Genomic DNA, 121,896 nt, shown 5'->3' with positions numbered 1-121,896 from the left:
CTTATATGTCGCCTTACATCAGATATTCCAAGAGGCCTTGCCCGGCGAAGACAAAAACGTATCTTGAACAAAATGTATCTTAAACACAGCAAAGAAGAACCAGACATGAAGGACGCATGTACTTGGCCGTTTTCCCAGAAGCGCTGGAACAAGATATCAAGATGTTCAAATGTACATAATTTTCACTGTCTCAGGCCGAAAATCCGGACTTCCCATATATGGTTATGAGCCCATCACCCCCTTGGGGATGGGACAAAGGGTATAAGATCTCATGTAATCTGTAATAAAGCACGTCGGCACAGCCGAGAGCCATGTCCCGTGTGAGAAACTATACCAGACCTCTGTGTGTGTGGTGTTTCTTCTTATCGCCGGCAGCGGGCAAGTGGGGTGGGCCCGATTGGTGCTGTACTTAGAATTTTACCCTGATACTTCTTTTCTTACCACTTTCATATCCCAAATAGGCCATATGAACAGGGCATGCCCGCCTGGCATACAACTTTAATAAACAGTCACTTTTACCCACCTCCACAATAATATTACTGCTGTAATATTTCCAATTGATAAAAAAAAAAAAAGAAGTAAAGCTAGTGTATAATATCCCTTCCAGGTTGTGGAAACAATAACAGAATCAGCCGCTGTCAGGGTTTATTCACATTTATTTCAGGTAATATTACAGCTTTATAAAGCAACCACATTCCAAAAATATAAACCAATGTAACAAAAATATATTTTTTGCTTTTGCTTATAATCTGATAATGTATTGACTGTCCAAATTTCAATGCATCTTCTTCATGTACACTTTGTCACTTAAAAGAACATTGTAAGCCCAAAACACACAATAAAACTTGTTGTATAACCAGTTCCAGAATCAACTGTACAACATCTTGTTACCTCCACTTACAATTGAGGTTTCCTCCCCGCTTCCCTACGAAAGCCTTTTCAACATAGATTTTTTCAAAAAACCTATCCCACACCGTGTACATTTTTTATGCTACTCCATGTCAGACATCCGTGCCACACTTGCATATACGTTCAGCGGAACTCTGACAAAGTGTGACTATAGCCTTTGGCCTCTTTCACACTGTATTATTTTGGCCAGTATTTTGCATCAGCATTTATAGGCCAAAACCCGAAGTGGATCCAAAATACGGGAATGGCTTCAAATCTTTTCATTATAGTTATATCTGTGTAGGTTCCACTTCTAGATTTGGATTACAAATACTGTTGCAACGTACTGACCAGAATACTGCTGTATGAAAGTGGCCATACTTAGCTTTTGACTTAACTAATGCCGCTCTATATGTTGTTCCCTTCTCAGGTCTGTACTGCTACTATCATTTGTATAAGACTTACTGAAGTTCCTAACATAGTACTAAGTAGTTGGAACTTTAAAGAGTTTATCCAGGCAGAAAACATCAACAAAAGTAGGATTTTTTTTTAAAGTTTGATTGCGATATTCAACCAGCATACATCTCTTAGTAACCTGTTTTGTGTTAATTCATCTTTTTTTCTTCATATTATTATCATCAGAAAAAAAGTCAGTTGAATCTCGAATTTCACATTGTAATTACTCAATAGAAAGTTCTTCAGTATTACTATTCAGTATTTTCTTTATGTGTGGAAAAAGATCACTTGTGACCTTGCTAAAATTGTAAAAAATGACACGGCGATTTTACTGGAACTTGCACCAGGTGCCATTGAGCCCTGGCCTGATTATAATATGCACATTTAATAGGATTGAGGCATCAGGAAACTCTAGCAAAGCTGTTCCTTAAAGGGGTTTTCCCACGACTTAAAATTGCTTCACAAACACTCTGTCCTTCCCGATTGCTACTGACCAGGACATGTGAATGCTACATTCAATCACTGGCTGTAGAAGGTCACTGCTGTGGCCAATGATTGTTCTTCCTGGTTGCAGCTGAGCAAGACATGTGATTGCTGCAGCCAGAGTGGTTGCAAAGGAATTTCAAATCCTGGAAATAACCCATTAATATAGCTGGTGTCATCTGAACAATACTAAATGATGACATTATACAACTGTACATCACAGGTTTATGCCAATGTTTCCCAACTCCAGTCCTCAAGGCACTCCAACAGGTCATGTTTTCAGGATATCCTGTAGTAACACCACCTGTGGCAATATCTGAGGCAGAATGAATTACATCACCTGTGTAATACTGAGGAAATCCTGAAAATCATGACCTGTTGGAGTACCCTGTTGGAGTTGGGAAACATTGGTTTACACAGTAACCCAATTTTGCATATAATAATACTGACATCCAGTGCTCCTTGTTCAGTGTCAAAACTATCTAGTGGATCACTACTCTAGAGGGTGCTCAAGAGATCGAGACTGTATAAATAACAAAGTAAAATCAATACCACAATTTTGTGTCGCTACAAAGTCGCACGTGGTGCTACAAAGTTGCCCTACCCCGAAAATAAGCCCTAGCTGCAGTAAAAAAAACAAACCATCACCTAACAGGCACTGTCATCTCTGGCACGTATTCTCCTCTGAAACTCGCCGGCACTGATCTTCAGTTTTCTACCAGCCCTTCCTGGCTGGAGAATCAAAATCGCTGCCTCCAGGAAGGGCTGGTTGTTATTGCTTAAAGGGGTTGTCCCGCGCCGAAACGGGTTTTTTTTTTTTTTAAACCCCCCCCCCGTTCGGCGCGAGACAACCCCGATGCAGGGGTTAAAAAAACAACCCCCACAGCGCTTACCTGAATCCCGGCGGTCCGGCGTCTTCATACTCACCTGCTGAAGATGGCCGCCGGGATCCTCTGTCTCCATGGACCGCAGGGCTTCTGTGCGGTCCATTGCCGATTCCAGCCTCCTGATTGGCTGGAATCGGCACGTGACGGGGCGGAGCTACACGGAGCTACACGGAGCCCCATAGAGAAGAGGAGAAGACCCGGACTGCGCAAGCGCGGCTAATTTGGCCATCGGAGGGCGAAAATTAGTCGGCACCATGGAGACGAGGACGCCAGCAACGGAGCAGGTAAGTATAAAACTTTTTATAACTTCTGTATGGCTCATAATTAATGCACAATGTACATTACAAAGTGCATTATTATGGCCATGCAGAAGTGTATAGACCCACTTGCTGCCTCGGGACAACCCCTTTAATAAGCGCCGTGGCTCAGCCAATCAAAGCTGGCGCTTTGATGAACCAATCACAGCCATTAAGGGATTCATTGAATGGCTGTAATTGGTTCCTCAAGTGCTAGCTGAGGGCTGAGCAGCATGATTGGGAACTAATCAGAGGCAGAGCTTTCTGGAGGTGGGGATTTTCAAAGTCCCGACCAGGAAGCTCTGCAGGAGAACTTTGAGCAACTGCCGAGGAGCTGACAGCGCCTGAGAGGTGATGAATTCCTTTTTTTAAATTTTTTTTTATACAGCGAGAGCTTAGTTTAGGATTTTCTACTGTAAGAGTTCCATTGCATTGCACGAACACCACGTTTTCTTGCGATGCGATGCAACACATTGGAAGGCTCCATAGGGAAACATGGGCTACAAAAAAAAAAGCGCAAATTGCGTCTGTATAGAGCATGCTGCAATTTCGTAATCTCGCAATGTCGCAGGCTACAAAACATCACTTGCGTAGAAGAATCCATAGGAAAGCATGGGCTCTACATACATGCGATTTGTAGCACTGTTGTATTGCGACAACATCGCACAAGAAAATCGCCCAAGCAAAGAATAAATGGCCCTCCTCCATACATGACTAGTTTAAGAGACTTATATTGCAGGCATAACATGATTAGCAGCCGTAGCCTTATGTGCTGCTGTGCCATCTTACTCAATCATTCTGTCTTTCAGGACAATAAACATTACATTTATACTGAATATGTCTTAAAACGCCCCCCAAGACATTGCTGGAAACTCTACAGTAATATATTGTCTTGGGGGTTTAAAGTAGTATGAGCTTCATATAAGCCTGCAGGGAAATGGCCATGATAGGTTATTGCAGAACTCTGACTGTCATTTCTAACCGGTATAGAATCTGATAGAAAAGAGTATATACTTGTCTTCTACAGTCCCACTGCAAGAGGCTTCAGTCCAAAATCTTGTTTCATAACATTTGACTTGTGCTTCAGAGATAGAAAGTAATTATTGTCATCACAAGAGTCAAAATCAAAGTGTTTCCAGTTCCCAAAATGCTATTGACTGAATTTCCCGATTCTGGTGCTGGCAAGAAAAAAGCTGCCCTTGCCAAATTAGACGGGTCTGACGTTTGATTTACCTTGTCTATAGCAACCAAGACAAAATAAAGAACTGTGCCATTTTTAATAGTAATGTCCCGAAGAGTAAACCGGAATACTTCAGTTGATCCAGATGGGGAGGGTGTAAGGCTGGAAATATTGATAGCTGTGCCATTTTCAAAGTTGTCCACAAGCTCACTGCTGAGACTCATTCGTAGATCATATCTAGTAGCTAAACATTGAGAAAGACAAACCATCAAAATCTACAATGTATCTACCACATACCAATCTATACGCCATATGTTTTATGCTGCTGACTATACAAAAGAGGTTTTCCAGGATTATTTTTTTTCTTACTTATCTTCAGGAAAGCTCGTGAATAAAAGATTGTCGGGGAGTGCAACATCCGGCACCCCAGTGATCAATCATTGGACTGTTAGGTTCTGCTGAATGGAACCTGTAGTACTATGGTTTCTAGCAGCACAAGCCCACAGGTGTTGAATGATTGAGCTGGCTGGGTGTGATGATCTTCTCCTAGCCAATCCCCTGGGTCTTTGCTCACATATATACCCAGCTCCTGTCAGTGTCTGTTTGATGTCCAGGTTGAGCAGTCCTGTTATTTCTGTGTTGCAGCTTGTGGTGTGACTTGTGTCCTGTTATCTGTGCTATTGCTGCTTGCTGTGTGAACTGTGTCTGGTGCTGCTGGATCATGTATTTTCTGTCAGTTTTGTGTCAGTTTGTTCTGCTGAGTTTGTTTGCCATTTCTGGGCTAGGGTGGAACTTAAGATCCTCTAGTGGATGTGTCTTGCTAGTGTAGGGACTGCAAGACATGAGGAGCCTTGTTGTGGCTTTGCGGCTTAAGTTCATTGGCCAATGTATGAATCAATACCTCGTACTTTTATATACAAGTATGCAAAGTGAGTGTTTTGGTCATTTTTCAGTCCTTATGTTATGTCTGTCCGTCCAGTCCGCAGTATGCAGTTCTCTGTCCAGTTGGCGTTTCCATCAGTATGGCCCCTATTTTGTGTTTTATAACCAGCCTGTTTTGGGCACATTCATGTGGGCCCTGTGCTTATTTGCCCACACGAACGTAACATGGACCCGCTGCATACCAGAAGTAGCACAGCCCCATACATCGTGCAGTGTAGGAATGGTATTGCAGGCTCTCTCCTATGGAATTGGCTTTGGCAAAGAGCTGACCAGCGAAGGAGGATAGGTCATCAGTATAAAAAAAATCCAGTAAAGACCTTTTATCAGGCAGTTTACATTATAAATTAACCCTTGGTTTTCCTTTACCTCAGCCCAGTATATTGATCAAAGGCAAGTGAGAGTCAGAGAGCTAAAAATTCTCTTAAATATCACACAGAGGTATATCTGGAAACCGAATTGTCCGAATACAAAATTGTTAACATGATGCCCTCCACCTACCATGTACTTGTCATATTACTGGTGTCATCTCGTGTGTCAGAGGGGCTTCTGACTCACTCAGGCACAAGAAATAAATCTGCGTATCATATGATACACTGTCTATAGTAGAGATGAGCGAGCGTACTCGGAAAAGCACTACTCGCTCGAGTAATTTGCTTTATCCGAGTATCGCTGTGCTCGTCCCTGAAGATTCGGGTGCCGGCACGGAGCGGGGAGCTGCAGGGGAGAGCGGGGAGGAACGGAGGGGAGATCTTTCTCTCCCTCTCTCCTGCCCGCTCTCCCCTGCTCCCCGCTGCGACTCACCTGAGCAAATTACTCGAGCGAGTAGTGCTTTTCTGAGTACGCTCGCTCATCTCTAGTCTATATGCAATATATTGCATATGGAAGTGTTTCCATATGCATCCCCGCTCTAAACACAGAGGGGAATTAAAAAGAAAATAAAATTACACTGCTCATGTCTGAGCACGTCATTCACGGGCATACGCAGCCCATATGTGGTCTCTGCAGGCTCTCTGTTGGCAGAGTGTATGGGCTGTAATGTGTATAACGCTGCAGGAGACTCGCAGTGTTTTACGCATACAACCATGAGAAGAAGCCCTTATGGCTCTCACAGCTCCTGTGCTATAACCAGAGAGAGAGACCGCTATGGGAGGAGCATCTCTCTGGAGCTGTGAGAGCCATGAGTGAGATTGTGGGCAAGGAGAACCGTGCTACACAGCGGCTATAAAGAGGTGATGGGCTGACCTGGGGGTGCCTACTATGACAGGTGTGAGATATACTGTGTGTGGGGTAGGGAATATAACAGCTCAGTGATGATGCAGTTGGCCATTTCAGGTCCTCTTGATTCATCACCGAGCAGCCTCTAACCCAGATTACCCATAGATGCTCCGGGTCACAAGCAATAGCTGCCGAAGAAACCCACTACAAATCCCTCCCTTCGGGACCCTTTAGCTTTTCTTTACAAGTAACAATCAGAAGGGCTGGGGTTTCTTTGCCCAAGGCTGACATTCTCCAGTAGACTTTATCTCAGGGCCTTTTTACACTGGCCTTTGTACTTCTGCCAAGAGCGAGTACTGATTGACATTTCTGTAAGTTGATTGGCACTCATTCATTCTCATTTACCTGGTGCAAGCATGTACCCCAATCATCATTAATGCGATCGTTTGGGCACATAGAGTTCCATTATTGTTGGCAGCACATTGCTGCTTATGTAAGGTGATGTGCTGCTGACAGCAGATATTTTTGGTGCCACCTAAAGGATGTGACACCTGACAAAGTAGTGTTTGCTCAGTTATTGGCTGATCACCTGCACCTTCACATGAGGTAACGATCAGGTGAATGACTTGTTCTAAATTATCGTCCGATGTAAAAGTCCCTTAAAGCCACCTCTTCCGCCCTGAAATAAAATTCTGCATCTGCCCCGAGGCTTATCTGCTAGTCTCTGCTTTCCTTGTGGTTCCTTACTAGAGATGAGCGAGCATACTCGCTAAGGGCAAATACTTGAGCGGTATTGTCCTTAGCGACTACCTGCCCGCTCGTGAGAATAGATTCGGGCGCCGGCGGTGGTGAGCGGTGTGTTGCGGTAGTGAGCAGGAGGGAGGGGGGGGGGGGAGATCCCCCCCCCTCTTTCCCCCACCGTTCCCCGCTTTCCCCTGCCGGCACCCGAATCTTTTCTCACAAGCGGGCAGGTACTCGCTAAGGAAAATACTCGCTCGAGTATTTGCCCTCAGCGAGTATGCTCACTCATCCCTATTCCTTACCTGTCTTGTTCTGTTCCCATTTCATTTAGCAGGTCTTTGATTGACTGTATAAATGGGGCATGGTAGGTTTGTGGTCCCATTACAGATTTTGCACTGGTAACCAGGAATTTCAATTACACCTCTGGTTGCCTTCTTAAATCCTGATACCAATTCAACCATATCACCGATGGGACTATTGAAAAAGGTCACAGCGCACACAACTCCGCAGGTCTTATCTATCATCGGTGTTGGTCAGTGTAATTGAGAATGTAAAAAAAATCAGATGCTATTAGAAGCCACTTGAGTTTAGAATATCCTCTAAGTGGAAAGGCTTCCAATAGCGTCATATTTTTTTCAAATATAACATTGCACTACGTAGCAAATATATCTAGTAAAATATCCACAACACAGTCAAGATGAAAATAATCCTTATACATGTATATCATGACTATAAGAACCTACCATTTCCTTCATCTGCATCATCACCGGTCGCTGTCCATGTCAACACAACTAGTGAGCTCTCAAAGACTGCAGACAAATCAGTGATTTTACTAGGCTTAAAGACATCTGGTAAGGGACCTGATGGCACGCCGGACACTATAAAAGCACCTCCTGAAGCTGTACGGCTAAAATTTCCCAAATTTAGATCCTCAATAGTAGGCTTTGGCTTTGGTGGGTTGGCGAACAATGTGCCTGTATAAAGAAAGAAATCTGTTAAAGATGGCAATAAAGTATCAACATCATACAACATGGTGACAGCTGGGTAGATAGAAGGACATAGTGAATTATGTGTCATGTAAGTCCTTAATGTTCACCAGCTAGAATATTGTGTATTTTATGGGAGTCATTTGACTTCATTACTTTTGAAAAGGTTTTCGTAAAAATATTTTTTCTTGTTCGAATTAGTGCAAACCAAAGCAAAACTTTATTAACAGAAATTGATGTATAAGACTAGTAGTGGTCCTGTGGCTCAGCAGTTAACGTTGTTGCTCTATGTTGGGGCAACAATGGGGGTCTAGGTTCAAATCTGACCAAGGACAACATTGACATGGAATTCATATGTTTACCCTGTGTTTCACAATAATCAACTTTCTTTATATACCACATACATATTATGCAGCACTTTATGGCCGCCTGCAGACAGGCAGAAATTCCGCGGCGGGATTTCCCGCGGAATTTCCGCCCTTGAAAGCTGCCATAGGATTGCGTTAGCGAACGCAACCCTAGGCAGACGGCAGCGGTTTGTCTGCACGAAATCTCACCGGCAAACAAACCACGGCATGTTCTATTTCTCTGCGGGGCTCGCAGAGCCCTGCACAGAAACGTCACTGCCCGGCCGCCGGCTCCGGTCTGCGCATGCACCGGCTGCCCTGCAGGCCGGCACATCAAACAGCCGGAGCCGTGGGTGAGTACGCGCTGCTCTCTGCAGGCGCTCGGGTCCCGCGGCGAGAATCCTCGCAGCCGGATCCGACCCGCCCGTCTGCAGGCGGCCTTAATCACTTGATATTTTCTGAGTCCATTAGGACAGAAAATCTATATTTACCTATTAATATGTTTTTGGAGTGTGGGAGGAAACCTTCGCAAACATGGAGAACATACAAACTCCATGCAGATGTTGTTCTTTGTCAGATTTGAATTTAAGACCTCAGCACTGTTAGGCAACACTGCTAACCACTGAGCCACCATGCTTCTCCTTCCTCCTGAGCAGTTATATAAGTCAAGCACTGCATGATGTAAAAGATTCATCAGAGCAGGCCACCTTTACAATGTTGTTTTCAGTGGCATAATGATTGTGGTCACAGGGGGTTCAACCAGACCTGGAGTAGAAGGGGGCTCAACTGGATTCTAGGAAGTGCACCACTTTTGAAAGAATCTGTGTGCTCGGGACATGGATCCAGTTGAAAATTATGGCGGACCAGAGATCCATTGGCTTCTGCAACACCTACCTCTGGTAAGCCAAAGACTGCTTTTGGTCTACTAGACCAGAGCTCTAGACCACACAAGACATCAGGTGGCATTATGACTTTACTGAGCCAGCTTTTGGACCCAAACATTGAGGCCCCTGTATCCAAACAACATGGTGGTGGGGGGCCAGCTGTAAAATTTTCCCTGAGGCCCACAAGATGCTACTTGTTATTGTTATGTATAATTCATACTCCAATTTTATGTTCTCACTTCGGGTCTCAACTACTGCACCATGGAAGTTAACAGTGCCAAAAAATAATGCATTTCACTGCATAAATAAGCAAATCCCATAATTATTCATATTTACATAATGATAATCTTACCATTCTTAATAACACCAGGGAGGTATAATGCTCCACTTTTCGGTCCAGTGGCTTTGCTTTCTTTCTCTTGACTTTCAACGCGTACTTTTAAGTTGTACCTGCCGTTTCCTTTGTAACTAGTGAAGTATCTGGAATATATGCCATCATTCTTGATAATATCGGCACCTTCAAGGAAAGCATAGTTAATTTAACAAATATATAAATCTACAACTTAAAACTTTTAAATTGTTGAGTTATATACAATGTGATTCACTCACTAGGAAACCCAAACACCCTGTAGTTGTAGCGCTCCAACTACAGGGTCTCCCAAAGAAGTAGCTAAAGAATATTGATAAGTGGTTGAAAAAGTAAAGGAATAGGACTTGCCATGTGTGGGGTGCCCGTCAAGAGGCAGGAGTCCACACAGTCAGTCCAAAAGAGTCACGTATGGGTTAAAAGGAGCAAAAAATCCCTAATTTGTTAGTGAGATCATCAAGGGATGAGCCTGTAGGAACCTCAGTAGTAACCAGTAGGGAAAGGGGGAATAAAGAACATCTTCTGTGCTCATAGGATGGTGTGGAGAATGCAAGTGAAGTGAGGAGTGACACTTACTTAGTAGAGGAGCCCTATAGGTAGGGTGCAACGTGTTTCGGAGCAAAGACAAGCTCCTTTTTCAAGCACAGTTCTGGGGATAAGTTGCTGGCTGCTGAACTAGTTAGCTTCCAGCAACTAACCCTCAGACATAGGGGGAAAGTTATGAAACTGTCTAAAAGAAAAATTGTCCTTGTTGCCTGTAGCAACAGATTGCAGTGAAGCTTTCATGTCTAATAGTACTTTTGAAAAAATATCACCCTGTATAAATTGTACAAAAAGAACATATGGAATTGTACAGATGAAAAATAATAAAGACTGCAGTACCACTAATCACCAGCAGATGGACAACAGAGACTATTTTTTTCAAACTCTTCTATGCAATAAGATGTATTTTTCCTTTCCAGTATTGAAAAATACATTTTGCATTGGGGGTTCAGTTTTTCTATTTTGGGGAGCAGGAAAGGGGGCTCTGTCTTATAATGGAACCGAACAGCACTGAATGGACCCCATTAACTGTAGTGGGGTCTGTTCAATTTCTGCTCAGCAGGTTCTAGCACAAATATGAAAGCATCCTAATACAGTCACTTTGAAATTCTGCTATATCCTAGCTACTTCGATTTTCAGATGTCTAGGTTTTAGGGCAGCAATGATCTCTAATGTAATGTAATATCCCATGGCAGTAGATAATTGCTGCAGTATGGCACTAGCTAATCCGAGTGGGTGGGAACTGGAGCAGAATTCCAAAGTTTAGTAGTTTCAATATGAAAAGGGGGGTCTCCATTTATCTGCAAAACTCACTTATATATATAAATATATATATATATATCTTCTCAGCAGTGAGAGCTGCCGCCTGGAGCACAGGAGTTCCTGGGTTCGAGCCCTAACATCATCATAGATCTGATATTGATGACCTATCTTAAGAACAGATCATCAATATTTAAAGGGGTTGTCCCGCGCCGAAACGGGTTTTTATTTTTTTTCAATAGCCCCCCCGTTCGGCGCGAGACAAACCCGATGCAGGGGTTTAAAAAAAAAAACAAAACGGATAGTACTTACCCGAATCCCCGCGCTCCGGTGACTTCTTACTTACCTTGCGAAGATGGCCGCCGGGATCTTCACCCACGGTGGACCGCAGGTCTTCTCCCATGGTGCACCGTGGGCTCTGTGCGTTCCATTGCCGATTCCAGCCTCCTGATTGGCTGGAATCGGCACACGTGACGGGGCGGAGCTACGAGGAGCAGCTCTCCGGCACGAGCGGCCCCATTCAGAAGGGAGAAGACCGGACTGCGCAAGCGCGTCTAATCGGGCGATTAGACGCTGAAATTAGACGGCTCCATGGAGACGAGGACGCCAGCAACGGAACAGGTAAGTGAATAACTTCTGTATGGCTCATAATTAATGCACGATGTACATTACAAAGTGCATTAATATGGCCATACAGAAGTGCTGAACCCCACTTGCTTTCGCGGGACAACCCCTTTAAGTCCCGGAAAATCCCTTTGATGTATTAATTGCTTACCACATAAAATGATTTTTCTAACCAATTTCTTATATATGTGCATGACATAATATTGTATTAAAAGAACTAACCTGCACCGTTGTCCAAAAGTGGTAATGTTATCATTGTTCCATCCTGTGCCTCAATATAAGCGATAACTTTTGCACCCAAAACTGGAGAAAGTCCTTGAGTGACTGTTGCATATACAATTACTTGACTAGGGAAACGGGCTGTGTCAGCATTCATGTATGCTTCAGCAATGATTGGAGCCACATTCGGATTGGCTGCTCTGGAATTTACTATGAAACCAAGAACTTGCTCCCCTGATGGAGTATTACATAGACTGTATTGCCAATCTCCTTTCTAAAATGAGATACACAGTTTGTTAGATCTGGAGCTAAATACAAGGTAAACATTTTACAGACAGAGTTTAGATAAATCATTCAAGGAAACAGAAGCAACGTACATATATTGGCACCGTGGTGCCCATTAAAAGAGTTGTCCGAATTCTGTAAAGCCCTCTCACTGGGACCCCCATGATATAAAATAACATCAGCTGATACTCCCCTTTTCCCACTCGTCCCCCGCCACTGTCTCTGGTTGTCCTGGTGATGTCATTTTTATAGGCTGCAGTCTACCTAAACCGTCTACAAACCAGCTGCTGCAGCCAATGACAGCATTCGGCAATGACCAATGAGCACTGTCATTGGCCGCAAATGGTTTATGGAGCATCATAGGCTGTGTAAACAAACACAGCGCAGAACGAAGATAGCGGCGACTATAGGCTGATTTATTTTACAGCATGGGGGAGCCGAGGAGAGGCTTTACTCAACTCAGACAACCAAGTCCTTTAACCCCTTGAGTGGCGGGTTTCCTACCACCCTGTCGTGCCCACCAGGGCAGGTTTTTTAAAATGGTCTAATCATTGAATTTCAACTAATTTTGCAGTTGCGTCTCAAAAGCCATAACTTTTTCATTTTTTCCATTGACATGGCTATATAAGGGCTTGTTTTTTGCGGGACAAGTTGTGATTTTTTAAATAGGGGGGAGGAAAAAAGGAAATGGGGAAAAAAGAAAAAAATCGGGGCCATGTCATTAAGGGGTTAAATAATGTATTAACTTCCTTCTCTGGGTCATTGCGACGCATGGATACCACATGTGTGATTGTATTTTTGATTTTTTACAAAGTAAAGGGAGACAAGTGTTTTTATTAATTTTTTTTATTAATCTTTTTTTGTCCCTATAGGTGACTTCCACAGGGACCCATCAGGACCCCTGATCACATTCCGGGGGTCCGATGGTGACAGCCCTTTACATGCTGCAGTGACAGCCCTTTACATGCTGCAGTCACATAGACTGCAGCATGTAAAGGGTTAACACAGCAGAGATCGGAGGTTTTCTCTGATCTCTGCTGTAAGAGCTAGTACCTAGCTGTCCTCTGATAGCCAAGCACCAGCTCTCCCTGCCACAGAGACCATCGGCTTGCTTCTGACAAGCCGATGGTCTCTATGGCAACCTGTAAACAAAGCAGGAGATTGCCGGCATATCGACAATATCTTCTGCTTGTTTTTCAAAGCCCTTGCTTTGTTCTCTGTGGGTCTGTGCAGGCAGAGTACACTGCCACAGCTTGTGGCATTGTGCTCTGCAGCTCCCATAGTGATACATAGCCCGGAAATCTTCCGGGCTATGTCGCTATGAGCAGTGGAGCTCGTCCCGGAAAATTTCCGGGCGTGCCACTCAAGGAGTTAATGCGTTTTTTTGAGTATCTATTGTAGGTAAAGATACAATCACTTGAATTAACAGGCCCAAAGCGTTGTTCCGCAAAAAACGTGGCTTCCGTGGTGCTAACCGTGGAACAACGCAGCCATTGATTTCCTATAAGTCTTTGAGGGAAGCATGAATAAACTAAATTGCAAAGAAGTAAATAACCAACACATAAAATATATGTAAATTGAAGGCTGTTAACTCCATAGTGACCAAGCCCGTTTGCACCTTAATGACCTGGCCAAATTTAGGAAATCTGACATGTGTCAGTTTAACATAGAATTACTCTGTAAAGGTTTTCTGACATTGTTTTTTTGCCACATATTTGCACTTCATTTAGGTGGTAAAAATAGACCCATAAATTTTTGTGTATATTTATTAAAAGCGCCAAAATTGCGAACATTTTGAAAAAATGTTAATTTTTTTCATATTTTTAACCGTAATATGTCAAATATGTGCATCTATGCCATACACATTTTTGATAAGATATATATTTACATCTGTTTACTTTATTCTGGAAGCACATTTGATAAACTTTAGTTCTATTTTAACCATTTAGGAGACGTACAAATTTAACATTACTTATTCAACTTTGAGGAAGATTTTGTTTTCCTACACCAAGCCAAGATTACAAAGGCCCATACGTTTCAGAATGATAAATATCCCCAAAAATTACCCCATTTTAAAAAATACACCCCTTAATATATTTACTGAGGGGCGTCGTGAGCATTTTGACCGGACAGGTTTTTTTTACAAGTTAATGCAATTTAGAGGAGAAAAAATTAAATTCCACATTTTTACAAATATGTCATTTTAAAAGACAGTTTTTTTTTATAGTGCACATGAAAATGAGGATTCGGATCCCAAAATGGGTACCCCTATTTGTCCTGTGTTCAGAAATACACTATTGTGGCCCTAATCTTATGTCCATATGCACAACGGGGTCCAAACCGAAAGGAGCAGCTGGTGGCTTTCAGAACAGAAATTTAGCTTGAGAGGCCCCACAAATGACCCCATTTTGAAAACTAGACCCCTTAATGAATTCATTTAGGGGTGTACTGTGTATTTTGACTCCCTAGTTTTTAAATGAATCTAAACAAAGCAGAAAAATTACAATTTTAATTTTGGGGGAATTGTGTCATTTTAAAAATTGTTTATTTTCGTACAGCACATATATGTATGAAGACTTGCATCCCAAAATGGATACTCCTGTTTGTCCTGTGTTCAAAAACATACTCATTGTGGCCCCAATCTGCTTACAGGACACATGGCTCGGCCTGTAATGAAGGGAACATCCTTTGGTTTTCAGGGCACAAATGAATAAATTCCAGGTCTCATTGCTCACTTGTAGAGCCATCAAGCTGCCAAAACGATAGAACACCCCCACAAGTGACCCTATTTTGAAAACTAGACCACGTAGCCTATTTATCTAGGTGTGTACTGAGCATTCTGACCCCATGTTTCGAAAGAGGGGCAATTTCAGAGGCCTGGTTTGGTTGGACACATAGGGGAATAAAACCGGGTATCCCTCCTCCTCCCATGCTTGCTGCAGACCCAACACTTTTTTGGGGGGTATTTCTTGACCTGTGAGGCTTCATAAGCTTCCCGAGATGCGGCGTTCTCACACAGAAGGCGCTCAACAAGCTGCTCCTGGAACTGCAGGAAGGTGAGTGTTCCTGGGATCTTTCTGTAAATTCCATAGGCATTACAGGTAGCGATCAGAATAATGGCTGTATGCAGAATCTGCTTACAGAGGTCCGCAGCTGATCCCAGCTGTGAGCCCGGCCGTGGCCCTGCGTACGGCAGTATAATGTACTGCACATAACTGCATACTCACACAGGCGGTCATGTACAGTACACCTTTTTCTGTTTGTTTCTATTTCCCGCGCTGTCGCTTACCGATGACGCGGGGACCCGCATCCCATACACAATGTAATATACAGACTTTATGTCGCAAATATCCATGGTAAAATAGAACGCGCTGCTTTCTGTTTTCTGCGAGTGGATTACGTAATTCCGAACCGCTTATGTAAGCGGAATTGTGTAATCCAATGCATTTGATTGATTCCCGTATTACCGTTGATCAAACACGTGCAGAATCTGCAATTCACATCCGGTCATGTGAGGCTGGCCTAAGGTAGATCCTTACCTTTTTATACCATTGGGTAATTGTGATTATCGTGACTGGGAACCGCTCATCATGGCCCTCGGTCATTGCTCCAGCCTCTCGAGCAAGGAGATTTAAAATTTTCCGCAGCTCGGCAAAATGGCAGACGCAAGCGCAAAAGCCGGGGAAAAGGTCTGGATAATGATGCCATCGGGGGACAAATCCGAGGGCCTTTGATAAGTAATTTCGTCTCCTCTCACGGATACGATCCATGAGGGGAAATGAAACTAACTTTTTTTTAACTTTACATGATCGCCATTATCCATTGGATAACAGCAATCACATGAACGGGGACCACATACAGCGCCCCCTGTGATAGCTCCCTGCTCTCGGCTATCTTTGACAGCCAGTAGAAGGAAGATTTTAAAAAACAATATCCAATGTAAAATAATATCTAGAATATTGTTATATTGTATTAACTTATTACAGACATATTTTGTTGGCTAAGTAGGGAACAGCACGAATTCTGCTAGCTCCGCCCATGCTGCTACCTCCACCCTACGCTGCTAGCTCCGCCCATGCTGCTACCTCCACCCTATGCTGCTAGCTCCACCCATGCTACTATCTCCACCCATGCTGCTAGCTCCACCCCATGCTTCCTCAGACCCTAGAACCTTATCACTTTTTGTGTGTAAGGGTTACTGTTATAACACTGAAGAAACAGGATATGTGCACAGAATGAATCATATTCATGTAAAAGTATATGAAGTAGGAGAGGTGATTAAGCACAGTATGTGGTTACCTCTGCCGTGCCAGGGATTGTGAGACGAGCTGATTTTGAAGTTGCGTCACTGACAAATTGTCCATCCTTATATTCTTTCCATTTTGGATCTCTTAGTACAATGCCTGGAATCGCACTGGTCCATGTAACTAGAAAGAAAGTGTCATTGCCCACAGTATTATCGATGGTCACTTTACCAGTCAGACATTGATTTGGTGGGATTGTTGTTGCAGTACTCTCAATCTGTAATGGAAAGGAAATATAAAATACACATTAAATTGTGAGGGAACGCTGTACAATTGGCTCGTCATCTAAGTGCCTATATTTTGTGTAACTACAACCCTGACCTAGCGCTATCATTCTTCTGCATTAGTAGTAGAGTCATACTGGCCCATCAGACAATCCTCCGGTGGACCCAGTCTCTGAAACAATAAACCCCTAAGGTCCAGCAGAGGACAACATTTGGGGCCAATCACTTCCTGCAAAGATCCATTTCTTATAGGTTGATTTATAAATAATTTATTACAAGATGGGATGTCCTATATTTGAATGATCCCACAAAGATGATGATGAAATGAAACCTTTACATCTTCTGTATAAATAGAGGTTTGGCCTTTGAATTCATTTCCTCTGAAGAAGCTCCAGTGCAACACCGAATATTACAGAATTTCAGTCATGTGGTGGTGTTTTTTTGTTTAAAGTCATATTTCTTCCCAGAATCAGCTTGTGTGATGTGCTTAAAGGGGTTATCTAATCCTGCCAGGGGTTTAGCTAGGGGGAGTAACCGGGGTATATGCTCCAGGTACAAAAATGAGGGAAGACAGCGGGCTATCGGCTACTGCTGCACGTTGTTCTGCACCCCAACATGATCTCGGGACACAGAAGAGCGGTTTGCTTCTCGCTCTGCCACACACTAATCAGCTGATTAGTCAGTAGCAGTGGGTCCCAAGACTGACACAGAGGGTGCCCACTGTGAATGACTGAAGCTGATTGCTGGTGATCCTGAGTCAGAGCCTGAGAATGAGAGTGCCTCTGTCACATGTGGCTCAACGATCACTGTAGAAGCTGCTATAGGGCCTTAGCCGCCGGACAGCAAAACCATGCTCAGCTGACAAGCCACAAACAGGAGTGAAAACATTGCAAATTAGAATGAAGCCATTGAAAATCATTGGTTTCATAATCATGCGTTTTTACTCACTCTCGCATCGCAAGAAAATTGCACAATTTTTTTGCCAGTGTGAAGGCCGCCTTAGTCTGTGATACTTATAATGTACTAGCTGATATACCCGGCTTCGCCCAAGTTAATTTGGTACTGGTGTTTATCTGGTGTTCACAAGCAAAATCTTATGAAGTCGTGGTTACTTTAGAGATACCGGAAAAACATATGTTCACCATTTTGCATAGTTCTCTGCGTTACCCAGGAAACACCACGGGGAGGTAACCATGCGACGTTTCCTTTATATAAAATGACATTAGCAAGTGAGAGAATTAGATTTCATGCATAAAATTTGGACGCTAATTCTTTTGCACTTAGAATTGAATAATCGAGGTGGGACCCATTAACTTTTCCTAATTATGACCTAATCAATGCCCGTGCCAAATTTCAAGTTTCTATGACATTGGGAAGAGAGAGAATTAGATTTCGTACGTAAAATATGGACGCTAATTCTTTTGCGCTTAGAATTGAACAATCGAGGTGGGACCCATTAACTTTTCCTATTTATGACATAATCAATGCCCGTTCCTAATTTCATGTTTCTATGACACCAAGAAGTGAGAGAATTAGATTCCGTACGTAAAATTTGGACGCTTGTTCTTTTGCGCTAGAATTGAATAATCGAGTTGGGATCCATTAGCTTTTCCTATTTATGACATATTCAATGCTTATGGCAAATTTCATGTTTCTATGACATTGGGTAGTGAGAGATTTAGATTTTGTACGTAAAATTTGGACGCTAATTCTTTTGCGCTTAGAATTTAACAATCGAAGTGGGACCCATTAACTTTTCCTATTTATGACATAATCAATACCCGTTCCAAATTTCATGTTTCTATGACACCAAGAAGTGAGAGAATTAGATTCCATACGTAAAATTTTGACGCTAATTCTTTTGCGCTAGAATTGAACAATCGAGTTGGGACCCATTAACTTTTCCTATTTATGACATAATCAATGCTTGTGCCAAATTTCAAGTTTCTATGACATTGGGAAGCGAGAAAATTAGATTCCGTACGTAGAATTTGGACGCTAATTCTTTGGCGCTTAGAATTGAATAATGGAGTTGGGACCCATTAGCTTTTCCTATTTATGACATAATGCTCGTGCCAAATTTCACATTTCTATGACACGGGAAAGTGAGAAAATTACATTCCGTACGTAATATTTTTGACGCTAATTCTTTTGCGCTAGAATTGAATAATCGAGTTGGGACCCATTAGCTTTTCCTATTTATGACATAGTCAATGCTCTGCCAAATTTCATGTTTCTATGACACCGGAAAGTGAGAAAATTACATTCTGTACGTAAAATTTGGACGCTAATTCTTTTGCGCATAGAATTGAATAATCAAGTTGGGACCTATTAACTTTTCCTAATTATGACATATTCAATGCGCGTGCCAAATTTTAAGTTTCTATGACATTGGAAAGTGAGAGATTTAGATTATGTACGTAAAATTTCGACGCCAATTCTTTTGCGCTAGAATTGAATAATCGAGTTGGGACCCAATTACTTTTCCTATTTTGGAGATAATCTATGCTGGTGCCAAATTTCATGTTTCTGCAACATCGGGAAGTTGGAGAACTTTTGGCGAGTCAGTCAGTGAGTCAGTCAGTGAGTGAGTCAGTCAGTCAGTCAGTGAATCAGTGAGTGAGTCAGTGAGGGCTTTCGTCTTTATATATATAGATAAAACTAAGCCAGTGTTTCCTCTGAGACCTCTCATCACCCTCCCCATACAGTATTCCCATCTTGACTTTTCATAGTCAAGATAGGAAACTGCTTCGATAATTACAAACAGCCAAGTGCTTCAGCACAGCACTGAGCACTATGTGGCACTTTCCTGTTTCCGATAGATGACCGGAAACAGAGGGCCGGGTTTTCCCATCTTGGCCATGAAAATCCAAGATGGAAACACCCCTTTAACCTTCTTATTTTGTCTTCAATGTACAGTAATCAATCTCTAAAGGGTCTGTCTTCTGAACCATTTCCTGCTCAGTGTCATGCACATACAGAACAACCAGCAGGTCAATCCTGCTGTTATAGTAATAATATATGTATTCTATTATATATATACCTTGTCATGTGTTTCGTACATCCGCCTAGGCTAATATATACATATATAAAATCATATATCTACCTTCATAGGAAATAGGTAGCAGGAAAATGGTTAACTGGTTCAATATTGTACACTGGTGTGTGTATTGGATTCTTTTGTGGTATCTTCAACACACTCTTACACACCATTCCCAGGACTTAGCACTGTCTCAAGATGAGCTACTTCTCATTATAATTAATTTGGAGCAGACAGTGAACTCACCAGGAATATGATATTATTCCCATATGTACCCTAATATGGCACAAATAAAAACTACTGCTTGCCCCACAAAAAACGAGACACACACAGTTCCTTAAAGTTATAGTTTTGAAAATATGAAAAACACAGAGCAAACACCATGTCCCAGTAAGCTATTTTAAGTTATTTATATATTAAAATACATTTTATACCCATATATGTGATTTGTATGTTACATTAATAGGTGGGAGTAGGGGGCCCAGCAAGTGGACTTAAACTTCAAGTGAAGAGGGAAGGTGCGGTGGGGGCCCCAAGCTGAATATTTGCCCATGGTGCAGGAAAGCCTAGATACGCCTCACTATCCCTTTCCATATGCCCCATTATGATATATGGAAGGGCATGGGGAAGAGGACTTTGCGCTAGCTTAATAGCCTCAGCTTTCAATCTGGGAGAACCAATCTGTGCATATAGCATATGGATGATCATTAGAGATGAGCGAGCACCAAAATGCTCGGGTGCTCGTTACTCGGGACGAAATTATCGCGATGCTCGAGGGTTCGTTTCGAGTAACGAACCCCATTGAAGTCAATGGGCGACCCGAGCATTTTTGTATATTGTCGGTGCTCGCTAAGGTTTTCATTTGTGAAAATCTGGGCAATTCAAGAAAGTGATGGGAACGACACAGCAACGGATAGGGCAGGCGAGGGGCTACATGTTGCGCTGCATCTCAAGTTCCCAGGTCCCACTATTAAGCCACAATAGCGGCAAGAGTGGGCCCCCCCCCCCAACAACTTTTACTTCTGAAAAGCCCTCATTAGCAATGCATACCTTAGCTAAGCACCACACTACCTCCAACAAAGCACAATCACTGCCTGCTGACACTCCACTGCCACTTCTCCTGGGTTACATGCTGCCCAACCCCCCCCCCCCTGCACGACCCAGTGTCCACAGCGCACACCAAATTGTCCCTGCGCAGCCTTCAGCTGCACTCATGCCACGCCACCCTCATGTCTATTTATAAATGCGTCTGCCATGAGGAGGAACCGCAGGCACACACTGCAGAGGGTTGGCACGGCTAGGCAGCGATCCTCTTTAAAAGGGGCGGGGCGATAGCCCACAATGCTGTACAGAAGCAATGAGAAATCCAATCCTGTGCCACCGCAATCAGGAGCTGCACACTTGGGCATAGCAATGGGGAACCTATGTGCCACACACTATTCATTCTGTCAAGGTGTCTGCATGCCCCAGTCAGACCGCGTTTTTTTATAAATAGTCACAGGCAGGTACAACTCCGCAATGGGAATTCCGTGTGCACCCACCTGGAACCCACCGGCTGTACATTAATGTATCCCATTGCAGTGCCCATCACAGCTGAGGTAATGTCATGTTTAATGCAAGTGGGCTTTGGCCCACACTGCATGCCCCAGTCAGACTGCCGTTCTTTAGAAGTGGACACATGCAGTTACAACTTCGTGTGGACCCACGGCATGGGTGGCTCCCTGGAACCCACCGGCGGTACATAAATATATCCCATTGCAGTGCCCAACACAGCTGATGTAACATCAGCTGTAATGCAGGTGGGCTAAAAATTAATTGGATTACACTGTAGGCGAGGGCCCCTAAAAATTGGTGTACCAACAGTACTAATGTACCTGAGACAAATTGCCCATGCCCAACCAAGAGGGCAGGTGAAACCCATTAATCGCTTTGGTTAATGTGGCTTAATTGGTAACTAGGCCTGGAGGCAGCCCAGTTAACCCCTTAACGACCGCCCCATCGGGAAACTACGTCCTGCTGTTGCAGGACGTGTATGGAGGGAGGTAGCGCCGCTATCTCCCTCCATACAGTGCGGGCATCAGCTGTTTATTACAGCTGACACCCGCGGGCAATAGCTGCGCTCGGCCGTTCGGCCGATCGCGGCTATTAACCCTTTAAATGCCGCTGTCAATTCTGACAGCGGCATTTAAATCCCCCAAACGCTGTTCGGGGGTCCCGCACGGCCCCCCCGCGGTGAGATCGGGGGATCCGTGCAGGTGTCATGGCAGCCGGGGGCCTAATGAATGGCCCCAGGGCTGCCTTAGCAGACTGCCTATCAAGCCATCCACACAGGGTGGCTTCATAGACTGCCTGTAAAAAATCAGTATGATGTAATGCTATAGCATCAAAGCATCGCATGTTAAAGTCCCCCAGGGGGACTTCAAAGTAAAGTAAAAAAAAAGATCAATAAAGTTTTTTTAATTGTTAAAAAAAAAAAAGTTATAAAAGTTTAAATCACCCCCCTTTGCCATATCAATTATTAAAAAATCTAAATCATAAAATAAAAATATGTATTTGATATCGCCGCGTCCGTAAAAGTCCGATCTATCAAAGTAGTGCATTATTTTTCCTGCACGGTGAACGTCGTGTGAAAAAAAAAAAAGAACGCCAGAAATACACTTTTTTAGTTACTCTGTCTCTCAGAAAAAACGCAATAAAAAGTGATCAGAAAGTCGTATGTATTCCAAATTAATACTATCGGAAACTTCAGGACATCCCGCAAAAAATGAGCCCTTGCTCAACTATGTCGACGAAAAAATAAAAAAGGTATTGCACGCACAAAATGACCGCAGAAAATAATTGAAAAAAATTAAATATCTTAAAAAAAAATAAAAGTACTACAGCAAAAAAAATACTATACAAGTTTGGTATCGTAGTAATCGTACTGACGCATAGAATAAAAATATCAGGTCATTTTTGTTGCAATTTGTGTGCTGTAGAAACAGGACGCACCGAAAGATGGTGGAATGTCGTTTTTTTTTCCATTTCTCTCCGCTAAGAATTTTTAAAAAGTTTTTCAGTAAATTATATGGTACAATAAATAGTGCCATTGAAAAATACAACTCATCCCGCAAGAAACAAGCCCACATACAGCGACGTCGATGGATAAATAAAGGAGCTACGATTTTTTAAAAGGGAGTAGGAAAAAACAAAAATGGAAAAAAGCAAAAAAGCTCCGTCACTAAGGGGTTAAAATAAAAATTGGTTCAGGTGAAAGTTTCAACGCTTTAATGAGCATTGAAACGTATAAAAATTGTTTACAAAAATTATATGAATGAGCCTTGTGGGCCTAAGAAAAATTGCCCGTTCGGCGTGATTACGTCAGGTTTCAGGAGGAGGAGGATGAATATTATACACAGATTGATGAAGCAAAAATGTCCCCGTTTTTGATGGTGATAGAGAACGATGCTTCCATCCGCGGGTGCAGCCTACGTATTGCTTAGGTATCGCTGCTGTCCGCTGGTGAAGAAGAGAAGTCTGGGGAAATCCAGGCTTTGTTCATCTTGATGAGTATAAGCCTGTCGGCACTGTCGGTTGACAGGCGGGTACGCTTATCCGTGATGATTCCCCGAGCCGCACTAAACACCCTCTCTGATAAGACACTAGCCGCAGGACAAGCAAGCACCTCCAGGGCATACAGCGCGAGTTCAGGCCACGTGTCCAGCTTCGACACCCAGTAGTTGTAGGGGGCAGAGGCGTCACCGAGGACGGTCGTGTGATCGGCTACGTACTCCCTCACCATCCTTTTACAGTGCTCCCGCCAACTCAGCCTTGACTGGGGACCGGTGACACAGTCTTGCTGGGGAGCCAGAAAGCTGGCAAAGGCCTTGGATAATGGTCCCCTGCCTGCGCTGTACATGCTGCCTGATCTCTGCGCCTCCCCTGCTACCTGGCCCTCGGAACAGCGCCTTCGGCCACTAGCGCTGTCGGATGGGAAGTTTACCATCAGTTTGTCCACCAGCGCCCTGTGGTATAGCATCATTCTGGAACCCCTTTCCTCTTCGGGAATGAGAGTGGAAAGGTTCTCCTTATACCGTGGGTCGAGCATTGTGTACACCCAGTAATCCGTAGTGGCCAGAATGCATGTATCGCGAGGGTCACGAGAAAGGCATCCTAACATGAAGTCAGCCATGTGTGCCAGGGTACCTGTATGCAACACATGGCTGTCCTCACTAGGAAGATCACTTTCAGGATCCTCCTCCTCCTCCTCTGGCCATACACGCTGAAAGGATGACAGGCAAGCAGCATGTGTACCCTCAGCAGTGGGCCAAGCTGTCTCTTCCCCCTCCTCCTCATGCTCCTCTCCCTCCTCCTCCTCCTCAACGCGCTGAGATATAGACATGAGGGTGCTCTGACTATCCAGCGACATACTTTCTTCCCACGCCTCCGTTTCCGAGTGCAAAGCGTCTGCCTTTATGCTTTGCAGGGAACTTCTCAAGAGGCATAGCAGAGGAATGGTGACGCTAATGATTGCAGCATCCCCGCTCACCATCTGGGTAGACTCCTCAAAGTTTCCAAGGACCTGGCAGATGTCTGCCAACCAGGCCCATTCTTCTGTAAAGAATTGAGGAGGCTGACTCCCACTACGCCGCCCATGTTGGAGTTGGTATTCCACAATAGCTCTACGCTGCTCATAGAGCCTGGCCAACATGTGGAGCGTAGAGTTCCACCGTGTGGGCACGTCGCACAGCAATCGGTGCACTGGCAGATTAAACCGATGTTGCAGGGTCCGCAGGGTGGCAGCGTCCGTCTTGGAGTTGCGGAAATGTGCGCTGACCCGGCGCACCTTTCTGAGCAGGTATGACAAGTGTGGGTAGCTTTTCAGAAAGCGCTGAACCACCAAATTAAAGACATGGGCCAGGCATGGCACGTGCGTGAGGCTGCCGAGCTGCAGAGCCTCCACCAGATTACGGCCGTTGTCACACACGACCATGCCCGGTTGGAGGCTCAGCGGCGTAAGCCAGCAGTCGGTCTGCTCTGTCAGACCCTGCAGCAGTTCGTGGGCCGTGTGCCTCTTCTTTCCTAAGCTGAGTAGTTTCAGCACGGCCTGCTGACGCTTGCCCACCGCTGTGCTGCCACGCCGCGTGACACCGACTGCTGGCGACGTGCTGCTGTTGACACATCTTGATTGCGAGACAGAGGTTGCGTAGGAGGAGGAGGAGGAGGGTGGTTTAGTGGAGGAAGCATACACTGCCGCAGATACCAGCACCGAGCTGGGGCCCGCAATTCTGGGGGTGGGTAGGATGTGAGCGGTCCCAGGCTCTGACTCTGTCCCAGCCTCCACTAAATTCACCCAATGTGCCGTCAGGGAGATATAGTGGCCCTGCCCGCCTGTGCTTGTCCACGTGTCTGTTGTTAAGTGGACCTTGGCAGTAACCGAGTTGGTGAGGGCGCGTACAATGTTGCGGGAGATGTGGTCGTGCAGGGCTGGGACGGCACATCGGGAAAAGTAGTGGCAACTGGGAACCGAGTAGCGCGGGGCCGCCGCCGCCATCATGCTTTTGAACGCCTCCATTTCCACAAGCCTATACGGCAGCATCTCCAGGCTGATCAATTTGGCAATGTGCACGTTTAACGCTTGAGCGTGCGGGTGCGTGGCGGCGTACTTGCGCTTGCGCTCAAACAGTGGCGCTAGCGATGTCTGGACGCTGCGCTGAGAGACATTGCTGGATGGGGCCGAGGACAGCGGAGGTGAGGGTGTGGGTGCAGGCCAGGAGACGGTAGTGCCTGTGTCCTCAGAGGGGGGTTGGATCTCAGTGGCAGGTTGGGGCACAGGGGGAGAGGCAGTGGTGCAAACCGGAGGCGGTGAGCGGCCTTCATCCCACCCTGTGGGGTGCTTGGCCATCATATGCCTGCGCATGCTGGTGGTGGTGGCTCCCCAGCTGATCTTGGCGCGACAAAGGTTGCACACCACTGTTCGTCGGTCGTCAGGCGTCTCTGTGAAAAACTGCCACACCATAGAGCACCTTGACCTCTGCAGGGTGGCATGGCGCAAGGGGGCGCTTTGGGAAACAGTTGGTGGATTATTCGGTCTTGCCCTGCCTCTACCCCTGGCCACCGCACTGGCTCGGCCTGTGCCCACACCCTGACTTGGGCCTCCGCGTCCTCGCCCGCGTCCACGTACTCTAGGCCTACCCCTACCCCTCAGCATGGTGTATTACCAGTAGTGCAGAAACAGAACGCTGTAATTAAATGTGCCGCTTATTGGCCTATGGTTGGAGGCTGACTTCGCTTACGGAACGCCAGGAAATAATTTTGCGCAAGCCTGCTGTAACACTTAGCTGGCTGCATATGAATTAGGAGGACAACTACACCCAGCACAGACCCAGAACACTGAGGACAGTCACAGGCAGCCCAAATAGATTTTTTTCCCCAAATGTTTTTGCAAAGGCCCACTGCCTATATTCAATAAATATGTCTTCTGTCCCTGCGTCACCACTACTGGCCCTGGAGTATGTCAAAGAACTGCAGAGTGTTGCACTGTGGACTGGAATACAGCGGTGATTTAACAGCCAACACAGAGCCAGGTAATAATTTTGCGCAAGCCTGCTGTAACACTTAGCTGGCTGTGTATGAATTAGGAGGACAACTACACCCAGCACAGACCCAGTACACTGAGGACAGTCACAGGCAGCCCAAATAGATTTTTTTCCACAAATGTTTTTGGAAAGGCCCACTGCCTATATACACTGTATATGTCTTCTGTCCCTGCGTCACAACTACTGGCCCTGGAGTATGTAAAATAACTGCAGACTGTTGCACTGTGGACTGGAATACAGCGGTGATTTAACAGCCAACACAGAGCCAGGAAATAATTTTGCGCAAGCCTGCTGTAACACTTAGCTGGCTGCGTATGAATTAGGAGGACAACTACACCCAGCACAGACCCAGTACACTGAGGACAGTCACAGGCAGCCCAAATAGATTTTTTTTCCCAAATGTTTTTGGAAAGGCCCACTGCCTATATTCAATAAATATATGTCTTCTGTCCCTGCCTCACAATATATGTCTTCTGTCCCTGCCTCACAATATATGTCTTCTGTCCCTGCTTGAACGTCGCAGGGGGAAGTTGTAATGCCTTCCCTGTCTTTCTATTGGCCAGAAAAGCGCGCTAACGTCTCAGAGATGAAAGTGAAAGTAACCCGATCATCGCGTGGTATTCGTCACGAGTAACGAGCATCTCGAACACGCTAATACTCGAACGAGTATCAAGCTCGGACGAGTACGCTCGCTCATCTCTAATGATCATTCATTTCAATGGCTCTATGTAATCTTACATTTTTCCTGTGGTGGCCGCTGCAGAAGAAATGAACAGCCAATGACTACGTTCTCTAGCATAGTCATCCCTTTCCTGGTAGTCTCTCTGTGATGAGACAATGTCTAATGATTTCAAGTATTATATATCATATTGGCGTTTTGCATACCTGAACGGATTGCTGTATAGTATCTCCATTGCCAGATATGATCCTGCTGAAGGAGTCGATCAAACCATTTGCGTCCACTTTATCAGTTACAGAAAGTATTAAGCCCCCTGTGGACAGATCACATTCATTTTCATTAGGTATCATATTATTAAAAATGGTATTAAAAACCTAAACAACCTACAGTAAAACAGCATAGCGGATGTACGGGAAAGTGTAATGAACTGTGAAAACCGTGTAGAAAATGTGTTGTTTTAATAATAAATTGGAAATAAAAATCTCAAGGGACAATCACATGTTTTATAGCTATGTCACTCTATAGGCCGCATTCACAGAGGAGTATTCACTTTTGTTCTAAATGCACAGAATTTCATGAACTAAAACTCTGCGTATTCCTTGCATTTTGCAGTGTTTTTTTGCACACGTATACATTTGCATTTTCACGCGTGCAAAAAAAAAAAAGAAAAAAAGAAAAAAGGAAGAAGCCCCATTCTTTTCATACGTAAAACTTTGTATTATAGCTTACACCAGCTATACATATATAATTATACACAGGAGATACCCAGGTTATACCAGCATATCACTATATACAGTAAGATGTATAACTTATGGCAGCTGTAAATATATAATTACATACAGTAGATACCCAGGTTATATCAGCATGCTGTATATCACTATATACAGTAAGATGTATAATTTATAGCAGCTGTAAATATATATTTACATACAGTAGATACCCAAGTTATATCAGCATGCTGTATATCACTATATACAGTAAGATGTATAATTTATAGCAGCTGTAAATATATATTTACATACAGTAGATACCCAGGTTATATCAGCATGCTCTATATCACTATATACAGTAAGATGTATAACTTATAGCAGCTGTAAATATAGAATTACATACAGTAGATACCCAGGTTATACCAGCATGCTCTATATTACTATATACAGTAAGATGTATAACTTATAGCAGCTGTAAATATATAATTACATACAGTAGATACCCAGGTTATATCAGCAGGCTGTATATCACTATATACAGTAAGATGTATAATTTATAGCAGCTGTAAATATATATTTACATACAGTAGATACCCAGGTTATATCAGCATGCTGTATATCACTATATACAGTAAGATGTATAATTTATAGCAGCTGTAAATATATATTTACATACAGTAGATACCCAGGTTATATCAGCATGCTCTATATCACTATATACAGTAAGATGTATAACTTATAGCAGCTGTAAATATAGAATTACATACAGTAGATACCCAGGTTATACCAGCATGCTCTATATTACTATATACAGTAAGATGTATAACTTATAGCAGCTGTAAATATATAATTACATACAGTAGATACCCAGGTTATATCAGCAGGCTGTATATCACTATATACAGTAAGATGTATAACTTATAGCAGCTGTAAATATATAATTATATACAGTAGATACCCAGGCTATACCAGCACGCCCTATATCACTATATACAGTAAGATGTATAACTTATAGCAGCTGTAAATATATAATTACATACAGTAGATACCCAGGTTATATCAGCATGCTGTATATCACTATATACAGTAAGATGTATAACTTATAGCAGCTGTAAATATATAATTATATACAGTAGATACCCAGGCTATACCAGCACGCCCTATATCACTATATACAGTAAGATGTATAACTTATAGCAGCTGTAAATATATAATTACATACAGTAGATACCCAGGTTAGGGTGGTTTCACATCTGCATTGGGGATTCTGCTTTCCTGCTCTGCGCATCTTTGGATGGAACCGAACAGTGCCGGATAATCTGATCAAGTGAATACGCATAGGAAACCACTCCCACCTAATATCACTGTATGTCCTCTTTAGAAAACAGCACTAGTAGTCCTAAAAGAGTTTGGGCAAATCTACTACAAAATAAGCACTCAAAAATCCCAAATCCCACTGATAAATATTCCCAACACAGTTTTTTACTATTTGCAAAACCAACATACCTGGCGACAACCATAAGCACTTCACATAAAAAACTATATCAACACAACTTTAAACCCATACTAAAAATATTACAGGCAGAGTCCCAAATATTATCTAAATGTGAGATCTGGTGGATAGGCAAAATAGCTACCTTTAAAATGCATTTATTACCAAATTATACTTATTCCTTACACTTCCTATCGAACCGCCACTGGGCTTGTTCAAAGAAATAAAGAAGATCCTGTCCCACATTTTTGGTCATATCATAAACCATGAGTAACTAACCCAATACTCACCAACAATAGATGGATAGGAGGCTTAGGCCTTCCAGATAGCCAAGATTATTATTTAGCCACACTAATTGTTTAACTATCCCTTTGGTGGAAAGCAGAGACCCAGAAACACTGGGTTCATATAGAACAACTAGCCTTTCCTGTCTCAACCAAGATTCTGCTCATACTTCCCCTGTAGAATCTGCCCCTGCCTTCCCAACTTTTTTCGTTGACTCTTGCATACTCGTCCGAGCAAATGCGGGGGCGGGCGTGGGGGGTTAGCGGGGGGAAGAGAGAGATCTCTGTCACTCTCCCACCCGCTTCCCCCACCGCCCCCCACATTTGCACGGACGAGTATGCAGTTACTCGAGAAGAGCGATGCTCACTCGAGTAACTGCCCTAACTGAGTGTGCTCGCTCATCTCTATTTAAAACCTATATATACCCTGATGCATGGTCCAGCTTGCTTCCAAAAAACATATCCACTGAAAGAATGGGGAAACAACTGCGCTTTTTTTCCGCACGGAAATATGCGTAGATCTCCGTTTGTCTGACTGAGACCTTAGACAAGCTGGGGCCAGTATTTCAAAAACTGTGGATGCAAACAACTTGTCGGTGAAAGACATTTTAATTCTGGCCAACACACGGTGCATAGATAAGCAGATTGCAGCTGAGTACGATGCTGGTGCTCCAACTAAAGTGTCCGAATGCACAGCTCATCATCCTTAAGCATAGATCGGCTATAACAGCAGGTGACCACTTCAAGCTCCATTGGTGTCTAAGCTGCCTGTCCACGGGCGTTGAGGTATCCTGCCCAGGAGCCGGAAGACGGATCTCCGCTGTCATCCTATCTGTCAGATAGGATGACCGTGGAGAATCGTGGCAATTTGCGGCATTGCGAATTGCCGGCCACAAGTGGAGAATGGCAATGATTCTCCACTCGTGGCCGGAGGGGCTGCGCTTTCCATAGCAACGCTATGGAAAGCGTGCATTGCGTTCCCTGCGGCCGGATTATTGGCAGCCTAAGAGACACAGAAAAAGAAGAATCAAGTGGGAATGCAAAAATGGAATCATTGAGCAGTGGAAAAACTTCACCAGGTCAGATAAATCTAGATGGAATCTACATGGCTCAAAATATGCGGACATTAACCATTTAAGTTGAATGGATAAATCTGCATGCAAAAACACATATGGATTCACAGAGTAAATATCACAAATGTCTACCATGATTTTTCGGCAGACATCTGTAGCACAGGAGCGAAGCCTTACAGCCAAAAGGAAATTGCTCTAGTAACCAACCCAATGCTATCTGATAGAAAACAACAAAGCAAAGAAAAAGTCATTGCATGATACCTGTTATATTAGCTAATTGCTCCAGTCCGGGATCTGCTTTGTCTCCTAAAGCAATGGTATGAATGATGGCACCACTGGTCCTTACTTCTTCATGGCAACTTCTGATGCCAGTGTCCTCCCCATCAGTTAGCAACACTATTTCTGTACCGTAGGTGCTGCCATCATATCCTTTATTTACCTAAATCAGGGAGAAATACTGAATATTTAAGAGTTTCCAAGTGTGTTGGTGACCACAGCAAAGACAGCAAAATTCCCCTACAGCCCCAGTTAAACTTACTTTACTTACATTGACCACAAGGTGAAACGCCTGGATTTCACATCCAAGGAATCCCCTGCTTCAGCTGTCACAGCCACAGCAGGGGATTGCAGGCACCGCACTTTATATGTGCATAAACACAGCCAAGTGCGTTTATTCCAGCGCGGACTCACTTCGGTCATGCAAATTGTCACGCGTTTGCGTTTTGCGCAAAAGAATGCGCAGCAAACAAACGCCCATCTGACTCAGCCCTTAGCTCGCAGCAATTGCAGACATTAACAGTTTAGATACCACTGTCTAAGCAGCCAGCAAGAGGGGGTGGTAGCAGCTCCAGAGCCCCATCGGCCCCTAGTAAAGGTTCCCATGTATTGCAGTTCATTAAGTCCTGCCTGTGCAAGCTTATAAGTCTAACAATGAAATACACAATATACAGACGTTAGCAGTATATTATACAAGTCATTGCAAGTTCAAGTTCTCTTTGGGGACTAAAATAAAAATGTTTAAAATTATTCCAAATAGAAAATATTAAAAGTTCGAAAATCTCCATTTTCCCATCCCTCATAAAAAAATTAACAGATATAATTGGTATCATCATAGAAGTCCAAACTATTAACATATATCATTATTTATACCACACAGTGAATATCGTATGAAAAAAAATATAATATCAGAATTGCAGGATGGGGGTTAACATTTTTTTTTTAATTTGAATAAAAATCGTATGCACCCAAAAATGGCAAAAAAAAAATAATTGTACTGACCCGTAAAATACAGTTTTCCCACATCGTGAAAACTATGCTATTTTTTGCAAATCGCAGCATGTAAGTACCAGGACGGAGCCCTGCCTTCATTACACACTTGCCTACCAAATCAAAGTAAGACGTTTGATATGGTGGAATTTTTAAGAAATTTTTCATAGCCTTCTCTTAAGTTTGAAAAATTGCGTGTGATTAAAAACACCACTGAAAATAAAAAAGAATTTCATGCTGGAAAAAGTGCCAGTAAAATGACTATGCTGAAGAAAGCATCAGCGTGGTTTAACATCTGCGTCAAGGATTCTGCCTTCCTGCTCCATTCGGGGATCAGGAAAGGGGAATCCCCGCAGCCGAATGGCTCAGTCTCTGGACGGAACTAAACAGCACTGGATGGGACCCATTGACTATTATGGGGTCCACCTGCTTTCCACTCAGGTTTGCCAGGCTTTTAGACAGAAGAAAAAGCCAGATCTGCAACCCATATCTGTAAGGCCTCATGTCCACGGGCAAAAGAAGAATTAAAATCCGCAGCGGATTTTAACTCTTCTCCCGCCTGCGGATCCGCACCCCATAGGGATGCATTGACCACCCGCGGGTAGATAAATACCCGCGGATGGTCAATAAAAGTGATTTAAAAAAAAAATGGACCATGAAAAAATCTGGACCATGCTCCATTTTCGTGCAGGTCTCCCGCAGGCTTCTATTGAAGCCTATGGAAGCCGTCAGGATCCGCGGGAGACCAAAAATAAGAATATACTCACCTGCTCTGGATCTTCCCTTCGCCCCGGCTTCATCTTCTCTCCGTCGCGGCCGGATCTTTTTTCTTCGGGCTGGCGCATGCGCGCGGCACCCATCCGACGTGCCATGCACATCCGCCGGGCCGAGGAAAGAAGATCCGGCCGCGACGGAGAGAAGATGAAGCCGTGCCGAAGGGAAGATCCGGAGCGTGCGAGAGGTAAGTTTATTCTTATTTTTAGCGCTCATGTCCGCGGGGCAGGAGGGACCCGCTGCGGATTCTCCATGGAGAATCCGTAGCGGGCCTGATTTTCCCCGTGAACATGAGGCCTTAGTGTCATTAGGCTAGCCTCACACCACTGAGAAATGCGGGGAGGAAGGAATCCCCTGCCACAGCTGTGAAAGAAGTCCACGATGCTATCCCATCGGAAGAGGGGAGGGGGGGGGGGGGTAAGTGACAGTATCCATTGATTTCACATCCCAGGAATCCTCTACTGCAGCTGTCACAGTTGCAGCAGGGAATAGCGATACACTCCCATTGCTTTCAATGGGTCGGCAGTAGTGCTGGCCCTATTAAAAGCAATGGGATAGCATCACGCCCCTCTCCCCTCATCAATAAACGCTGTGACAGCACTGTAACAGTGTTCACTGATGATGGCACTCCCCGCAGGGATGAAGGAATCCCCTGCCACAGCGGTCACAGCCGTGGCAGGGAATTCCTTTAGTGAGATGCGATTTGCGAAACGTTGTCATATTTTTTACATGTGCGAATTCGATTGGACATGTGACCGTTTTCATTGGAAAGCATTGGTTCCAATAGATGCGAATCGAAAACGCAACTATACATGCTTTTAAAATGCACTGGTCTGACTGAGCCCTCAGAGACGACTTCCGAGTGCTAGAAAATACCACATAGGTTTGCAGATGTACAAGAGTGATAATTAGAGATGAGCGAGTATACTCGGTAAAGGCAATTGCTCGAGTGAGCATTGCCTTTTATCGAGTACCTGCCAGCTGGAGATGAAACGTTCGGGTGTCGGCATGGGGGAGAGGTGAATAGCGGCAGTCAGCAGGAGGGAGCGGGGGGAGAGAGGGAGAGATCTCCCCTCCGTTCCGCTCCGCTCTCCCCCGCAGCTCCCTGCCCACCGCCGGCACCCGAATGTTTCATCTCGAGCGGGCAGGTACTCGATAAAGGCAATGCTCGCTCGAGCAATTGCCTTTACCGTGTATACTTGCTCATCTCTAGTGATAATCACATATCATGTAATCTAATATTTACAAACATATTAATTGCACATTTGCTATGACAGTACTACATTCTCATTAGCGCAACTCCTGTTCTTGTCGCCTTTTTGAAAATTGAATACTGTACCTCAAATCCTCTGCGAACACCAGCACATATGTTTGTGCCACCATTAGCTACTTTTGGGAGAAGCTGCTTCAGTTTTTCACGCTGAAACGTGTCAACAATTTTAACCAGTGGAGATTGAACTGCTGCTACATTGGAGAACGTGACAATTCCGACATGGGATCCGGATTCAACAATTTGCATGATATAGACTTCAGAGGCTTGGTAGAGACGGCCAATGCGGTCAGACTGTGGTGTACAGAAAACAAGTAGAATATGAATTATTTATTGATGAGTGTTTCTACGGACTTCATTTTTAAAAGATTTTCCAAACGTTTTTACCAAATAGATGAAGCCACATTATATGATGACATCACAATATATACACGCTTGGTAAAAAATTTAAAAAAATCAAGGACCTAAAAGGAGTTTTTATTTGCTGCAAAACTCGGCATGCAGTTGTCAGTGACCACCAGTAGAGAGGATTGTCTAATTGTCCGACAAACACGAGCAGCTCCAACTGTTTTGTTGCCCGCCATACAGAGACAGGTAGCGCCATCGTTAGAGGCCCGTGTCTGTTGTAACAATTTTCAGGTGCTTGGCTAAAGATATTTGGTCTCACAAGACCCATTAAGTTTACTGTTTTTGATACCCACCTTCGCCTCCTTTTGAAGTGGTGTCATGAACGTCAAAACTAGACTGCTAGAAACCTAGGGGTGAGCGCCTCAATCTCGCCTTTGCTGTGAAGCGGCACACTGCCCCCATTGCTGGTGTGATGGTCTGGGGGACCATCACATACAACAGTCGGCCACCCCTAGAAGTGGTATGAGGGACAATGACAGCTCAGTGATATGTTCAGGACATCCTGCAGTCATATGTGTTCCTCTCATGGCGGCTTCCAAGATCCATTTTCCTGTGGTATAATGCTCAGCCGCATACAGCAAGGGTGTCACAGGAACGCCTCCACAACATTGCCACACTACCGTGGCTGCCCGCTGTAGTGACCCGGAGGCAGAGTTATAATAGGTCCCAGAGATCTCGCTACGAGCTCTTAGGGGGACATAGGAGACACCCTTCCAGGCAAAAGATTGTATTCCCTGAATATCGGGGTAAATATAATCTGCCTAGCAACAGCGTGTCTGTTGGTTGGCTACAAGTAGCCAATTATCTTATTGGCTTGCCGCTCCATTGATGTAGGTTTTAGCGGATTGGAGGAAACTGGCCGGAGAGTAGTCATCACAATCGTGAGTTCAATTTGTCCCTGTGAAGTCAGAAGTCAGTGGGGTTATTTGAGGTGGAATGGAGGGAATGGTGCAGTAAAGCCTGCACCTTTCCCTCCATTCCACCTCAAATAACCTCCCAGTACAACACCCATTAAACCAAATCTGCTAGCCTCATTCTTAAGGGGAGAACCCAAGTGTAAACGTGCTGCATAACTTGTGCTTTAGATGTCGTGGTAGAATTTATTGCTTGCAGAATAGAAGTGGAGCACCTTGTATTGTGATTCTTAAAGCTTCAGTAAACTGTGTGCCTTCGGTTTCACTAAAATTGTTTGGACTTTCCTCCTTATTTCACTATTGCAAGACCACGATCCCTCAAAAGTATTGGCATCACACCTAACTTACACTCATTACCAATTGCCAGAGCCAAGAATCCCATTAGCAATCAACCAGCTACACGAGCCGCCGTCTTAGGCAGACTAGCCACCACCGTAACTAGGCCAAAGTTAACGCACTCACTTGAGGCACTCCTGCCTACTCTTGCTCACTGCACCAGTCGTCAGATTTAAATCACCAATACAGGGTTATTACAAATGATCCTTCTGATTTGAAACACCCATAACTCATGTTTAATGACACTCAGATGCATAAATTTGATATCTATAGAAGCAAACTGAATGTTTTGTGGCACAACATCGAAAATGTTTTCCACATCAGAGGTGTCCAATGTGAGCTCCCTTTGTCACTCGACACACAACAAGCCTGTAGTCAAGTTCTTACCATGCACATTGCAGAGGATCATGACTGACTGATGCAATGGCTTCTGTGATGCGTATTCGTAGATCATGCATGGTGGGAGGTAAGTATACTTTATCTTTAACACTCCCCCAGAGAAAAGAAATAACTGTGTTCAAGGTGCCGAGAACCCCGAAGGCCAAGGAAAAAGTTCACTATCGTCACGACCTGCATGACCAATCCCTCTGTTTGGTGGTTGCCTATTGACAAAGACCGCAGCCAGCAGTCGCTGTATATGGGCGCAATAAAGGTTCATCTAAGGATGTGAGTAACGTTATACTTTTAATAAGTTCCCCTGGATGCTGCTCCTGCACTCATGGACTGCTTATGCTTTATGTAAGCATGTTGGTTTTCCATTCAATGAATGGCTGAGCGCTGACTGCGATTGGCTGAACGCTGTGACCAATCACAGGCAGCACTCAGCTGTCATTCAATGAATGGCTGAGTGCTGCCTGTGATTGACTGAGCGCTCAGACAATCAGACCAGCACCTTCTGGAACTATTGAATGATGCTGAGAGCTGCCTCTGATTGGTCCCTGCGCTCAGCCAATCAGAGGCAGCACTCACTCACCCATTCATGAATTCATGAATGGGTGAGTGAGAGCTGCCTCTGATTGGTGAGGGCTATGACCAATCAGAGGCAGCCCATTCAGCAGGCGGGGATTTTAAATCCCCGCCTGCTGAATATTACACAGAGCAGTTCAGGAGAACTGCCGGCCGGCCGCGGCTGAACTCCGTCTGCAGGGAAAAGGTGAGTATATATATATTTTTTTATTTTTACACATTTTAGGATGTTTTTCAGGGAAGGGCTTATATTTTTATGTGGCAGAGGATAGCGGGCAGTGTGGGGCGGTTTCACTGAAAACGCTGCTAGGTGCAGCTGGTCACGCATTACGCGTCATCACCTAGCGACAGCATGAGAAAAGCAGGGATTAAAAAAAATTGTACTGCACATGTTCGGCGGTGATCCATCCAGACCATCCGCAGTACAGAGAAAGAAAACTAGTGACAGGTACGTGTGAATGTGGCTTAAAGCCACTCTCACACCCTATCCACTAACCGTGGCACAATGCCACCATTGATTTCAGTGGGGCCTCACAGACGTGCTCAAGCACAGTCTGTTCTAGTTTTGAGTGTTTTAGCGCTTTTTAACGCACCTCATCACCCATCACAATGATGGGGTATGTTAAAAAGAGCTGTCAAACGCGATGACATGCGTTCATTAATGTAGCTCAAAATCGCTGTAATAATTCTGCAATTTTGAGCGGCGCTGTCTGAGCGCATGAGTTAGAGTATTCAACAGGATGCCAAAATAGCACAGCTATCATGTTAAATCTGCCGTGCAAACAAGGGCATACAGTCTTCTTAACAGAACCAGCTCATTGGCCCAACGGCTCATTCACACAGGCGTATTGTCACCACGTATTACGCATGCATATTTCTTGTGCGCAACACGGGGTGATTTGAGGCAATAAAGGACTATGGACTTTCATTCTCCTATGCACAAAGGCATGTGGACTCTGCGTATTGATATGTAGGAGAAATATATCGTAGCACGCTCTATTTCTCTACGTATCAAATGCAGACCTTGAATAGGCTGCGTTTGAAACACTGTCCATACGCAGGCAGGGGCAGCGTATCGATCCGCATTTCCGTTCTCAACAAAGGAATTTGAAAAAATAAAGAACACTGCACATGTTCATGACGTCAGATTCCCAGGCATGCGCAGTGCCAATCACAGCCCATACGCGATCTTTGATGGCTCTCTGATGGCAAACTGTATTGGCTGTAATGCGTACAATGCTGTGGGAAACTTGCAGCGTTGTACGCAAATGCCCATGTAAATGAGCCCTAAGGCATGACGTATGCGCATCCGCAAATCGCGTGACCGGGCCGACGATTCGCCGAAAAATCTGCAGCTAGCAGCGTTTTCGGCGAAACGGGCCCAATCAAAGGAGTGCTGTCCAACCCATTGAAATTCAATGGAGCTGGCAATACAGCCGGCTCCATTGAAAGCAATGGGCTGCCGGCGAGCGCGGCATGAATTTTCGGGAAGGGCTTAAAAATATAAGCCCTTCCCTGAAAAACATCCAAAAATGTGTAAAAATAAAAAAAATATACTCACCTTGTCCCTGCAGCCAGAGTTCATCCGCGGCCGGCCGGCAGTTCTCCTGAACTGCTCTGTGTAGTATTCAGTATTATTCAGCTGTCATTCAATAGCTGAGAGCTGCCTCTGATTGGTCCCTGCACTCAGCCAATCAGAGGCAGCACTCACTCACCCATTCATGAATTCATGAATGGGTGAGTTAGAGCTGCCTCTGATTGGTGAGGGCTCTGACCAATCAGAGGCAGCCCATTCAGCAGGTGGGGATTTTAAATCCCCGTCTGCTGAATACTACACAGAGCAGTTCAGGAGAACTGCCGGCCAGATGCGGCTGAACTCCGGCTGCTGGGAAAAGGTGAGTATACATTTTTTTTTTTTTACACATTTTTGGATGATTTTCAGGGAAGGGCTTATATTTTTAAGCCCTTCCCGAAAATTCATCCCGCGCTCGCCGGCAGCCCATTGCTTTCAATGGAGCCGGCTGTATTGCCGGCTCCATTGAATTCAGTGGGCGAACATCCTTCTTCTCTGCCACAGCTGTAACAGCTGTGGCAGAGGTGAATGATCTTTATAGTATATGTTCTCAATGGGGTCGGCGCTGCTGCCACCGGCCCCATTGAGCGCATATATAGAACACAAGGAATCGCAGAACGCAGATAGGCGCGATCTGCGATTCCTTGTATCCTATAATTTATCGGACATCCGCATAAAAAGCGGCCATGTGACCGATCACATTGCGAAGCAATGGTTCTATATATGCACAGATCGCATGTGCATCCGCAAATCGCGGCAAAAAACGGTCGTCTGACCGAGGCCTAAGGCTGAGCTCACACGACTGGGTTGGATTCCACTTGTGGGAGGCCCACAGTGGATTCCGGCTGTGAACCCGGCTGGGTACCCTACGTATGGCGTGTAATTGTATTGCGTATGACCGTGTACTTAAGAGAATAAGTACTTACACCACTCATACTTCCAGAAACATCAAGAACTAATGTGACCACTCTGTCCTGGGACTGCAGTAGAGAGAAAGTAGGGTCAGGAATGTTAGTGTTGGCTAGTGGAGCGCTTGTCTTCATGTCCGGAGAATTCATGATGACTTCCCATGTGCTCTTCCGGTTACATAATCTGTTTTGTTGATTTGGAGCTTCTTTATTATGAGAATTTTCTTTGCAGAATGCATGGACCTGAAATGTAGAATGATGGATGAGTGGATAGATGTCAAACGACTATGTAAAAAAACAGCATGAAGAAGTGCCCAACAGCTAACAGGATTGTGTAGCTTCAATTGTGTATTTGATTCTGAATGTATATTAAGCACATGAGATCATCTAGATCAAGTGACCCATGAAAAAATGAGATTTCATTACCCTGAGAATACATATCCTTTAAGGTACGTTCACTTAGAGCACTTTTACACGGCAGTTTTTGCCTTCAGTTTTTTTGTGAGCCAAAACCAGGAGTGCGTCAGCAGCGTCCTATAGGGTGACCCTGAACACATGACATACACTGAGGGGCTGGGAAGGCAAGATGCTGGGTTGTCACAGTGGCACTTACTACACTCCCTCCAGGAGGGACGCATGCAGCCAAGGCCAGGGCAGCGCTGGGCCTCTTCCAGACACTCCTAGGATAGGGATGCTCAATAGATGGTGGAACAGGGAAAGAGTTTGTCATGGGTGATGTCACTGTTCTGGTACACACAAGAATGAACTACAGTATACTTCAGTATTGCAGTATAGAGCGACTTTTAATGTTGCCTTTTAAGCCCTGCCCAAGGCAGAGTTTTATAGGCATGTATGCGAGACAGTCCTAGGAGTTTTCTGTGGTAGGAGTGCCAAGGGGTGTGGAAAGGGGTCCTCCCTTCCGCTGGCTATTTAGACACGTGGTCAGATTTTACCACAGTACCTAAACAATTAAATGCCACAATCAGAGCTAATGCTGATCATGGTAGTTACCGGAGACTGTCAGCTGTCAAAAATCCAAGCCCAGCCCATACATACTTCAGGAAGGTAGGACGTTTATAGTCGTTTGTTAGTCTTGAAGTGGTTAATGAGTGACGATAAAGCACCTTAGTTTGAACACTTACAGGTTCCAGCGCTTGTCCATACATAACAGATTCATGAACATCTTGCTCCACCTCAGGATAAAATGCACATTCGTCTTCAAAGACGCCAGTTTTTGGATCTATTTTGCAGTCTACTGTATCATACCTTGAGCCTAATAGAGTCAGAACTTTATTTTGTCCGCGCAACTTCAGGGGACATCTGCAATAAAATTTAAAAAAAAGAATAATCAACATGTTAGTCCTTGCAGACTGCAAGTTTAAGACATCCTTTCCCACATTTCGTCTGCTGTGTTGCATTGCCTTGCTCCAATCAGCTGCAAGACAGCGTATAAATGCCCAGACAACAGACAGTGGGTTGCAAAGGCGCTGGACAACAGAGAAGAGGCGGTGCTCATACAGAGAAGATCATGATCCTCTGCCACAGCTGTGGCCGAGGATTTCTTCATCTCCGCGGGGAGTCCACTCATCACTGAACACTGTGACAGCATTGTCACAGTGTTCAGTTGCAAGGAGACTCCCTGTGGGGATGAAGAATTCCCCTGCCACAGCTGTCACCAGCTGTGGCAGAGGGTCACAATGTTATCCCATTGAATTCAATGGACCCAGCGCTACAGCCTGCTCCATTAAAAGCAGTAAGATGTTGGCAGCCCCGCAGTGAAAATAAGCCCTAGGTAAAAAGAAAAAAATATAATACATCACATAGCAGCGCTGACCAGCATCCGACGCATCTTCTTTCTGTGAAGCCGGCACTGTACTGAAGCATTTTCTTCTGGCAGGGGATTTAGAAATCCCCGCCAGAAGAAAACTCTGCCTCTGATTGGCTGAGCACTGTGACCAATCAGAGGCAGTGCTTAGCAATTAAATGACAGCTGAGTGCTGCCTTTGATTGGTCCCTGTGCTCAGCCAATCAGAGGCAGCACTCAGCCATTCATTAAATTCAGCCATTCATTGAATTCAATGAATGGCTGAGTGCTGCCTCTGATTGGCTGAGCACAGGGACCAATCATAGTCAGCACTCAGCTGTCATTCAATAAATGGCTGTGCGCTGCCTGTGATTGGCTCAGCACTCAGTTAATCAGGCACAGCCCTTTCAGCAGGCGAGTATTTTAAATCCCAGTCTGCTTAAAGAACTTCAGAGCAGTGCAGGGGGACCAAGCAGCTAGATGCGCCTGAGCCTCGGCAGCGGCAGAGAGGTGAGTATATATTTTTTTACACATTCTAGGGATGATTTTCAGGGAAAGGCTTATATTTAAAGCCCGTCTCTGAAAATCACTGCAGGGGTTGCTGAAGCGCCGACACACATTGAAAGCAATAGAAGAACATTGCGCTTCTGTGTCAGAGCTGTGACAGGGGAATTCTTTTTCCCCTCGGGGAGTTCCCTTGTCACTGAACACTGTGAAAGTGATGAGGGGACTCCCCGTGGAGATTAGAAAATCCTTGGCCACAGCTGTCACAGCTGTGGCAGAGGATCACGATCTTCACTGTATGTTGTCAGTGGGGCTGTCGCTGGTAATAAGTGTAAAAAACAAAATAACAGAAAAGAAAAATAACAGTACACCATGGTACGGCACAAACAATATGGAAAATAAAAATACAAGTATTTAAGAAGATGAATAGGGTAAATAAATTGGAAATTGATCTTAATAAATACTAAATTTGAATAATCAAAAATGATCCAATATATCCTATTTTAAAAGCGCATAAGGAATATATATATATATATATATGGAGACAGACAAAATAAATTATTCATGAAAAACAAAAAAAAAACCATTTATATGTATATAAATATAAAAGTCAATAAATATATATGCAACATAAGGAACGTACATATATACAGGATGTAACATGCAAAAAGTGAATAGTGGGTTAGAATAAAGTGATGGCTCTATATCAGTACTGAACATTGTTTTTCCTAAAACCTTATTTAACTCATTAGGTACCAAACAATGAAATAAAAAACCCCAATACATTTCTCTTTGTTTTAAGCTGTCAAAGCTCCCATACTCCACTTATCCTACAGGGGTCACCCTTAAACCACTGATATTTTTGCTGTGGAAAAGAGAAAAAATTTTCAAGACACTGAGCTTTAAGTAACTGTTCTGGATATTTGACCGATGTTGATTCCTCCTTTCCCGCAGGTATCTAGTAGTTCTACCAATATACTGCAAATTGCATGGGAATTCAATTAGATATATAATGTATGTAGTATTGCAATCAAGAACTCTAAATTTCATAGTAGGGAAATCAAAAGGGATGAAAAATTTGTGTTAATAATCATTTTCGATTATTTCGTTTTTAATATTTATTAATATCCATTTCCTATTTATTTACCCTATTCACCTTCTTAACTACTTGTATTTTTATTTTTCATATTGTTAGTGCCGTACCATAGTGTACTGTTTTTGTCTTTTCCGTTATTTATTTTTTATACTTATTACCAGGTTGTTGTAAATATAATAGATTATGTACAATTAAATAATTACACTACTTAAAAGTCATATAGTTTCACATTGGCATTTACCACAATTTACATTTACAATTTTGTGTGTTGTCTGTTTCGCCTGCATTAATAAAGTTGGTTGAAGTCCAATGTGAATACTACGTGCAACCTGATGATGTCACTACACTTGAGAGCCTCCGAAAATATGGTGAACCACCTCGTGCATGCCACAATTGAAAAGCACGTCATGTAATACGCGACTTCCTGTTTTCAGTCTCTCCCGTCACCGAAAAGCGACACTTCATCACCATGAGAGCGCCAACCTAGCGGCTCATGGATTTGCTTGCTAGTGTGAGTACATATGTATAAATGTTTGATCTACAAGGTAGTCATGCTTGAAAATGCACTTGTATGTGGGCTGAAATGCATTGAACATTGTCATATATATATATATATATATATATATATATATATATATATATATATATATATATGTATATATATATTTTTTTTTCGTTATTTTGTTATTATGTAATTGAGTTTGTTTCTGTCAACTATTTAACATTAAATGCACCAATCATATTGGTTTTGCGGTAGACTGTCAAACTTTTTGGGATGCACATCTTCCAGCATTTGGACCGTACCATATAGTCTACATAGGGGAGTCTCTTGAGCATGAGAACTCCCTCAGTCCCTTCCAACTTTATCAATCTAGGATTCTATGGTCCTGGGTACACAACATTAACCCTTTGCAATCCAATTTTGGATTCAGGGTTTCCTAGCGGGCTTTCTCTGTGTGCTATTATACAAAGGCACCATCTGCTGGTTAGAGCCAGTACTGCGGTATGGGACATGCTGGAGAGGCCCCTGACAACAGAGCGGCCAGTAATATACAGTAAGAATACCCTGCTGGACGTCTTTCTACATCAGAGCTGTACAGGCTTCAATCAGAATGTCTTCAGACATCAGACAGTGGATTGGAAAGGGTTAAAGGTAGAAAATGTGAATGCCAAGGTATAAACAGATGAGCGCATGCACAAGTACGTTTGCCACTATGGAGGGATTTGCGCAAGACCTATCTTTTCTCAAGTGTAGTAATATTACGCGAGAAACACTAGTCAGAATGAAACCATTGAAATCAATGGTTTTGGTTGTGTCGTTTTGCAGGTGTGATTTTTACACCCTCGAAACAGGACTAAATCATGGACATTTGTTTAAGCTCTGATTCCCATGTTCTACTTCCAATGTTGGGTATCTGATTCAGTGCGCAAAATGACCTCTTTGTGGTTTCTGTGTTGGAAAAGCAGGACAAAAACTTAAAGCAAGATTGAGATCCCATTGCCGCACAATAAAAGAAAGAAAGATTCATTTACCTGTGGCCGAAGATTTGTGTACAAGGACACAACATGGCAAGGAATACACGAGGGATCTTAAATTAAAAGGCAACTTCAAATCCCAAACGGATAGAATGCAAATTTATTAAAAGGTTTGATGCTTTCAACACAGGACTAAATCTGACTAAGGCCGGCTGCACACGGCCGTGACAGGCTCCGCCGCGGAATTCCGCGGCGGAGCCCGTCACGGCACCCCCCAGAGACCCCCAAACTTACCTGCGGATCCGGCGTCCTCGCTCCCGCATGACGCGTCATGTGACATGTCGGCCACGTCACATGGCACGCCCACCGCGTCACATGATGCGGCCGGCCGTGTCATATGACGCGCCGGCGGTAGGCAGGGAAGCGGTTTCACGCTATCTTCCGCTGTGCTACAGCAGAAGATAGCGTGAACGGATGGCTTCCATTGACTGCAATGGAAGCCGTCCGCACGTACACCCGCGGCAAATAGAACATGCCGCGGGTGAGGACGGGTGAATTCACAGTGCGGAATTCCGCGGTGGAATTCCGCACCGTGAGCCCTGAGCTATTAGGTTCAATAGAACCTAATAGCTGCGGGCAACGCAACGGATTTCTGCCGCGAATTACGCGGCGGAAATCCGTCCATGGGAAGGAGGCCTAAGGCCTCCTGTCCACGAGCGTATTTTCATTGCGTTCCCCGTGGCGATAAAAGTTTGCTGTTGCAGCGATGTTGGGAGATAGAAATGTACCACGTTTTATTTTTGTGCTGGTCTCGCATGAGACGAGAACTTGCAATGTGCGCTCTCCCGCACATCAAACAGCACATGGACATGGTGTCCGTGTGCGATGCAAGTTGCGACTAAGAATCTTGGCAAATGTTGTGGCTTGGACAGCACCTCTATATAGCTTTACCTGATAGACCTATCATGCTTCACAGATGGTGATAGTTTGAAGCAGTCAGAGTGGTGAAAAAAGAGGAAACCCCGTCCCTATGCAGGAAATCAGATGAGAGCATGCATGGAATAAAGGCTGGGGAGCCAGGTGGGCACCCAGGACAAACAACATGGAAGTAGATGACTATGCAATGAGGTGAAAAGACTAGTCGGTGTTGACTTGAAGAGGTAGAGTTTTATTAAACAGGACAAAGTAGCATCACGTTTCGGAGCTCTCACGGCTCCTTTCTCAAGCACAATATGACCCGTCAGACGCTGCTCCTGTGACTAAGAATCTTGGACACAGCTCACTATCGGCTGTATATATATATATATATATATAGCCAAAGGGCTTATACACATAGGCGTGAAAATGGAGGCCGTATATCAGCCTCCATTTTCACGCCCGGCCAACATACACTACCATCTGAGCTGTCCTCCCCCTTACTGACTCTCTGTCTCTCTCCTCCCCTCCGGCTGTTTGCAATAGGAGGGGGTGGGGCAGAGCTAAGTTCCCGCCCCTTGTCTGCAGCCAGCAATGGGAGGAGTTTGGGTGGGTCCAGAGCTACGCTCCCGCCCATTGTCCGCAGCCAGCAATAGTAGGGCGGCGGGGTGGGTCCAGAGCTACGTTCACGCCCCTTGTCCGCAGCCAGCGAAGGGGCGGAGCTCAACCCTTCTTCACCCGCCTCCCACGTCCCGCCCCCTCCCACTGCAAGCAGCCGGAGAGGAGGAGAGAGGCAGAGAGCCGGTAAGGGGGAGGACAACTCTGATGGTAGTGTATATCGGCCGGCCGGCCGTGAAAATGGCAGCCAATATATGCTCCTGTGAATAAACCCTAAATCTGTCTAAGAGATTTATGGCGGATTTCAATATCTGAGAGTTCTGATCAATTTAGAGATAATAAACCTCTCTTATCTGCGGACTGATTAAAGATTTAGGCCTCTTTCACAGGGGCGATAGTGATATAGCCATAAGAAAATCGCTGTGATATCACAGCTGTGTTCAAATAAGTGTGGCAGAGCTACAGGAGGAGAAGTACGGCAGAGCGGACAGCGCCTGTTAGGTGATGTATTGTTTTTTTATTGCAGCTAGGACTTATTTTAGAGACAAACAGTAGGACTTCCTACTGTAAAAGTGTCAGCACACCGCACAAAAACCGCGATCACGATTTTGTGCAATACAACACAAAGGAAGGCTGCATAGGAAAACATGAGCTACAAAACATCGCTAAAGTGAAAGAACCCATTGGAAAGCACAGGCTTCACATACGTGTGATTTGTAGCACTGTCACATTGCAAGAAAATTGCCCGATTTTGTGGCCCGTGTGAAAGCGGCCTTGCTGAAACAGCTAAACAGAAAGCAACATGCAAGTCTGAAAAGGCCCTTAGGGTAGCTTCATAAGGGCGTATGCACAAATGTGCGTGGTTCAGCGCAACGTGTTTGTGCTATGAACGAGGTTGATTTGCGCACGTGCCTCTGCAGTGTACTGAACGTTTTTGCACACGAGGGGCATTTTCATACCCATGCCCTGATTTAAATAGCCGTGGAAGCGAATGAATTGCAGATGTGTTCTTTTTTTCCTCCATGGCGATCTTTGGCGCGCAAATGCACACAAAAATAGAACAGATTCATTTTTTTGCGCGTGCGTGTGATGCGCGTGCAAAAAAGGAAATGTGAATGAGCCCATTGAAATCAATGGTCTCTATTCTCTGCATATTGTCTGTGTGAAGCCGGCTTTAGTGCACATTAATGTAGTTTTTCCTTTTCTGCTCACATGCTTTATAACGATAACGTTCCATCTTATTACCTTGTTGCTTCCACCTTGCCCTGTCTACTAATATAGAAGGGAATGTCCTCATTGTACTCATCAAAGACACCCCATCGAAGGTGAGCCCATTCATGTACAAACACACGACCTGTGGAAAGAAAGAACACGTTTTAGAATGGCCTAAGGCCGCTCACACATGTGATTTTTACTGCGATTACTGTGGCATAACGCTCCCATCGATTTTAATGGGGCCTCACAGACATGAACTCGACTACAGTGCTGTGTAGTGCCGTGATTTTCGAGTGCTGTCTGTTTTGCTATGTTTTCGCCCTTGATGATGGGGTACATTCAAATCCGTTGTTGGATACAGTAACCTGCATCCAAAAATGGCAGTAAAATCGCAGCAAAATACCACGATTAAAATTGCAGTGTTTTGCTGATGCTGTGTGTGAGAGTGGCCAAAGAGGCTGTTTTTAAGCTACCCTGTTTCCCCAAAAATAAGACAGCGCCTTATATTAATTTTTGCTCCAAAAGATTTCATTTTTTAACATGTATAGCTGCCTGGACACTATTTAAATTGGCTTTTTTATTAACTGTAACAAGGGCTTATTTTTGGAGCAGGGCTTATATTTCAAGCATACTCAAAAAGCCTGAAAAATCATTCAGCATCCTTAAAAATCCTGAAAACTCGTGCCATGTCTTATTTTCGGGGTATGTCTTATTTTCAGGGAAACAGGGTATTTATTACAGGTCTTTTTCAAAACATCTCTTTATACATATTTATACAAGATCCACACTGAAAACATCACATGCATTTGGACCACAAATGAATTACAGTTTTATCTACTATCTACAATTTAAGGGCTCTTTCACACGGGCGTATTTTTCATCAGTATTTTGTGAGCCAAAACCAGGAGCAGAACTTACAGAAAGAAAGTAGAATGGAAAGATTTGCATTTCTTCCATATTTTAGACCCGCTCCTGATTTTGGCTCACAAAATAATGATGAAAAATACGCCCGTGTGAAAGAGCCCTTAAACATATGATTCCCATGTATGAAAAAATAAATGCACAGTTGTATACAAACCTGTACAGCAAAATCTGCCAACCACGGCGTGGGGTCTGAGGAAGCAGAGCTGGTAGACTTGCTCTATGATACCTGACTTTTAAGATTAAGGCCGCTTTCACACAGGCGACAAAATCATGTGCTTTTCTTGCGATGTGACACTGCTACAGATCGCATGTACAGTATGTGAAGTCCATGCGAGGTTTTGTAGGCTGCTACATTTCGTAGAAAAACAAATCGCGGTATGCTGAATATTGTCACAATTTGCGATGTTTTGTATGCCATGTTTCCCTATTAAACTTCCTTTCTGTTGCATCGCATGAAAATGCGTTTTCTGTGCGGTGCGATGCAACTTTTTCAGTAGGAAGTCCTACTGTTTGTCCCTAAAATAAGCCCTAGCTGCATAAAAAAAAAAAATGCATCACCTAACAGGCGCTGTCCGCCCACACTGCTCTGGCAGTTGTCTGTAGTCTTCAGCCAGTGATTCCTGGTGAAGGGTTTCAAAATTCCCGCCTCCAGGAACTGCTGGCTCTGATTGGTTCTCGAGCGCCGAGGCAAAGGCAATCACTGCAGCGCTCGATGAACCAACCATCGCATCCTGGAAATGGGATTTTTGAACCCCCTTACCAGAAAGCGCTGGCTGAAGACTACAGACAAGTACCGGAGCTTCGCGAGGAGAAGTGTGGCGGTGCGGACAGCACCTGTTAGGTAGTGTATTGTTTTTTTTTTTAATGTAGCAAGGGCTTATTTTAGCGCCACAAAATCATGACTTTGACATGAGAAAATGCAGCGATATCACACAGAACACAGCTGTGATTTCTCTGCGATTTTCTTGCTGTCACCCGTGTGAAAGATGCCTAAAAAGCTCAGCTGCTCACCCTCTCTATACTAGCCTTCCTTCAGATAGGAGGACATAACAGACCTAATATACTGACTTTAATTATATATTTCGCTCTTTACCTCTGGGTCCATATAGTTCCAGTACGTCGTCATTCAGTATGAAGTTTGGTGTAAGATGTATGTACTTTCCTCTCTCTCCGCAGCCACCATATTGCAAGGTGTAAGGAAAATCTCCATAAATAAAAGGATCGGCAATGATAATATCGGCCTTAAGAAAGAAGTGCAAGTACATATTAAAGATAAAGACTTGAAGCAATGCATATCATAGTTATACTCCAAAGCACAACTTGTCAGTTGGGTTATACTCAAGTCACCTAGAAAATAAAACATTATCCCCCTAGTGTCATAGAGTGTTAAGGCAGCAGTATGCAGTCCTAAGCTCTCACTCATGACCTGAAGGTTTCAGGTTCAATTCCCGCATGGTTCAGTTAGCTGCCTCAAGGTTGACTCAGCCTCCCATCCTTCCGAGGTCTGTAAATTTATTCATTATCCTCCCTTGCTTGGAGGGCAATAAATAAATTACCTGAAAGCATGGCGGAATAAGTTGGCGCTATGCAAATAACAAGTCCCTCTCACTCAGCAGCATTAACTTCTGCTTTGACATATCAGGAGATTACATATACTGTAGCTGCAAGGACTATATCTAAAGTTGCAATAAAGTGAAAGAAATCTGTTTTTTTTTAGACAGATTTGGCTTGCCCGTGGCTTTTAAAAAAATGATTTATCAGAATATCACATTGGGGTAGTCAGCGAGCTTTGACCTTTGTTGACTTTTAACTGAAGCACCTGCTTTTGGATATGTAGGGAGGTCCAAGCACACAATATTGTCAGCCTTCTCAGTATGCTGCAAAATCAGCGGTTTACTGGGGTCCCCTAGAGCGGGATTAGGGGCACATAACCTTTTCGGCACTGGTCCCATTCTCAGTATTCCGGGCAAAGAGCTGATTTTGCCAAGAGAAGTCGTGGCCAGCCAGGCATTTCTCCTACTATGGCCGAGGCAGGGAAGATGTAGTATTATAGGACAACCTGTAATACAAGTTTGCCAGAACGGGAGCAACTCTAAGAACTTTAAAGTAATACAGTAACCGAAACTGTAGGTGGTAGAATTGCAGGTGTGTCAGGTTCCAAAAAGTTTAACTATCTTTCATCACTTACAGTATTTGGGGCCAATTACATAAAATAAAAATGAATAAGTAGTGCATATTTATAAGCAAAATTAAAACATAACATCGATTTACAGTAGCTTAGGTCCTGAAATGAGTATCAGCCCTTACTGACAAATGGCCACAGCTACATTACTCCATACTGTAAGCCACATGTAAAATCTCAAGGTCTACAGCCATTCTCCCAATTTTACTGTTTTTAACTTTCTGATATAAACTTAGAGAGGCTCTAGATAGATCTGTATGAAAAGATAATAAAAGGTTAACATCTGAATTGAATTATGTATTATTTGAAATGCCATAAGTACAGTCATACCCTATCTAAACTTTGCCCTTAACTTGACATATCCCAAGCTGTGTGGCATAAGATGAATAAAAATGTATATTCTGACAGATGCCTGACTCTGGATCTGCCAGCTACGGTGGCCTATGAGGCTTCAGTATAGTAGTGTATTAGAAAAATGATAAAATATTGTGATATTCAAGTCCCCTAGTGGGACAAAAATAAAAAGTTCAAAAAGTATTTAAAAAAATAGTGAAATAAATAATAAAAATAAAAAAAGGTCGAAAACCCCACCTTTCACCCGTTAGTATGTAAAAATTAAAAAAATCACCCGTTTGGTATCACTGTGTTCATAATGACTTAGAGGAAAAAAGTTAGTACATTATTTAATCTGCACAGTGTACGTCATGAATGAAAATACCAAAGAATGGCAAAAACAGCCAAATTCGCCTGTAATGCCTTACAAAATGTGGAATAGAAAGTGATCAAAATGTTGCATAGATCAGCAAATGGTACCATTAATAAGTACAACTCATCCCACCAAAAAAGCACCGTTGACAAAATGAGAAACATTTTAGGAGTCTGCAATTGCAGCAATAAACAAAATGTATTCATTTATTTTTTTAAAGTGTTAAAAGGTTGCAAAAAAACCCCTTCAATTTAAACTCACTACCTTCATCCATAAAGCTCTCCATTGCACCACGCCACCCTTCATTGCGTCCCTCATCTCAATCCACCAGCCAGCCCGGGCCCTCTGCTCCGCTAACAAAATCAGACTGAGTGCCCCTTTAATTCGAACTTCTCATTCCCGCCTCCAAGACTTCTCTAGAGCAGCACCAGTCCTCTGGAACGCGCAACCATAAAACATCCGCCCAATCCATGACTCACAGAACTTCAGGCGTGATCTAAAAACGCACCTCTTCAGGGAGGCATACCGCATTCCCTAAACAAACCCCTCTGTACTCCGCCTGATAACATGCTCCCTGACCTACTGACTGCAATCCCTAGTAACTGTGGTTTTTGTATTTTCGTACTTTTGTCTTTCTGTATCCCTCTGTTTTTGTAAGCGCTAGGGAATATGTTGGCGCTATATAAATAGGGATTATTATACAAATTTGGTATTAAATATACTCATACTGGTCCACAGAATTAATTTAACATATTAATTATACTGCGCGGTGAACACCGTTAAAACACACAAAACATGCCAGAATTGCAGATTTTGTTAATCTTGCCTTTAGAAAAAAATGGAATTAAAAGCAATAAAAATACCTGTCCATGAGTGACTGTATGAGTTACATGTGATGATGTTACCATCATGTGATCAGCCACCGGGCATCTGAGCTCCGCCACTGATCACATGATGGTGATATCATCACACTGAAAGAGGGATTTCATGTGATTAGTCACTGGGACTCCACGCGGCTGCTGTCCGGCTCTGCTGGTTTAGCACCTGTGCTGATGTCACCATGATGTGATCAGGGGCGGAGCTCGGAGCCTCGGTGACTGATCACATGACAGTAACATCATCACGGTTCTTGTAAGCAAGCGGCTGCTGTCCGGCTCTGCTGGTTTAGGACTTGTGACCAACTCCAATCCCTTTCACTATAGTATTGTTGCAGCTGTTCTGAGGCCTGCACCTGGCTTGCAGGCCAGACCAGGTTTTGGGTGTGCCCTTGCTTCTCCTGGAGCTGAGGGGTGTGATAGTTGCAGGAGTAACGTCAGTCAGCACTTGGTGCTGAGTAGCTTGGCTCCTACTTAAACAGTGCCAGCATGATCTTCTGCGCTGGTCAATCCTTCAGTTACCTTTGGACAGCGATGGAAGAACACACCTTGGCTGAAGCTCCTAGCTAAATTCTTTTATGCTTTGTTTGGTTTTCTGTTTTGCCTTTCTGTTGTGCTAGGGCTCCCTTATAGGGACTTGTCAGTGGCCCAGGCACGTGTGCGGGCTCGCACTTGTCAGAGCGGTCGGTCGGCCGAGTGGGCAGGGCCCCCTCCCGGGTTAGGGGACGATAGGGAGAGAATTCCCCTTAGTTTTATGCTTTCTTTTGCACAGTTGTGCCTTTTGTTTGTGTTTTTGAGTTTGCATTTCCGGAGGACGCAACAAGTACATTAGTAAGTGGCGCATTGCGCTACCAGAAACACTGGTACTATAATTTCCTTATAATTACTAGTTATATTATGTACATAACTTACCTTGTCAAAGGACTCTGTTTTTGGCCTGCTGTATGTACTGTCACTGGACCAGGTATTAGGGATTATAATCTTTGCACTCCTAATATAGACTCTGTTTTCTGTAGTTTTCAACATATAGGAGGAAGCATCTGTCACCATTTTCTGAAAAAATAAAATTATATATATATACATATATATGTGTCAATACAGAGATTTGTCCTGAGATCAAACATATAAATGGGGAAATATCTATCTATTATGGAACTAATCAACATTACTCTAAAATTATTCTTTTCTTCAGCCATATCTTCATATGTGACACTACAGCCCATCACCTTGGGCTTTATGCATCTTAACTTTCATTCACCCATGTTTGTTTGTGAACATACAAATGAATGAAGCAAGTTAACTTCTTCATGATTTTGGAGTGCTGCTGATTCTTTTTCTACGCTTGAATTCTTGACACTGAACCTCACCTCAAGGACCTGCATCTATCTTAGAGATATGCAGTGCAGTTAATATTTTTATCTGTCTCTCTACATTATGTTTAAACGATTCTATTAAGGTTTTGCAAATTAAATATACCATATTAAAGAGGTCTCACCGAACCATATAATGAAGTAGAACAATAAAAACATAACATTTACACTACCGTTCAAAAGTTTGGGGTCACATTGAAATGTCCTTATTTTTGAAGGAAAAGCACTGTACTTTTCAATGAAGAGAACTTTAAACTAGTCCTAACTTTAAACAAATGCACTCTTTACATTGCTAATGTGGTAAATGACTATTCTAGCTGCAAATGCCTGTTTTTTTGTGCAATATCTACAAAGGTGAATAGAGGCCCATTTCCAGCAACTATCACTCCAGTGTTCTAATGGTACAATGTGTTTGCTCATTGGCTCAGAAGGCTAATTGATGATTAGAAAACCCTTGTGCAATCATGTTCACACATCTGAAAACAGTCTAGCTCGTTACAGAAGCTACAAAACTGACCTTCCTGTGAGCAGATTGAGTTTCTGGAGCATCACATTTGTGGGGTCAATTAAAAGCTCAAAATGGCCAGAAAAAGAGAACTTTCATCTGAAACTCGACAGTCTATTCTTCTTCTTAGAAATGAAGGCTATTCCATGCGAGAAATTGCTAAGAAATTGAAGATTTCCTACAACGGTGTGTACTACTCCCTTCAGAGGACAGCACAAACAGGCTCTAACCAGAGTAGAAAAAGAAGTGGGAGGCCGCGTTGCACAACTAAGCAAGAAGATAAGCACATTAGAGTCTCTAGTTTGAGAAACAGACGCCTCACAGGTACCCAACTGGCATCTTCATTAAATAGTACCCGCAAAACACCAGTGTCAACATCTACAGTGAAGAGGCGGCTGCGGGATTTTGGGCTTCAGGGCAGAGTGGCAAAGAAAAAGCCATATCTGAGACTGGCCAATAAAAGAAAAAGATTAAGATGGGCAAAAGAACACAGACATTGGACAGAGGAAGACTGGAAAAAAGTGTTGTGGATGGATGAATCCAAGTTTGAGGTGTTTGGATCACAAAGAAGAACGTTTGTGAGACGCAGAACAAATGAAAAGATGCTGGAAGAATGCCTGACGCCATCTGTTAAGCATGGTGGAGGTAATGTGATGGTCTGGGGTTGCTTTGGTGCTGGTAAGGTGGGAGATTTGTACAGGGTAAAAGGGATTCTGAATAAGGAAGGCTATCACTCCATTTTGCAACGCCATGCCATACCCAGTGGACAGCGCTTGATTGGAACCAATTTCATCCTACAACAGGACAATGACCCTAAACACACCTCCAAATTGTGCAAGAACTATTTACAGCAGAAGCAGGCAGCTGGGATTCTATCGGTAATGGAGTGGCCAGCGCAGTCACCAGATCTGAACTCCATTGAGCTGTTGTGGGAGCAGCTTGACCGTATGGTACGCCAGAAGTGCCCATCCAACCAATCCAACTTGTGGGAGATGCTTCTAGAAGCGTGGGGTGCAATTTCACAAGCTTACCTCAACAAATTAACAGCTAGAATGTCAAAGGTGTGCAATGCTGTAATTGCTGCAAAAGGAGGATTCTTTGACGAAAGCAAAGTTTGATGTAAAAACAATGTTATTTCAAATACAAATCATTATTTCTAACCTTGTCAATGTCTTGACTCTATTTTCTATTCATTTCACAATGCATGGTGGTGAATAAGTGCGACTTTTCATGGAAAACACAAAATTGTTTGGGTGACCCCAAACTTTTGAACGGTAGTGTACATGATGATGATGATTATCCGTTCAGTCACATCCGACCTTTGGTCAGTCCATGGATCAATGTTCTCCACGCGTTTCTGTCTTTCACCGCTTCTTTCAGTTCGGCGATTGACATGTTCATGGTGGCCTTCATTGTATCTAGCCATCTTGTTCTTTGTTGTCCTGACCTTCTCTTTCCACTGACCTTGCCAAGCATCAGTACTGCTTCCATCACGTGTTCATTAAAAAAGAGAGCTGCTGTTTGATGATTTTGCCCTGCAGTAATATTTTCAGTTTGATCTAACACTACCTTGTTCGTTGTCATGGCAGTCCAAGGTATCCGTAGCATTCTCCTACAGCACCATAGTTCAAACGCATCAATTTTCCTTTATATCTGTTTTCCTAAGCATACAACTTTCCCAACCATACGTCGTTATAAGACCATTGCATTGACCAGTCTGGTTTTTGTTACAATACTAATATCCTTGCTATTCCAGATCTTTTCCAGTCCTCGCATGCATTCCTACCTAGTGTAATCCATCTCTTGAGCTCAGGTTCAGATTGCCCGTTGCCATCGGTTTTGGATCCAATGAAGTTGAAATCTTGGAACGACTCTACTTCTTCGTTGTTAATTTTTATGTTCACTGTACCGTTGCTTTCTGGGGTCATGACTTTCGTTTTTTTTTGCTGTTGAGGTACAGTCCCATGCCTTCGCTTTTCCTTTGCACTCATTAGAGAGGGTATTCCAGGTCCCTTTCACTTTCCACAAGCAGGATGGTGTCACTTGCATATTGTTAGGACCGGCAGCTCTCGGGGTCTCCGCATCCGCACCACTGGTCCTATCACCCAAGTGACCTCCCCGGGCCGTCGGGGTCCCGGACACTGGCTCCGGGCGCGTGCTCCTGTGCTCAGGGGGAGGCGCCTGGGTGGTCAGTTGCTGGAGATGCGGCGATGCAGTCTACGTTGCCATGACATCCTGACTAGCAGCATCTGCACTTGCTGCGGGATGTCTGGGATCTGCACTCGCTGCCTTTTGCCTGGGTCTGGCTGCTGGCAGGCTCCCCGCCCCAATCAGCTGCTGGGGCGGGAGTTCTGACAACATTTAAACGTGCCTGTTTCTCTTCAGCATTGCCAGTGTATGTTTGTCTCCAGGCTACACCCGCGTTATTCTTATCTGATTTCCCGTTGTGACCCTCTGCTTTTGGACCTGACTTTGACCTCGCCTGCTCCCTGGTACCGCGTATTCTCCTGTTGCCGACCCGGACTTCCTGACTTGCCTCTGTGTCTATTTGTCTCGGTATTTGTTTGTAAGTCTGACCCCCTGCCCACGCTTCCCTAGTGAGTATAGGGACCGTCGCCCAGTTGTCGCCCTGGGGCCTAGCCCAGGGGGGGCAAATAGGTAGGGACAGGGGTTGCGGGTAGCTTTTAGGCACTTCCAGTACCCTAACTCCAGTACCCTGACACACATCAAGGGTTGTTGACATTTCTGACACCGATTTTTGACTCCGATCTCTATTTTGTCCAAATTGCATCGCCTCATGATCGTTTCTGCGTACAGATTGAAAAGTACTGGGGATAGAACGTAGCCTTGCGTCTTTCTCAATTCCAAACCAATTAGTGTTCCCGTAAGCTGTCCAGACCGTTGCTTCTTGGTCTTTGTAAAGCGACCTTATAAGCTGTTCAATATCTTCTAGGATGTCCATTTGCTTCAGACACTTCTAAAGTTTGTCATGTCCGACACTATCAAATGTCTTGCTGTAGTCGATGAAACACATGTACATGTCCTTTTGATACTCTTGGCTCTTCTCCACGATCCAGCACAGGTTCACAATATGGTCTCTGGTGCCACTTCCTTTGCGGAAGCCAGCTTGAATGTCCGGCAGTTTCCGTTCAACAATTGTCACAATGTGTTTTTGTATGATCTTTACTAGGATTTTGCTTGCGCGAGGTATGAGGGCGATGGTGCGCTAATTGGAACATTCATGAGCATCACCGTTTTTTGGGAAGTATGACGAAGACATTTACATAAGTAACTTTGCACCATTACTTGTAGGTTCCTACCTTTTTGTTTCCTATATATTATAATTCAACAGCATGTATAAACCATAAACTGTGTTCAAAATTACAGAACTAATTCAACATTTATGTAGCAGGCAGGGGTGCTCTCAACAACCTCAGATAGGCAAGAGTGATTAAGTGATAGTCCCTTAACTGTGAGTTTCTTTGATCCGAAACTGTAGAAGGAGACCTCTGGGGATTAGAGATGAGCGAGCATACTCATTAAGGGCAATTGCTCAATCGAGCATTGCCCTTAGCAAGTACCTGCCCGCTCGGGAGCAAAGATTCGGCTACCGGCGGCGGGCAGAGAGCTGCGGGGGAGAGCAGGGAGGAACGGAGGGGAGATCTCTCTCTTCCTCTCTCCCCCCGCTCCCCCCTGCTGACTGCCGCAACTCACCTGTCACCTGCGCCGGCAGCCGAACCTTTTCTCCCAAGCGGGGAGATACTCGCAAAGGACAATGCTCGGTCGAGCAATTGTCCTTAGCGAGTATGCTCGCTCATATCTACTGGGGATCCCTCTGCCGCTTAAGATACTAACATCAATGCAATCTCTATGTACATTGTCTTGTTGTGTCATAACACACTGATTGCTATTAAACACTTCAATATTTTGTCTCTCTGTATTATAGTGAAAATAAGAAGACTTACCTTAATGCTCTCAATGATCTTTTTGTTTTCTGGAATCTTTGGGTGTATTGCAATGATAATGTCTTCATATCCATTGTTTACAAGCTTTACTAATGAGTTAATTGCTGAATGTGTTGCATGCAGCACAGAAATAAGAACAAGTATCCCAACCAACTTCATTGTTGCTCTGCAGTTCTCTCAGCGGTTAGTCAGCGTCAGCTGAAGTGTAGAGTGACAATGTTATCCTGAGATCTTCTTCTTAAAAGTGACCTGTAATTAGTCAACAGTTTCACAATATTACTTCACAGATTGCATGGTTTGTTAATAAGGAACATTGCAACAAGGTTCTCCTTTTTTATGCAAAGAAGGCTTGAAATTTAGCAATTTATAGATTACTTTCAGAATTTATTCATGCTTTTGTACCTGAATTATGCTGGAAAATAGTCGAAAATGTTGTCGCATTTTGCTTCAGCGCAAAAATGTGTGACCTTACATACACCACCCTTGCTACTTGTGAAAGGAGCAGCGCCTCCCGCGGCCTGACAAATCTGAAACCTGCCCAAGTTATACCACAAATCTGTCAGCTTGTAGCTGGTGTAGGTTTGCATCTCTGCTGCCTGGACAGCCAAAGATGCAACAAACCTAAGAAGCATCCGTCTTAATAAATTTTAAATAAATATTTCCCATCTCACTGCTGCTAAATATAAGATCACCGGTCTTAAATATATCTTCCCTTTGTGTTTCAATTTCTCACTATTTCAACTTCACCTTTTGTGAACCAGCGCAAGTGAAACTGATCTTATAATAGATCTAAAGTAATATAATACATAGAAATAAGAGCAGGGCTGGCCCTATGCTGGATGGTACCTGCCAACCCCCATATGATGTACTGCCCAGCAGTGAACAAATAACCATACCATATAGTACTTAATTATATGCGCTATACATTATAGTACCCAAGTAACACTGCCATACATTGTTCCACACGCTGCAGAAATACTTTACTATATACTTTACTATAATTTACTACTAATAATGATGATGATGATGAAAGGATGTACATCTTGCATATAACATTTCTACTTTTAATTATATATATATATATATATATATATATATATATATAATAGAAAAAAATATATATTACATATACAAATACTTAAATATGATGACATTCTTGATATGAAGTTACTAGACAGCATAATAAAGCAGAACAACATGTCTTCTATCTCAGTCACTCACCTACAGTTTCAGTGCAGAGAACTGAGGAGCTCCAGTTCCCAAACTAACAGCAACTTGCTGGAAGGCAGATATATAGCGTGGCTCCAGCAGGCAGCGGACATTCCTGCAGTGCACTCCCCTCTCTGTATTTTCATACTGTCCATGCAATGTGGGAAACTCCCTCTCACATCTGAGCAACCTCCACTGAGAAGTTCATCTGTAGTGAGGGGGACATACTTTTTCCATCCTATAATGTTGCAATTTTTTTTAATGGTTTTTTACAACCGCAAAGGGCAACCAGTATTTTTAATGCTGGCTTCACACAGGCGTAAGCGTATTTGTGACACACTTGTGCGGAATGTTCGGCATCGGCACGTTTTGGTCTTTTTTTGCTAAACTTTTGACACGCGCAAGTCACGCACAGTTGCGCGCACAAGAAAATACGAACCAATGAATGGAGACGGCCAGTTAGTTTAATGGGTTCAAGAGGTGTTCTTTTTCTACGTATTTGCACTGGAAAATCGAGCATGCTGCGTTTTTTTTGAGCGATCGAAGTGCGAAGGCCAAATACGTGCTTGTGAATAAACCCATTTAAATCAATGGGTTATATTATTTTATGCGTATTGCGCACGCAAAGAGTTTTCATGCACAAATGCGGTCTTGTGAATCCGGTGTAGAGGAGAATGTGTATTAAGAGTCGCCTCTGTACAAGCTGACAGATAATCCCACGGTCTCCAACCTGTGGCTCCTTAGCATTTATACAACTAAAACTCCCAGCATGCCCTGATAGTTCTCAACTATGAAAAAATGCTGGGAGTTGTAGTCCTGCAACAGCTGGAGATCCACTGGTTTACGAAGCTGAATCCAGTAGTTGGGACTTTAATGTGGGTTTTGTACATGGAACTTTTAGGAACCTTTAACACAGGCGGAATTTTTTCTGCATTCTGCACTGCAAACCATCGTAAATTCTGCACCAAAATCTGCACGGCTCTATGTGGATTTTGATGGGGAATGAAAAGGATTTACTTCCACGATGTGTGAACCCACCCTAAGGGACCCTTCACACTGGCGTATGACAATCATTGTTTTCAATGGTTGGTTCACATGTCTGTATTTTGCACAGACATTTCCATCACGCAAAAAAATACAGCATGCTCTATTTTCCTGCCCCTTAGCGCACCAAAGGTCCCCATAGAAGTCAATGGGGAGTGCGCAAATGTGCGAACAATACGCAAGGAGATGCGTGATATGCTGATTAATCCTGCTGGAAAAAGAACACATCTACAACCCATTAGACTACATTAGCCATTTCAATAGGTGCGTGTTTGTTGGCTGGGCACAAATGAACATGCCGTGCGAGTGGTGAAAGTACAGTTAAATACTCCGATTTGCATGCAATAAGCATTGTTCAGTGCACAAATAAATTGCTTTGAGTCACGTGCAAATGCGCCTACACCTGTGTGAAGGAAGGGGCCCTAAAAGAGTTAGCTGCATGAACAGTGTGGCAAGTTGGGGTCACTCGCCTATTAGGATCACCATCTTTCACTTAGGATGGGTGGGCACCACGTGCATAAAGGCTCCAGTAGACTTGCAGTTTCTTTAACTTCTGGCTTCCACCAGCATCTATTTCATGTACAGAAGACAACTTGTGAAATATACAACAGTCCACGGTTCACAACCCACAGGGACTCTGTCACCCTTCCCCACCCGGGACATCTAGAGGGCATCCTCCTCTGTCAGACTGGCATGACAGGCCCAAGCTGGTCCACGCTGGACCTCAGGCTCCAAGTGCCTGGTGGCTGCTGCACAGCCTCTCACTCTGGCTGATAGCCAACTTCCTTCTGAGTGTGGTAGGAACTAATCCTTTTATCTTACTTCCTGCCACACCCACAAGTGTTGTCTCTCTTTTCAAGTATGAGAATGCCTGTCTACAGCCCCCTACAGGCCATTCTGTGTACTACCCCTCTACAACAGCAATTTGCTTACATACACCACCACGATTTAAAGGTGGACCCTGTCCTCTTGGCACTGGAACTGAATTTGTAAATGACAGATATTCCAAAGTTACTTTAATTTTAGTGGCTAATAGACCCAGAAATTAGTGGCTAATAGAACCCATTTACTTACAGTTTTACAATTACAGGGTCTCTCCAGCAATAATTATTAATTTGACAAAGCACAAAATATTCTCCATATTCACAGTGAATTATTTTTGTTTAGACATGTCAGGCTTGAAATATGCACCACATCCTCATAGCCACCGTCCCCAAGACCGCTGTACGGTGTCAGATTGAAACAGATACTCAATGAGGAAATAAGAAGTATAACGTCACGGAGAGGATGTGCACAGCAGTTTCTCGCACTGCATGACCTGCGTGGATCCACAACCTTCAAGATGTCTTGGGTCATCTGTAACAAATATGGAAATTTGGGCAACATCTTGTTACCACATTTAGTCCTTGTTACATCTTATTCAGTTAGACCAGTGATATATATATATATATATATATATATATATATATATATATATATAGTAGTGAAGTAAGGGGTAAAGTTTTGGATGGTGTGTATATACCACGGAGATTACTAAACTCCAGGATATAAATCCAGAGTTTGCATGAGAGAGGGGCTGTCGGGGTCACATGTATATTCCAGTCTATGAAGTACCTGAGCCTGGAACACAGCTGAAACATAATTGAAAAAGGAGAAGGAAAAGCTCAGTAAGAGAGAGGTTGTGGCAGAGTGTGTTCAGTCAGACCAGAGAGAGGACAGACTGTGTGCAGAGCCCCTGGAAAGCTGGGTGAAGAGAACCTGGAGAGCTGAGGGAAGCAAAACCCTGAGGAAAGGGTTGGGTGAGAATCCCTGCATCAGATTACAAAGACTGTTATTTTGTGTGCCTTATGGACATTATATGGCTGGAGAAAGCCTGTGTTTGTTTATGACTGAGAGTTTGGCAATAAACCACCCTGCTTTACCATCACCTGCCTCTGCTGCCGCCAGACTTCCTACAGAGGAAACATACCTGTTGTGGATCCTGCTTACTATATATATATATATATATATATATATAAACTAGCCCGGGTACCCGAAAAGCTGATACTAGAATGTACGCATAAAGACGTGGAAGCACCGATGATGATTAATGCTATGTGAATGTATTAGCCATATATTATACTGCTGAGATAAAATAAAAGCTGCGCTGTGATTGGTTGCTGTAGGCAACAGTTTTCAATCCTCAGTGCTGAGATAAAATCAAAGCTACTTATATCTAAAACACAAAATTTGTTTGTTTGTGTTGCATACAAATCTCCAGTTCCGGTCCGATTTGAGTAAAATTTTGCATTTTTTGTTGCCAATAGCAACCAATCACAGCACAGATTTCATTTGTTATTCTGCTGAGGTAAAATGAAAGCTGCGCCGTGATTGGTTGCTATAAAAAAATCACCGAGGCAATTGTGTTCTTTTGAACTCTTTAAAGTATCTTCACTGAAAAGAACCTTACTGATTGCTTAAAATTTAACCTTTATTTTAGATTATTAAAAGAACTAGTGTATACAAACAATCACGAACATATAGTGCTTAAAAACAACTCCCCATCAGATAGGAAGAAAATAGAGTGTTCATCTGAGAATTACTGTTTATTGATGTATTGACAGCGATAATTAGCTGGCTTTTTACTAGTCAGAGCTTGATTCTATTTCTCTGTAACTATCACAGTATCACTCAGGGCTCTTATTCACTCAAACGGTTATTCTGATGCTCTGTTTTCCATTTATTTTGATCAACCCACATTAAAGGAAAAATGCTTTTACATACAGGGCACTTTCCGTTATATTCTGTTTATGAAGCCGTCTATACGCCTCACTTCAAGCGTCCAGAATTCCCACTCTCAGACAATTACGGACGCATCAGACCTATGCTGACCCTAAATGGATCGATAATATTAATATTTTACTCATGCAATCATTCATGCCACAACTCCATCGACGCGTTTCTATGACAACCATTCGGTGTGCCACTTCATCAGGATGGGTCTTTATTTTTAATCTGGCTCTTTACCAACTATGGGACTAATAGCCTCTCCGTGTTTCTACCCGTATGTTGAGAGATAACATGCACCGTATTAGCAGTCTGTTATTAATTTTAGACTGTAAGACGTTACTTTATTATAGGTGCAGTATATCCATATCGGTGTAGAAGGACGGTTCAAACTTAGTGTACTCTATATAGCATTCTATTGTGATATTGCCAGAGTATAGTACATCTGTGTCTCTATATAGCACAAGGCGGCTCAGCTCTTTTCTAACACGGACTATCCATTAGCCCTATATAGCAGGCAAAATGGGTAGAGTGTCAAGGTTAATGTCTCTTGACACCTAATTCAAAGGCTGGTTAGATTTAGTGTGACAGGCCATGCAACCTGATGACTTAAGTTGCCAGCCTGTAAGCCACTAATTATGTTAAAGAGCTTGGCCCCTTTCCCACAGTCATTAGCCTTCAGCCCTCTGACTTAGGTAAGACGGTATCGTAATTGCTATTCTAAGTCCCCGTTTTTTGGGGGTAAAGTTAGCCAGAGTCCCCGTTTTTAGGGAATTTAAAGATAGAGAGCGGCTTACGGCGACCGCTGTGATGAACCTGCAGCCTGCCTGGCCGCAACAGTATAGACAGAGCTGGTCAGTGGGTCTACAGCTCGCTATTTTGTATCCATAGCTCCTCCCTCACTCATTAGAGACAAATCCCGTTGCTCCAATCAGCTATCCGTCTCATTACACACACCCCCAGGCGTATTACGCCATGACGCCGCGTCACGTGACATTCTCACGGTCACGTGACTATCATTCGTCATCGCTCCATTAGATCGCTATAGCAACCATGATGCCTGGAGATAGCGCTTTGTATTCTCCAGCGTCTACCCGCGATCTCATGGCGCCATGACGTCAGAATGTCATGATGCCATGATGCCGGGTCACGTGACACTCTCCCGGTCACGTGACTATCATTCGTCATCGCTCTATTGAATCGCTATGGCAACCAGGAAGCCTGGAGACAGCGCTTTGCATTATCCGTGGTTGTATAGATATTGATCTCTCTAATAACCAAGGATCAGGTAAACATATCAAAGGGGCTCCTCTGTGTCTAATATTGATCGCCATATTTCACATATCGGCGTGGGTATTGCACCAATATCTTAGTTAGCAATTATAGACATATAGCCGGGGGCATTTCATGGGACGGTTAATATAGGGATCTCAGATATATCTCCAGGTGATGATACATGTTGCAAAATCAGGTAAGTAACCGGACACATTCCAGGTCATACCTCCATATCTAAACAGATACACATTCATCTCATACTGCGTGACAGGATTATCATAATATACATAGTTCGATGTAAGACTTAGATTCGGATTATACATATTGATATGATGTTTATCAATATTAGGTATATATGGAAAACTATCAAATTGTTATACATATCTTAAACCGCATTATTGACTAGTCGGTTTACAGATAAGCTCCACTCCATGCATAAATACGGCTTTATTCATCACACAGATCTTTTACGGTAGAACACACTGCATCATAGCGTATATTTCACGTACATTACCGCTTTCTAATAATGGCAGTTGGTTACTCAGCATATCCCACATCCTTTTTATCATGAACATGATGCAATTAGTCAGCATCACGGACATTTATATGAAATGATGCAAATGACATACATTCATTTAGTCATGGCAGTTGGTTATTCAGCATATCCCGCATCCTTTTTATTATGAGCGTGATGCAGTTAGTCAACATCTCGGACATTTATATGAATGATGCAAATGACAAACATTCATTTAGTCCTTTCGGTGCACATGTGTCTAGTCTGTAAATCCAACTACATTCTTTCTGTAAGAGTTTTTTGTCCGTGTCACCTCGCCTACCATTGTTCCTGATCATCTCGATCCCCCGAAAGGTGACTAACTCAGGGTTACCATCATGTTTCTCTTTCATATGCGATGCCAAGCTGGTCTGTTCGTTACGGTTGATGTTTCCTACATGTGCGAGTATTCTACGCCGTAACTGCTGCCTCGTTTTTCCAATATAATCCTTAGGACAAGGACATGTAGCCATATAGACCACTGCACTTGTCCTACAATTAATAAAATCCCTTATGTCATACTCTTGCCCCGTTGCAGAACTCATGAACGTCTTACAACGGCGCATGTACTTACACGCCTTGCAGCCTGAGCAAGGGTAGGAACCTTTGGTGGGCTCCCTCTGGAGCCACGTACTGATGGTAGATGCTTGTGGCATGTGACTATGCACTAAACGATCTTTTAGGTTCCTCCCACGCCTGTATGTTATCATTGGTCTTTCGGATATGCATTCCTTAATGTCAGGGTCTTTTTGCAGGATGCTCCAATATTTAGTCAGAATCGTTCTTACATCTTTAAAGCGATCGTCGTAGGAACCTATTACTCTGATCGTTTTTCCACTTTCCGGTTTTGATTTTATCTCGAGAAGATCCTCTCTCTTGCATTGTTCCGCAAAATTAAGTGCTTCTGATACAACGCTTTCCGGGTAACCCCTATCATAGAATCTTTGGCACATCTCATGGGATTTTTTGCCAAATTCTTCTTCGCTGGAGCAGTTTCTCCTAGCCCTTATAAGTTGGCTTTTCGGAATTCCTCTTTTCAGAGGTATCGGGTGATGGCTACTCCAGTGGAGAAGAGTATTGGTAGCCGTTTTCTTCCGGAAGATCGTAGTTTCCAAGTGATTATCTTCAGTCCTTGAGATGCAAAGGTCGAGAAATGTAATTTTCATAGAGTCGATTTCTGTCGTCAGAAACAAATTCAGTTTGTTGTCATTTAGATGTTTCACGAAGTCATAGAACTCTTCAGTACTGCCCGACCACAGGATCAGTACATCGTCTATATACCTCAGCCATAGTTCGATGCATGAAGTCCATTTGTCATTTTCTTCGCAAAACACTGACGTCCCCTCCCACCAGCCCAGGTATAGGTTGGCATAACTGGGGGCACACGGGCTCCCCATAGCCGTACCCCTGAGCTGGTGGAAGAATCTTCCTTGAAAAAGGAAGTAGTTGTGTTCAAGGACAAATGTCAGTAATTGCACTAGAAATGTATTATGCGCTTTTAAGTGGGTCCCTCTTTGGGTCAAAAAATACTTTACTGCTTCCATTCCTCCAAAATGGGGGATGGAGCTGTAGAGGGACTCCACGTCAAGACTTGCCAGCATGGTATTTGGTGCTACATGGATATTTTCCAATCTCTTTAAAACGTCTGTTGTATCTCTAACGTATGCTGGCAAGGACTCGACAAACGGCTTCAGAGTGTGGTCAAGGTATTTACTTACACCCTGAGTAAGACTGTTTATGCCCGAGACTATTGGTCTCCCTTTTAGCGGTGTCAAGCCCTTATGCACTTTTGGTAGACTGTAGAATACAGCAGTCTGAGGATTTTTTGGACACATAAAGTTAAATTCTTTATCACTGATTAAGGAGTTTTCTTTCGCAGGAATTAGAATATCCCTTAAATCCTTCAAGAAGAGATCTGTAAGATCTTCTCTTAGGACTTTGTATGTAGATCTGTCATCCAGAATCCTTAAACACATTTGTTGATACTGTTCCTGATCCAAGACCACAATATTACCGCCTTTGTCAGATGGCTTAATTATGGTCTTAGTTTCCTTTTCAAGGGTTATCAGGGCATTTTTTTCTTCATTTGTAAGGTTCTGGTGTCCAAACCTTTTGCTCATAGATAGTTCCTTTAGGTCTCTATTCACCATTGATTCAAATAAGTCTATGAACGCACACTCGCCTGGTGGTAAGCCTGTATTTTTTACTTTCAAATCCGTAAATGGTCCCAGGCCTGGATCTTTTTCATTTTCTTGTTCTAAGGATTCAAGGATCTCTAGGGCCTCTCTATCTTTGGGGTCTAGACCCATTTCTTTACACCTCTTTCTCCCCTCTATTGCGAAATACTTCCTCCACCTTAATTTTCGTAAAAAGAGTGAAACATCTTTTGTCCAATTGAATGGTTCATATCTGTTTGTTGGGATAAAGGATAGACCTCTCTTTAGTAATGACAACTCACTGACTGTTAAGGTTCTTGACGAAAGATTCATAATTTGCAACTCGGCTTCTTCCGGATTGTGTGGATTCTCTCTTATGTTCATAGTTCCAATGTTCTGATCACTTCTGACTATTGGAATCCTCCTGTATTGCCCCGATCTCTCAGCATATAGCTGGAGATAGGTTGGCCTAAAAAACAGCTCTCGCTAGATTGATATCTCCCTTTTCCTCGTGGTCTGGTTTTATTGCCACCCCTGCCTCTAAATTTATCTGGGAATCTTCCCCTTCTAGATGTCTCGCTACTAGATAACTCTCCTTCTGAGGAGCTTAGCTCCGACTCAGTATGTGATCTTGATTCATATACTCGATTTTCTTTAAAGTCAGTCAGATCCCTTTTAAACTGAAAATGCTTTCGTTCTTTTAAATAGCATGTATATTTTTCCACTGTTATTTTCAGTGTATTCTCCTTCTTTTCATACTCTTGTTCTGTTGAGAATTTTTTGGTTTCTTTTATCAAGTCCTCAAGGGCTTTACCATTTTTTTCAAGATTTTGTTTTTCTTCCTCTAGTAGCAGGTTCATAAATCTAAGGGAACTTTCTGTCGCCTCCTGTTCCCATTTCACCATAAATGCATTATTACGCAGTTTTACGGGAGGAGCGACATGAACTATAAGACCACGGGGTACGATCTTATTTTCTAAATAGTTAGAGAGTCCCTGGACCTCCCACCATGACCGTACGTATTCCTTATAGGTCTTTGTGAGGTTTTTAAAGGCCTGATTAATGGAAGTGACCTGAGTGTATGTATCTAAGTCCTGATTAGAAAATACTGATTTCGCTTCAGTTAGCCAGGAACCGGTGTCAATATTTCCTGACAGAAAGCCTGCCATTAGAAATATTCCAAAAAAATCACCGAGGCAATTGTGTTCTTTTGAACTCTTTAAAGTATCTTCACTGAAAAGAACCTTACTGATTGCTTAAAATGTAACCTTTATTTTAGATTATTAAAAGAACTAGTGTATACAAACAATTGTTTATATACACTAGTTCTTTTAATAATTGAAAAAGGAGCAGGAAAAGCTCAGTAAGAGAGAGGTTGTGGCAGAGTGTGTTCAGTCAGACCAGAGAGAGGACAGACTGTGTGCAGAGCCCCTGGAAAGCTGGGTGAAGAGAACCTGGAGAGCTGAGGGAAGCAAAACCCTGAGGAAAGGGTTGGGTGAGAATCCCTGCATCAGATTACAAAGACTGTTATTTTGTGTGCCTTATGGACATTATATGGCTGGAGAAAGCCTGTGTTTGTTTATGACTGAGAGTTTGGCAATAAACCACCCTGCTTTACCATCACCTGCCTCTGCTGCCGCTTGACTTCTTACAGCGGAAACATACCTGTTGTGGATCCTGCTTACAATATATATATAAACTAGCCCGGGTACCCGAAAAGCTGATGCTAGAATGTACACATAAAGACGTGGAAGCACCGATGATGATTAATGCTATGTGAATGTATTAGCCATATATTATACTGCTGGGATAAAATAAAAGCTGCGCTGTGATTGGTTGCTGTAGGCAACAGTTTTCAATCCTCAGTGCTGAGATAAAAATGAAAGCTACTTATATCTAAAACACAAAATTTGTTTGTTTGTGTTGCATACAAATCTCCAGTTCCGGTCCGATTTGAGTAAAATTTTGCATTTTTTGTTGCCAATAGCAACCAATCACAGCTCAGATTTCATTTGTTATTCCGCTGAGGTAAAATGAAAGCTGCACCGTGATTGGTTGCTATATATTATACTGCTGAGGTAAAATAAACGCTGTGCTGTGATTGGTTGCTATGGGCAACAGTTTTCAATGTTCCTAGTGCTGAGGTAAAATAAAAGCTGCACCGTGATTGGTTGCTATATATTATACTGCTGAGGTAAAATTAAAGCTGTGCTGTGATTGGTTGCTATGGGCAACAGTTTTCAATGCTCCTAGTACTGAGGTAAAATGAAAGCTGCTCTGTGATTGGTTGCTATGGGCAACAAAAACTGTTTTATACTGTTTATTTCTTGTTAGATAGTGTTGATAAACGAGGGTCGGTGTTCATGAATTTGCTTCAAGTATTCCTGTCTGAGGACATAGCATTTACTGAAACTCAAATTTTCAACGCTCAGTCTGACTCTTCTAGTGTGAATTACTTGTAGGAAATAACCAGGAATAGAAAATCAAGTCCGTAGTATCCATTGGTGAAAGCAAATTTGGGGGTTGCTGCATTAAAATTCAAAAAATGCAAATAAGATTACTGAGACAACAACATTTCAAAATTTTTTTTTAGCCTATAACCTTCTCGGGTTCAATATTATACTGTGTGCAAAATGTCATGTCAGCCGGTCGTACCGTTTGTGCGTGATGCTCCAACAAACAGACAAATATATAGACGATAACAGTGCAATATCAGTGCTGTTTAGTGAAGGCTAATACTGCAATGATGCTGCTCATAGGTCATAGGACAACTTTGTGTTACTTTTTATACACAATTCTTCATATATACTGTATATACTCGAGTATAAGCCTAGTTTTTCAGCACTTTTTTTGTGCTGAAAAAGCCCCCCTCGGCTTATACTCGAGTCAGGCAAGGCTTAAAAAAAAACTCCATACTCCCCTCCCAGCTGGCGTCTGTGTCTGCGGCGGCAGTGCGGCAGGCTGCTTTATGTAAGGACTGGCGGTTCGCGGGTCCGTCGTGCCCGCACCGCCGGTCCGATCACACGTGCGGCCACTGTGCGGCGCAGGGGAGCCCCGGTCCTCGTCATCTCCCCTGGCCGCCGGGCTCCGCCTCGCCGCCGGGTTGCTAGGGATGCGGTGGGTGTTGCCCCGCGTCGCGTCCTAGGTATCCGGGCAACCAAACGTGTGTCTCCTGTCCTGCCTCCTGCAGGGCTGGGGGCGGGTTCCCCAGTGCTGCTGGGTGCACTCAGCTGCTGTCAGGCTCCCCGCCCCAATCAGCTGCTGGGGCGGGAGCTCTGACAGCATTTAAACCTGCTGGTGTCTGCTAACCAGTGCCAGTGTTAGTTTTGGATTTCCTGCTACACCAGCGTACTGCATACTTCTGACTCCTGACTCCTGTTACTGACCTTCTGCCTTTGGACCTAACGTTGCCTTTGCCTGACCCTCTTGTACCACGTACCCTCTTGTTGCTGACCCGGATTGCCTGACTCTCCTTGCTGTTGTTTGTTCCAGTGTCTGTCCGTTTGTTAGTCCCCGTGTCCCCCTTCCTTAGTGAGTGTAGGGACCGTCGCCCAGTTGTCGCCCTGGGGCTTAGCCCAGGGGGGCAAGTAGGAAGGGACAGGGGTTGCGGGTATTTTCAGGGACCTCCAGTTTCCCGGACCCCGAGTCCTGACAGTAACACTGGCCGAACGGAAGTCGGATCCCTACATCCGACCAGCAACCTTGAAACCCACTATGGAGGCTGTGGCGGCTTTAGCCAACCAGGTACAGATTCTGACGGACCTGGTCCAGGACCTGACTGCTCGCCTGCAGCATCAGGAGCAGCGAGGGGCTTCTAATATGACGCAGCTCCCTGCCACTCCCGGTACAGTTTCTGAACTCCGAGCTACACCTCCTGACTTCTTTTCCGGGGAGAGAAGTCAGTTTTTTGTGTTCAGAGAAGGCTGCAAGCTTTATTTTGACCTCAGACCCCACACCTCTGGCACAGAATACCAGAAAGTGGGTTTCGTGATAACTCGCCTGAGGGGAGAACCCCAAAATTGGGCCTTCTCCTTACCAGCTGACTCCCCCACCAGATGATCACTAGACGCCTTTTTTACTGCTTTGGGCCAGCTGTATGACGAGCCTGACCGTGCGGCCTTCGCAGTCTCTAAACTCCTGGCCTTGCGACAGGGGCGGAAGGTGGCTGAGGACTATTGTTCACAATTTCGCCAACACTGCACGGAGTCTGGGTGGAATGATGCGGCCTTAAAGGATCTGTTTTTGACCGGTCTGTCGGAGTGCCTCAAGGACCTTTTGGTGGCACACCCGGAGCCCAGAACCTTGGAGCAAGCCATGTCTCTGGCCATCCGGGCTGACCGACGCTTGAGGGCCAGACGCTCGACTCGGACCAGCCCTGTCCGTACGTCTACTCCTTCGGTGGTTCCGACCTTAACCCCTCCCTCCACAGAACCCATGGAGCTGGGGACCATGACCCCGAAGCAACGTCGGGAATATCGTCTCAGAATGAACCTCTGTCTCTACTGTGGGGAGCCGGGTCATCGCATTGTGACCTGTGAGAAAAAGCCACGGCAGGAAAACTTCCGCTCCTAGGCAGTTGTCGGGAGGACTGTCTAGGAGCTAAGGTACTCCCTGTAAAGTCTAAAATGTTGTTGCCCTGCACCTTAGAACTCCGGTCTTTCTACCGTGCTGGGCAAGCGTTTCTGGATTCTGGAGCTGCTGCTAATTTTGTTAATTTTGAATTTGTTGCTAAACTGTCTGAGTATTTTTTCCGTGTAGACCCCCCTATTCTGGTCTCTGGTGTCGACTCTACTCCCTTGCAGGCTGGTCTTGTAAATCTGGTTACCCCGGAGTTACAGTTCACTATTGGGGCCTTACATACGGAGTCCTGTACATTTTTTGTTATGAAGAACCTGTCTGTGGATGTTGTGCTGGGGCTACCCTGGCTAAGGGAACACAACCCAGTAATTAACTGGGATACGTTGGAACTGGTCAAGTGGGGTTCTCGCTGTGACAGCCACGTGCGCCCAGTGGGGGTGGATGTCGCCACCTGTGAAGGAGTTGAACTACCTGACTACCTCTCTGAGTTTTCGGATGTCTTTTCCAAACAGCTATCAGAAGCCTTGCCTCCCCATAGAGAATGGGATTGTAAGATAGAGTTGATTCCGGGGGCCAAACTTCCTAAAGGTCGCATCTGTAATGTTCCGGTTCCGGAGAGGGAATCTATGAAGGACTATATCCAGGATAGTTTGTCCCGGGGGCACATCCGGCCCTCCGAGTCTCCAGTAGGGGCTGGTTTCTTCTTTGTGGAGAAGGATGGGGGTCTCAGACCCTGTATTGATTACAGGGAGCTAAACAAAATCACTGTCAGAAACCAGTACGCCCTTCCGCTCATCCCAGACCTCCTCAACCAGGTCACCAGTGCCCAGTGGTTCTCTAAACTCGACCTAAGGGGAGCTTACAACCTCATTCGTATTCAGGAGGGGGATGAGTGGAAGACGGCATTCAATACGCCCCTCGGTCACTTTGAGTACCTGGTCATGCCTTTTGGGTTGTGTAACGCCCCTGCTATATTTCAAGGATTCATGAACTCTGTTTTTCAGGACATCATGGGGGTGTTCGTCGTAGTGTATCTAGATGATATTCTGATCTTTTCCTCCGACTGGGAGACACACCAGGTACATGTTCAGACGGTCCTGACTCGACTCAGAGCTAACCAGCTGTTTGCTAAGCTTGAAAAATGTGTTTTTGGGGTGCAGAAGATAACCTTTTTAGGGTATATCATCACCCCATGGGATATCCAGATGGATCCGGGGAAGGTGAAAGCCATCACAGAGTGGGCCCAACCAGTCACTCTAAAGGCCCTCCAGCGCTTCTTGGGCTTCGCTAATTATTATCGGAAGTTCATTAAGAACTTCTCTGTGGTGGCTAAACCCTTAACGGATCTCACCAGGAAAGGGGCAGAGGTCAGTACCTGGTCTCCAGATGCGCTGGCGGCATTTGCTACCCTGAAAGCTGCCTTTTCCTCTGCACCTGTTCTTGTCCAACCAGACCTGTCATGCCCGTTTGTGGTGGAGGTGGATGCCTCGGAGTTTGGAGTAGGGGCGGTCCTTTCTCAGGGGCCGTCTACACTCACAAATCTTAGACCATGCGCTTACTTTTCCAGAAAATTTTCCCCTACTGAACAAAATTATGATATAGGCAATCGTGAGTTACTTGCTATAAAATGGGCGTTCGAGGAGTGGAGGCATTTCTTGGAGGGAGCACGCCATCAGATCATGGTGCTCACAGACCATAAGAACCTGACATATTTAGATTCTGCTAAAAGGTTAAATGCTCGACAAGCTCGTTGGGCTCTTTTCTTCTCTCCTTTTAATTTTCTGGTTACTTACCGACCCGGTTCAAAAAATGTTAAGGCTGATGCGCTATCTAGGAGTTTTGGTATTCCGGAACCTCCCGAGTCGGAGCCTGAGACGATCCTTTCCCCTGGGGTGGTTCTCGCAGCTGTCTCCTCTGACCTCTCACCACTAATTCAGGCTGCGCAGCAATCAGCTCCTGAAGCACTTCCAGAAGGCAAACTCTTTGTTCCATTACCATTAAGGTTGAAGGTGTTAGAAGAGACGCATGCCTCGGTCCTGGCTGGGCACCCAGGTATCCGAGGAACGCAGGAATTACTTTCCAGAACTTATTGGTGGCCTCATATGAGTAGGGATGCTCGGGCGTTTGTCACTGCTTGCCCGGTGTGCGCCAGGGGGAAGAGTGTCAGGAGACGTCCTGAGGGGCCTCTTCTTCCCTTGCCCATTCCGTCCAGGCCCTGGACACATCTGTCAATGGACTTCATCACAGATTTGCCGCCGTCACAGGGGAATACGGTCATTTGGGTCATTGTAGATCAGTTCTCCAAAATGGCACATTTCGTTCCTCTGAGCAAGCTACCAAACGCCAAACTGTTATCTGACATGTTTATTAAGGAGGTGGTACGGTTGCATGGGGTTCCTGAGGATGTGGTCTCAGATTAAGGTGTACAGTTTGTCGCTCGCTTCTGGCGAGCTTTCTGCAGGAAATTGAATATTGGTCTGTCCTTTTCGTCTGCTTTCTATCCCGAGTCGAATGGGCAAACTGAGAGGATGAATCAAGAATTAATCCAATACCTGCGAATGTTCGTTTCGGACAATCAACATCTGTGGGTTAACTTCCTGCCTCTCGCCGAGTTTGCCATTAACAACCATGTAAATTCGTCTTCTCATGTGTCGCCGTTCTTTTGTAATTATGGTTTCCATCCTCGATTTTCTTTTTCTCCCTCAGTTTCTGACACGCGTCTGTGGACTCTGCCATTAATGAATTGTGCACAGTTTGGGCCCAGGTTCGTAAGAACCTTCAGGGTTCCCAGGATAAACTGCTTGGTCAAACTAATAAAAGACGCACGATCTCTGCACTGTTCGTGGTTGGGGAGCAGGTATTACTGGCCTCAAAAAATTTGAGACTCAAGGTTCCATCCCTAAAGCTGGCTCCCCGCTTTGTTGGTCCGTTCACCATCTCCCAGGTGGTCAATCCTGTGGCGTATAGATTATCTCTTCCGCAGTCGTGGAAGATTCATGACGTCTTCCACAAGGGGCTGCTGAAAAAATATGTAACCCCAGTTCTGCCCGCCCAGAGCCCGCCCTCTCCAACTTTTGTACAGGGGGAACTGGAGTTTGAGGTAGAGCGTTTGATTGATGCCCGGCGTGTGAGAGGTATTTTGCAATATCTTGTACATTGGAAGGGTTTTGGCCCTGAGGACCGTACCTGGATCCCGGCCCGGGACGTACATGCACCCCTGTTGGTCCGACGGTTCCACAGAGCCTTTCCCCTCAAGCCTGCTCCGGGCCGTGGGGGTCCGGTGTCCCCCCGTTGAAGGGGGGGTACTGTAAGGACTGGCGGTTCGCGGGTCCGTCGTGCCCGCACCGCCGGTCCAATCACACGTGCGGCCACTGTGCGGCGCAGGGGAGCCCCGGTCCTCGTCATCTCCCCTGGCCGCCGGGCTCCGCCTCGCCGCCGGGTTGCTAGGGATGCGGTGGGTGTTGCCCCGCGTCGCGTCCTAGGTATCCGGGCAACCAAACGTGTGTCTCCTGTCCTGCCTCCTGCAGGGCTGGGGGCGGGTTCCCCAGTGCTGCTGGGTGCACTCAGCTGCTGTCAGGCTCCCCGCCCCAATCAGCTGCTGGGGCGGGAGCTCTGACAGCATTTAAACCTGCTGGTGTCTGCTAACCAGTGCCAGTGTTAGTTTTGGATTTCCTGCTACACCAGCGTACTGCATACTTCTGACTCCTGACTCCTGTTACTGACCTTCTGCCTTTGGACCTGACGTTGCCTTTGCCTGACCCTCTTGTACCGCGTACCCTCTTGTTGCTGACCCGGATTGCCTGACTCTCCTTGCTGTTGTTTGTTCCAGTGTCTGTCCGTTTGTTAGTCCCCGTGTCCCCCTTCCTTAGTGAGTGTAGGGACCGTCGCCCAGTTGTCGCCCTGGGGCTTAGCCCAGGGGGGCAAGTAGGAAGGGACAGGGGTTGCGGGTATTTTCAGGGACCTCCAGTTTCCCGGACCCCGAGTCCTGAAACTTTAATTCTCTCTGCTGTCATCCCGTCCTCTTTGCTCGTCTCTGTCATCCCCCGCCGTCATCGCTGTGTAAGTAAGAGCTGTGATTGGATCGAGTGTCAGCCAATCACAGCCGGTGCACGATCATTCACAGCCAATCCAGCTGCTTTAGAATTCTCCCCGCTGTCATCTCCCTGCTCGGCTTTCAAATCCTCTGCCGTCAGTGCTGTGTAAGTAAGCACTGGGATTGGAACGAGCGCCACCTGTGATTGGCTGGCCCTCAATCCAATCACAGCGCTTACTTACACAGCACTGACAGAGGCAAGCAGAGAGGACGGCGGGGGATGACAGCGGGGAGAAATCAAGCGGCTTGTCGCACAGACACAGACGCCGGCTGGGAGGTGAGTATGGAGGTTTTTTTTTTTACCTAGTATATACTTGAGTATAGCTCGGCTTATACTGGAGTTAATAAGTTTTCCCAGTTTTTTTGTGGTGAAACTTATTGTCTCGGCTTATACTCGGGCCGGCTAATACTCGAGTATATACGGTATTTATATATATATATATATATATATATATATATATATATATTTATTGAGGGTTTTATATAGGTGGGGACAATAGTACTGAAACAATTGTCGGCTGTAGGGACACTAAAGTGCGTGTACCGTTTATGAGGGGACGCTGCAGGAAGTGGGGAGAGGAGAGGTCTGAAATAAAGGAAGTGTGATAATGACCTCGACTATCTGTAAACATTACATACAGAAAATCAGTGTCTCATTATCATTTTTCACAAGAATATTTCAGCATCAAAATCCATGACTCACAAATAGTGAATGTAGTTGATTAACTGAAGTATTACAAGGAAGAAGATTGTCACAAAATTAGGACCAGGAATCTTGGCAGTGCATTTAGCTGGAAATGGTTAACAGTTAGGGAGGCTTCGCACACAGCATAACTTCTGTGGAATTTCCAATATGATTTTTGCTGTGGAAATTCTGCAGTATTTATAGTACAAGCCGTGTGGAGGAGATCTCCAAAATCTCCTGCACATGAAGTGCCAGATTTTGAAAAATGCTGCGGATTCTGAATCCCCTGCACACCTATTTATGCTACAGAGTTCAAGCCTCGAATACAAGGGTCAAAATGTGCTGTATTTCTGCAACAAAAACCACAGCCAAGTTCGTACCGTTTAGGTGTACATTTGGCTACTGTTAATTTCCAGAGTATTTCTTGTGGGTTTTCTGCTGCAGAAAGCCTGCAGCAGATACACTGTGTATTGAGTTACCCTTAGGCTGCATTCACAGATTTGCCGCGGAAATTCCATGCAGAATTTCTGTGCGGCAAATCCGCCCACGTCTCCTAATCCCGGGATTAGCCAGCCATGTGGACGAGGTTTTGCAAAAATCTTGTCCACATGGGGTGGCAAAGCTGCGCTGAGCCAGCGCTGTGGCGCGAAATTGACAGCCACAGCATGTCAGTTTTTTTTTCCCATTGCGGTCTCTACTCTCTATGGGGAGAGAAAGCCGCAACAGAATGCCGGTGACAAAATCGCTCCAAAACCCAAGGCAAACTGCAACGGGTTTTGAAGCAGCGCTTATCCCGCGGAAATCTCACGTTTTTTCGATGCGGCCAAACCGCGAGATTTCCGTTCCGTGGGAACTCAGCCTTTCTGTACTGTCATGAGGCTGCATTTGAACATTTTTGACCAACATTATATGTCATGTTGTATTCTCAGTAATGCCTTCTGTGTGGCCTAAACCCCTAAGAATCGTTACCAATGACCTAGCTAGGGATGCAAATAGACCTTTTGACATAGGCGTAGCATCAGGGGCGGCTGGGGTCACCATGGCAACCCGGCCCCTGCGCTCAGGGGGGCCCCGAGGCTGTCCTCCGCCATACCCATCTGCACATTCAGTGAATTAATGGCTGGCCGTTCTGTGTGCAGCAAGATTCCCATAACGCTGCAGGCAGAACGGCCAGCCTTAGTGGAAGCCCGGCAGAGCAGGGGGAGGAGAAGAAGGGAGGAAGTCATATGGGCCGGCAGGGCACAGTGATCATGTGCTGCCCCCTGCTTCCTGCTGAACAGGAAGCTGCAGTGTCTGCCTCTCCTGCTGCTGTGACATGGAGAAGTTGTCCGGGCCCCGGGGTAAGTGTATATATGTGTATGTGTATCTATCTCCTGACTCCGTGCTAATAGCGGTAAAAAGCGGTGTGTGCGAGAGAGTCCTGCGGGGCTACAAACAAATTTTCATGTGCAGGAAATGCGTTGTGTTTGGAAAGATTATGCCAAGGGGCAGATCATGTATGCAGCACGATCTAGATATGGGTAAGGGAGAGTGTGGGGTGGAAGCCCAGGGGTGCGGGTGGGGGGGCAGAGCTGAACTTTTGCACCCGGGCCCCTGAGCCCTTAGGTACGCCCTGCCTTTTGACATCTCATAGGTCCTTTTCACGGATGTTTAATCAATGTTCCTTTAATAAGCGTAGTATACACAAACACAATAGTTCAGACAGCGCCAACGGATATTGAGCAGGCTCCCCAATGTGCTTTTTTTCCTATCCTCCGTAAAGGAGGAGAGCTGCAATGACAGTAAGGGGGGACTCTCACCAGGAGAGTGGACCCCCAATAAGAAAACAAACAGTAGGTTTTAAGTAAAAAAGATATGCGCTCGTGGAAAAAGCAGTTAGGTCGAGCAGAATGCAGAAAGAATCCGTCCTGTGAGGGACGGAAGAGATATAAAGTAGAATGGCACTTACTAGGAAGGAGGGGGGTGTATAATACAAGAAGCCCCCTCCTTTGTGTGCTGACTCCTCTAAATCCTCTCAGTCGCAGATGGTAATTGCGGAAAGCGAGTTGATTTGTCCAGTTTTATTTATATAAAATCAAGTTTACAGGAAGGCAACGCGTTTCGGTGCGACATGCACCTATGTACGCATAGGCTTGAGAAAGGTGCATGTCAGTTGCTGCAGATTAGTTGTAGGTACTGACAGCTGATATTCCCTTCTACTGCTGTAACACAAATCTAGATGCATCTGACTAGGTGATGTTTTTCCACTGCTCAGATTTAGGTATAATAAATGACAGAAACTGACAGAAATTATACCAGAAATATACGTCAGGTCAGACCTGCTGTACATTTCTCTCTAGGTGCACAGAGCTGCCGAGGATGCGCTAAATAAATGAAGAGGAGTGTGCCTCTTCACATATTCAGTGCACCATACGCCTGGGGAAGCGGCACAGGACATGCCAAGCTTAGTACATTTACTCCAATATGTGAACAGACCCTTATAGACAGCAATGCACTCAAACCGTCCGTCTACTCTTATAGCCCATCTGTGCTAAGGAATGACAGGTTGTGCATTTAGACACGTTACTTGGAGCACCAGTGCTGTATTCAGCTGCGGTTTTCTTGACTGTGTGCCGACTGTTCATCAGAATCAGAGAAAATAGGAAACCAACAGCACTCACCGCCACCAGTCCGGGGGGTCCTTCTGTTATGCACATAGTCTGCACGCCTAGACCGGGATTAGATCCAAATCCCAACAGATGCAGTCAATAAGTAAAGGAACGTCAGGCAGCAGGTTTTTCAGTGCAAATAATTTTATGTATCCATAGGAGTACAAAGTAGATGCTTCTGCACCACACAGGAATAGCGACGTTTCGACCTTCTATGCTGGTCTTTGTCAAGCTAATACATCATTTACCCCTAGGATAAACACTAGAGATGAGCGAACACCAAAATGTTCGGGTGTTCGTTATTCGGAACGAACTTCCCGTGATGCTCGAGGGTTCGTTTCGAACAACGAACCCCATTGAAGTCAATGGGCGACCAGAACATTTTTGTATTTCGCCGATGCTCGCTAAGGTTTTCATGTGTGAAAATCTGGGCAATTCAAGAAAGTGATGGGAACGACACAGCAACGGATAGGGCAGGCGGGGGGCTACATGTTGAGCTGCATCTCAAGTTCACAGGTCCCACTATTAAGCCACAATACCGGCAAGAGTGGGCCCCCCCCCCTCCCAACAACTTTTACTTCTGAAAAGCCCTCATTAGCATGGCATACCTTTGCTAAGCACCACACTACCTCCAACAAAGCACAATCACTGCCTGCATGACACTCCACTGACACTTCTCCTGGGTTACATGCTGACCAACCGCCCCCCCTCCCCCCCACAGCGCACACCAAAGTGTCCCTGGGCAGCCTTCAGCTGCCCTCATGCCACACCACGCTCATGTCTATTTAGAATTGCGTCAGCCATGACGAGGGACCGCAGGCACACACTGCAGAGGTTGGCACGGCTAGGCAGCGTCCCTCTTTAAAAGTGGCGGAGCGATAGCCCACAATGCTGTACAGAAGCAATGAGAAATAGAATCCTGTGCCACCGCCATCAGGAGCTGCACACGTGGGCATAGCAATGGGGAACCTATGTGCCACACACTATTCATTCTGTCAAGGTGTCTGCATGCCCCAGTCAGACCGGGCTTTTTAATTCATAGACACAGGCAGGTACAACTCCCTATTGTGAAGTCCCTGTCGACCCACAGCATGGGTGGCTCCCTGGAACCCACCGGCGGTACACAGAAATATCCCATTGCATTGCCCAACACAGCTGAGGTAGTAATGTCGTGCTTAATGCAGGTGGGCTTCGGCCCACACTGCATGCCCCAGTCAGACTGGGGTTCTTTACAAGTGGACACATGTAGGTTAAACTCCCTGTGGACCCACTGCCTGGGTGGGTGCCAGGAAGCCACCGGCGGTACATAGAAATATCCCATTGCATTGCCCAACACAGCTGAGGTAGTAATGTTGTGCGTAATACAGGTGGGCTTCGGCCCACACTGCATGCCCCAGTCAGACTGGGGTTCTTTAGAAGTGTACAGATGTATTAAAAACTCCGTGTGCACCTACAGCATGGGTGGCTCCCTGGAACCCACCGGCGGTACATAAAAATATCCCATTGCATTGCCCAACACAGCTGAGGTTACGTCAGCTGTAATGCAGGTGGGCTAAAAATTAATTTGATTACACTGTAGGCGAGGGCCCACAAAAATTGCTGTATCAACAGTACTAATGTACATCCCAAAAATTGGCCATGGCCAGCCAAGAGGGCAGGTGAAACCCATTAATCGCTTTGGTTAATGTGGCTTAAGTGGTAACTAGGCCTGGAGGCAGCCCAGTGTAACGAAAAATTGGTTCAAGTTAAAGTTCCAATGCTTTTAAGCGCATTGAAACTTTTAAAAATTGTTCTGAAAAATTATTTGACTGAGCCTTGTGGCCCTAAGAAAAATTGCCCGTTCAGCGTGATTACGTGAGGTTTCAGGAGGAGGAGCAGGAGGAGGAGGAGGAGGAATATTAGACACAGATTGATGAAGCAGAAATGTCCCCGTTTTGGATGGTGAGAGAGAACGTAGCTTCCATCCGCGGGTGCAGCCTACGTATTGCTTACGTATCGCTGCTGTCCGCTGGTGGAGAACAGAAGTCTGGGGAAATCCAGCCTTTGTTCATCTTGATGAGTGTTAGCCTGTCGGCACTGTCGGTTGACAAGCGGCTACGCTTATCTGTGATGATTCCCCCAGCCGCACTAAACACCCTTTCCGACAAGACGCTAGCCGCAGGACAAGCAAGCACCTCCAGGGCATACAGCGCGAGTTCAGGCCACGTGTCCAGCTTCGACACCCAGTAGTTGTAGGGGGCAGAGGCGTCACCAAGGATGGTCGTGCGATCCGCTACGTACTCCCTCACCATCCTTTTACAGTGCTCCCGCCGACTCAGCCGTGACTGGGGAGCGGTGACACAGTCTTGGTGGGGAGCCATAAAGCTGGCCAGGCCCTTAAAGACTGTTGCACTGCCTGGGATGTACATGCTGCTCGATCTACGCACATCCCCTGCTACCTTGCCCTCGGTACTGCGCCTTCTGCCACTAGCGCTGTCGGCTGGGAATTTTACCATCAGCTTGTCCGCAAGGGTCCTGTGGTATAGCAACACTCTCGAACCCCTTTCCTCTTCGGGAATCAGAGTGGGCAGGTTCTCCTTATACCGTGGATCGAGCAGTGTGTACACCCAGTAATCCGTCGTGGCCAGAATGCGTGCAACGCGAGGGTCACGAGAAAGGCATCCTAACATGAAGTCAGCCATGTGTGCCAGGGTACCAGTACGCAACACATGGCTGTCCTCACTAGGAAGATCACTTTCAGGATCCTCCTCCTCCTCCTCCTCAGGCCATACACGCTGAAAGGATGACAGGCAATCAGCCGGTGTACCGTCAGCAGCGGCCCAAGCTGTCTCTTCCCCCTCCTCCTCATCCTCCTCATGCTCCTCCTCCTCCTCCTGTACGCGCTGAGAAATAGACAGGAGGGTGCCCTGACTATCCAGCGGCATACTGTCTTCCCCCGCCCCCGTTTCCGAGCGCAAAGCAGCTGCCTTTATTGTTTGCAGGGAATTTCTCAAGATGCATAGCAGAGGAATGGTGACGCTAATGATTGTAGCATCGCCGCTCACCACCTGGGTAGACTCCTCAAAATTACCAAGGACATGGCAGATGTCTGCCAACCAGGCCCACTCTTCTGAAAGGAATTGAGGAGGCTGACTCCCACTGCGCCGCCCATGTTGGAGTTGGTATTCGACTATAGCTCTCCGTTGTTCATAGAGCCTGGCCAACATGTGGAGCGTAGAGTTCCACCGTGTGGGCACGTCGCACAGCAGTCGGTGCACTGGCAGCTTAAAGTGATGTTGCAGGGTTCGCAGGGTGGCAGCGTCCGTGTGGGACTTGCGGAAATGTGCGCAGAGCCGGCGCGCCTTTACGAGCAGGTCTGACAAGCGTGGGTAGCTTTTCAGAAAGCGCTGAACCACCAAATTAAAGACGTGGGCCAGGCATGGCACGTGCGTGAGGCTGCCGAGCTGCAGAGCCGCCACCAGGTTACGGCCGTTGTCACACACGACCATGCCCGGTTGGAGGCTCAGCGGCGCAAGCCAGCGGTCGGTCTGCTGTGTCAGACCCTGCAGCAGTTCGTGGGCCGTGTGCCTCTTATCGCCTAAGCTGAGTAGTTTCAGCACGGCCTGCTGACGCTTGCCCACCGCTGTGCTGCCACACCGCGCGACACCGACTGCTGGCGACATGCTGCTGCTAACACATCTTGATTGCGAGACAGAGGAGGAGGAGGAGGAGGAGGAGGGTGCTTTAGTGGAGGAAGCATACACCTCCGCAGATACCAGCACCGAGCTGGGGCCCGCAATTCTGGGGGTGGGTAGGACGTGAGCGGTCCCAGGCTCTGACTCTGTCCCAGCCTCCACTAAATTCACCCAATGTGCCGTCAGGGAGATGTAGTGGCCCTGCCCGCCTGTGCTTGTCCACGTGTCCGTAGTTAAGTGGACCGTGGCAGTAACCGCGTTGGTGAGGGCGCGTACAATGTTGCGGGAGACGTGGTCGTGCAGGGCTGGGACGGCACATCGGGAAAAGTAGTGGCGACTGGGAACTGAGTAGCGCGGGGCCGCCGCCTCCATGATACTTTTGAAGGACTCCGTTTCCACAACCCTATACGGCAGCATCTCAAGGCTGATGAATTTTGCGATGCGGACGGTTAACGTTTGAGCGTGCGGGTGCGTGGAGGCGTACTTGCGCTTGCGCTCCAACAGTTGCGCTAGCGACGGCTGGACTGTGCGGTGCGAGACATTGGAGGATGGGGCCGAGGACAGCGGAGGTGAGGGTGTGGGTGCAGGCCATGAGACGGTCGTGCCTGTGTCCTGAGAGGGGGGTTGCATCTCAGTGGCAGGTTGGGGCACAGGGGGAGAGGCAGGGGTGCAAACCGGAGGCGGTGAACGGCCTTCGTCCCACCTTGTGGGGTGCTTGGCCATCATATGCCTGCGCATGGTGGTGGTGGTGAGGCTGTTGGTGTTGGCTCCCCGGCTGAGCTTTGCGCGACAAAGGTTGCACACCACAGTTCGTCGGTCGTCAGGCGTCTCTGTGAAAAACTGCCAGACCTTAGAGCACCTCGGCCTCTGCAGGGTGGCATGGCGCGAGGGGGCGCTTTGGGAAACACTTGGTGGATTATTCGGTCTGGCCCTGCCTCTACCCCTGGCCACCGCACTGCCTCTTGCAACCTGCCCTGCTGATGCCCTTGACTCCCCCTCTGAAGACCTGTCCTGTGTAGGCGTTGCACACCAGGTGGGGTCAGTCACCTCATCGTCCTGCTGCTCTTCCTCCGAATCCTCTGTGCGCTGCTCCCTCGGACTTACTGCCCTTACTACTACCTCACTGCAAGACAACTGTGTCTGATCGTCATCGTCCTCCTCACCCACAGAAAGTTGTTGAGACAGTTGGCGGAAGTCCCCAGCCTCATCCCCCGGACCCCGGGAACTTTCGAATGGTTGGGCATCAGTGACTATAAACTCCTCTGGTGGGAGAGGAACCGCTGCTGCCCAATCTGAGCAGGGGCCCGAGAACAGTTCCTGGGAGTGTTCCCGCTCCTGAGCAGGTGTCATTGTAGTGGAGTGAGGAGGCTGGGAGGAAGGAGGAGCAGCAGACAGAGGATTCGGATTTGCAGCAGTGGACGGCGCAGAACTGCGTGTTGACGATAGGTTGCTCGAAGCACTTTCTGCCATCCAGGACAGGACCTGCTCACACTGCTCATTTTCTAATAACCGTCTCCCGCGTGGACCCATTAATTGGGCGATGAATGTGGGGACGCCAGAAACGTGCCTCTCTCCTAATCGCGCAGCAGTCGGCTGCGACACACCGGGATCCGGAGCTCGGCCTGTGCCCACACCCTGACTTGGCCCTCCGCGTCCTCGGCCGCGTTCACGTCCTCTAGGCCTACCCCTACCCCTCAGCATGCTGTATTACCAGTGATTTGATTTCACAGGCAGGAAATAAATTGGCGCAAGACTGCAGGCCAAATATAATTTTTGCACTTTTTGGAAAACGAACGGCCCCACTGCCTTTAGTGAATGAATAATCTAAGTTTAATAACTGTGCTGTGTCCCTGCTAAAGTGTCACTGAACGTGAGGGTAGCAGAGTTATTATAACTCTGGCAGAGCAGGTATTTTTTTTCCCAATTAAGGAAAGCAAATGGCGAAGCCAGCAGTAAAGCGTAGCTGGGTGCGTATGATTTAGCACTGTTCTTCACGCAGCTCACACGTCTCCACCGCCCGTAAGGACGGACAGAGGCTGGACAAATTGATTTGTTTTCAGTTTTTTCCCACCAAAAGGCAGCACTGCGTATATTCAATGAACATGAGAAGTTTAATAACTGTGCTGTGTCCCTGCTTATGTGTCACAGAACGTGAGGGTAGCAGAGTTATTATAACTCTGGCAGAGCAGGTATTTTTTTTCCCAATTAAGGAAAGCAAATGGCGAAGCCAGCAGTAAAGCGTAGCTGGGTGCGTATGATTTAGCACTGTTCTTCATGCAGCTCACACGTCTCCACCGCCCGTAAGGACGGACAGAGGCTGGACAAATTGATTTGTTTTCAGTTTTTTCCCACCAAAAGGCAGCACTGCGTATATTCAATGAACATGAGAAGTTTAATAACTGTGCTGTGTCCCTGCTTATGTGTCACAGAACGTGAGGGTAGCAGAGTTATTATAACTCTGGCAGAGCAGGTATTTTTTTTCCCAATTAAGGAAAGCAAATGGCGAAGCCAGCAGTAAAGCGTAGCTGGGTGCGTATGATTTAGCACTGTTCTTCACGCAGCTCACACGTCTCCACCGCCCGTAAGGACGGACAGAGGCTGGACAAATTGATTTGTTTTCAGTTTTTTCCCACCAAAAGGCAGCACTGCGTATATTCAATGAACATGAGAAGTTTAATAACTGTGCTGTGTCCCTGCTTATGTGTCACAGAACGTGAGGGTAGCAGAGTTATTATAACTCTGGCAGAGCAGGTATTTTTTTTCCCAATTAAGGAAAGCAAATGGCGAAGCCAGCAGTAAAGCGTAGCTGGGTGCGTATGATTTAGCACTGTTCTTCACGCAGCTCACACGTCTCCACCGCCCGTAAGGACGGACAGAGGCTGGACAAATTGATTTGTTTTCAGTTTTTTCCCACCAAAAGGCAGCACTGCGTATATTCAATGAACATGAGAAGTTTAATAACTGTGCTGTGTCCCTGCTTATGTGTCACAGAACGTGAGGGTAGCAGAGTTATTATAACTCTGGCAGAGCAGGTATTCTTTTTCCCAATTAAGGAAAGCAAATGGCGAAGCCAGCAGTAAAGCGTAGCTGGGTGCGTATGATTTAGCAATGTTTTTCACGCAGCTCACACGTGTCCACAGGCGTTAGGACGGACAGAGGCTGGACAAATTGATTTGTTTTCAGTTTTTTCCCACCAAAAGGCAGCACTGCGTATATTCTATGAATAACAACTGTGTTGTGGCCCTGCCTATACAATTCTTTCCCTGCAGTATCAATGGAGGGTGGAATGCTCTGCAGAGGCGATTTTGAGAAGCCCAAAAAAAATGCAGCACAGCCAACAGCAGCCTGAACAGTACTGCACACGGATAAATATGGCCCTAGAAAGGACCGTTGAGGTTCTTGAAGGCTACACTCACTCCTAACACTCTCCCTGCCTATGCAGCACTTCTGTCCCTAATGCCAGGTGCAACGGTCTGCAGAGGCGATTTTGAGAAAAAAAAAAATGCCACTGCTAACAGCAGCCAACACACAGCTATCAGTGGCCCTAATAAGGACCTTTGGGGGGTCTTGAAGCCTACACTAACTACCAATTCTTTCCCTACAGCAGCTCCGGTATAAACAGCACTGTCCCTCATCTAACTCACACCGCATCTGAGGCGAGCCGCGGGAGGGGCCGACTTTTATATTAGGCGAACACCTGATCTCGCCAGCCACTCACAGCAGGGGGGTGGTATAGGGCTTAAACGTTGCAGGGGGAAGTTGTAATGCCTTCCCTGTCTTTCAATTGGCCAGAAAAGCGCGCAAACGTCTCAGGGAAGGAAGTGAAAGTAACCAGAACACCGCATGGTGTTCGTTACGAATAACGAACATCCCGAACACCCTAATATTCGCACGAATATCAAGCTCGGACGAACGCGTTCGCTCATCTCTAATAAACACCTATCAAGGCATAATTCATCACGCTCCTGGTGCCTGCAATACAAATAAACGTATATTAGAAATATATTTATATGTATTTTGCAGTAATTCAATAAAATAACATTTGGAAGTTATCCCTGTTCATGTGCTGCACTGCGTGGCTGTAACCTTATGGTTAATATTTATAAGTAGGGGGACTTGGTTGGAGATTATATTCTAGTTTACCAATTCCCTTGGGCACTATGGCTACTCTAAGACAGTTTATTTTGCCATAGTTCAACCTGGTGATCCATATATGGATCCACGTATATGTATAGGTCTCCTCATGAACGCGTGGAAACGGTTGTGTACCAACACTATATATACCTGAGGGCGTTACTGGATGATTATGATAAGTTGATATAATACATATTTGGGTCACTATTTTAGGAAAGGCTTGGTAATAATAGAATATCTATGTCCCCTTTTATACTTAAAGTAATCTTATGACATCAGGTCTTAGTAGGCGATTAAATCTTAGCAGTTAACATTTGGGATGCTTCATTGGGGTGTAACCTGGTAATACTGCAACATGTAGAATAATTTCCTACATGCATATTAAGTATGGGTCTAATCAGATAGGATGGGTTATATCGCGTCCAGTGAGCGGCCCTGCGCCTGCGCAGATCGATTGGTAGAGAAGGCTAACTAATCTATATTTCAGGCCCTAATATCGCGAAGTTTGTTCGAACTCCCACGCATGCGCATCGACCGAATTCGCATTTAGTGAGTGGCCCTGCGTTAGCGCAGATCGATTAGTAGAGAAGGCTAATTAATCTCTATTTCATGCCGTAATATCACAAAGTTTGTTCGAATTCCCGCGCATGCGCATCAACCGAATTCTGGCTAGAGGAAATGATGCGCAACAAGTTCAATCACATGACGCGTGACACGAGCCATGTGATGCATCACATGACCGTTTGAGGACCTTTGTGGGAAGGGAGTTCCGGTGCAGACACATGAATGGTGATGGCGGTTGCACGCAATTTAGCAGCCATGAGGTACTTAGGACATGCATTGGATTCCACATGTAAGGTATATATCACACCTGCTCCTTGTTTTTAATGATTTAATTGATGGGTAATTGGTTGTTGGGGATATAAAAATACCTAGGGGTAAATGATGTATTAGCTTGACAAAGACCAGCATAGAATATCGAAACGTCGCTATTCCTGTGTGGTGCAGAAGCATCTACTTTGTACTCCTATGGATACATAAAATTATTTGCACTGAACAACCTGTTGCCTGACGTTCCTTTACTTATTGTTCATCAGGATCATTCTTCGTATCCTCCTCTGACCCCTTTCATTGATGAGTTGTTTAGGGTCACAGGACCCCTTTTTGCTGAATGCTTTTCCTTGATCACACCATTCTCAGTGTACTTTTTACATTTTTACACGACAAAACCCCACAGGGCTGGCAGTTTTTCAAACAGTGGCCCCGTCTAGTCTAGCACCGATGACCTAGGCTCATTCAAAGTCACTCAAATCGCTCAATTTTTCCATTTAATGTGATTCATACTTAAACTCATCCATAGAAAACTTGTTGCACTCCAGAGTTATGTGTCCAATGTCCATACAGGGAAGCTCCAATCATGAAAGAGCCAGTGTTTCTGATAAAGTGGCCCTTCTGTGGCTGTTGTATGGCTGTTCTTATAGACAGCGGTCTGGCACATGTATATGCTGTCCAACAAGGATGGCCAATCTGTGTTAAGTCTTCTCCTTCCATGGACCCAAAAGCAACCTCTCTGAATACCTTATTGGTATATACACCCTTGGATGAAACTCTTTGAGCTCAAGAAGGAGAAGCATTTAATAGCCCTTAGGGCTTTTACCAACTAGGGTTTTTTTTTAATGCTGCAATATCGCTGCATTTTTTAAACTCCAAGTGTCAATGAGACTTTTGACTGTTAAAATCGCACAAAAACCGCAAGTTTGCGCTTCTGCGAGCTTTTTGCGATGCGATTTTAACATTAGAAAGTCCCATTGACATTTGCAGTTAAAAAAATGCAGCAATATCGTAGCGTAAAAAAAACGCTAGTGTGTAAAAGCCCTTAGATTTGAAAAATAATGCAGAAGAAAACTTTTGTTCCCATTGAAGCCAATCTGACAAGCACTCTTATCTGCATAGTTTTCATACACAGAATCTTAAAGGGTTTTAAGGATGTGGAACAATTTTTTAATATGTTAGACCAATACCAATATCTGTACTCACCCAATTGCCCGCTGGCAATCTAGCTGCAGCTCCTATGATCCTCCCAGCCCTCTTTACAAACGGCTATCACATGACAGTGATTAATAATAATCTTTATTTGTATAGTGCCAACATACAGAGGCCGCAGAAATCAGGTGCTGTTTCCTGGCATCATGCGTCCCAGCATCTGAGCCCTGGTGCCAGGAGAATAGCACGTAACAGCTGCAGCCTCTGATTGACAGCAGCAATCAAGTACTAGCCATTCAAAGACCGGAAGAACCACAAGGTTGCAGTGTTGGATAGTCACAATCAGGTACAATCAGGTAAATATGGCTATTTTTATTGTTTTAATACATTTGCACTCATGTTTAAAAAATCGTTTCACACACGGACAACTTCTTTAATCCCGTGAATTTGTACAGGACCATTTATAACAATAGCTTTGTAAAAAGTAGCTCTGTGTGTATTGCACCTCTGCAGCACTGAATGGGTTACTGTCTGGGTTGTGTCTGAAAAATGTATCATGTTGTGTTTTACGTGATCATAATTCAGGTAAGTGCAATACTCAAAAGCAGACTAACTAACTTGCAATACAGGTGAGTGCAAGTTAGTTAGTCTGCTTTTGAGCCTTGCAAGATGCAGAAGTTGAAGAGTGTGGAAACATTTGGGGGATTAGTAGAAACTGCACCTTGACTTACAAGGAACCCCAGGATGGAAAAGGCTGTGCGAATGCCTTGTGTGTACCTGGGGCCCAATTCACCCAGGCCTTCCTGCTGTTGACCTGGAGGATGGAGAGAGTGAGAGAAACCACCATGCAGTGCTGAGTGCTACTTCTGCCAAGTGAGTGTTGACCAGTAAAGAACTGGAGAGAGTGTAGGAGAGGGGCTGGAAACAGAATCCCGCAGATAACTTGGACTGTGGATTCATCTGTCATCCTGTGATTCCTCCCTGTCACACTACTGATTCTGCCTGCAGCGATGTCCTGATGGCCTATATAACCTGTTTGGACTGTTAACCATTTTTCAAGTAAACAAACACTGCCGACCATTCCTTCCTTTGCTTTAAATGTTTCCCTGTGTGTGGACTACTTATTTCTACCATTTGGATTCACCGCAGAGGAAGGAATGGTGATGTCATGAATTACAGGACTTTAAGGTAAACTGTATATTGGGTTACCCCGTGAAACTCCCCCAGCGGTAACTTGGACCAGTCCCGTGTTACCCCCAGGGGAGGAGATGGTAGACCCTTGCCTCAATCTACCCTGCTGTCTCTTCATCTGTGGGCCCACTGCCTGGACTCTTCACAGCCACTTTAGTGATGGGTTTGAGCCACGCGAGGGCCATAGTATATGAAAAAAAGAAAGAAATCAATGCAGAATTCTCTGCTCTGGAGTAGTGTAATTATGCTCCACCTGAGAGGCCTTGTTAAAAAGACATGAGAGGTCGGGTACAGGCTGGAGCCAGGAGCCCTAAAGAGATACCCCTTGTGCTGAGGTATGGTTTATGGCTGCTGACATATGAAGTATGGTATGTGGAGTGAAGTTTTGAAGCACTAGGCTTGTTAGAGAGAGTTCTTTTTTTAACACTAGCTTTTTATTGGCATTTCTAAAGTATACACAGCAAATTAATGCGTGAGTGCAGCAATTAACATCCATTAATACACATCATATTCATTTTAACAACTTTTGGGAAAGTGAGGGGAGGAAAAAAGGGCAGGATAGAGAGGAAAGGGTAGAGAGAGTTCTTAACAATGTTTAGATAGAGGGCAGGTGGGCAGAATTTAATGTGTTTGTGTGCTCTGTGATGATGCAAAGTGCTTTATGAACATTCTGCTGTCATACACCAGTGTTAAACAGAACATATATATATATATATATATATATATATATAGTGAGAAGTTGTGAGTAGAAGAGTTCATCTTCTTCAACGGTTTAGTGTGGAGGGAGAGTGACGGCCACATGGAGATACCTTAAAACCCTCATGTGGTGAAGAGAATGGAAGCTTGGGAGAGGTATCCTGATATCCATATTTCCAGGATCCCAACTACAGAGAGGAGCCACCATGCAGCGTCCAAGCTACTAATTTCAAGTGAGTGTCTTTGGAGTGTTGTGTTCCCCTCCGGTGTCCAGGAGTGTGTGTATTCAGGAGTGTGTGTGTCCAGGAGTGGAGTCATACAGAAAGCTCAACTGTAGGCCTGGTTTCATCTTGTGTCCTCCTCCCTGATGTCTTCTAAACTATCCTTCCTGCACTGGCGTGTAAAGTTGTATTTTACAAGCAAAAAGTAAAAGTTCCATTCACTGTCCGTTCCCAGTGATTGAGTTATTCAAATTTAAGTGTGTGTGGACTCTCTTATTTACCTGCTGGATAATCAACGGTGTGAAGGAATGGTGCCGTCATGAGTGACAACTTCTTCAGTCCACTACACCCATATACAAGTAACTGCTGTCCCAGCATTGCCTGGAAGAGGCCTAGCAGTCCCTTGGCCGAGGTTGCATGCATCCCTCCAGGGAGGAGTTTGGTAGAGCCACCGTGACAAATGCCATCTCTACACTACCAGCTCCTCAGTGTGGGCCTTGTGTCTTGGTTGTGGCGGGACGTTACAACAGTAACAGTAATGCCGGTATTTACCATATTGCATTCTATTTTACTTTGTAAAAGAGAAGTTTAAAGGGGTGGTCTCGCGAAACAAAGTGGGGTTATACACTTCCGTATGGCCATATTAATGCACTTTGTAATGTACATCGTGCATTAAATATGAGCCATACAGAAGTTATTCCACTTACCTGCTCCGTTGCTAGCGTCCTCGTCTCCATGGTTCCGTCTAAATTCGCCGGCAGCTTGCTTTTTTAGACGCGCTTGCGCAGTCCGGTCTTCTCCATTCAGCACGAGCCGCTTCAGTGTGCTCCCCGCTACAGCTCTTCTGCGCATGCGCAGACGAGCTGTCACTGCTCGGGAGCGCGCTGGAGCGGCCATTCTGTACCTTCCTCTGTTAGAGGAAGGTGCAGAGCCGCCCAGCTGTCCGGAGAAGCCGCCCAGCTGTCCTGCCGTCCAGCTGTCCTGCCGTCCAGGTAAGTGATGGGCCGGGGGGGCTGCCGCTGCGCTGGGGGGGGCTGTCGCTAGGCCGGGGGGGCTGCCGCTGCGATGGGGGGGCTGTCGCTAGGCCGGGGGGGGCTGCCGCTGCGCCGGGGGAACTAGCGCTAGGCCGGGGGGGCTGCCGCTGTGATGGGGGGGCTGGCGCTGCGATGGGGGGGCTGTCGCTAGGCCGGGGGGGGCTGCCGCTGTGATGGGGGGGCTGTCGCTAGGCCGGGGGGGGCTGCCGCTGCGCCGGGGGAACTAGCGCTAGGCCGGGGGGGCTGCCGCTGTGATGGGGGGGGCTGTCGCTGCGCCGGGGGAACTAGCGCTAGGCCGGGGGGGGGGGCTGCCGCTGTGATGGGGGGGGCTGCCGCTGCGATGGGGGGGCTGTCGCTGCGCCGGGGGAGGGGGGCTGCCGCTGTGATGGGGGGGGGGGCTGCGCTGGTTACCTTCTGCCTGGCGGTGGGTGACAGGTCGGCCGTGTTCACTCCAGGGGTCCGGTCGGCGGCTGCGGGGCGTCCGGTTGCCATGGAGACACAGCTGGCAGCGTCTCGGGAGCGCGCACGTCGGGCTGCAGCGAGCGACGGGGAAAGAGCCGGCGGCCATCTTGGGGAAACTTTTATAAGTTGCTGAAACGCTGGAACGGTAAGTACAAACCAGCTAGGAAAGTAATTTTCAGGGGTAATTAGTAATGTATGTTTAATTAGGGGGACTGGGCAAAAAAAAAAATTGACTGCTTCCTCGAGACATCTCCTTTAAGTCTTGTTTTCAACTGTCTTTCACAGGTGAGCGTTCTGCAAAGCCATTAGTCTATCCAGAACTACCAGTCAATGACACTCATACCTAACTAGTAACAATCCTTTTATACGGGCAGATAATCTGTCCATGCTAACGACCACTGACAGACAATGAGCAAGTCGGTTGGAGCTTATTCCCTCCGTGTAATCATTCAGATAAGAATTACTTGCCAAACATCAGAACAGGATGTATTGTTGCCGCGGGGTCACCGTACGACACAGGTTACATGATACGATGTAAATAATGGAGTTACAAAACTTAGTAACAGTTCAGACATGAATAAACTGATATGAGTTCCAAGTATACCTAATAAGACTAATAACTATCTTTAATACTCCGTGAACAACAAGTACCATGTTAGGTTCACACAGCTATGATAAAGTAACTTAGACTGTTCTAATATTCAGTATTAAAGTGTGTTGCAGCTGAATGCACAAAGTTCATGAGTCCCAAAACATAAAAAAAGAAACGGTTCAGCTCAACTCGTGTATTTGTTTTGAAAAACGGGCAGATGAATTCTCACAGGATGCACGGAGAAACCCGACGCCCTGAACTCCCCATGCACAGTGAAAAAATAGTATCCATCAGCCAAAGATAAGATGCAACCTGAAATGTATTGCTTCATATTAAGGGCTTAGTCACACGGGCACATCGGCATCCGTGTTACTGCAGGAAGAAGAAGGCCGCACTTCAGGACAGACATCTCTCTGCAGCGCTGGAAGAAAGAACATGTGACCGCCTTCATTGCCGGTCATGCTTTCTTTCTTTGGCGCTGCGGGGAGTCGTCCGTCCTGAAGTGCGGCCGTCTTCTTCCTGCAGTAAGTTCTCAGTCACACGGGCGCATCGGCGCCCGTGTACAGGTGCCGATGCCCCTGTGTGACTAAGCACTAAAAAAACGCAGCCCTTGTGCACGCAGCTACCTCAAAATTGTTCATGTGTTTCAGCACAACGTCTGCCTTCGTCATAGCATATCTGATACATGAATAACATGTCTATAAATTGACACAGTAAATGATATCATCTATGCAAATGACTCCCATCAGCTGTGAGTTTAAAGGCTCATTTAGACACAACGATTATCGCTCAAAATTCACTCAAAAGCCGTCTTTTGAGCGATAATCGGTGTCTAAATGGGCCTTAACCTCTGTAAATTGTTCACAAAATAAACAATCAGTGAAAATCAAGCAAAACATTATTTTATCAACAGCCCTTGCAAGCTCAGGATGCAACCTATCGAAAAAAAAGGAGAGAATCCCCCCCCCTTTTCCTCCCACCTAAATGCCCCAAAAATAAGGCATAAAACCTACGATTATAGATGAGCGAGTATACTCGCTAAAGGCAATTGCTCGAGCGAGCATTGCCTTTAGCGAGTACCTGCCCGCTCGAGATGGAAGGTTCGGGTGCCGGCAGCGGGCACGGAGCTGCGGGGGAGAGCGGGGCGGAACGGAGGGGAGATCTCTCTCTCCCTCTCTCCCCCCCGCTCCCACCTGCTGACAGCCGCTACTCACTGCTCCCCCGCGCCGGCACCCAAACCTTCTGTCTCGAGCGGGGGAGATACTCGCTAAAGGCAATGTTCGCTCAAGCAATTGCCTTTAGCGAGTATACTCGCTCATCTCTACCTACGATCAATAAATATAAAGTAAATCATTTCTGTAATTCAAACCATTGGAGTTCTTGTATTCACTTGCTGAAAGTTTTTTTTGTCAATTATCTCCTGTTGTGGGTCTAATAACCCTTTCTATACTGATCACCTGCAGGTGTGTAATATCACCAGCATGATCCACGGCAAAGTGCCGGGAAGCACCCGATAGGTTTATAAAAAAACAGCACCCTGTTTTGATAATCTGTCGGAAGGAGCCGAGTGCTGTTGAGATGAGAGCTACAGTAACGGTGCTGCATAAGTGCTTGTCTCTTCCATAGGCTGGGTGTCCGGTAGCCAGGTCAGTGGTTTCCATCGCAGTTATGAAAAGCCGAGCTGGGAATACCCCTTTAAAGAAATTAAATAAACTCATTTTGGACTGCAGGTCTATTTTATCATTCAAAATATGCAAAAACATGAAGGTGGTTCAGGCGTTAGCACTGCTTAGTAAAACAGAGTCCAAGGTTCAGATCTCACCAGCTGCATCTACATGGATTTTGCAAGTTCTCACTTTTCTCTTTTTTTTTGTGGCCTATACATTAATTCACTTTCCATAAAATTGCCCTTTGTATATTGATTGTGAGCACCATTAGGCATTAGAGATGAGCGAGCACACTCGTCCGAGCTTGATGCTCGTTCGAGCATTAGGGTGTTCGAGATGCTTGTTACTCGAGACGAGCACCATGCGGTACTCGAGTCAATTCCATTTCCTTCCCTGCATGTTTAGCGCCATTTTTTAGCCAATAGACATGCAGGGAAGGCATTACCACTTCCTCCTGTGACGTGCCAGCCCTATCCCACCCTCCAGTAGTGAGTGGCTGGTGAGATCAAGTGACCGCCGAGTACTTAAAGCGGTCCCGCCCGCTGCTTGCCTCAGACACACACTGGGAGAGATTAGGGAAAGTGCTGCTGCTGCTATAGGGAAAGTGTTAGTGTAGGATCCTGTCTACAAGAACCCCAACAGTCCTTCTTAGGGCCACATCTGACCGTGTGCATAACTGTGTGGCTGGCTGGGAGCAGTTTTGCACCTTTTTTTTTAATCTCGGGCTGTGCAGGCTATTACAGCTATAACGTTCTAAGTCTGCAGTCTGTAATACAGAGTATAGGGAAAGTGCTGCTGAGATAGGGAAAGTGGTAGTGTAGGATCCTGTCTTCAAGAACCCCAACGGTCCTTCGTTGGGCTACCTCTGACCGTCTGCATTTTACAGAGTGTCTGGTGGGAGTTGTAGTGCATCACTATTGCACAGCTAGCCCTTTTTGCAGCCTACCGTATCCTTTTTTTCTGGCTGCAGTTTGCGTTACAATACCGCTCTCAGCGGGAAAGTGTACGTCAATAATTCCATAATTATTTATACCGGTCTGTGTCTGCAGTGCATTTAACGCACAGCATACGGCCGCAGCCACTGATAGAGGGAAAGTAATATACACATTATATAGCCTGTATTCTTTTTAAAATAAAAAAAAAAGCTCCTTCATTGGGCTACCTCTGACCGTCTAAATTTTACCGGGTGTCTGGTGGGAGTTGTAGTGCATCACTATTGAACCGCTAGGCCTGTTTGCGGCCTTCTTTACTAATGTTTTCTGACTGGAGTTTGCCTTACAATATCGCTCTCAGCGAGAAAGTGTACGCACATAATTTCATGATTATTTACACCGGTCTGTGTCTGCAGTGAATTTGACGCACAGCGTATGGCCGCCACAGCCACTTATAGAGGGAAAGTGATATACACACTATATAGCCTGTATTCTTTTTCAAAAAAAAAAAAAAAAGGTCCTTCGTTGGGTGGGCTACCTCTGACCGTCTGCATTTTACAGGGTGTCTGGTGGGAGTTGTAGTGCATCACTATTGCACAGCTAGGCCTGTTTGCAGCCTTCCGTATTCTTTGTTTCTGCCTGGAGTTAGCGTTACAATACCGCTCTCAGCATCAAAGTGTACGCAAATAATTCCATAATTATTTACACCGCTCTGTGTCTGCTCTATTCTTAATCCACCATGCTGAGGGGTAGGGGTCAAGGACGAGGACGTGGATGTGGGCGAGGACGCGGAGGTCCAAGTAAGGGTGTGGGCACTGGCCAAGTTCCTAGTCCACGTGAATCACAGCCGGCTGCTGCGGGATTAGGAGAGAGGCAAGTTTCTGGGGGCCCCAGCTTCATATCACAATTTATGGGTCCATGTGGTAGACCTTTATTACAAACAGAGCAGTGTGACCAAGTCCTGTCGTGGATGGCAGAAAATGCATCCAGCAATGTATCGACCACCCAGTCTTCTACGCAGTCCACTGCTAGAACTCTGAATCCTCTCGCTGCTGCTCCTCCTTCCTCCCAGCCTCCTCACTCCATGAAAATGACACATTCTGATGAGCAGGCAGACTCCTAGGAACTGTTCTCCGGTCTCTGCCTTGAGTGGGAAAAAATGGTTCCTCTCTCACCTGAGGAGTTTGTCGTGACCGATGCCCAGCCTTTGGAAAGTTCCCGGGGTCCGGGTGAGGAGGCTGGGGACTTCCGGCAACTGTCTCAAGAGCTTTCAGTGGGTGAGGAGGTCGATGATGATGAGACACAGTTGTCTATCAGTGAGGTAGTAGTAAGGGCAGTAAGTCCGAGGGAGGAGCGCACAGAGGATTCGGAGGAAGAGCAGCTGGATGATGAGGTGACTGACCCCACCTGGTTTGCTAAGCCAATTGAGGACAGGTCTTCAGAGGGGGAAGCAAGTGCAGCAGCAGCACAGGTTGGAAGAGGCAGTGGGGTGGCCAGGGGTAGAGGCTGGGCCAGAGCGAAGAATCCCCCAACTGTTTCCCAAAGCACCCCCTCACGCCAAGCCACCCTGCAGATGCCTAGGTGTTCAAAGGTGTGGATGTTTTTCAGTGAGAGCGCGGACGACCAACGCACAGTGGTGTGCAACCTGTGTCGCACCAAGATCAGCCGTGGAGCCACCACTACCAGTCTCACCACCACCAGCATGTGCAGGCATATGATGGCCAAGCACCCCACAAGGTGGGACGAAGGCCGTTCACCGCCTCCGGGTCACACCACTGCCTCTTCCCCTGTGCCCCAACCTGCCACTCAGATACAACCCCCCTCTCAGGACACAGGCACGAGCGCCTCCCGGCCTGCACCCACACCCTCACCTCCGCTGTCCTAGACCCCATCCAGCAATGTCTCTCAGCGCAGCGTTTAGCTGTCGCTAGCGCAAGCGTTGGAGCGAAAGCGCAAATACGACGCCGTGCACCCGCACGCTCAAGTTTTAAACGTACACATTGCCAAATTAATCAGCCTGGAGATGCTGCCATACAGGCTTGTGGAAACGGAGGCTTTCAACAACATGATGGCGGCAGCAGTCCCACGCTACTTGGTCCCCGGTCGCCACTATTTTTCCCGGTGTGCTGTCCCAGCCCTACACCAGCACGTCTCCCGCAACATCAATCGTGCCCTCACCAACGCGGTTACTGGGAAGGTTCACTTAACCACAGACACGTGGACAAGTACTGGCGGGCAGGGCCACTATATCTCCCTGATGGCACATTGGGTGAATGTGGTGGAGGCTGGGACCAAGTCAGAGCCTGGGACCGCACACGTCCTACCGACACCCAGAATAGCGGGTCCTACCTCGGTGCTGGTATCTGCGGCGGTCTATGCCACCTCCTCTAGACCCTCCTCCTCCTACGCAACCTCTACCTCTCAATTAAGAAATGTGAGCAGCACATCGCCAGCAGTCGTTCGGTGCAGCACAGCAGCACAGCGATGGGCAAGCGTCAGCAGGCCGTGCTGAAACTACTCAGCCTAAGTGACAGGAGGCACACAGCCCCCGAACTGTTGCAGGGTCTGACAGAGCAGACCGACCTCTGGCTTTCGGCGCTGAGCCTCCAACCGGGCATGGTCGTGTGTGACAACGGCCGTAACCAGGTGGCGGCTCTGCAGCTCGGCAGCCTCACACACGTGCCATGCCTGGCCCACCTCTTCAATCTGGTGGTTCAGCGGTTTCTGAAAAACTACCCACACTTGTCTGACCTACTCAGCAAGGTGTGCCGGGTCTGCGCACATTTCCGCAAGTCCACCATGGATGCTGCCACCCTGAGGACCCTGCAACATCGGTTTAATCTGCCAGAGCACCGACCTCTGTGCGATGTGCTCACACGGTGGAATTCTATGCTGCAGATGTTGGTCAGGCTCTATGAGCAGCGTAGAGCAATAGTGGAATACCAACTCCAACATGGGCGGCGTAGTGGTAGTCAGCCTCCCCAATTCTTTATCGAGGAGTGGGCCTGGATGGCAGACATCTGCCAGGTCCTCGGAAACTTTGAGGAGTCTACCCAGATGGTGAGCGGCGACGCTGCAATCATTAGCGTAACCATCCCGTTGCTGTGCCTGCTGAGGAGTTCGCTGCAAGGCATAAAGGCCGACACTTTGCAGTTGGAACAGAAGACGGGGGATGACAGTATGTCACTTGATAGCCAGACCACCCTCATGTCTATATCTCAGCGCGTTTTGGAGGAGGAGGAGGGGAAGAAGCAGGAGGAGGAGGAGGGGGAGGAGGGAGAAGAGACAGGTGGGCACACTGCAGAGGGTACCCATGCTGCTTGCCTCTCATCTGTTCAGCGTGTATGGCCTGTGGAGGAGGATCCTGAAAGTCATCTTGCTAGTGAGGACTGCCATGTCTTGCATACTGGCACCCTGGCACACATGGCTGACTTCATGTTAGGCTGCCTTTCTTGTGATCTTCGCGTTAGACGCATTCTGGCCAACACGGATTACTGGGTGTACACCCTTCTTGACCCACGGTGCAAGGAGAACCTTTCCACTCTCATTCCCGAAGAGGAAAGGGGTACGAGAGTAATTCAATACCACAGGGCCCTGGTGGACAAAGTGATGCTAAACTTCCCATCTGAGAGCGCTAGCAGCAGAAGGCGCAGTTCCGAGGGCCAAGTAGCAGGAGAAGCGCGCAGATCAGACAGCATGTTCAGCGCAGGCAGAGGACCACTCTCCAATGCCTTTGCCAGCTTTATGGCTACCCAGCAAGACTGCGTCACCACTCCCCAGTCGAGGCTGAGTCGGAGGGAGCACTGTAAAAAGATGGTGAGGGAGTATGTAGCCGATCGTACCACCATCCTCCGTGATGCCTCTGCTCCATTTAACTATTGGGTGTCAAAGCTGGACACGTGTCATGAACATGCACTGTATGCCCTGGAGGTGCTAGCTTGCCCTGCCGCTAGCATCTTCTCAGAGAGGGTGTTTAGTGCAGCTGGGGGAATCATCATGGATAAGCGTACCCTCCTGTCAACTGCCAGTGCTGACATGCTTACACTCATAAAGATGAACAAAGCCTGGATTTCCCCAGACTGCTTTTCTCCCCCGGCGAAGAGCAGCGGAACCTAAAGATTTTTTTCACTGCAACTGCAGATAAAAGCATGCTTCTCTATCTCTGGAAAAGAAGGGGCATTTAGCTTTGTCAATCTGTTACTGATGTTACTTCTCCTCCTCCTCCTCCTGAAACATCTTGTCATCACGCTGAAGTGCCAATTTTTCTGCGGCCCAAAGGACTCATCTAACAATTTATTTTCCAATTTTTCACAGTTTCAAAAGTATTGATACTTTAACATGAACTAATGTTTTGAACACAGCTGCTTCCCGGCTGTGTTACAAATTAAGCAACATTCCTTTGCTACAGGAATGTTACAGGGGGCTGTCTTTACTATGGGTGCACTAAGTCTTCCCATCGTGGTGTTTTACCTATCTGGCACAAATAATACAGTGAATGACTAGGCCAGAATTGTGGGCCGAGACCAAGTTGCTAGGCCGGGTGAAACTCTCCCATGGTTGGGCACTCTGATTTCTTCCTGTTTAATACCATCTTTGTGCACCTACAGCGTAGGCTAGCTCAAGGAACTCAAAGACTTCCCCTTGCAGTGTTGAGCTATCTGTGTTGGGACACATGGATTTACCATTGCTATGTAACTCAGGGCACCTTGGGTCACTCAAGGTGGAGGCTGGGACCGAGCCTGACCCTGGGCCCGATAACGTGCTTCCCACACAGACTATAGCGGGTCCTGGTCATAGTGTCTTGGCCTTGTAATGCCACCTCCTCCTCCTGCTTGGGGTCAGGGGATCTGCACTGGGCATCATGTATTTTCTCCAGTGTTACCACAGTTATCTGAAACACTGGTTTGGGCCAAAGAAAAGGAGCGTTACTGCATTAATGAGACGTTCACAGCTGTACTAGCATCGGAGTCCGCTCTATGCCCACGATTGCTGAGGGTGTGTGCAGAGGCCTATGTCCTCGGCGCAGTGCAAGTCTGCCATGTTTGGGAACTGTCATTTCTACATGTTTATTACTGTCCTTGGGTTCCTTCAGCTCCCCTATGCTGTGGGTTCACAAAGATTTCCCATAGCGGTGTCTGACCTGTCTGCCACAAATACACTGACTGAATAGTGTGTGGGCACATGGATTTTCCCATTGCTATGTCAGTCGCGGCACTTTGGGTCACACAAGGTGTGTGCTGGGACCGAGCCTGACCAAGGGCCCGCTCACATACTTTCCACACAGGCTACAGCGGGTCCTGGTCATGGTTTCTTGGCCTTGTAAGGCCACCTCCCCCTCCTCCTGCTTGGGGTCAGGGGATCAGTACTTGGCATCATGTATTTTCCCCGGCGTCATCCTGACGGCAGACATGGAGGTTGCACCTTGACCTTGTAGGGACAGGAAGCAAGAGACTTCAAAAGGCTCCTCCTGCTTCCCATTCATCAGTGCTTCCTGTCCCTACAGGGACATGCAAGAGGAGCTCCCTCCAGGGAGCCGCAGGATAACAGCTGGGGGACGGTCCACAGGGCTGCTCCCCCCCCCTCACCTCCATTCCTAGCAGGCTGACAGGAGGGTTGACGGTCCACAGGGCTGCTTCCCTTCAGGTGTCAGCGCGGTCCGGGAGCACGGCGGGCCACAGGTCTGACCGCCCGGGGTTCACCACCGCAGCGGTCGGAGCGGCGGACCAGAGGTCCTTGAGTCCCCTCCTTCCTATTGCCACAGCTCTGTGTAGCATGTTTCGGCCAGGGAGAGCGGCGGGCCACAGGCTCAGATGCCTCTCTCCTCCAGGCAGGCGGGTGCATCCGGCGCGGCGTCAGGGGGCGGAGCCAATGACGCGACGTGACGCGGTGACGTCAGACGCCGCCGGCAGATCCCGGAAGTGGCGGGAGACTTAAAAAATAGAACCCCCCCGCAAGCTTCCACTGACAGCACACCTTCAGAGAAGGATTTATCTGTCTAATCTGGTTCTGTCTGCGCTTTCTGCATCATGACTACTAAGGAATCAGAGATGGAAGCCCTGCAAACTGTAAGTGTGACCTATTGCAGGGATGATTTGCTCGGGGATTTATTGTTGTGTGGGGGTTCCTTTCCCTTACATGCATGCATATATTTTTGCAGGACATCCACCCGGTCTAAACAAGACCCTAAAAAGAGACACAGGAAATGCGCCCTGTGTCTTAAAAAACTGGAGGAAGCGTATAAAAAGCCGCTATGCCCTGATTGTACCTCCAAGATCCTTACGGATGAACAGGCTGCATTTAGGGAAGATATTAGATCCCTGGTCAGAGAGGAGGTCCGGGCATCGATCTCCAGTCTCCCCCCAGCGCAGCGGGAAAGAAGGGCCGCCAAAAGGCCTAGCCACATACCGCTATCGAGCTCAGAATCCGAACAATCCCTGGGCGACCTGTCAGATGGCGAACTCTTTGACCATCCCCCAGACACTAAGGACGAGAATAAAAAATATTATTTCTCATCTGGGGACCTGGACGACCTGATCAAAGCAGTCAGGGATACGATGAAGGTCGAGGAGGTGGTCGAGCCTAGGTCCATACAGGACGACATGTTCGGCGGGCTCAGACCAAAGAACCGTATCGTTTTTCCGGTAAATGAAACCCTAAAAAAGGTGATCACGGATGAATGGGCTTGCGCAGACAAACACCTCTATTTATCCCGCGAGTATAAAGAGAGACTCCGCTTCGCGGAGGATGACGTGAGCATCTACGAGGATGTTCCTAAAGTGGACGCACAGGTAGCCAGAATGGCTAAAAAGACAGCCCTACCATTCGAGGACTCCTCCCACCTTAAAGATCCGATGGACAACAGGGTAGACGCCTTGATGAAATGGGCCTGGCAAACAACGGCCTATATGCTGGAGTCCAACATCACAGCGACTTCTGTGGCCAGGTCAATGTTCCTCTGGTTGGGTTAACTCGACGACCAGATCAAACAGAAGGCCCCTAGAGACGCATTACTGGAATGCATGCCTCTACTAAGATCAGCGACAGGCTTCCTGGCAGACGCATCTGCCGAATCCATGAGGCTGGCGGCCAGAAGCGCCGCATTGTCTAACATGGCCAGGCGGGCGACTGGCTGAAAACGTGGAAGGCAGATACGGCATCCAAAGGAAGGCTGTGTAACATTCCCTTTCATGGCCAGCACATCTTTGGCGCGGACTTGGAGGAGATTCTTAAAAAAGCTACCGACAAGACCCACAGTTTCCCGGACCAGGCGAGAACAAGTTTTCCCCGCAAACGTCAGCCATCCTTCAGGCCATATCGGGGCAAAGGAAAGACGGGGCGCTGGTCCTACCCCAAAGGAGGCAGGGGTAAGACAAAAACAACCCCTACCCCCATAGAAGAGTACCAGGTGGGGGGCAGACTACTGAATTTTTCCCGGGAATGGCAGGAGATTACAGATAACCCGTGGGTCCTGCAGCTCATAGCCCAGGGGTACAGAATAGAATTCTTCACCCGGCCCCCCAATTTCTTCAGAGTCACCCCCACACAATCCCCTGCCTTGCAGGATACCTTTAAAAACGAAATCTCTAAGCTGCTGCAAATGGGGGCGGAAGTTCGGGTCCCCACAGTAGAGCAGGGCCTGGGATTCTACTCGCCTCTATTTCTGATAAGAAAGCCAAACGGCAGTTTCCGGATGATTCTTAATCTGAAGGGCCTGAATAAATTTATTACCTACAAAAGGTTTAAAATGGAAACCGTCAGGTCAGCGGTAACTCTGATCGAAAGAGGGGACTTTATGAGTACCGTCGTTCTAAAGGACGCGTACTACCACGTCCCAATCCTGCCAGAACATCACAAGTACCTGAGGTTTGCCATCAGGATAGGGAGTCGGGTACGCCATTTTCAATTCCAGTGCCTACCTTTCGGCATTTCTACGGCACCCAGAATATTTTCTAAAATAGTGGCAGAGATGGTGGCGCATCTCCATGTAGCAGGTATAAATATCATCCCGTACCTGGACGATTTCCTGGTGATTGCTTCCTCGCCGAAGATCCTCAGAGAGGATACTAGCCGAGTCATCTCCCTGTTTCAGAGATTGGGGTGGCTAGTTAACTTCCCTAAGTCTAGTCTTCTCCCCGAGACACGGAAAACCTTCCTGGGGGTACAGATAGACTCGGTGTTGCAGACCTTGTCTTTGCCTCCACCCAGACAGGAAAGTCTTAGACTGGCAGCACAGAAGGGCGGCCAGAAGAAGCAAATAGCAATGGGCTCCTGGGCTTCATGACCTCCTGTATCGGCATTATTCCTTGGGCCCAGGCGCACTCAAGAACGCTACAGAGAGCCATCCTGGGTAACTGGGACGGGGCATCCACCTCTCTGGACAGGAGAATGCCCATGTCATCATCCGTCTTAGGGTCCCCCCGCTGGTGGCGGTCAACCGACATCCTAGAAGCAGAGTCCCCATGGGTGGCAGAGCCCTTCATCTCTGTAGTAACCGATGCAAGCCAGTCTGGCTGGGGAGCGCAAGTGGGGCAGCGCCTGCTCCAGGGCGAATGGGGGCCGACGTTGCGTGCCCAGACATCGAATTTCAGAGAACTTAGGGCCATCTGGGAAGCGCTTCACAGAGCTCAGGATATCCTAAAGAAGAGACATGTTAAGATCTTCTCTGATAATGTGACCGCCGTTTCACTTATTCGCCACCAGGGAGGCACCAGAAACTTTCACCTGCTGAAATTAACAGCCCGGATCTTCCGATGGGCCGAGACCATGGTACAATCCCTGACAGCGGTCCATCTCAAAGGGTCCCAGAACCGGACAGCCGACTTTCTCAGTCGAAGACGCCTGGACCCCGGGGAATGGTCCCTGAATCAAGAGGAATTTTGTCTTATTACAGAAACCTGGGGCAGTCCACAGGTGGACCTGTTCGCGAGCAGCAAAAATTCAAAATGCCCCGCCTACTTTTCCCTAGATCCGAGGGACAGGGCCAAGGGGTTAGACGCTTTTTCCCAGAGTTGAGATTTCAGTCTGGCGTACGCCTTTCCCAGCAGAGCAACATCACGCTGATCCTAATCGCCCCACATTGGGAGAAAAGGACATGGTTTCTGGTACTCCTAAAACTCGCCATCACGGAGCCAATCCGCCTTCCATCCAGGAAGGATCTTCTAGCGCAGGGCCCAGTTTTGTGCCCCAACTTAGAGAGACTGAACCTCGCATTCTGGATATTGAGAAACAGACGCTACTAAGACAAGGTCTGTCCTCCAGAGTTACGCCAGTCCCGAAAACCTGTGACCTCAGCTATTTATAATAAAATCTGGAAAAGATTCTCCTCCTGGAGGGGGCTGGAAGTTTCCAATCTCGACACTTCGGTGGCGGAGATTTTGGATTTCCTCCAGGAGGGTCTAGACAAAAACCTAAGACCTGGGAACCCTGAAAGTGCAGGTATCAGCGCTCTCGGCCATTCTAGACCAACCCTTAGCGGATCATAGACTGATCCGCAGGTTTATGAAAGCGGCAGAAAGAATGAGGCCAGTTAGCCGTAGTATGGTCCCCCCATGGGACCTAAACTTAGTCCTCCAGAATCTCTACAAAGATCCCTTTGAGCCTATCGATCAGATACCAATTAGGTTCCTAACGTTTAAAATTGTGTTCCTGGTAGCTATCACAACAGCGAGGCGCGCAAGCGAGCTCCAGGCCCTATCTTGTAAAACACCTTACCTATTAGTCCAGGACGATAAGGTCATACTAAAAACAGACCCCTTTTTTCTTCCAAAGGTAGCTTCAAAATTCCACAGACATCAAGAAATTATTCTCCCATCCTTCTGTCAAAATCCCCAAAACGATAGGGAAAGAGACTACCATAGCCTGGATGTAAGGAGGGCCATTCTATGCTACTTAGAGCAGACATCATCCTTTAGGAAGGCTGACTGTCTTTTTGTTCAATTCCAGGGGCCGGGCAGAGGAAGAGCGGCTTCTAGGAGATCCATTAGCCGTTGGATAAAATCCACCATCCAGCAGACCTACTCTTCCTGCAACAGAACTATCCCGGAAGGACTCAAGGCCCATTCAACCAGGGCAGTATCCTGCTTCTGGGCAGAGAGGGCTATGGCGACGCCGGACCAAATTTGTAAGGCAGCCACATGGTCCAACCTGCACACATTCGCAAAACATTACAGGCTGAATACGGACCTCTCCTCCGATCTCTCATTTGGGAGAAAGGTCTTGCAAGCAGTGGTCCCTCCCTAAAGAGTTAATCTGGTATACTCCATGTCTGCCATCAGGATGACGCCGGGGAAAAGGAGTGAATTTCTTACCGAAAATTTCTTTTTTCCGAGTCATCCTGACGGCACGTATTTCTCTCCCAAAATTCACGCGTTTATATTTACGTTTATACGGGCACGAACTAGTAGCCCAGAAGCTCCTATGGTGGACATTTCCTTTTATGCGGTAAATTTGTGCATATTTCCTTTGTTTAAGTCTGGGTAAGCTACCCTCTTCTTGCTTATGTTCAAACAGAACTAACCATGTTATTTTTGTTTTGGAGCAAATAAATATCTTCCTTGGTTAACCACGACATGTCCATGTAGGTAATTTAGAAGACATTGGTGAATGGGAGGCAGGAGGAGCCTTTTTGAAGTCTCTTGCTTCCTGTCCCTACAAGGTCAAGGTGCAACCTCCATGTCTGCCGTCAGGATGACTCGGAAAAAAGGAATTTTCGGTAAGAAATTCACTCCTTTTCTCTCATGTTACCACAGTTATGTGAGAATTCGTTTGGAGGAGAGGAGCGTTGCTGCATTAATGAGACGTTCACAGCTGTACTAGCATCGGATTCTGCTTCATGTTCGCGATTGCTGAGGGTGTGGGCTGAGGCCTATGTCCTCGGCGCAGTGAAAGTCTGCCATGTTTGGCCACTCTGATTTCTTCATGGTTCATGCCTTGTGTCGCCCAAGACCCACCTATGTTGTGGGTGCACACAAACTCCCCATCGCAGTGTTTTACCTGTCTGCCACAAAGTCACTGACTGACTTGGGTAGGGTGCAGAGTGCAGATGGCTTTCCCCTTTGCGTTGTCGATGAGGTATCCAGCACCCAAACAGAATGACTAGTGTGTGGACACATGGCTTCCCCATTGCTATGTCACTCGCGGCACCTTGGGCCACACAAGGTTTGTGCTGGGACCGAGCCTGACCAAGGACCCGCTCACATACTTCTCACACAGGATACAGCGGGTCCTGGTCATGGCTTCTTGGCCTTGTAAGGCCACCTCCTCCTGCTTGGGGTCAGGGGATCAGCACTGGGCATCATGTATTTTCTCTTGTGTTACCACAGTTATCTGAGAAACTCATTTGTGCCAAAGGAGAGGAGCGTTGCTGCATTCATGAGACATTCACAGCTGGACTAGCATCGGAGTCTGCTTCATGCCCGCGTTTGCTGAGGGTGGGGGCTGAGGCCTATGTCCTGGGGAAACGGCAACTGCGCCAGCTTGGGCCTGTGAAACTTGTTCCAGGTTAATCCAGTCTTTGGAGCAGTGAAAGAAAACGTAACTGATTTAATGAGACCTTCACAGCTGTACTAGCATCGGAGTTCGCTGCATGCCTGCGTTTGCTAAGGGTGTGCGCTGAGGCCTATGTCCTGGAGGAACTGCAACTGCGCAAGGTTGGGCCTGTGGAACTTGTTCCAGGTTAATGCAGTCTTTGGAGCGGTGAAAGAAAACGTAACTGATTTAATGAGACCATCACAGCTGTACTAGCATCAGAGTCCGCTTCATGCCCGCGTTTGCTGAGGGTGTGTGCAGTGTCCAGCTCCCCTATGCTGTGGGTTCACAAAGATTTCCCATAGCGGTGTTTGACCTGTCTGCCACAAATACACTGACTGACTTGGGTACGGTGTAAAGTGCAGATGGCTTTCCCCTTGGGGTGTTGATTGAGCTATCTGACAACTACACAGAATGAATAGTGTGTGGGCACATAGATTTTCCCAGTGCTATGTAACTCGCGGCACCTTGGATCCCACAAGGTGTTTGCTGGGACCGAGCCTGGCCAAGGACCCGCTCACATACTTCCCACACAGGCTACAGCGGGTCCTGGTCATGTTTTCTTGGCCTTGTAAGGCCACCTTCTCCTCCTGCTTGGGGTCAGGGAATCAGCACTGGGCATCATATATTTTCTCTTGTGTTACCACAGTTATCTGAGACACTGGTTTGGGCCAAAGAAGACGTGTGCCTTGCTAAAGAGGGTTTGTCCAAAGTAAAAATTGTTAGGGGGGGCAGACTCTTATGACTTAATAGTGGGACCTGGGAGCCTGATATGCAGCCCTGCATGCTTCCCCTAGTCCTGCCCTATCCGTTTCTGTGGTGTTTCCATGACTTTCGGATGTTTCCTGGTTTTTCACAAGTGAAGACCTATCCGGAGCATCGGTCATATACAAAAATGCTCGAGTCGCCCATTGGCTTCAATGGGGTTCGTTACTCGAAACAAACTCTCGAGCATCGCGGGAAGTTCGACTCGAGCAACGAGCACCCGAGCATTTTGGTGCTCGCTCATTTTTATTAGGCATAGCCAGTCATTGTGTGGTACAAGAACTTGGGAAAATTGATATGCTTTAACTGCTGTTGCCTCTCTGTTATCAGCCAGAAAGCTGATGTATATTGGTTTTTCTCTACTCACACTGTTGTAATTGGATACCAAGATAGACCAACGTACATTCCAACCCCCCCCCCTCCTCCTGCTCTTTGTAGATAAATTCTTCCTGTATGAGTTCTTCCTTCAAGTGTTAACCAATAGTTATGAAACTGTGAATAAGCGGCCCTCACTGTATAAAGTTGTTGCCATTTCTTTATATACATACACTGGGCTTGGGATGTTAATCCAGCAGTGTCTGTGCGCACATAAAATAAACACCATTTCCCAAAGGAAATCCTGGATGTCCTGTCAAATGTCTTACATGCTGCACAGCGCTGTGGAATTTGTTGTTTCAGCATGGGAAATACCGTAACATAGAAAAACAGCATTTTAAATACTCTTTTTCCCTCCGACATCATGACAGCATACATCTGGAGGTTGCTCACCTGCTGACCTGATGGGACAGGAAAAGGCAGAGCATAAAAGAAACCTCCCCTCCACCAAACACCAGTGCTTTTCCTGTCCCTTCAGGACAGCAGCGGCAGAACTCCAGCGATGCTGTCCCATGCCGGAGGTTCCAGGGCTTACCGGTGAGCGGCGGCATCTCTCCTGGCAGCCCCGGTTGCCCCAGTGGGAAGTACCTCATCTGGGATCTAACTGGGGACTGCGTGGGCCTGGGTCCAAGTACGGGCTTTCCGGCACCACCGCGGCCGTCATTTAGGCGGCGGCCGCCATCTCTGGGTCCAGGGCCGAGCAGCAGCATTTCTCAAGGGGGCGTGGCCTCAGCGGAGCACAGGGAGTGACGCGGTGACGGCAGACGCTCCGCAAGGGGCGTGGCCTATCGTGAAATGGGCGTGGCCTAGCGGAAAGTGGGCGTGGGCTGGCGCCGGATTCAATTTTTAAAGCTCCTCTGCACCAGGGAAGACGGCTGGTGTTTCTTCACGCCGGGGAATCAATCCTAAGTACATGAGTTGGTCCCACAAGCGCAGGATGTCGGCCAGAGAAGACCCAGAGAATCTTCAAACTGTAAGTGGTCCAGTGGGCCAACCTACAGACACCTGCACTGGGGAAGTGTTGCAGGAGGAGAAAAAGTACCTTTTTTCCACCGCTGACATGGATCAACTTTTAAAATCTGTACGTAGAACCATGCAGGTGGAGGAAGAAGTGCAGCAACCCCGCACAGCGCAGGACGATATGTTTGCGGGATTGCTTCCACAACGGAAATCTTTGTTTCCTGTAAATGCCACACTCAAACAACTAATCCTGAATGAGTGGGATTGTGTGGATCAGGCTCCGCTAATCCCTAGGGAGTTCAAGGAGCGCCTTTTATTTGCGGGAGACGAGGTGGCGTTTCTGGACGAAATGCCGAAAGTAGATGCGGCTATCGCTATGGTGTCCAGGAAGTCTGGATTACCATTTGAAGATACGTCCCACTTAAAGGACTCCTTGGACAATAAAGTGGACATGACCATGCGCAAGGCCTGGTCCACGTCCAGCCTTATTATAAAATCCAATATCGCGGCCACTTCTGTGGCTCGCTCCATGGCGGTCTGGCTGGATCAGCTCGCGTCCCTAATTGACCAAAAAGCCTCCAGGGAAGAGTTTGCGAGCGGCATCCCTCTGTTACAGATGGCAACGGGGTTTTTGGCGGATGCCCCTATGGAAACGGTCTGCTTTGGAGCTCGCATGGCAGCCCTATCCAACACCGCCAGAAGGGCAGTCTGGGTAAAGGAGTGGTCGGGGGACTTAACATCCAAAAACAAGCTGTGTACTCTACCCTTTCGGGGCGGACGCATTTTTGGACCGGACCTGGATCGCCTGCTGGAAAAAGCAGCTGACAAGAACCAGGGACTGCCAGCCATCAGACCGCCCAAGAGACCCTTCACTCCACATCCCTCGTCTACATACGCTGGGAAAGGGAAGCTTGGAAGATGGTCTTATCCGAAGGGTGGAAGGGGTAAGACTCTTATTGTTGTCCCTCAGCCCGCATCTTCGTGCCCGGTGGGCGGTAGACTGTCTCATTTTGCCACTAGTTGGCATAACATAACGACTAACGAGTGGGTGCTACACCTGGTGGCGGAGGGGTACAAGATCGAACTAGAATCTCGCCCCCCTGACAGATTTATTGTAACCTCAATCCAGTCTTCAGGCCTAGAGCAGGCTCTGTTGAGAGGTGTACAGAACCTGCTGGATCTTGGCGCTGTTATCCCCGTCCCCAAGAAGGAACGGGGGGAGGGATTTTATTCCCCCCTTTTTCTGGTTCCCAAACCAGATGGTTCCCACCGCACAATAATTAACCTCAAAGAACTGAATAAATTCATTGAGTATAGGAAATTTTAAATGGAGCCTATCAGAACTGCAACTCCCCTAATTGCCAGGGATAATGTAATGGCTACAATTGACCTAAAGGATGCTTACTTTCACATCCCTATTTACGCCAACTCGCAAAAGTTCCTGAGGTTTGCGCTGAGAATGGAAGGGGAAATCTGTCACTTTCAGTTTATTTGCCTCCCATTTGGAATTTCCTCTGCTCCGTGGATTTTTTCCAAGGTGGTGATAGAAATGGTTGCCTTTTTGCGCAATCGTGGGATTATTATCGTCCCCTATTAGGACGACTTCCTGTTGGTGGCAGATTCCCCGACTATTCTGAGGTTACACTTGGGTTTCACGCTTCAACTGTTTAAGGACCAGGGTTGGATTATTAATGATATAAAATCCAACATGGAACCAGAAACCAGGAAAAAATTCCTGGGAGTCATTCTGGATTCCAGTCTCCAAAATTCGTCCCTTCCTCCTCTAAGGAAACAGCTTATGTTAGAGGAATGTTCCACTCTCTATAAAAAATCTAGAATAACAGTAAGAGACGCAATGCGGATCCTGGGGCTAATGACTTCGTGTATTGGTGTGGTTCCCTGGGCCCAGTTCCATAGTCGCAGTCTCCAGTCACTAATCCTTCAGAATTGGGACAAGTTACAGTCCTCACTTGACAAGACAATCTCTATTTCTGCTAAAGCCAGATCTTCACTCCGCTGGTGGTTGTCATTAGACAACCAGTCACAGGCATCCGAATGGAACTTGGACCCTGCAATAATAATCACAACAGATGCCAGCGCCAAAGGGTGGGGGGCCCACTTTGAAGGCGGTCATATACAGGGTACTTGGGACGCTCATGAGAGATCTGGTTCATCTAACTTTAGAGAACTTAATGCGGTGTGGAAATCCCTATGTAGCCTGCAATCGCTCTTAGGGATGAAGCATGTGAGGATCTTTTCAGATAATATGACGACAGTGTCACTCATTCGCCACCAGGGTACCACCAGGAATCCTCTACTGCAGCAGTTGGCGGGAAGGATCCTTCAGTGGGCGGAACTCACAACCAAGTCACTGTCGGCCTTTCACATAAAAGGAGCTGAGAATTCAGCCGCGGACTTTCTAAGCAGGAAGAAAGTGGACCCAGGAGAGTGGGAACTCCATCCCGAGGTGTTCAGCCTGCTTGTGACGAAATGGGGGGTACTAGAAATAGACCTATTTGCGTCAAGAGCAAATACCAAGTGCCGGCTTTTCTTTTCCCGAGGCGCGGAGAAACAGGCCTTGGGCACGGACGCTCTCTCTCACCACTGGGTTTGGGACTTAGCGTATGCTTTTCCCCCTTTACCATTAAGTCTGCTCCTACTAAGGAAATTACTGCGGTCAAGCCTGTCAGTAATTCTGGTAGCACCTTATTGGCCCAAAAGACCTTGGATTCCCCTCCTGAGATCTCTGTCAGTAGGAGAGCCTTTCCACCTTCCACCAAGACCGGACCTATTACTGCAGGGCCCTCTTCTTTACCCAGAGGTTCACAAGTTCAGACTTACGGCCTGGATCTTGAACGGGTAAAATTCTTGGAAGGGTCTTTCTCCTAACGTAATTTCCACTATTAGCGAGAGCCTTAAACCCTCGACAAAAAAGATCTATTCCAAAGTCTGGAAAAAATTCTCGGAGTGGATGGGCCAGGACATCCAGCAGTTAGATCAGCCAGACATCCGTAAAATCCTAGATTTTCTCCAGGCGGGCCTGGATAAAGGGTTGAGTCTGAATACCCTCAAAGTCCAAGTTGCGGCTTTGGGGGCATTCTTTGATCTCGCGCTTGCGGAGCACAGGTGGATTAGAAGATTTCTTAGAGGGGCAAGTAGATTGCATCCATTTACAAGGCTTACGGCACCCCCCTGGGATCTGACCATAGTCCTTCAGGCCTTCTGCGATTCCCCCATTTGAACCTATTAGAGATCTATCCATCGCCTTGCTGACATATAAGGTAGCCCTCCTTGTGGCAGTCACGTCGGCTAGACGCGTGGGTGAAATCCAGGCCCTCTCACGAAGGGCCCCATATATAACTATTCATCCAGACAAAATAGTATTTTCTTTAGACCCGTCCTTTCAGCCTAAAGTCTTGTCAGATTTCCATAGAGGCCAGTCAATAGTTATTCCAGCCTTCTGCCAAGATTTCAAAAACGAAAAGGAGCAGAAGCTCCATAATCTAGATGTCAAAAGAGCTGTACTAGCGTACCTTGAGGCAACGGAAAGTTTCAGAAAGACTGATAAACTTTTCGTTCAATTTCAGGGGCAGGCCAAAGGAAGGGCTGCTTCTAAAGATGCGATCGCCCGGTGGCTCAGGAGAGCTGTCCAGGAGGCTTACAAGGCCAAGGGCATCCCTCCTCCAGAAGGATTGAAGGCCCACTCGACGAGAGCGGTGGCATCTTCTTGGGCAGAAAGAGCGCACGCGTCAATCGAGCAGATTTGTAATGCAGCCACGTGGACTTCTGGCCATACTTTTATTAAACACTACAGGCTGGACTTTAAATGTAGTCAGGACTCAACCTTCGGTAGGAAGGTGCTCCAAGCAGTAATCCCTACCTAAAAAAGCCCATGCCAGTTATTTTGGTATTCCTCCAGATGTATGCTGTCATGATGTCGGAGGGAAAACGGGAATTTTTCTTACCGATAATTCCCTTTCTTGAAGGCATCATGACAGCATACGGGCTCCCCCCCCCCCCCCCCCCCCTACCGACATGGTTACCCTTGTTTTGTCTAACACATGAGGTAATGTGTATGCTTATGTTTCTTTGTCTGAGGTGTGTGATGACAATAAAAACACACCTTCTGGATAAGTATTCTGTCACTGTGGTTATTTGGAACGCACTGGTGTTTGGTGGAGGGGAGGTTTCTTTTATGCTCTGCCTTTTCCAGTCCCATCAGGTCAGCAACCTCCAGATGTATGCTGTCATGATGCCTTCAAGAAAGGAAATTATCGGTAAGAAAAATTCCCATTTTTTTGTTTAAATTTCACTCAGGCCTCCTTCACACGGGCGACAAAGTCACGTTGCTACAATGCTACAAATCGCATGTATAAGAAGCTCAGGCTTTCTAATGCGTTCCTTCACACATGCGATGTTTTGTAGCATGCAACAACCCGACACAAAAACCTAGTGGGTCCTGCAATTTGCCAGCGACTCATGAGGTTTTGTAGCCTATCTTTCCCTATGGAGCCTTCCTTTGTGATGCATCACATAAAAATGCGATTGTTGTGCGGTGTGATGCAACCTTGACAGTAGGAAATCCTACTGTCAAAGCCAAATCTAAGCCCTAGCTGCAAGAAAAAAAACAAACACATACATAATCTTAGAAGCGATGTCCGATGCCGCCACAGCTTCTCCCCGGCTCCCGACACCGTTTCTCTTTTACATCTTCTGGCCAGGGATTGAAAATCCCCGCCTCCTGTAAGCGCTGGCTATGATTGACTGACACTTGGCCAATTACAGCCAGTGCTTGATGAATGGCTGTGATTGAAGCACTGATCATTATTGGCTAAGCATCAGCCAATCACAGCCAGTTCTTCCAGGAGGCGGGGATTTTTCAATCCCCGGCCAGAAGATGAAGAAGAAAAACAGTGCCGGGACCTGGGGGGGAAGCTGGGAAGCTGTGGCAGCGCCCCGGACAGTGCGGTAGAGGTGATGTATATGTTAAAAAAAAATTTTTTTCTTCAGCTGCAGCTTATTTTCGGGGTAGAGCTTATATTTCAAGCCCCCCCCCCCCCACAAAAGTCCTCCCATGTGATGCTACAAAGTCGCGTGACTTTGTAGCATCACATGTGACTTTGTAGCGCTACAATATTGTGGTATTGTTGCGAGAAGATGCAGCGATATTGCACAGACCAGTGATGCGATATTGCTCTGATTTTTGTCGCGGCGATGCCGTGTTGCCCGTGTGAGGAAGGCCTTAAAATATTTATTGTCCCGTCAGTCCCTTGGAAGAATATAGCTGAAACACATCCTACAAGAAGAATCAATATATCAATTGATCTTAAATAAGTTGGTCCATGCTTGCTGACGGTAGTATCTATATTTCCTTTCTGTGAGCATGTCAGCACATTGCTGTGTAATTGAATCACTGGCATTGTGTCACAGGGCATATTTAATAAGACAAGTGTACTTTAAATACAAGATGACTATGAAGAGTTAGCAGGATGACCACTATATAACCTATGACCCTATACACAGCCCCACATGCCACCTGAATTTATTGGTGCAGTGAAAGTGAAAGTGTAAGCTAGTGAGGATGTGTGAGATATCTCTGCCAACCTGCTGCCAAAGTTCCCTTCATACTGTGCTGAAAGAGTGAACACATGAGCAAAATAACCCAGCTGAAAGGATGCCAATGCAAATAACGGAGAATGCGGTGAAGCAACTTTTTTTGGCAATAACAACATTTCTGAAGTAGATTCTCCTTTCATCAGGCCAGTTATAAAACATACCGCACAATGTTAGGTTTTATTCACATCTGTATTAGGGACTTCCTTCAGAGCCTCTGCTGGAGATTTCCAAGACCTGGCACTTTCTCTTTTGCCATTGTTCAGCTCCTCGGTCAAACAATAAAAAAATGAAACCACAAGTCTGAACGATCCTTTACATATGTACCTTAGCCCTTTCCAAACCACTGTTTGATTATTTCTTACATTCTGATTGAAGCTTGTACAGTTCCAATGTCAGAAGACGTCCGACAGGGTATTTTTACCATCTTTTGCCAGACACTCTGCTGTTGGAGCCTCTCTGGCGCACACACACTCGCTTTAGCCAGCAGATCGCACTGTTGTGTAACAGTAAAAAGAGAGAGCCTTTCTGGAAACCCTGAATCCAAAATTTGATTGGAAAGGATGAAAACCCTTCCAAAGAGATCAGTACAAAGTACATAGAACTGAAAAACAAAGAACTCACTGTATGACGCAGTTAGTTCAGAGGAATTTCAGACCAGCCTCCTAACTACAATAGATTTCTCAATATATCTAAATTAACAGCAAATGATGAGGAAATCGTGTTTATAATAGACTACAGAAGAAAAACATCAGAGATCAGATAGCTTACCTATAAATATTAGAGATGAGCGAACGTACTCATCCGAGCTTGATATTCGTGCGAATATTAGGGTGTTCGGGATGCTCGTTACTCGTAACGAGTACCACGCCTTTTTACCGGTTACTTTCAGTTTCCTCTCTGAGACGTTAGCGCGCTTTTCTGGCCAATTGAAAGACAGGGAAGGCATTACAACTTCCCCCTGTGACGTTCAAGCCCTATACCACCCCCCCTGCTGTGAGTGGCTGGGGAGATCAGATGTCACCCGAGTATAAAAGTCGGCCACTCCCGCGGCTCGCCTCAGATGTCTTGTGAGTTAGCTGAGGGAAAGTGCTGCTGCTGGTGCTGCTGTAGGGAGAGTGTTAGGAGTGAGTGTAGGCTTCAAGAACCCCAACGGTCCTTCTCAGGGCCACATCTATCTGTGTGCAGTACTGTGGAGGGTGCTGTTAGCAGTGTTGCACAAATTTTTTTTTTTTCAAAATCGGCAGTCTGCAGAGCATTGCGCCTTGCAGTTATAGTCCAGGGACAGAAGTGGTGGTTAGGTAGGGAGAGTGTTAGGAGTGAGTGTAGGCTTCAAGAACCCCAACGGTCCTTCTTAGGGCCACATCTATCCGTGTGCAGTACTGTGCAGGCTGCTGTTAGCAGTGTTGCATATTTTTTTCTTTTCAAAATCGGCTGTCTGCAGAGCATTGCGCCTTGCAGTAATACTACAGGGAGAGAATTGTGTAGGCAGGGCCAGAAGACATATATTATTGATTGAATATAGTCAGTGGGCCCTCCGTTTCCAAAAAAGGGAAAAATTGTATTTGTCCTGCAGTCTTGCGCCAATTTATTTCCTGCCTGGGAAAAGTAACCGCTGTGCTGCACTTCATATAACTGCATTTCTGTGCAACACATATCTTATCTGATTGAATATAGTCAGTGGGCCCTCCGTTTCCCAAAAAGGGAAACATTCTATTTGTCCTGCAGGCTTGCGCCAATTTATTTGCTGCCTGTGAAAAGTCTCCACTGTGCTGCACTTCATATAACTGCATTTCTGTGCAACACATATCTTATCTGATTGAATATAGTCAGTGGGCCCTCCGTTTCCCAAATAGGGAAACATTCTATTTGTCCTGCAGGCTTGCGCCAATTTATTTGCTGCCTGTGAAAAGTCTCCGCTCTGCTGCACTTCATATAACTGCATTTCTGTGCAACACATATCTTATCTGATTGAATATAGTCAGTGGGCCCTCCGTTTCCCAAAAAGGGAAACATTCTATTTGTCCTGCAGGCTTGCGCCAATTTATTTGCTGCCTGTGAAAAGTAACTGCTCTGCTGCACTTCATATAACTGCATTTCTGTGCAACACATATCTTATCTGATTGAATATAGTCAGTGGGCCCTCCGTTTCCCAAAAAGGGAAACATTCTATTTGTCCTGCAGGCTTGCGCCAATTTATTTCCTGCCTGGGAAATCACTGGTAATACAGCATGCTGAGGGGTAGGGGTAAGCCTAGAGGACGTGGACGTGGCCGAGGACGCGTAGGCCCAAGTGAGGGTGTGGGCACAGGGCGAGCTCCTGATCAAGGTGTATCGCAGCCGACTGCTGCGCGATTAGGAGAGAGGCACGTTTCTGGCGTCCCCACATTCATCGCCCAATTAATGGGTCCACGCGGGAGACCTTTATTAGAAAATGAGCAGTGTGAGCAGGTCCTGTCGTGGATGGCAGAAAGTGCTTCGAGCAAGCTATCATCCACCCACAGTTCTGCGCCGTCCAGTGCTGCAAATCCAAATCCTCTGGCTGCTACTCCTCCTTCCTCCCAACCTCCTCACTCCACTACAATGACACATGCTCAGGAGCGGGCAGACTCCCAGGAACTGTTCTCGGGCCCCTGCTCAGATTGGGCAGCAGTGGTTCCTCTCCCACCAGAGGAGTTTATCGTCACTGATGCCCAACCATTGGAAAGTTCCCGGGGTCCGGGGGATGAGGCTGGGGACTTCCGGCAACTGTCTCAAGACCTTTCAGTGGGTGAGGAGGACGATGACGATGAGACACAGTTGTCTTGCAGTGAGGTAGTAGTAAGGGCAGTAAGTCCGAGGGAGGAGCGCACAGAGGATTCGGAGGAAGAGCAGCAGGACGATGAGGTGACTGACCCCACCTGGTGTGCAACGCCTACACAGGACAGGTCTTCAGAGGGGGAGGCACGGGCAGCAGCAGGGCAGGTTGCAAGAGGCAGTGTGGTGTCCAGGGGTAGAGGCAGGGCCAGACCGAATAATCCACCAACTGTTTCCCAAAGCACACCCTCGCGCCATGCCACCCTGCAGAGGCTGAGGTGCTCTAAGGTCTGGCAGTTTTTCACAGAGACGCCTGACGACCGACGAACAGTGGTGTGCAACCTTTGTCGCGCCAAGATCAGCCGGGGAGCCACCACCAACAGCCTCACCACCACCAGCATGCGCAGACATATGATGGCCAAGCACCCCACAAGGTGGGACGAAGGCCGTTCACCGCCTCCGGTTTGCACCGCTGCCTCTCCCCCTGTGCCCCAACCTGCCACTCAGATCCAACCCCGCTCTGAGGACACAGGCACTACCGTCTCCTGGCCTGCACCCACACCCTCACCTCCGCTGTCCTCGGCCCCATCCACCAATGTCTCGCACCGCACCGTCCAGCCGTCAATAGCGCAAGTGTTGGAGCGCAAGCGCAAGTACGCCGCCACGCACCCGCACGCTCAAGCGTTAACCGTCCACATAGCCAAATTTATCAGCCTTGAGATGCTGCCGTATAGGGTTGTGGAAACGGAGTCCTTCAAAAGTATGATGGAGGCGGCGGCCCCGCGCTACTCAGTTCCCAGTCGCCACTACTTTTCCCGATGTGCCGTCCCAGCCCTGCACGACCACGTCTCCCGCAACATTGTACGCGCCCTCACCAACACGGTTACTGCCAAGGTCCACTTAACAACGGACACGTGGACAAGCACAGGCGGCCAGGGCCACTACATCTCCCTGACGGCACATTGGGTGAATTTAGTGGAGGCTGGGACAGAGTCAGAGCCTGGGACCGCTCACGTCCTACCCACCCCCAGAATTGCGGGCCCCAGCTCGGTGCTGGTATCTGCGGCGGTGTATGCTTCCTCCACTAAAGCACCCTCCTCCTCCTCCGCAACCTCTGTCTCGCAATCAAGATGTGTCAGCAGCAGCAGCACGTCGCCAGCAGTCGGTGTCGCGCGGCGTGGCAGCACAGCGGTGGGCAAGCGTCAGCAGGCCGTGCTGAAACTACTCAGCTTAGGAGATAAGAGGCACACGGCCCACGAACTGCTGCAGGGTCTGACAGAGCAGACCGACCGCTGGCTTGCGCCGCTGAGCCTCCAACCGGGCATGGTCGTGTGTGACAACGGCCGTAACCTGGTGGCGGCTCTGCAGCTCGGCAGCCTCACGCACGTGCCATGCCTGGCCCACGTCTTTAATTTGGTGGTTCAGCTCTTTCTGAAAAGCTACCCACGCTTGTCAGACCTGCTCGTAAAGGTGCGCCGGCTCTGCGCACATTTCCGCAAGTCCCACACGGACGCTGCCACCCTGCGGACACTGCAACATCGGTTTAATCTGCCAGTGCACCGACTGCTGTGCGACGTGCCCACACGGTGGAACTCTACGCTCCACATGTTGGCCAGGCTCTATGAGCAGCGTAGAGCTATAGTGGAATACCAACTCCAACATGGGCGGCGCAGTGGGAGTCAGCCTCCTCAATTCTTTTCAGAAGAGTGGGCCTGGTTGGCAGACATCTGCCAGGTCCTTCGAAACTTTGAGCAGTCTACCCAGGTGGTGAGCGGCGATGCTGCAATCATTAGCGTCACCATTCCTCTGCTATGCATCTTGAGAAGTTCCCTGCAAACCATAAAGGCAGCCGCTTTGCGCTCGGAAACAGAGCCGGGGGAAGACAGTATGTCGCTGGATAGTCAGAGCACCCTCCTGTCTATATCTCAGCGCGTTCAGGAGGAGGAGGAGGAGCATGAGGAGGATGAGGAGGAGGGGGAAGAGACAGCTTGGCCCACTGCTGACTTTACCCATGCTGCTTGCCTGTCATCATTTCAGCGTGTATGGCCTGAGGAGGAGGAGGAGGAGGAGGATCCTGAAAGTGATCTTCCTAGTGCGGACAGCCATGTGTTGCGTACAGGTACCCTGGCACACATGGCTGACTTCATGTTAGGATGCCTTTCTCGTGACCCTCGCGTTACACGCATTCTGGCCACTACGGATTACTGGGTGTACACACTGCTCGACCCACGCTATAAGGAGAACCTTCCCACTCTCATTCCCGAAGAGGAAAGGGGTTCGAGAGTGTTGCTATACCACAGGACCCTGGCGGACAAGCTGATGGTAAAATTCCCATCCGACAGCGCTAGTGGCAGAAGGCGCAGTTCCGAGGGCCAGGTAGCAGGGGAGGTGCGGAGATCGAGCAGCATGTACAGCCCAGGCAGTGCAACAGTCTTTAAGGGCCTGGACAGCTTTATAGCTCCCCAGCAAGACTGTGTCACCGCTCCCCAGTCAAGGCTGAGTCGGCGGGAGCACTGTAAAAGGATGGTGAGGGAGTACGTAGCCGATCGCACGACCGTCCTCCGTGACGCCTCTGCCACCTACAACTACTGGGTGTCGAAGCTGGACACGTGGCCTGAACTAGCGCTGTATGCCCTGGAGGTGCTTGCTTGTCCTGCGGCTAGCGTCTTGTCGGAGAGGGTGTTTAGTGCGGCTGGGGGAATCATCACAGATAAGCGTACCCGCCTGTCAACCGACAGTGCCGACAGGCTAACACTCATCAAGATGAACAAAGCCTGGATTTCCCCAGACTTCTCTTCTCCACCAGCGGACAGCAGCGATACCTAAGCAATACGTAGGCTGCACCCGCGGATGGAAGCATCGTTCTCTCTCACCATCCAAAACGGGGACATTTCTGCTTCATCAATCTGTGTATAATATTCCTCCTCCTCCTCCTGCTCCTCCTCCTGAAACCTCACGTAATCACGCTGAACGGGCAATTTTTCTTAGGGCCACAAGGCTCACTCATATAATTTTTCTAAAAATTTTTTATACAATTCAATGCTCTTAAAAGCGTTGGAACTTTAACTTGAAACAATTTTTTGTTAAACTGGGCTGCCTCCAGGCCTAGTTACCACTTAAGCCACATTAACCAAAGCGATTAATGGGTTTCACCTGCCATCTTGGTTGGGCATTGCCAATTTTTACTGAGGTACATTAGTACTGTTGGTACACCAATTTTTTTGGGCCCTCACCTACAGTGTAATCATAGCAATTTCTATGTTCTTCGCCTGCACTCATGGTACAGAAAGGTGTGTGGGGTTGGCCTACACTTTAGCTACATAAATGTAACTTGGGCCTTGGCTATACTGCAGCTACTGAAATGGAACTAAGACTGCGCTCCCACTATACTGTGGCTTCGGAATTGTTCCTGGGGCCTGTGTAGGCTGCTACTATTACTTAAATGGAACTTAGACTATGCTCCTCCTATACTGCTGCTTCGGAATTGTTACTGGGGCCTGTCTTGAGTGCTACTATTACTGAAATGGAACGAAGACTGCGCTCCCACTATACTGCTGCTTCGGAATTGTTACTGGGGCCTGTCTTGAGTGCTACTATTACTGAAATGGAACGAAGACTGCGCTCCCACTATACTGCTGCTTCGGAATTGTTACTGGGGCCTGTCTTGAGTGCTACTATTACTGAAATGGAACTAATACTGTGCTCCCCCTATAATGCTGCTAGTGATATGTTAGTGGGGCCTGTCCTAATGCTACGGCTGAAATGTTACGAATTATGGGCTCTGCCTATACCGCTGCTAATGGTATGTCTCTGGGGTGTAGAAACAGAGGCTTCACAAAGACATGATGGCGGCGAGGCCATTTCCCACCAACGCGGTTACTGTTAAGGTGCATATAACCACGGACACGTGGAGAGGACACGTAGTGCCTCAAAAACATCCCCCTCCTCCTCCAACAATGAAAAAATTCTTGGCAAATGCCTTTGCATTGGTTCGTCTGGTGGCAGTCAAAGAATTTCACCTTTACCGACACAACAAGAGAGCCCCCCCACCATCCCCCCGCCACGGCCCACTTAATCCTGGCCACATTCCGAAAACCAACAAAATAAAACCGCGCTACTAGGTCCGCAGTCACCACCACATTTCCACCAACGCGGTTACTGTTTAGGTACATATAACCACGGACACGTGGAGAGGACACGTAGTGCCTCAAAAACATCCCCCGCCACGGCCAACTTAATTCTGGCCACATTCCGAAAACCAACAAAATAAATCCGCGCTACTAGGTCCGCAGTCACCACCACATTTCCACCAACGCGGTTACTGTTAAGGTGCATATAACCACGGACACGTGGAGAGGACACGTAGTGCCTCAAAAACATCCCCCGCCACGGCCAACTTAATCCTGGCCACATTCTGAAAACCAACAAAATACAACCGCGCTACTAGGTCCGCAGTCACCACCACATTACCACCAACGCGGTTACTGTTAAGGTACATATTACCAGTCTGACTGGGGCATGCAGACACCTTGACAGAATGAATAGTGTGTGGCACATAGGTTCCCCATTGCTATGCCCACGTGTGCAGCTCCTGATGGCGGTGGCACAGGATTATTTTTCTCATTGCTTCTGTACAGCATTGTGGGCTATCGCCCCACCACTTTTAAAGAGGGTCGCTGCCTAGCCGTGCCAACCCTCTGCAGTGTGTGCCTGCAGTTCCTCGTCATGGCAGACGCACTTATAAATAGACATGAGGGTGGTGTGGCATGAGGGCAGCTGAAGGCTGCGCAGGGACAGTTTGGTGTGCGCTGTGGACACTGCGTCGTGCAGGGGGGTTGGGCAGCATGTAACCCAGGAGAAGTGGCAGCAGAGTGTCATGCAGGCAGTGATTGTGCTTTGTTGTAGGTAGTGTGGTGCTTAGCTAAGGTATGCCATGCTAATGAGGGCTTTTCAGAAGTAAAAGTTGTTGGGAGGGGGGGGGGGGGTGCCCACTCTTGCCACTATTGTGGCTTAATAGTGGGACCTGTGAACTTGAGATGCAGCCCAACATGTAGCCCCTCGCCTGCCCTATCCGTTGCTGTGTCGTTCCCATCACTTTCTTGAATTGCCCAGATTTTCACACATGGAAACCTTAGCGAGCATCGGCGAAATACAAAAATGCTCGGGTCGCCCATTGACTTCAATGGGGTTCATTACTCGAAACGAACCCTCGA

General features: G+C 46.5%; 1 protein-coding gene across 1 annotated transcript; it reads right to left on the bottom strand.

The window, feature by feature from the left end:
* Nucleotides 1-3,126: 3,126 nt before the first annotated feature.
* Nucleotides 3,127-58,406, bottom strand: LOC136621664 (calcium-activated chloride channel regulator 1-like). Its single transcript, XM_066597316.1, has 15 exons — nt 58,278-58,406; nt 57,057-57,305; nt 52,129-52,269; nt 48,547-48,694; nt 46,560-46,668; nt 40,044-40,221; nt 38,920-39,144; nt 33,866-34,090; nt 30,748-30,925; nt 27,134-27,240; nt 16,402-16,623; nt 11,821-12,091; nt 9,658-9,822; nt 7,832-8,062; nt 3,127-4,434 (listed from the first exon to the last, which is right to left on the bottom strand). Exons 2-15 carry the CDS (start codon nt 57,213-57,215, stop codon nt 4,094-4,096), a joined length of 2,700 nt encoding a protein of 899 aa, XP_066453413.1. The 5' UTR covers nt 57,216-57,305; nt 58,278-58,406; the 3' UTR covers nt 3,127-4,093.
* Between the last annotated feature and the right edge of the window lie 63,490 nt (nt 58,407-121,896).

The sequence above is a fragment of the Eleutherodactylus coqui genome, chromosome 3 (assembly GCF_035609145.1).
Source record: "Eleutherodactylus coqui strain aEleCoq1 chromosome 3, aEleCoq1.hap1, whole genome shotgun sequence".
Classification (NCBI taxonomy): domain Eukaryota; kingdom Metazoa; phylum Chordata; class Amphibia; order Anura; family Eleutherodactylidae; genus Eleutherodactylus; species Eleutherodactylus coqui.
The sequence above is the reverse complement of the archived record's forward strand: the minus strand, read 5'-3'. Positions and strand labels throughout refer to the sequence as shown.

What these genes read in the sequence shown, in the direction of transcription:
- LOC136621664 (XM_066597316.1), bottom strand. Translation starts at nt 57,215, where the DNA reads ATGAAGTTGGTTGGGATACTTGTTCTTATTTCTGTGCTGCATGCAACA. An exon ending in TTTCTGGAAGTATGAGTGGT is followed by an intron (nt 34,091 to 38,919) that starts GTAAGTACTTAT and finishes TGTACACCACAG; the next exon opens with TCTGACCGCATTGGCCGTCT. An exon ending in CAATCCCTGGCACGGCAGAG is followed by an intron (nt 12,092 to 16,401) that starts GTAACCACATAC and finishes ATCTCATTTTAG; the next exon opens with AAAGGAGATTGGCAATACAG.